At 47.5% G+C, this 113,730-nt stretch overlaps 2 protein-coding genes across 3 annotated transcripts; one reads left to right on the top strand and one right to left on the bottom strand.

The window, feature by feature from the left end:
* Positions 1–9,280: 9,280 nt before the first annotated feature.
* ACOX3 (acyl-CoA oxidase 3, pristanoyl) lies at positions 9,281–47,651 on the bottom strand. 2 transcript variants are annotated; one of them, XM_068149650.1, is made up of 18 exons: positions 47,342–47,651; positions 43,742–43,921; positions 41,434–41,667; positions 40,262–40,333; positions 38,391–38,480; positions 37,095–37,238; positions 36,074–36,162; positions 25,306–25,402; positions 24,132–24,314; positions 22,528–22,650; positions 21,299–21,419; positions 20,697–20,816; positions 19,933–20,046; positions 17,171–17,286; positions 14,913–15,087; positions 13,964–14,031; positions 12,486–12,572; positions 9,281–10,955 (listed from the first exon to the last, which is right to left on the bottom strand). In XM_068149650.1, exons 2-18 carry the CDS (start codon positions 43,907–43,909, stop codon positions 10,836–10,838), a joined length of 2,121 nt encoding a protein of 706 aa, XP_068005751.1. In that variant the 5' UTR covers positions 43,910–43,921; positions 47,342–47,651; the 3' UTR covers positions 9,281–10,835. The 2 variants fall into 2 exon arrangements, with proteins under 2 accessions (XP_068005751.1, XP_068005752.1); XM_068149651.1 differs by lacking the exon at positions 47,342–47,651 and having other exon boundaries at positions 43,742–44,149.
* On the top strand, positions 47,397–62,774 carry TRMT44 (tRNA methyltransferase 44 homolog). The gene is made up of 11 exons (XM_068149652.1): positions 47,397–47,822; positions 49,010–49,127; positions 50,389–50,608; positions 51,626–51,694; positions 53,066–53,173; positions 54,547–54,618; positions 55,808–55,914; positions 56,729–56,912; positions 58,356–58,731; positions 60,839–60,955; positions 61,960–62,774. The coding sequence occupies exons 1-11, from the start codon at positions 47,423–47,425 to the stop codon at positions 62,190–62,192; spliced, it is 2,004 nt and encodes a 667-aa protein (XP_068005753.1). The 5' UTR covers positions 47,397–47,422; the 3' UTR covers positions 62,193–62,774.
* The last annotated feature ends 50,956 nt before the right edge of the window (positions 62,775–113,730 follow it).

Here is a 113,730-nt window from a genome sequence, read left to right as displayed (position 1 = left end):
GGAACTTGGATGTTTAGGAGAGGATCACTCTGGTAAGTCAGAGGCACCACAATGGTGCAGGGAAGTGACCAGACACATCTCATCCCTAATGATGATGCTCCCATGTTCCTCCCAAGTGAGACAAACCATAACTGAGCATGGTGCAAACTGAGCATCTAAGGAATTTGCCTCCTGTAGAAGTTCTTGCTCTCTGATCTGAGCTGGAGCAAACACAGCACGACTCCTTCGACTTTGCAGCTTTCTTAGGTCAAACAAAGAAAACCCCAAGAAGATAAATGTTTTTTTCTTTAAACATCTAAAATCCTGTCTTGTGAGATTAGCTGGTGAAGCAAGTTTTGGATTATGTGATTGTGGGAGAAGTCAGGCAAACAGAAAGATGACTCAAACACTTTAGCGCCAGGACTATTTCTTAACACGCAGGAAAATCATCCTCTGGTTGCACATGGAACCCTCCCACAATGAACAGGCAGTCTGGCAACAGAAATGAACTTGAGAATGCTCCAGCTTTGGCTCTGGACCTGGCCTCACAACTGAATTGGGAGGGGGAGACACCAGTGAAATGGACACTAGGGAGGAGGAAGCCCTAAGATGGCTAACCAAGCCTGTGCCATTGCCTTGCTTGGCAAAAACAACCAACCTGAGAGACAGAAAGGGAAAATTCTCTTTAATTCTCCCTCCCTGTCAAAAAAGGAAAACCAAAAATCCACAACTAAACCAAACCAAACAAAAAAGAAAACACCCCAACCAACCAATCCAACCAAACCAAAAGACAAACCCACAACCCCCCCAACAAAGAGAAGAGAAGAGAACGAGAAGAGAAGAGAAGAGAAGAGAAGAAGAGAAGAGAAGAGAAGAGAAAGAGAAGAGAAGGAGTGAAGAGGAAGAGAAGAGAAGAGAAGAGAAAGAGAAGAGAAGAGAGAGAAGAGAAGAGAAGAGAAGAGAAGAGAAGAGAAGAGAGAAGGAGAAGAGAAGAGAAGAGAAAGGAGAAGAGAAGAGAGAGAAGAGAAGAGAAGAGAAGAGAAGAGAAGAGAAGAGAAGAGAGGAAGAGAAGAGAAGAGAAGAGAAGAGAAGAGAAGAGAAGAGAAGAGAGAAGAGAAGAGAGAAGAGAAGAGAAGAGAAGAGAAGAGAAGAGAAGAGAAGAGAAGAGAGAGAAGAGAAGAGAAGAGAAGAGAAGAGAAGAGAAGAGAAGAGAAGAGAAGAGAAGAGAAGAGAAGAGAAGAGAAGAGAAGAGGAAGAGAAGAGAAGAGAAGAGAAGAGAAGAGAAGAGCATGAGAAGAGAAGAGAAGAGAAGAGAAGAGAAGAGAAGACCAGGTTGGGAAAGACCTTCGAGATCATTGAGTCCAACCTATCACCCAACACCCATCTAATCAACTAAACCATGGCACCAAGCACCCCATCCAGGCTCTTCCTAAACACCTCCAGGGATGGTGACGTCCACCATCTCCCTGGGCAGCACACTCCAATGGCAATCTTTCTGGGAAGAACTTCTTCCTAACATCCAGCCTGAACCTCCCCTGGCTCAGCTTGAGACTGTGTTCTCTTGTTCTGGTGCTGGTTGCCTGGAGAAGAGACCAACCCCCTCCTGGCTACAACTTCAACAAGTGAGCCAAAAGCACAGAAACAAATTCCCCAAGTGTGCTCTCACCAGAACCACGATGGACCATGCAAGAGAAGAGTGGCCTCTTCCTGCTCAGTTAGAGTGTGGCAGGGCAGCACTGCAGCACCTCCAAAGATCATCTGGTGATTGGTGTGGGACCACCCTGGAAGAGAGCTCACCAGTGAGACCAGAGAGTGCCTCTGACTGCATCTGTGCTGATGGGTTGGTTTTGGATGAACAAAGCTCCATGCAGCTGTGTGCTGGGAAAGAGATGTGTGGTCTGCATCTGAATGCTGTGTGTCCTCAGTGTCTTAGGCAATTGTCTGCTTCTTCCTTTTGCTGATCTTCTCAAAGATCAGGTGGAGGAGCCATCTGTAGTGTTTCTACAGAAATACTTAGTGACAATTCTGAATCACACAGAGAATTGTTTAGGTTGGAAAAGCCCTCTAAGATCATCGAGTCCACCCATCAACCCAACACACCCAATGGCCTTTAAACTCTGCCCTGAACTGCCATGTCTACATTTTTTTTAACACCTCCAGGGATGGTGACTCCACCACCTCCCTGGGCAGCCTGTTCCAATCCCTGACCACTCTTGCAGCAAAGAAATTTTTCCTAATCTCCAATCCAAACCTCTCCTGGTGCAGCTTGAGGCCATTCCCTCTTGTCCTAATTTGTTTCTTGGGAGAAGGGACCAACCCCCACCTCACTCCATCCTCCTTTCAGGCAGTTGTAGAGAGCAATGAGGTCTCCCCTTAGCCTCCTTTTCTCCAGACTAAACAACCCCAGTTCCCTCAGCTGCTCCTCCTGAGGCTGGTGCTCTTGTTCTCTTGTCTCTCCTGTTCTGCTCCCACTGCCCCACGCATCTGGCCGTGGGACTTGCCCACAGCTTTATGCCTGGAGCAGGATCTGCAGTTTCTGTGGAGCTGGAAGGCATTCTTTCAATAGGAATTTGTGCAGAGATCAAAACACACAGAGAGAAACCCAATTCCACCCTATATGTGTCAAAACTAAATTTACAACTGGGAATACTCCCCAGGAGATGTTTTTGCTGGCTCCTCTATCACTCGAGTGAAACGCAGCCAGTGCTCAGCGCTGGGCTGTGCAAACACTCAGCATTGATAAACTGATGGAAAAAGCCAAGTGTTTGTGTGGGCTTAGGCAAAAATCATTATTTAACGACACTCAGAGCTGTGCTTTTTTGGAGGGCAGTTGAAACAGCACCAGCTGTTCTGAAAGGCAGATTTAAAGGACCTAGGGACAGCACGCAGCAAAAGCATGGAGGGTTGCTTGGCCATCCCAAAGAACAGGGCTTTGTGCAGACCCTTTCTTCAGATAAACCATCTCCTTAACTCTCTGTCAATCAGACCCCAGTTAGCTTTGTACTGACACTGAGCACTTTCTTCCTCTTCTGGGCAAGCCAATGATATTGGAATCTCAGCATATTTTTCAGCTCCCCTTTGACAAGATTATTCTATTCTATTCTATTCTATTCTATTCTATTCTATTCTATTCTATTCTATTCTATTCTATTCTATTCTATTCTATTCTATTCTATTCTATTCTATTCTATTCTATTCTATTCTATTCTATTCTATTCTATTCCATTCCATTCCATTCCATTCCATTCCATTCCATTCCATTCCAATGCTGAGTTTCCTGTTGGGCCACACTCACCTCCAGCTTTCAAGTCCATGCAGTCCTTTTTGCATCCCTTGCTGGTGGTTGGTGTCCTGAGGAAGCAGCAGCCTGGCACCTGGTTTCTGTGAGCACAGACACAGAACTGCACACAGAAATTCTCACTTTCCCCAGCAGAGTTTCCCTTTCCCAGGCAGCTCTGTGTTTTGCTGGGGCCATCTGTGGATGTGGCAGATCCAAACAGATTGGATGCCTGCAGGTCTCAGCTGCCCACAGCTCACAAACAAAAATGTTACAAAGGTGTCCATTTCCTTCAGGAGATCCACTGGAAATTGTTCCACAAACACGCTGAAGAGTTGGAGAGTCATGGAATCATTTTGGTTGGAAAAGACCTCTAAGACCATCAATCATAGAATCATAGAGTCAATAAGGTTGGAAGAGACCTCAAAGATCATCAAGTCCAACCTGTCACCCAACACCTCATGACTACTAAACCATGGCACCAAGTGCCATGTCCAATCCCCTCTTGAACACCTTCAGGGATGGTGACTCCACCACCTCCCTGGGCAGCACATTCCAATGGCTAACAACTCTTTGGGAAGAACTTTCTCCTCACCTCCAGCCTAAACTTCTCCTGGCACAATTTGAGATTGTGTCCTCTTGTTCTGGTGCTGGTTGCCTGGGAGAAGAGACCAATCCCCTCCCTTCAGGTAGTTGTAGAGAGCAATATCTCCCCTGAGCCTCCTCTTCTCCAGGCTAAACAACCCCAGCTCCCTCAGCCTCTCCTCACAGGGCTGTACTTGAGGCCTCTCCCCAGCCTCATTGCCCTTCTCTGGACACCTTCAAGTATCTCAATGTCCTTCTTAAACTGAGGGGCCCAGAACTGGACACAGGACTCAAGGTGTGGCCTAACCAGTGTGAGTACAGGGCAGAATGACTTCCCTTCTCCTGCTGGCCACAATATTCTTGATGCAGGCTAGGATGCCCTTGGCCTTCTTGGACACCTGGGCACACTGCTGGCTCATGTTCAGCCTACTATCAACCAGTACCCCCAGTTCCCTTTCTGCCTGGCTGCTCTCCAGCCACTCTGACCCCAGCCTGTAGCACTGCATGGGGTTGTTGTGACCAAAGTGCAGCACCCAGCACTTGGACTTGTTGAATGTCATCATGTTGGACTCTGTCCCTCTGTCCAGCCTGTCAAGGTCCCTCTGGAGATCTCTCCTACCCTTTAACAGATCAATCTCTGCTCCCAGCTTGGTGTCTGACTGACACAATCCACTCATCCAGATCATCAATAAAGATATTGAATGGGATGGGACCCAGCAGTGATCCCTGGGCCCCAATCAAGTCCAATGTCAACCTAACACCATTAAACCATCTCCCCAAGTGCCATGTCCACAGGTTTCATAGTTTCATTCAGGGTTGGAAGGGACCACAAGGATCATCTAGTTCCAACCCCCCTGCCATGGGCAGGGACACCCCACACTAGATCAGGCTGGACAGAGCCTCATCCAGCCTGCTCTTAAACACCCCCAGGGACGGGGCCTCGACCACCTCCCTGGACAACCCATTCCAGGGTTTCACCACTCTCATGGTGAAGAACCTCCTCCTCACATCCAGCCTGAATCTCCCCACCTCCAGCTTCATTCCATTCCCCCTAGTCCTATCACTACCTGATATCCTGAGAAGTCCTTCCCCAGCCTTCCTGTAGGCCCCCTTCAGATACTGGAAGGCGACAATTAGGTCACCTCGGAGCCTTCTCTTCTGCAGACTGTACAGCCCCAACTCCTTCAGTCTGTCCTCATAGGAGAGGTGCTCCAGCCCTCTGATCATCCTCGTGGCCCTTCTCTGGACATGTTCCAGCACCTCCACATCCCTCTTGTAATAGGGGCTCCAGAACTGGACACAGTACTCCAGGTGGGGTCTCACCAGGGCTGAGTAGAGGGGGAGGATCACCTCCCTCGACCTGCTAGCCACACTTCTCCTGATGCAGCCCAGGATCTGATTGGCTTTGCGGGCTGCAAGTGCACACTGAGAGCTCATGTTGAGCTTTTTGTCCACCAGCACCCCCAAGTCTCTCTCCTCAGGGCTATCCTCCAGCCAGTCACTGCCTAGCCTGTATTTGTGCCTGGGATTGCCTCGACCCAGATGCAGGACCCTGCCCTTGCTCTTATTGAACTTCATGAGGTTGGCCTGTGCCCACCTCTCCAGCCTGTCAAGGTCCCTCTGGATGGCCTCCCTTCCCTCCAGCGTGTCTGCTGCACCACACAGCTTGGTGTCATCAGCAAACTTGCTGAGGGTGCACTCAGTGCCACTGTCCATGGCACCCACAAAGATGTTGAATAAGATAGGTCCCAGGACTGATCCCTGAGGGACTCTGCTTGTCACTGGCCTCCACTGGGACATGGAGCCATTGACAGCCACTCTTTGGGTGCGGCCATCAAGCCAGTTCCTTATCCATCTAGTGGTCCACCAATCAAACCCATGTGTCACCAGTTTGGAGACCAGGATGTGGTGCGGGACAGTGTCGAAGGCTTTGCTCAGGTCCAGGTAAATGACATCAGTTGCTCGCCCCTCATCTATTAATTTTGTCACCTGCTCATAGAAGGCCACCAGGTTGGTCAGGCAGGATTTGCCCTTGGCAAAGCCATGCTGACTGTTCCCAATCACCTCTTCACTATTCTTTTGAGCGAGTAGTGACTCCAGGAGGATCTGTTCCATGATCTTTCCAGGCACAGAACACCTTGAACACCTCTAGGGATGGTGACCCCACCACCTCCCTGGGCAGCCTGTTCCAATGCCTGACCACCCTTGAGAAAGCCCTGATGGGAACTGCATTTATTCCAGAGAGATTCATGCTGTGGGAATGCTGAAGAAATGCAAAGACTGTAAAAACAAAAGGGAAAGGAAAAGGCAAGGTGGCCAGGGGAAGTGCTGCTCTCAGCAAGAGCCTGCCTGTGAAAGGAAAGGCTGTGAAATGCTCTGCTTGCGTTTGACAAACCTGAGACTTGACTTGCTTGGAGAAGAGCAAAGCTTTCTGCTTCTGTTCTCACTGCCTGTTGTGGGCAGCCTGCTGTGATCACAGCTGCCCTGCCCTTGGCTGGACCTGCCTGTCTCAGGTGATGCCATCACATGGATGCCTCATGCAGCGAGCTCCCCTCTGCTTAGGGTTCTCCTTAGCCCAGTGAACCGAGCTGGAATGATCTGATCTCAGGCTGATGAGCACTGGGAACAACAAAGCATTGCCAAGGCCTGTGGAGGCACAGGGCTCCAAGAGGAAACACAAGGCTCTGGGATGTCCATGAGGCTGTACTGAGGGAGAGACTGCTCATGCTGGTAGAATGTGCTAGCACTGAATCACCACTCAGGCCTGAAAACACAGGAGGTCAGTAAAGAAAATACCTGCATGAAGGGAAAAAGAAGAGAAGCTGCTGCAGAACACGGGAGAAACCATTTCCTGCAGTGGGAAAGAGGCTTTCAGGCAGAAGGGGCAGCATTTGAGCCCATGGATCTGTGCAGAAAACAAGCACCTCTGGGAGGCCTGCACACTGGGAACTGCAGCTGGAATGATGCTTCAGCTTCCACCTGTCCTCTTCCTGACCCCATCATCACTCCTGCCAAAGGTGATGTGAAAGGTTCATCTCTTTTTCTTGCCACCCCAGCAAGGCAGATGTGTGCATTTAATGGCCTAATGCACAGGGACAATTTGTTGGCCTTTTTGCTGATAGAAAAGGGATACTTTTTGCTTTCACAGCAACAGAAATATCCTGTCACAAAGCAAAGCAGTGTGAAACCCCCTGGGCAGCTGGTTTGAGAGTTAGAGAGAAGGCAAATTCCACTGTCCAGGAGAGAAGCCCTCCTGGGCACAGAGGAAGCAGTAGGCTGAGGCTCTTTCAGGCATGCTTGGATTCAGCTTTCTGGAGACAAATTTAGCTGCCTCCTGTGGCAGCTTGAAAGGACAGATTCCCATGGCCAAATTGTTTTGGACTGAAGCTGTCTGACAGCCTTTGACCCAGCTCCCCAACCAAGCTGAAATGACACAAGCAACTTTATTTGGCATTTGAACTATGAAGGAAATGACTTCTCCCTTTTCATTTCATGCCCCGTAAAGAGGAACAAACTGCCTGGGACATCTTGTGGCAGTTGTTAAATTATTGCCCTGTGATTTAGTGGATAATTGGATGCCAAATTTCATGACATATTTCTCACCCCACGCTGCAGCTATGAAACTTCACACTTAACATGGACTACTGCTCTGAGAAGCAGGATGTAGAAGACCTCTAGAACCTTTGGCTTACTGTTGTCTGCAGGGGAAAAAAAGCATTTAGGTGATTTGATGACACAGGGCCTGGCTTAGCATAGAGATTAGAAATTCAGAGTCATGGCTCACTGCAGAATGGTTCTAGGGAGATTCATACAGGAAAGAGCCACTCTGTGCTCGGCTCTCAGTTATCTGACTGCACCAGGGGAAGTTTAGGCTGGAGGAGAGGAGAAAGTTCTTCCCAGAGAGTTGTTAGCCATTGGGATGTGCTGCCCAGGGAGGTGGTGGAGTCACCGTCCCTGGAGGTGTTCAAGAAGGGGTTGGACATGGCACTTGAAGCCATGGTTTAGTTAGTCATGAGGTGTTGGGTAATAGGTTGGACTTAATGATCTGTGAGGTCTTTTCCAACCTTATTGATTCTATGATTACACAGGGCCTGGCTTAGCACAGAGATTAGAAATTCAGAGCCATGGCTCACTGCAGAATGGTTCTATGGAGACTCATATAGGAAAGAGCCACTCTGTGCCCTGCTCTCAGTTATCTGAAGGACTCAGATGAAGGATTACAGTATCACACTACATTAGAGATTGGAAGGAACCTCCAGAGATCATTGGTTCTCCTGCCAAAGCAGGAGATTAGGCTGGAAGAGGGCAGATTTAGACTGGAGATTAGGAAGAAATTCTTGACAGTGAGGATAGGGAGATGCTGGACTCCAATGTTGGATTCCCTATGGATACACAAACCAGCTGAAGATAGTACTCTGGGACTCCAGGCTATCTAACCACAGGTATTTAGTTGTATTGATCTATTCTTTTTCCATGGGATGATAGAACCTGTTGGGCAGCAAACCAGTTCAAATAAATCATAGAATCATAGAATCAATAAGGTTGGAAAAGATCTCAAAGATCATCAAATCCAACCTGTCACCCAACTCCTCATGACTACTAAACCATGGCACCAAGTGCCACATCCAATCCCCTCTTGAACACCTCTAGGGATGGTGACTCCACCACCTCCCTGGGCAGCACATTCCAATGGCCAACAACTCTCTCTGGGAAGAACTTTCTCCTCACCTCCAGCCTAAACTTCCCCTGGCACAGCATGAAACTGTGTCCTCTTGTTCTGGTGCTGGTTGCCTGGGAGAGGAGACCAACCCCCTCCTGGCTACAACCTCCCTTCAGGTAGTTGTAGAGAGCAATAAGGTCTCCCCTGAGCCTCCTCTTCTCCAGGCTAAGCAACCCCAGCTCCCTCAGCCTCTCCTCACAGGGCTGTACTCGAGGCCTCTCCCCAGCCTTGTTGCCTTTCTCTGGACACGTTCAAGAGTCTCAATGTCCTTCTTAAATTGAGGGGCCCAGAACTGGACACAATACTCAAGGTGTGGTGTGGTGTGTTTTTTCAGCAAAGAAGGCTCAGGTTTTGATTGTTTCCTACTGCTCAACAGCTCAGCAAAGAGTTTCTGTCGGGAGATGCTGAATTCTGGTGCCTCACTAGCCAAGAAGAAGGAAGAGAGGCAGAAAGCACACAGGCAACACTGACTGTTTCTGGGAAAGAATCACCTGTTTAATGCTGTCCTTTCAATGCATTCTCCAGCCATTAAACATTTCCTGAGCTCTGTCACTTTTAGATGGAACCAAAGAAACCTCTACAGCACCTCTTGGTCACGTTGGGGGCAGGCTGTGGAGACACACATTCATATACTGACACAGCACCAACAGCTGGGATCAGAGCACCCCACAGGGACAAGGCTCTAACTCTGCTCAAGCAGCAGAATTAAACACTGAAGTACTGAAAAGACATTTATTTCATAGCCCAAATCACAATTCAGCCCTGAGCAGCCATAAACACCACTCAGTTTTTAGTTTATAAAAGAACCTCTTTGGCTTGAGAGGATTGCTCCCAACAGCAAGGGCAGCAGGAATCAGGTTTGAACATTGCTTCAGCTCAGAGATATAATGAATGGAAAATGAAATTTGTTTTCCATAGCATGCGTGGATCATAAACAGCTCTGGATTGTCAAAGCCTTGTCAGTGTCTCTTCCATTTGTGAATACAAACATTTGATAGCTCATCCAGCTGAGGGAGAACTGTCCCCCTCTGTTCAATAACTCCTGCCACTGACATACATCCTTATAAGGCCACATTTACAATAATTCACTTGAATATACTCTGACCCAACCCACAGCACAGTTTCTGTGTCACTGTCTCCCAGGCTTGAGGCTGGCTTTGCAGGACTGAAAATGTTCTAACCAACAAGAACACAGAGAAGCCTCCCATGTTTGCATTGCCATATGTGTTTGAAATGAGCTGCACAAACAAGTTGGTTTCAATTAATTTTATCTATAGAATCAGACACAATTTAGACAGATTATCTCTAATCCCAGCCCTCCCCTGCACTGAGAGAGCAATCCAGGAGTTTAAGACAGAGGCATCTGAAGAAAATCAGACCAGCTTCACAGACTTCAAAGAGGCTGCTGGAAAGATTCCCATCCCTGAACACAGGTTTAGCACTGTTGGTGTCCTTGGGGTTGGTTTTTGGTTTTGTTTATCTTCAAATTCTCTTTTATGTTGCTTTTGTTCAGCTTATAGACTCACAGAATTGTCAGGGTTGGAAGGGACCTCAAGGATCATCTAGCTCAAACCCCCCTGCCACAGGCAGGGACACCTCACACTAGATCAGGTTGCTCAGAGCCACATCCAGCCTGGCCTCAAAAACCTCCAGGGGTGAGGCTTCTATCACCTCCCTGGGCAACCTGTTCCAGTGTCTCACCAACCTCATGGGGAAAAATTTCCTCCTAACATCCAATCTGAATCTACTCATTTGTAGTTTTGCTCCACTCTCCCAAGTCCTATCACTCCCTGACACTCTCCCCAGCTTTCTTGTAGCCCCCTCCAGATACTGGAAGGCCACAATGAGGTCTCCTCAGAGCCTTCTCTTCTCCAGACTGAACAGCCCCAAATCCCTCAGTCTGTCCTGATTATTCATAATCCCTGGTGGGAAATGGTTTTGAATTATTTCACTTCTGTAACAGGACAGCAAAGTCCAGAGGCTGACTGAACATTGCTTTGATAGGACCTCTGCAAAGCAGCAACCACAATGAATCCTCAGCTTCATGCATTGAGCTGAGTCAATGTGAACAGCGTGCAGATGTGCTGCTCTTGCTCCTGCCATTGGTGTGTTACCAGTCCCTGAGATCAACTTGGACTTGATTTCAAAGTTGGAAGATAACTTGGCATTTCTCTATAGAATCCTCTCTCATTATCAGTGCTTGACACGTGTTCTCCTTTCTCCTGATGTCTCCATCCACCTCAGGCCCATCCAGCCTCTTACAAGTGGTTTGCTTTACAGTCTTGCCCTCAGCCTGCCTACCACAGGCTTCTTAACACAAAATTCTGCCCACCACGAAGGTCTGCTCAGAGCTTTGCTGCCTTGAAGGATCTCTGTCCACATGTTTTTATACAACTGCAAAACAATCATAATAAAGAAAAAGAGGGATTAATTCATACAGAAAAGAAACCAAACTTCTGCATGCCAAATGACCTGACTTGCTGGTTGAAATGAGATTGTGACTGACTTCCTAGATAGCAAATGTGAATAATTATGGCCAGGCATGAATAAAGCACAAAGATCAAGCACAACATTTCAAAGCACTGTAAACATCAGACATCTGTGTAAATCATCTAGACCATCCTTGGCTTAGGAGCAGGAAACCAACAACCTTCCTCATTCTTGTTTTCTAACAGGACATGGGTTGTTTTATCAAAGGTAGGGATTTGGGAGCAAGGTTATGTGAAGCTAAGCTTTGTTCCATCCAAACCTGAAGGCTGGCTCTGAATGCACGTCTGGTTTTACCTTTAGTTAATCACACTTCTGGAAAGCCAACTAAGTTCTCTCCCAGATGTGACCCAACTGAACAGAGCACAAGAAATTCCCCTCTCATAAGCAGATTGATAATTCATCATCTTCAGCAATCTGCAATTTTATGTGGAATGGTTTAAAAAAAATAGTGCAGGAGAAGTGGAACCTGCAGAAGTGTCACTGGAGCAGCATTTGGCAGTTTAGAATTACATGAAGCTTAAAGCTTCAGAAGGCATTGCAGAGGCTGCGGAGAGGCACCTCAGGAAGGCTACGTTCTCAGCAGCCAAATAACATTAATGTGGTCTGAAAGCAGTCAGTGATGTCAAGTGAAGAGTCTTTCTTCTGAACCAATAGAGGGCTTGGCTCTGTATCATAGACCTAGAGACCTGTTTGGGTTGGAAAAGACCTTCAAGATCATCCAGTCCAACCATTCTCTAACGTTACCAACGCTGGTGCTAAACCATGGCCTTCAGCACCACATATCTGTCTCTCTGAAACACCTCCAGGGATGGGGATTCAGCCACCTCTCTGCAGAGAGTCTCCAAGACTGCTTCAGTCTTTCAGAACTGCAATCCAACTCCCTCCTAATGATTAAACTTGCCACCTGTGCAGAATCACAGAATCCCTAAGGTTGGAAGAGACCTCAAGGTTCATCAGGTCCAACCTGTCACCCAACACCTCATGACTAAACCAAGGCACCAAGTGCCACATCCAATCCCCTCTTGAACACCTCCAGGGACAGTGACTCCACCACCTCCCTGGGCAGCATATTCCAATGGCCAACAACTCTCTCTGGGAAGAACTTTCTCCTCACCTTGAGCCTAAACTTCCCCTGGTGCAGCTTGAGACTGTGTCCTCTTGTTCTGGTGCTGGTTTCCTGGGAGAAGAGACCAACCCCCTCCTGGCTACAACCACCCTTCAGGTAGTTGTAGAGAGCAAGGTCTCCCCTGAGCCTCCTCTTCTCCAGGCTGAATAATCCCAGCTCCCTCAGTCTCTCCTCACAGGGCTGTGCTTGAGTCCTCTCCCCAGCCTTGTTGCCCATCTCTGGACACCTTCAAGTGTCTCAATGCCCTTCTTAAACTGAGGGGCCCAGAACTGGACACGGTATGAATAGGTGTGAATAGGTTTTCTTACCTCTCCACTAGCTTTACCAATGGGAGAGTTGAGGATGAAGTCAGGAGGAGCAAAGACATCAACCAAGGCAACTGCATCATCTTTCAGCTGTTTGAAAACAAAAGCCATGAGTCATGCATGTGGTAAGCTCTCTAGCTGTCTGTGGCTGCCTGGGGGATGCAGAGCAGCATGGAGATGGTTTTCATAAAGTACCTTCAGAGAACTCCCCTCTCAGGTGTCTAGATTGAGTTTGCTTTTATTTTCTCCCAGGGTGACTGTATTTTAAATACTTTTCTCCCTCGCTTCTGGATTTTTAAACACCTTTTCATCAAGATGCCACTCTTCACACCCCTAAACCCATGCATTTTGGAACTTTAGAAACACAGCACCCAAAGTGTTCTTTGAAATGCTGATAACCTGAGAAGAACATCAGCCAGCTGCAAAATGGTTTGTGTTGAGGAAGAACCAAAAAGCCATGAGCTAACCCAGCAGTGAAATGAGCAGGAGTGGTCTGCCCCATTTCACTGCCTTTCCAAGGAGGAGTGCAGGACCACAAATGGTAGTGTCATTTTTTTGGTGCTTTTTCTTGGTTTTTGGTAATCAAACTAGGACAGACTCAGGGTCAATGAGCTACTAAACTTTACAGGAAGTTATTCAGAAGCTATTAATGTAATACTCTGCTAGCTGACCCACTGAGGTACAGAATAGCTGGCACAGCTCTTCCTTAGTGTTTGCAAACTATCATTGTTTTGGAATGGAATGGAATGGAATGGAATGGAATGGAACGGAATGGAATGGAATGGAATGGAATGGGATAAAATAGAATGGAATGGAATGGAATGGAATGGAATGGAATGGAATGGGATAGGATGGAATGGGATAGGATGGAATGGAATGGAATGGGATGGAATGGGATGGAATGGAATGGGATGGAATGGAATAGAATGGGGTAGGATGGAATGGAATGGAATGGAATGGAATGGAATGGAATGGAATGGAATGGAATGGAATGGAATGGAATGGAATGGAATAGAATGGGGTAGGATGGAAAGGAATGGAATGGAATGGAATGGAATGGAATGGAATGGAATGGAATGGAATGGAATGGAATGGAATGGAATAGAATGGGGTAGGATGGAAAGGAATGGAATGGAAAGGAATGGAATGGAATGAAATGGAATAGAATTAACCAGGTTGGAAGAGACCTTTGAGATTGAGTCCAACCTATCACCCAACACCATCTAATCAACTAAACCATGGCACCAAGCACCCCATCCAGTCTCTTCTTAAACACCTCCAGTGATGGTGACTCCACCACCTCCCTGGGCAGCACATTCCAATGGCCAATCTTTCTTTCTGTGAAGAACTTCTTCCTAACATCCAGCCTAAACCTCCCCTGGCACAGCTTTTATTATTTTTATTATTTTTTAAAATTATTATTAGTTTTTTTTTAAATTATTTTTATTATTTTATCACAGCAGACACCAGTGGAAGCTTACCCTGCAGCACAGCTCCAGAACAGCATTCTGGATAAACTTCCCAGCGTGTTCACCTTCAGCATAGCCACCTGCAAACACAACACAGAGAAGCTTACACCAGGCAAGATTACACTGATCCAAGGGCTGGAGCACCTCTGCTATGAGGACAGGCTGAGGGAGCTGGGGGTGTTCAGCCTAGAGAAGAAGCCTCCAGGGGGACTTCAGAGCTGCCTTCCAATACCTGAAGGGATCCTGCAGGAAGGCTGGAGAGGGACTTTTCATGAGGGTGTCTAGAGACAGTACAAGGAGGAATAGTTTGAAGGTGTGGGAGAGCAGGGTTAGGCTGGAGCTTAGGAAGAAGTTCTTCAGTACCAGGATGGGAGACTCTGGAATAGGCTTCCCAGGGAGGTTGTGGATTTCTCCTTCCTGGGGAGTGTTCAGTGCCAGACTGGATGAGGCCTTGAGCAGCTGAGTCTAGTTGAGAGGTTTCCCTGCCAATGGTGGGGAGGGTGGAGTAGATGAGGTACCTTCCAGCCTGAGCTATTCTAGGATTTTATGATACAATACTTCTACAAAGGAGCAAATTAGCTCAGTATTCAAGAGACTAAACAGGTGCTCCTGTGCAAGTGAAGTGACTCCTTCATTAATGAGTCGACTGCAAGCCAATTAATCTAAGGCACTGGGAGCTGTTTGCATTAATAGCTCCACTACAGCACCTTGCTGCCTCTCTCTCATTCTCTCCCCCCATCACTGGACCACAGCAAAACTTGTGAGCTGTCCATCACCTCTGGCCTAAATGAGAGTATTTTGATTACTCCAGATTCCTGCTCCTGAAAATGTTGTCCAGGTTTCCTAACACACAAGCCACAAGAAAATGCTCTAATCTAAATCCTCACTAGGATCCCCACTGCTGCCTGGTCAGGACTTTTACCATGTGACATGCACAGAATATTCAGGGGGCTTATCTCACCTTGGTAGAGCACAGCTAGATGCTTGCTTAAAGACCAGAGTCCATAGAGAGCACAGAGATTCTTCAGCACTGGCTGCAGAGCAGGTGGGATGCTGGGGTCATGAGTGTAGTCATGGTACCTCTGCAGGGCTGTCTGCTCAATGAAGGCAATGGCTAAGGACCGACAGTAGTACACCTGAGGAAGGGGAAGGAAGGACAGTAAGTGACAAAATGCAAGGAACCAGCCCTTAGCTGGTGCCAAATGGCACTACCCTGCTGAAGTCAGTGTGTCTGACCACACTCACACCAAAATAATCCAAGGATAGGCTAGGAGCCTCTTCCAGATCTCCCACAGCAAACCCAAATATTATACATTAGTCAGCCACGGGGCTGACAGGAAAGTGCTGCTTGATGCCCAGAAAGTTTTAAATCACTAAGTACATGTCTTTAAAGCACAGCTGGGAAATCAGTTTCAGATGTTTTTGAGGCATGCCATTTAAAATAAAACATCCTACTGTCCTGAAGATTAATGTAGGCAGAACAGAAGACCTAAGGTACAGACTAGCTCAGAAGCAGGTCTGGGCCCAAGTACCTGTAACTTTTAGCAGTCTGGAGCATAAAAGACAAGAGAACCTTCACATTTCTGAGCAAACCACCCTCTCTAACACACAGGCCCTGGCACCAGCCTCCCAAGAGCTGGCCACCTAACAGGCAACCAGCTTTGAATTGCTAGCAAGTCCCACTCTGCATCTGATCCTGCAGAGTTTTGCTAATAACCTGCTTCTGCGGTAAGAGCAGGGCAGATCTCCCCCACTCTGGCAGTGGTTTCACACAGCCCATCCCCTGCTGAAGCTAAGCTGGCTCCTCCTAGGTGCAGAGTTGACTGTAGAACATAGCATAAACCAGGTTGGAAGAGACCTTCAAGATCATCGTGTCCAAGCCTTCAACCAATCCAACCCACCTAAACAACTAACCCATGGCACCAAGCACCCCATCAAGTCTCCTCCTGAACACCTCCAATGATGGTGACTCCACCACCTCCCCAGGCAGCCCATTCCAATGGGCAATCACTCTCTCTGTATAGAACTTCTTCCTAACATCCAACCTAAACCTCCCCTGGTGCAGCCTGAGACTGTGACTTCCTGGTGTGTTTTAATGAGCTCTGCAGATCAGGTGGATGCCAGTGGCTATCCTCAGGGTACAGATGTCTCTTGTGACAAAGGACAAGCATCCCTTCCTTGGCTGGGAGCCAGTTTTGCTCGTGGAGGTAAGGGAAGAATTTGGGGAGCTTGAGGATAAACACAGGAGCCTGGAGTGAAGCCATTCCTAGCTGTTAAAGCCCTCTGGTGGGAGTCAATCTGTGGATTGTCAAGGTTTCCTTTTCGGGTTCCAGTGCTGTCAGTCTGGTATCTTTCATGAGTGCTTTGCACTATAGAAATTAAGAGATGGAAAAGACCCATTAGGTCATCGAGTTTACCTGCCTGCCAGAGCAGGATTCTTTCCTACAGTATGTATTTGGCCTTGAGAGCAGATGGAGATGAAATAACCAGCCAGTAGATTTAGCAGCAGCAGATTTAGTCTTCAGAAGTTGTGCTACCAAAATCACAGGCAAAACCCAGCACAGGCCTCTGACTCTTCTGAAGGGAAATGCATCCTGCAAGACTTCTGCTGTCACTGTTCTCCTGCTACTACAGTCAACACAAAGCACTTGAAGAAGTGTTAAGATTCTGTCTTATTATTGCTGTCTACAACTACCTGAAGGGAGGTTGTAGCCAGGAGGAGCTTGGTCTCATCTCCCAGGCAACCTGTGACAGAACAAGAGGACACAGTCTCAAGCTGTGCCAGGGGAGGTTTAGGCTGGATGTTAGGGAAGTTCTTCATAGAAAGAGAGATTGGCCATTGGAATGTGCTGCCCAGGGAGGTGGTGGAGTCCCCAGCACTGGAGGTGTTTAGGAGGAGACTGGATGGGGTGCTTGGTGATTAGATGGTGTTGGGTGATAGGATGGACTTGATGATCTCAAAGGTCTTTTCCAACCTGGTTAATTCTATTCTATTCTATTCTATTCTATTCTATTCTATTCTATTCTATTCTATTCTATTCTATTCTATTCTATTCTATTCTATCCTATCCTATCCTATCCTATCCTATCCTATCCTATCCTATCCTATCCTATCCCTTGACTTGCTGCTTTGTGCTTGAGGAAACTGTACTTCATGACACAAGAAGATAAAACTAGTAGGATGAAAATCAGTAAATAAGAAAGATGAATAAGGGTTACCTGACAATTGTTTTTTGCCTCAAAGTCACCTCTCCCAGACTGCTTCTCCTTGCTCAGCTTCAGGTCACTTTCTCGGAGCAGGTAGCAAACCAGCCATTGATATGCTGCTAAAGCAACTGGGGAAAACAGAAAGCCCAAATCTTTAACATTCACATTTTTAAGGCAAGAAGTGTCATGCAGAATCTGCTGCAGGCTCAGGTTTTGTTACCAGAGATGAAGGGTGGAAGTATTAATTAATCCATTAGCATGCCATTAGTGCAGATGCCATCAGTGAAGATGCAACCATAGAATCATAGAATCAACCAGGTTGGAACAGACCTCAGAGATCATCAAGTTCATGAAGTTAAAAACTACTTGTTAAGAACAAGTTCTGCGCTGTGAAGGTCCTGGAACACTGCCACAGGTTGGTCAGGGAGGTGGTTGAGGCTCCATCCCTGGAAATACTCAAGGTCAGGCTCAACAAGGCTCTGAGCAACCTGATCTAGTGGAGAATGTCCCTGCTGACTGCAGGGGGGTTGGACTGGATGACCTTTGGAGGTTCCTTCCAACCCAAACCATTCTTTGATTCTACTTCACCATAAAGTCCTTGGATGAAACCTGCTTGCTTGTGTCTTAGCTTAAAGTTTAATGCCTAAATAATATTCTGCAACTGTGAGTTTTCACATGCTGCCTAAATGCAGCACCTCAGTTAACAGTCCAGTTTCTAACAGAATAAACAGATTTGAGTATTCTTAACACTACAGTCTGGTTCAGAAGGTTTTCCAGGAAAGCAGAGAGCACATTTTTAGGTATCAGTTTCTGTTCTGCTGGATTTCACATGTTGGAGACATAGAGCAAAGAAGCAAGCAAGCAGCTGTTCTGAGCTGATCCTTTCTCTCTTGTGAGCCTTTGTATTTTGAAGCTATTGAGATTCTATCCCATAGCTACTTTTTGATGCTGTCTCACTGGGTGCTGTGCATTGCTATCCAAAGCTCAGCCTTTCTGCAATTACGGCTTCAAACTAGAGAAGAGCAGATCTAGATTGGATGTTAGGAACAAGTTCTGCACCATGAGGGTAGTGGAACACTGGAACAGGTTGCCTGGGGAGGTAGTGGAGGCCCCAACCCTGGAGACATTCATGGTCAGGCTGGACAGGGCTCTGGGCAGCCTGATCTAGTTGAAGATGCCCCTGCTGACTGCAGAGTGGGTTGGACTAGATGAACTTCCAACCCAGACCATTCTATGATTCCATGATTCTATAGTTTGAGCACTGAATAAAGTTTCCTGAATGTTCAGGAATCAACTCAATTGCTCCTTGTATACTAAGGCTGCAGTGTCTTCCCCCAGCATGTTCTCAGTTTCAGAGTCCCTTCTGCTCAATTCCCTGTCACTGTCTCATTATCTGCTCATTTCTTTGTTAATTTTTGCCTCCAAGGGCCACTCTGTGCTGACAGTGACACAAAAATGGGAATGGCATCTCATGTCATACTTGATTTAATTAGAGCAGAGTGAGCCAGAAAATCTGCAGGGAATTTTCTTTCACCATTACTCATTTCTCCCCATGCAACCAAAAGCAACTGCCCAAAGCAGACACATTAAAGCCTTTTCAACCGGCTTCTAATCACTGGTATGGTGTTTTGAAGTGACAGAAGGTAGTGGCAACTGATGCTCCTAACAACAGTTTCATACAATCATAGCATCAATAAGGCTGGAAAAGACCTCAGGGATCATCAAGTCCAACCTGTCACCCAACACCTCAGGACTACTAAATCATAGCACCAAGTGCCACGTCCAATCCCCTCTTGAACACCTCTAAAATGTCCTTTGATGATCTCTGAGGTCTTTTCCAACCTTATTGATTCTATGATGCTATGATGAGGTTGGAAAAGACCTCAGAGATCATCAAGTCCAACCTGTCACCCAACACCTCCTGACTAACTTGAAAACAACAGGTGGCAAACCCCTTAGATCACAAAGGCAATTTTAGAGGAACAAAAATGGAAGTGCAATACCCACGGCCTCCCCCTATGTCAGAAGTGTGGCTGGGGACAACAGGACACATTTTGAAATGCAAATAGTGTGTGGTGCTAGTAAATATAAGTGCATAGCACATGAAGAAGATCAGCAAATAGTAATTATGACAAATATCTAGCAGAGACTGAACCTCACATCTCTGAATTCAAGATTCCAGAATCCCTGCAAGAGCAGGGAAGTCATTCTGCCCTGTACTCAGCACTGGTTAGGACACACCTTGAGTCCTGTGTCCAGTTCTGGGCCCCTCAGTTTAAGAAGGACATTGAGACACTCGAAGGTGTCCAGAGAAGGGCAACAAGGCTGGTGAGAGGCCTTGAGCACAGCCCTGTGAGGAGAGGCTGAGGGAGCTGGGATTGTTTAGCCTAGAGAAGAGAAGGCTCAGGGGAGACCTTATTGCACTCTACATCTAACTGAAGGGAGGTTGTAGCCAGGTGGGGGTTGGTCTCTTCTCCCAGGCAACCAGCACCAGAACAAGAGGACACAGTCTCAAGCTGCACCAGGGGAAGTTTAGGCTGGAGGTGAGGAGAAAGTTCTTCATAGAAAGAGTGATTGGCCATTGGAATGTGCTGCCCAGGGAGGTGGTGGAGTCACCATCACTGGAGGTGTTTAAAAAGAGACTGGATGAGGCACTTGGTGCCAATGGTTTAGTTGATTAGATGGTGTTAGGTGACAGGTTGGACTTGATGATCTCCAAGTTCTTTTCCAACCTGGTTAATTCTGTATTCAGTGGAACAACAGCAGAAGGCTACCTGAGGAGTCCATGCAGTCTTCAACACTTCTGGCTGTGAATTTCCAGCCAAGGATACGATGGTAGTCTTGCAAAAAGTTTATTGTTCCAAAAGGGGATTCAAAAGAAGCTTTATCTGAAATATCAAACAAAACAGTAAATGGTTTATGAGAAGAAGCAACAAGACCCTTTGGAACCAAAAGCAATGCATACACTGGGCAGGTCAGCTGCAATTAGGACATCACATTTATTCCATTATGGCCTAGTCCTGCCAAAAGAGGACTGGTGGACAAGTTCTGGAAGACCTGACATCACTGCCTGTAGGCCCCTATTGCTGAGCTTTCCAGTTGTGTAAGATGCTGGTGAAGCTCCCTGCTAGCACATGGAACCAAAATGGTTTTCCTAGAGAGTTTCCAAAGGTGCTTCTGGGTATTGCTGCCAAGCCTGGTGATGGGGACTGTTTTAAGCACAATAAGCAGAGGGGATCCAGACTTACAGTGACTTCAGGAGCAGTTCCACTGAACTAGCCTGCACTTCTCAGGCAGTAAGATACTATTCAGCCTAATTAGGGATGGCAAAACACCCAGCTGGCTTCTGCCAGACTTAGGAGAAAGAAGCTTTCCTGCAGCAAGTATCAGTGCACTGTGAGTGTATCACATGATGGAGCCTGCAGCACATTTTGTATGCTCCACCAAACCATTCAATGACCAGGATGAAATTACCTCCTAATTCCATTAACCACACACAGTTGGGTACAGCATAGGACCCCCCACAATGGAAGATTACCTCTTATGCAGCTCATCCAGCTGATTAAATAGTTGCTGGTTTGCTGGATCAGGACGTTGTTGTCTCCCTCATAGGTGCAGTTGGGATCGTTGTCGTTGCGGATCTCGCCCAGGCGATTCACTTGGCAAGAACAAGGGCACAGCTTCATACATTGCTGGGTGTTCATGCAAGCTAAGAGAGGCTAAATAACCTTTCTGGGGCTAAATGCAAGGGAGTTGTCTGCTCCTGTGTGCTTATCTATTGGCACCAGCGAGCTGGAAAGTCTACTGTTTAGCTCGAGATAATGAATATATGGAAAGATTTTGGGGGAGTGTGGCGTTCACCTTACAAGGGGCATTTTCATCTACAGAGCCCCCAGCCTTCTTTTGGGAACTGAGACAGCATCAAATGGACAGCCTGTCTAAATGCCAGTGCAGATGCTGCATGGGTTTGGTTCTTTGTGCCATCAAGTAGAAAATGAACTTTTAAAACAGAGACGAGAGCAAAAGGCCCTTTGTAAACACGGTGCTAACATTCAGACACTGTGATGCAACAACACTCCAAGAACACCTCAACATAACCATTCCTCCTCTGACCAGTGTATGAAGTTGTCTGTGACTTACTGGCAAGGTAACCATGTCCTCCACAAGCTTCTCTGCACTCCTGGGCTGCCTGCTGAGCAGTCCAAGAAGACAGTGGTTTGCTGGCAGCGGATAAGGCATGAATCTCACGTCCCATATCAGCCTTGGTGAAAAACAAGTTACAGGTCACTGGTAACTTTAACGCAAAGCAAGTCTGCAACCAGTCAAAGCCATAGCTGTGTACTGCTTTATAATGAAGAGAGGAGTGACTGGAAATGCATACAGAAATTTTTCTGTGCAAGGACAAAGCCTGGCTTTTACTGCCACCAAAAAAAACCCCAACAACCTGCCACAACTGAAAAACCTCCCACAGGAGCTTGCTCAGATGGGACAGCAATGATTTTGTCCCAGGTAATGGACACATCTTAGCTGTGCAGCAGACATGGCACAGTCACAGTTTTGCTTGAGACTAGTGACTGCACTGGAGACACCCAGAGATAAAGTATCAGATTGAAAACACCAAACAGATTTTTCTGTGGTTTGTGCAAAGAAGAGAAGCTGGAATCCCCAGCCATTAGCACACAAATCTTTCATGAGCTCTATGGGAGCTGAAAGAAGCCTGAGTGTCTTAAGTGAGAGCTGAGCAATATCCAGCCCATGTGTAGGTCCTAACAATTAATACTGTCAACATTTTTTAACATCAATGAACTGGCTATGCTGTTAGAAAACTGTCCTGGAGCTCTTTGGGTTGAGAATCAGCTCTTGCACAGATAGATCAGACTTCTTTGTTCTGTGGAGGGCTGATTTCCAGTGGTCTGACTGTGGATCAGAAATGCAGCATTAAGACTCAAAAGTCTTCACTTCTAATTTTTCCTCCAAGCATATTTACCCTAGTGCATGCATGTGAATTGCAAACTCAAAGCAGAGCCCCAGAGCCTGGGCAGGAATTAAGACCAGTGTCGTGGCAGCTTTGATACATGTCCCCTGCAGTAGCACTGACAAGAGAAGCTGCATTTGCATTATCATCATGTATTTATGACAAGGAATCCTGCAAGGGCTCATAGCCTAAATCCCACAGCAATCAAGGAATCTTTAACCACTCCACCAAAACCAATTTGGATGCTTTTCTGACTTCAGCTTCCATCGGTGCTTTGTATCTCCCACAGTTCCTAGGACATTGCTCTCGCATTCTGGATTGTCAGACACCCTAAAGCAGTTGCCAGCTTATGATAGTAAGAACTCCAGGAAGAACAACTGTGTGGATATCTCACCTGTCTCTGACTCCTTTGCTTTGTCAACAAGCCTGCATAAAACTCTATGAAGTTCCCAAAGAGGGATTTGGAGAGGTGATCCAAGGCGTATGCAGCAGCCAGGTAAGGCAGCAGGCGCCATTGCTGGAATGAAAGGGACACAGAGTGCATTGCAAATGACAGGGATTGATCATATGGAGGAGCTTGGAGCAAGGGGGTTGGTATCTTCGCCCTAGTAACAAGTGGTAGGATGAGAGGACATGGCCTCAAGTTGTGCCAGGGGAGGTTTAGGTTGGAAATTAGAAACTGAAAGGGTTCTCAAAGCCTGGGACAGGCTCGCCAGGAGGGTGGTTGAATCCCCATCACAGGAGGTGTTTCAAAGAGGCAGAGATGTGGTGCTGAGGGAAACGGTTTAGCAGCAGCCTTGGTGGAGTTAGAGAGTAGTTGGATTCCATCTTAAAGGTCTTTCCCAACCAAGATGATTCTATGAATCTGTATTCTTTATCTATATGCAGCTGTCTCACAATGCTGAACCATCCCACTTGATCTGCCTTGTGCCAACTGGAAAACTGAGATCCATGGAGAAGAGAACTTTATAACCATCTATAAACATAACACCTTGTAACTACACACGAGTTACAGTGACTTCAGTCTAGCTCATGACTGTGTGATAAATGCTCTGTTAAAGCAGCGCAAAAGTTCCACTAAGATTTGGGGCCCAACACCAGGGACATGTTCAAACCACCCCAGCACTTCCATGGGTGAACAGCAGACAGCCTTTCTCTGAAGAGTTTACTGTTTTAGGGACAGATAGAATAGAATTAACCAGGTTGGAAAAGAACTTTGAGATCAAGTCCAACCTATCACCCAATCTAATCAACTAAACCATGGCACCAAGGGCCCCATCCAGTCTCTTCCTAAACACCTCCAGTGCTGGGGACTCCACCACCTCCCTGGGCAGCACATTCCAATGGCCAATCTCTCTTTCTGTGAAGAATTTCTTCCTATCATCCAGCCTAAACCTCCTCTGGCACAGTTTGAGACTGTGTCCTCTTGTTCTGGTGCTGGCCACCCAAGAGAAGAGACCAACCCCCTCCTGGCTACAACCTCCTTCAGGTAGTTGTAGAGAGCAGTAAGGTCTCCTCTGAGCCTCCTCTTTTCCAGATTGAGCAACGCCAGCCCCCTCAGCCTCTCCTCACAGGGCTGTGCTCCAAACCCCTCCCCAGCTTTGTTGCCCTCCTCTGGACAAGTTCCAGCAACTCAACATCTTTCCTAAACTGAGGGGCCCAGAACTGGACACAGGACTCAAGGTGTGGCCTAACCAGTGCTGAGTACAGGGGCAGAATGACCTCCCTGCTCCTGCTGGCCACACTGTTCCTGGTATTTCTAGGCACTTCAGAGAAACATGAACATTTTGAGTTTTGCTATACCAAGAACTTAGGTCAAATGCCAGGAGAAGGTCCCAAGTTGGAATGAACCCCTCCAGCTGCACTATAGTGACACTTCAGATGGCACTGGCAACTTCAATTTCACTAACCTCAGAGCTGCTGTTTTGATCTGCAGCAGCTCTGAATCTTGAGTATCATTGCATACAAGTCTGTGGGTGTGAATTCCAGAGTCCTCACCTGTGTTTGGTACTCCAGAACTGGGATTTCTTCATCCTCGGTTGGCCCAAACTGACGGCGGGCTGCTGAGAAGCGAATGGCAATGGACAAGGCAAGCTTTAAATTGGTGAGGGAAATGGTTGTGATCATAATTCTGCCTGTGGACAGGGATCCCAGAGATGCACTGAAACGCTCTTTGGCATCCTGGAAGGATAAAAGGCACAGACTGAATGGTGAGGCTAATGCTCTGTTTAGAATCATAGAACCGCTAGGATTGGAAGGGACCTCAAGGATCATCTTTTTCCAACCCCCCTGCCATGGCCAGGGACACCTCACACTAGATCAGGTTGTTCAGAGCCATATCCAGCCTGGCTTTTAAAAATCTCTAGGGATGAGGCTTCTACCACCTCCCTGGGCAACCTGTGCCAGTGTCTCACCACCCTCACGGGAAAGAACTTCCTCCTAACATCGAATCTGAATCTAGACATTTCTAGTTTCATTCCATTCCCCCTAGTCCTATTACTCCCTGATACCCTAAAAAGTCCCTCCCCAGATTTCTTGTAGCCCTCTTCAGCTACTGGAAGGCCACAATAAAGTCTCCTAGGAGCCTTCTCTTCTCCAGACTGAACAGCCCCAACTGTCTCAGTCTGTCTCCACAGCAGAGCAGCTCCAGCCCTCTGCTCATCCTCGTGGCCCTTCTCCAGACTCCTTCCACCACCTCCAGATCCTTCCTGTAATAGAGGCTCCAGAACTGGACACAGTACTCCAGGTGGGGTCTCACCAGAGCAGAGTAAAGGGGGAGAATCACCTCCCTCAACCTACTTGCTGTGCTTCTCTTGATGCAGCCCCCACTGCAGGGACACACCTCTGGTAGCATGAGCAGAAGCCCAGAGGACTTCACAGTTGTATGTCTGATAAGGCATTCAGCCAAGTCTCAAAGCAGGATCTCTAAACCACATAGGACTCAGTGGGGTAGTGTCAAGAGCAAGAAGTCAGTAAAATCAGCAAAGTGAGTTGTGACATCTCTGAAAGGCAATTAAAAATCCAGCAAGCTGACTGATGAATTCATCCACATTCATCCACATTCATCCATTCAGCATTACTGAAGTCCAGGTGTCTGGTACTGCCCAGGCTCTATTTCTTAACCTACTTGCACCTTTGTATCTTTATTAATGAATCAAAACTTCATTCCTACCTGGACTGCACTTGAGTACTTCCCCTCAGCTGTGACATCTCCAGCCACATTCAATATGTTCTCTTTTGGTATCCTGACGTTGTGGAACATGGCAAATCTGTTCAAACAAACACACAAGCAATGTGAAATCCACCCCAGCACAGCCTGAGGTGTCTACAGCGCAGAAAAGATGGCAGAACAAAGCCAGGACAGCACATTGATCACATCAGTGAATAGAATAGAGTAGAGTAGAGTAGAGTAGAGTAGAGTAGAGTAGAGTAGAGTAGAGTAGAGTAGAGTAGAGTAGAGTGGAATGGAATGGAATGGAATGGAATGGAATGGAATGGAATGGAATGGAATGGAATGGAATGGAATGGAATTAACCAGACCAGGTCGGAAGAGACCTTTGAGATCATTGAGTCCAACCTATCACCCAACACCACCTAATCAACTAAACCATGGCACCAAGCACCCCATCCAGTCTCTTCCTAAACACCTCCAGTGATGGTGACTCCACCACCTCCCTGGGCAGCCCATTCCAGTGGCCAATAACTCTTTCTATGAAGAACCTCTTCCTAACATCCAGCCTGAACCACCCCTGGCACAGCTTGAGACTGTGTCTTCTTGTTCTGAAGACAGAGCCCATCAAGCCAGGCAGGTATTCACTAGAGTATGCCTGGGAGAACAAAGGTTTCAGCCTCAGGACAGCAGAAGGAGGTCAAGGTGGGAAATTATTTGCTCTAAGTCTTTAGTTTGATGTGTTAAAAAAAAAGACAGAAGATAATGCTTACAACCCCCAAACACCTCACTGAATCTAGGAGACCATTTCAGCAGCTTCCTGTAAACTCATGGAATGGATGAAGGGTGGGTGTCAAGAAGAAGGGGCCAGGCTCTGTTCAATGGTGTCCTGTGATAGCATAAGGTTTAATGGATACAAACTGGAACCCAGGAGGTTCCACCTCAACACAAGGAGATACTTCTTTGCTCTGAGGGTGCTGGAGCCTTGGAGCAGGCTGCCCAAAGAGGTTGCGCAGTCTCCTTCTCTGGAGGCTTTCAAGACTCATCTAGGACATGTTCCTGTGTGACTTGCCCTAGGTGATTGCACTTTGGCAGGGGGTTGGATTTAGTGATCTCTGGAGGTCCCTCCCAACCCCTAACATTCTGTGATTGTGTGAATAACTCTTTTCTGCTCAGAACCTAGCTGTGCCATTGTGACACAACCGTGCTGAGCCACATGCTTTACTAAAGTATTGTTCAGTCCAGTCTGGAGACTGCTTTGGAATGGAGATACTGCAGATTTTCATGAGTCTAAACCACCTATCTGTGAGTGCCACTCATACTACTGTGCTACAAACAAGCACAGAGATAAAAGAGTGCCTTGAGAAGGGACTGAATGGAGAATTTCCCTTTGTTTAAACTCTGGCAAGGACTTCTGCTCTCTGCCATGTGGCATATTAGAAAGGAAGAGCCAGGTAACCTTTCCTTACTCATGCTGTTCTAGCCCCAGTGAAGAGGGAGGTTGTCACAATAGGCAGAATGTCCTGAGGATTCCTGTTCTTCAGAAGGAAACAGCTGAACTGCCTCACCCCGATAGGAAACAGAGCTTGATGCAAGAGCACTAACATCAGCTCCCCTCACCAATATCTCAGCATCTAACAGCACTTCAAAAGCTGCATTTCTAATCAAAGCAAATTCCTTTTCCCTGCCAATGCAGCCTGATCTATTTAATAAGGCTCAGGAGAGCCAGGGCTTTCACATTAATAAATTACATAAGGGCTGAATAGCTGCACGTGCTTTAGAACTGGGAGCTGTTTCCAAGGCAACATATCTGCATGCTGGATTTCTCCAGCCTGAGAGAGCCACAGAGACAAGCATGCTATCAGCAGGGAAGTCATTGTGCCCCTGTACTCAGCACTGGTTAGGCCACACCTTGAGTCCTGTGTCCAGTTCTGGGCCTCTCAATTTAAGAAGGACATTGAGACTCTTGAACATGTCCAGAGAAGGGCAACAAGGCTGGGGAGAGGCCTTGAGCACAGCCCTGTGAGGAGAGGCTGAGGGAGCTGGGGTTGCTTAGCCTGGAGAAGAGAAGGCTCAGGGGAGACCTTCTTGCTGTCTACATCTACCTGAAGGGAGGTTGTAGCCAGGAGGGGGTTAGTCTCTTCTCCCAGGCAACCTGTGACAGAACAAGAGGACACAGTCTCAAGCTGTGCCAGGGGAGGCTTAGGCTGGAGGTGAGGAGAAAGTTCTTCCCAGAAAGAGTAATTGCCCACTGGAATGTGCTGCCCAGGGAGGTGGTGGAGTCACCATCCTTAGAGGTGTTCAAAAAAGGATTGGATGTGGCACTTGGTGCCATGGTTTAGTAGTCATGAGGTGTTGGGTGACAGGTTGAACTTGATGATCTCTGAGGTCTTTTCCAACCTTATTGATTCTATGCTTCTATCCTAGCCACACAGCAGCTACTCACTGCCATTAACACTGCTCAACAGTGCTGTAGGAAATGCCACTTTCAGTGACACAACCACTGTGATACAGAGGCAAATTCAGAATTGCCAAGCACTTGACTTCTGCCTTTTTCATATCTCTGAAAACAAAAAACCTACTTCAAAAAAAACCCCAACAAACCCAAAAAAGATATTTTGGTTAAATTTGCATTCCCTGCTCCCTATCTCCCAAATTAAACCCACCACAACTAGGCCTGTACAGCAAGCCCAGTGTTCTTGAGCAACAGCAGCTATATTAGACACAGCTTCAGCTTTTGCATAACATCAGAGTCACAGGATGGGTTGGGTTGGAAGGGACCTTAAAGCTCATCTATTTACAACATCCCTCTCATGGGCAGGGACACCTCTCCCTAGACCAGGCTGCTCAAGGTCCCCTCCAACCTGGCTTTGAACACTTCACAGAGCTGGAGCCTCCAGGACTTCTCAGGGAATCATCACCTCACAAGGAAGAAGCTCCTCCTGATGTCTAATCAACTTTCTTCCACTTTGAAGCCATCACCCCTCCTCCTGTCACTCCAAGCCTTTGTCAAAAGTCCCTCCCCAGCTCTCCTGTAGCCCCCTTCAGGTACTGAAAGGCTGTTCTAAGCTCTCCCCACAGCCTTCTCTTCTCTAGGTTGAACAGTCCCAACTCTCTCAGGCTTCTGTCAGAGGAAAGAGGCTCCAGCTTTTGTGATACAATCCTGAACAAATCTAGAGGAAGTCATTTGAAAACACTTTTTGAAAGTTTCATTCTAATCTTTCCAACACAAATATTTGGCTAATTCTCTACCTCATTAAAAACCATCTAGAATTCTGTGGATTAAAACCCATGTTACCCTCCTCATGGGGTCTTTTTTTCCCCTACAACCAGTGAACCAGAACACAAGATTTCTAATCATTATGTAACAGTCTAGTTTCTTCAAATCAAGAGCATAGAACCATAGAATTGTCAGAGCTGGAAGGGACCTCAAGGATCATCCAGTTCCAACCCCCTGCCATGGGCAGGGATACCTCACACTAGATCACGTTGCTCACAGCCATATCCAGTCTGGCCTTAAAAACCTCCAGAGATGAGGCTTCTAACCACCTCTCTGGGCAACCAGTTCCAGTGTCTCACCAGTATCACAGTATCACAGTATAACTTAGGTTGGAAAGGACCTCAAGGATCATCGAGTCCAACCTATCAACACAGACCTCATGACTAGACCATAGCACCAAGTGCCACGTCCAATCTCCTCTTGAACACCTCCAGGGATGGTGACTCCACCACCTCCCTGGGCAGCACATTCCAATGACAAATGACTCGCTCGGTGAAGAACTTCCTCCTCACCTCGAGTCTAAACCTCCCCTGGCGCATCTTGAGACTGTGTCCCCTTGTTCTGGTGCTGGTTGCCTGGAAGAAGAGACCAACCCCTTCCCGGCTACAACCACCTCTCAGGTAGTTGTAGAGAGCAATAAGGTCTCCCCTGAGCCTCCTCTTCTCCAGGCTAAACAACCCCAGCTCCCTCAGCCTCTCCTCATAGGGCTGTGCTCAAGGCCTCTCCCCAGCCTTGTTGCCCTTCTCTGGACACGTTCAAGTGTTTCGATGTCCTTCCTAAACTGAGGGGCCCAGAACTGGACACAGTACTCAAGGTGTGGCCTAGCCAATGCAGAGTACAGAGGCACAATGACTTCCCTGCTCCTGCTGGCCACACTATTCCTAATGCAGGCCAGGATGCCATTGGCCCTCTTGGCCACCTGGGCACACTGCTGGCTCATATTCAGGCGGCTCATATTCACCACCCTCACGGGGAAGAACTTCTTCCTAACATCCAATATGAATCTACCCACTTCTATCTTTGTTCCATTCCTCCTAGTCCTATCACTCCCTGACACCCTAAAAATTCCCTCCCCAGCTTTCTTGTAGCCCCCTTCAGATACTGGAAGGCCACAATAAAGCCAACTTGTAGCCTTCTCTTCTCCAGACTGAACAGCCCCAACTCCCTCAGTCTGTCCTCATAGGAGAGGATGAGTTCAAAGAACAGTTAAGCTTCTCCCCCTGATATTGTCCATTACAGACACATAATTTCCTTCATTTTCTGTACACCACTATTAAAATAAACTCACATATGATGGCAAAACCTTGAAGAAGCTAAAGAGAGGGACAGACAGAACTAGCAATTAAAAGATCACACATCTGCATAAACAAGTAAGTTACAAGCCTATGAGCAGCAGTGCTGAGAATAAAAGCAGAACCTAACAGGACCTGGGAGTCAGACACCCTGCTGAGATCATTGCCAGTTGCTGTTATGCTTCTCCTCCATGGGCTTTGCTGTTGGCAGTTGTTAACCATACTGGCCAAGATGAACTTGGACATATTAAAGAGAAATGGTCAGGTTTCATGAAGCCACTGAGCATGTCTCTAAATGGTTATTAGCCCAGAAAGCAGAGTGAATAGCCATGGACCACATCTGGCAATGCAGTTAGGGGGAAAGCTCCTTAAAGAATTGCAGAAATCTCTTCCAGCAGTGGAGCTGTAAAGACAGTCCTGGGGATATCAGGTACCAGCAGGGCTGGAAAATGGCTGCATTTCACTTGGTGATGACATGACCATAGGGTTGAAAGCTACCCTGCTAGGGCCTCCTCTTCATAGCATATGTGTGACTGGGATCAAGAAAGACAGAGAGCTGTCACTTCAAACACACAGCTCAGGGCTCTTACAGCAATGTGCAGGTCTGCACCATGGAGCCCACAGGTAAACCAACCCTAGCCCACAGAGTTCTACCTGCATAAGCTGAGCAGACTGAAGGCTATGCCAGAAGCAGCATTCTCAGATTCACTGCATTGTTTTGGTAGGAAAAGCCCTTTAAGCTCATCCAGTCCAACCATTCCCTAACTCTGCCAAGGCTGGGGCTAAAAACCATGGCCCTCAGCACCACATCTCTGCCTCTGAAACACCTCCAGGGATGGGGATTCAACCAGTTCCCTGGGCAGCCAGTGCCAGGCATTGAGAACCCTTTCAGTGAAGAAGCTTCTTCTAATATCCAGCACTCCTTTTACAGCTGCCATTCATTCCACTGGATCCCCTGGATCCTCAACAACCAGAGCTGTTGCAGTGGGTGGGTTTTTGCCTCAGTTACTTCCATTGTGAGAGCTCAGTGAACAGCACATCTCTGCCAGAGCACTAGCAACAGGTGGACATCTTTATTTGTGAAACTGAAGCTCTTGCATCCCCTGCTGGAAGTTTGATTTATACTTTGCCAACAAGGCACAAAACCAGTCTAAACTCTCCATAAATAACACTGGAGTCCTCTTTTTAGCCACTGATGTATTGATTACACAAATGGTTGTAAATGGTAGAGAGAAAGAAAAACACTTTCAGACGTTGTAATGGGATTTTGTCTGGGTAGCTGAAGTTACAAAGAACGGCAAACCCATGGGATTTTGGGGAATTCCAATATGAAGCTCTGAGACTTAGAAGCAGCAGGCCAGTTGACTGGATTTACACTGCAAAAATTCCCACATCCCTTCTGGAATTCCTTCTCTCAGTGAAAACATCACACTCTGCACCAGCAGGAAATTAGCCTTCAGCCAAATGACCCAAGAGATTCATTCTTTTCCAGAGCCAGAGGAGACAGCCACCATCACCTACTCTGTTTTCTTACATAGCATAAATCAATGTTATTTCCCAAGGGACCTCTGGAATTTCTTCCCTATGCCCTACCAAAGTGTTTAGGATCACAACATTCTGTACCTATACCGAAGATTGGTAGCATCAACTTCCTGAAGTGCAGGCACGACGCCTGGCATCTGTGCCAGAGATGTCAGATTCTGGCCTTCACTCTGACCATTTAGAATCATAGAAGCAATAAGGTTGGAAAAGACCTCAGAGATCATCAAGTCCAACCTATCACTCAACACCTCATGACTAACTAAACCATAGCTTCAAGTGCCACATCCAGTCCATTTTTGAACACCTCCAGGGATGGGGACTCCACCACCACCCTGGGCAGCACATTCCAATGGCCAATTACTCTTTCTGGGAAGAACTTTCTCCTCACCTCCAGCCTAAACTTCCCCTGGTGCAACTTGAGACTGTGTCCTCTTGTTCTGGTGCTGGTTGCCTGAGAGAAAAGACCAACCCCCAGCTGTCTACAACCTCCTTTCAGGTAATTGTAGAGAGCAACAAGCTCCCCTGAGACTCCTCCAGGCTAAACAACCCCAGCTCCCTCTCCTCGTAGGGCTGTGCTTGAGGCCTCACTGCCCTTCTCTGGACACGTTCAAGTGTTTCGATATCCTTCTTAAATTGAGGGGCGCAGAACTGATTTATGATGAGTTTCACTACATGGAAACATCTCTGAGTCACCAAAGTGTCTGTGACAGCTGAACCAGACTCCACACATGCAGCAAACACCTGGCAAGGCATGCAGCAGAGAGCAGAACCCGCAGGCATAGCTGAATAGAATGCTTCCCTACACAGCATGCTCCTGCACTGCAGGCTGTGCTTTCTCTGGGCTAAGACAGGATGTAGGATTACTAAGGTACTGCTAAACTACACAGAAGACCTTGACAAGGCAGTGGCTGCTAAAATGGCTCCCTGTGAATGCAGGTTTTTCACAGATCATGCAATCAACAGCTCATTCTCCAGAACTGGCACAGCTTGTTGTCACCACAAGGCTAGGAATCTTTTAACTCCCCAGTGCCCAGCCAGGCCTTTGTGAAGCAATGGGTACAAGTGCTGACATTTTGGACAGCTCCAGGTGAGCAGGAAGGTTGCAAGGTGAAAACCAGCTCTCCAGTTCTTGTGAACAACTTTGGCATCTAGTCTGAGACCTCTCTGAAGAAACTACCTGAGGTATCACACAGTATCACACACACAGTATCACACAGTATAACTTAGGTTGGAAAGGACCTCGAGGATCATCGAGTCCAACCTATCAACACAGACCCCATGACTAGACCATGGCACCAAGTGCCACGTCCAATCTCCTCTTGAACACCTCCAGGGACGGTGACTCCACCACCTCCCTGGGCAACCCGTTCCAATGACGAATGACTCGCTCGGTGAAGAACTTCCTCCTCACCTCGAGTCTAAACCTCCCCTGGTGCAGTTTGAGACTGTGTCCCCTTGTTCTGGTGCTGGCTGCCTGGGAGAAGAGGCCAACCCCTTCCTGGCTACAACCACCTTTCAGGTAGTTGTAGAGGGCAATGAGGTCTCCCCTGAGCCTCCTCTTCTCCAGGCTAAACAACCCCAGCTCCCTCAGCCTCTCCTCACAGGGCTGTGCTCAAGGCCTCTCCCCAGCCTTGTTGCCCTTCTCTGGACACGTTCAAGTGTTTCGATGTCCTCCTTAAACTGAGGGGCCCAGAACTGGACACAGGACTCAAGGTGCAGCCTAACCAATGCAGAGTACAGGGGCACAATGACCTGCCTGCTCCTGCTGGCCACACTATTCCTAATGCAGGCCAGGATGCCATTGGCCCTCCTGGCCACCTGGGCACACTGCTGGCTCATATTCAGGTGGCTGTCAATCAGCACCCCCAGGTCCCTCTCTGTTTGGCAGCTCTCAGCCACTCTGACCCCAGCCTGTAGCTCTGCATGGGATTGCCGTAGCCAAAGTGCAGCACTCGGCACTTGGACTTGTTGAATGCCATCCCATTGGACTCTGCCCATCTGTCCAGTCGGTCGAGGTCCCTCTGCAGAGCCTTTCTACCCTCTAACTGACTAACATCTGCCCCTAACTTGGTGTCATCTGCAAACTTGCTGATGACTGACTCGACCCCCTCATCCAGATCATCAATGAAGATGTTAAAGAGGATGGGGCCCAGCATTGATCCCTGGGGGACGCCACTGGTGCCTGGCTGCCAGTTGGATGTGGCACCGTTCACTACCACTCTCTGGGCCCGGCCCTCCAGCCAGTTCCTAACCCAGCACAGAGTGTAGTGGTCCAAGCCAGATCTAACTAACCCTCTAACTGACTAGATTAGGAACAGAGAACTTGTAGTGAAGGAAGGCTATCTATCAGCATTGGGGCCTCATCCCCAGGTGCAGGTGCTGTCTGAAACTTCAGCTTTCCTAGTACAGGAAATGTCTTAATCCACACTTAAATGAGATGGAGATCCATGAGTGGAGATCCTCAGGTACTGCACTTAGCAGCAGATAGTATTTTTTTACAGCAGCATATGCAAAGTAAGCAGAAAGCTTAGCAAGTCCTATCACTGCTTTAAGTGCTATGTGGTGGCACAGCTCAGATAAAGGACTGGTTAGGCCACACCTTGAGTCCTGTGTCCAGTTCTGGGCCCTTCAGTTTAAGAAGGACATTGAGACACTTGAAGGTGTCCAGAGAAGGGCAACGAGGCTGGGGAGAGGCCTCAAGCACAGCCCTGTGAGGAGAGGCTGAGGGAGCTGGGGTTGCTTAGCCTGGAGAAGAGGAGGCTTAGGGGAGACCTTCTTGGTCTCTACGACTACCTGAAGGGAGGTTGTAGCCAGGAGGGGGTTGCTCTCTTCTTCCAGGCAACCAGCACCAGAACAAGAGGACACAGTCTCAAGCTGTGCCAGGGGAAGTTTAGGCTGGAGGTGAGGAGAAAGTTCTTCCCAGAGAGAGTTGTTAGCCATTGGAATGTGCTGCCCAGGGAGGTGGTGGAGTCACCATCCCTGGAAGTGTTCAAGAGGGGACTGGACGTGGCACTTGGTGCGATGGTATAGTCATGAGGTGTTGGGTGACAGGTTGGACTTGATGATCTTTGAGGCCTCTTCCAACCTTGGTGATTCTGTGATTCTGTGACTCCATCTGGCATGGAGATGGGAGGTCACTGGTACCTCTTCCTTCCAGCGTGTTAAGTGGATTCTCATTTCAGCTTGCTCAGCTGTTCAGAGGAATTTCAAATGCAGGAAGGTATTTTAGGAAGTGCCCCATTTCCACCCCCCCAGCAGATCAAAGGACAACTGGGTTTTTCAATGCCATGCATGCTGATGCACTGTGCCAAGCACAATCTTCTCCCTCCTTTGTGTTTTGCACAAAGATATGCTGCAAATTAAGAGTGAACAGCAGGATTTGAAGGTTTCCACTAGAAATATGGCTCATGCTGCTGTGCCATCTGGTGGCTGCTAGAGTGGAATGGAGGTGCAGGCAAAACCAGCCACCACAACCCAACCATCCTTCATTTCTAGACCTTTTCTCATACTTTTTTTTCCCTAAACCCCTTAATTGTCTGTATTTTTTGTCTTTATTTTGTCTGTCTTCAGCTAACAAAGCATCCATGAGAATGAGCTGCACAAACAGTGCTATTTTTGGCACTGCAGGCTGTTTGTGACCTCACAGACAATAAACTACAGCAGACCTCTGACCTTCTGGACAGCAAGTCAAAGCTATTATGTTTGAACCCAGGATCCCTCAGGGTGTCTACACTTTGTTTACTGCAGTGGCATGGAGCTGTAATGAACTGAAGCAACTGAAAAGGGTAAATAGGAGACAAAGAAGAGCTTCTCCCTCACACTTACTATTTTAGGTCTCTGTCTTTACATAGAGCTATGCAACTAATACAGGGGTATGAATCATTGTTTTTACATCAGAGTTGTTTCAGTGCAGAAATCTACCTCAATTTCCCCACTGCCTCTCCTCCATCTATGAGACCTCCCCTGGAGTGCTTTTTCCAGGTCTGAGGCCTCCAACACAAGAGAGACATGGACCTGCTGGAGGGGGTCCAGAGGAGGCCACCAAGATTTTCAGAGGGCTGGAGAACCTCTGCTATGAAGACAGGCTGGAACAGCCTGGAGAAGAGAAGGCTCCAGGATGACTTTAGAGCTGCATTTCAATATCTGAAGGAGGTATACAGGAGGGCTGGGGAGGGACTCTTCAGAAGAGCCTGTGGTGATAGGACAAGGGGCAATGGTTTGAAACTGGAGCAGGGGAGACTTAGATTGGACATCATGAGGAAGTTCTGCACAATGAGAGTGGGGAAATACTGGAACAAGCTGCCCAGAGATGTGGTTGAGGCTCCATCCCTGAAGACACTCAAGACCAGACTCAATGTGTCCCTGGGCAGCCTGATCTAACTGGAGGTATCCCTGCTGACTGCAGGGGAGTTGGACATGATGACCTTTGAATACTTTCTCAGTGACACTTCCTATTCCAAAAAGTGGGAGCAGCAGGAAGACCCAAGGTTATTCAGCTATAAAATACTGAAATCCAAGATTTTCCAACCTGGGTTGCTGTTTGCTTTTTAAAACAACAACTTAAAGCCACAAGTGAACAGCTCAGAAGTAAAGCCAGGACTGACACAGGAGGAGATTGGAACCCCAAATGCCTCCTCCTCCAAGCAGATTCACTTACCCATTATCAAACCCATTCTGCCCAACTTTCTTCCCTATGTCTCCTACCATCACACCTGGCATTGGCAGGAGAGTTTTTGTGTCTCGAATCTGCAGGGAAAGGGAACAAAACAACAATTCACTTGTGGAACACTGCAGGCTATGGGCTGAACTTTCCAAAGAGTGAAAATAAATATTCCCAGCTTGTACTCTGCTCTTAACACCAAAAAAAAAGCTCTTTTCAAGCACTTCATTCAGGATGTGACTTGCACTTAAGTATCCCTTAATGAAAGTTACTCTGGCAATGACAGTAGTTACATTAGTTTGATAAATAGGCCTTCACACTGGTTACTGCTCTCATCAGGCTAGAACTGAAACCTTCCTCAGGTGCACATAGCAGGAACAACCTGAGCTTTTATGTACCAATCAGTTTTGAGGTATTCCCCAGGTTTATGGCAGCTCCTGCTCAGTTTGCACCTGATTCAGTTTGCTCTGTACAACTTCTCTATGGCACTCCCAGGTTTTCTGATGCCTTTAACCTTAGAAACTGATCTCTGTGGTAGAGGCTTGCCAGTGTCAGGCAGGGGCCAGCACTGGGACCAGGACTATTCAATCTACTCATCAGTGACCTTGCTGAGGGTACAGAGGGCACTGTCAGCCAGTTTGCTGATGACATCAAACTGGGAGCACTGATGACACTCCCTCAGGCTGTGCTGCCATTCAGCCAGGCCTGGGCAGGCTGGAGAGTTGGGCAGGAAGAAACTGAATGAAATCCAGTAAGGACAAAGGTAGAGTCCTGCATCTGGGAAACAACCACCCCACAGACCAGGACAGGCTGGGGACTGACCTGGCTGAACCCTCACAAAATCAGTGAACATCTAAAATCCAGTGGACTTCCTGGAACTGGAATGAATGCCAAACTCATTAATTAAAGAATCTTCTGGTCAGATGTGAACAACAGCATAGCAGAAAGTCTTTCCTTTGAACCCACTCTCCCCATACCCCTCAAAAAAAGGAGAAGATTAGCAGTATTTCTCCCCTACCTGTACAAGAAAAGAATGCAACCCTTGGCACTGCCCATCAGGGGTATAGAGCTGGGCATACACAACTGCATGAGTGGCATGCTTCCCCATATTACCAGACCAGAACTTTGCAGCTTCAAAGTCAGGAGTATGGATGATAAATTCCTGTAGCCAAGAAAGCAAAGAGCACATTACGTCAATGATAAAAATCAGCACATGCCTTTTTCATTTGGTGTTTGTGCCCATGGAAGTGCTTTGAAAACATCCAGTAACTCCCAGGGTTTCATTCTGTACTCCACTCCCACAGCTGAGCTCCCTCTGTGTTCAACTTAGGAGAAAATTTTTGTAGACAGGAAAAACTTAGAGGTGCAAAACCACCATTTGTTTGCCTTAGAAATAAATGAAGGGGAGAGAGAGCTATCTGTGAACTGAGGCACCCACAGCACAGGACCCGTGATACACCTCTCTGGTTTGGTTTTCTTCAAAGCTCCCTAAAAAACATTTCCCCCTCAATCATTTTCTTCTGCCTTTCAAGATGAACTTGATTCTTTCTTGTTAATCAAAGAAATCCTTGGATCATTCCGTCCTCTCAGCAGGTAACCTGAGTCTCAGAGTGCCAAACGTGATTCCTGTGCGGCAGGGACCAAGCTGAGTGTTAGGATCAAAGGTGGCACAGACATGATTCATGTGCAGTAAGGACCAACCTGAGTGTCAGGATCAAATGTCCAGAACAAGAGGACACAGTCTCAAACTGCACCAGGAGAGGTTCAGACTGGATGTTAGGAAGAAATTCTTCATGGAGAGAGCAATTGCCCATTGGAATGTGCTGCCCAGGCAGGTGATGGAGTCACCATCCCTGGGGGTGTTTAGGAAGAGACTTGATAGGGTGCTTGGTTGTATGGTTTAGTTGATGAGGTGGTATTGGATGATGGGTTGGACACGACGATCTTGAAGGTCTCTTCCAACCTGGTCTATTCTATTCTATTCTATTCTATTCTATTCTATTCTATTCTATTCTATTCTATTCTATTCTATTCTATTCTACTCTATTCTACTCTATTCTATTCTATTCTATTCTATTCTATTCTATTCTATTCTATTCTATTCTAAAGGTGGCACAAACATGATTCCTGTGCAGTAAGGACCAACCTGAGTGTTAGAATCAAAGGTGACACAAACATGATTCCTGTGCAATAAGGAACAACCTGAGTGTTAGAATCAAAGGTGACACAAACATGATTCCTGTGCAGTAAGGACCGACCTGAGTGTTAGGATCAAAGGTGGCACAAACATGATTCCTGTGCAGTAAGGACCGACCTGAGTGTTAGGATCAAAGGTGGCAGTGGTCCGGATGCCTTTAGTGTTGGTTCCATGGCTGAGCTCGGTCAGGGCAAAACATCCAAAAATCTAAGCAAGGAGACACAAAGCACAGGTCAAGCTTTTGTTACAGCAATTAAAACAGTTAATATTTTCAAAAGACTGCAAATGTAGCTACTGGAAAGTCATTTGCAAGTGTAAGAAACCAATCAAATAGAACCCTGAGGAGAGAATACCATGCCTGCAGTGGGGGAACAGCTCCTTTGTGACTTTGCTGACAGCTGACTCATTCAGGCAGGTACAGATTGCTACATCCAAGGACCAAGTTTGCAGCTCTCTGGGTTGAAATAACCATTGGGTGGTGAAAATCAGCAGCTCTGCCTGCATTGCAAGCAGTTCTGGGAACTCTTGAAGTTAGGAGAAAAACAGAAGGAGGATTTTTATATTCAAAATTGCAAGCAGCCTGCATCACAGATAAATTTGGATATAGGACACATTTGCCTTGCCCAGAGGGGCACTGATGGAGTCTTCACCCCTGGAGGGGTTTCAAAGCCATGCAGATGTGGTGATGCAGGATGTGGTTTGGTGGTGACCTCGCAGTGCTGAGCTAACAGTTGGACTTGGTGATGTTAGAGGTCTTTTCCAATCTAAACTACAGTGTGGCCAGTAGGAGCAGGGAGGTCATTCTGCCCTGTGCTCAGCACTGGTTAGGCCACACCTTGAGTCCTGTGTCCAGTTCTGGGCCCCTCAGTTTAGGAAAGATGTTGAGTTGCTAGAATGTGTCCAGAGAAGGGCAACAAAGCTGGGGAGGGGTCTGGAGCACAGCCCTATGAGGAGAGGCTGAGGGAGCTGGGGTTGCTTAGCCTGGAGAAAAGGAGCCTCAGGGGAGACCTTGCTGTCTACAACTACGTAAAGGGAGGTTGTAGCCAGGTGGGGGTTGGTCTCTTCTCCCAGACAAGCAGCACCAGAACAAGAGGACACAGTCTCAAGCTGTGCCAGGGGAGGTTTAGGCTGGATGTGAGGAAGAAATTCTTCATTGAAAGATTGATTGGCTATTGGAATGTGCTGCTCAGGGAGGTGGTGGAGTCACCATCACTAGAGGTGTTTAGGAAGAGACTGGATGGGGCACTTGATGCCATAGTTTAGTTGATTAGATGGTGTTGGGTGGTAGGTTGGACTTGATGATCTCAAAGGTCTTTTCCAACCTGGTTAATTCTATTCTACTCTATTCTATTCTATTCTATTCTATTCTATTCTATTCTATCCTATCCTATCCTATCCTATCCTATCCTATCCTATCCTATCCTATCCTATCCTATCCTATCAATGCATGCATTCACTTGGTTCTCAGCAGCCTTTGGGAACACCTCTTGCTTTCTCCTAACCTCCAGCCTAAACCTCCCCTGGCACAGCTTGAGACTGTGTCCTCTTGTTCTGGTACTGGTTGCCTGGGAGAAGAGACCAACCTCTGCCTGGCTACAACCCCCCTTAAGGTAGTTGTAGAGAGCAGTAAGTTCACCCCTGAGTCTCCTTTTCTCCAGGCTAAGCAACCCCAGCTCCCTTAGCCTGGCCTTAAAGACCTGTACAGGACAGGGACAAAACTGGTGTGGTGCCATCTACACTCCTTTTGGGAGGAGTCCTCAAACTTTGTTGGCCTGTTAACTTGGGAAATCTACAACAGATCCAGCAAGTGGCAGAATTGCCAGCAGTGAGGACAGGCAGAATTCACGCCTTCATTCTGCACTGGTCATTTCTTTAGCTATTTAGAAGTACCTAGGAGGGTACAGAGATTAGGAAGAATTGAATGATGCAGACATTGCCATGGTTTTGATGGCTGCCAGTTCCCTCAAGTGATCCAAAAATAAACTTACCTCCATGCTGTAAATTTTTTGGATGATGTCTGCAAATCTGTTAGCAGCACTCAAAATTGCACCTCCAAACGCCTGTGAAAACAGAGAATTCCCAATGAAACCAGAGCCCCCATGATGCAAAGCACAAATTGCACACCCTAGCAGTACTGATGGCCATGAGAGAGCCCAGGGGAAGTAGGCTGCACAGTAAACTACTACTTAGACTACAGCTGGGGGAAGCAAACCAGGATTTGATCTTCTCAAGGCCTCTTTACAGAGAGCCGAAATGTTCACAGTTCTGAGCTGTTCAGGTCTTCACTGTGAACTCTTAAGCTGCTTAATGAGCTCACTTTCAGCTCAATGTTAGTGATGCCAGCCTGATGTAGTGTGGGGTGTCCCTGCCCATGGCAGGGGGGTTGGAACTAGATGATCCTTGTGGTCCCTTCCAACCCTGAATGATACTATGATACTATGTCCCCTTGAGCTGAAGCCTGTTCTAGTTTGGTTTATTGCAGATGGACTGAGAACTGAAGACAGTTGCTTGAAGATCAGACAAGAACACTGTTTGTAAAGGTGCCTTCAGGTTTTCTAGATGGATATTAACATAACAAACCTCAAATTCCCAGCCTATCCCCTGCCATGTGACTAGTAATGCTTAATTAGTTCAACTGATAGTATTTAACCAGCTCTGTCATCAAGTATGCTTTCTGAAAGACTCATCTAGAGAGCAGGATCCCAGCCAGTGATGTCAGCAAGAAACTTTTTACTGGTTTCTCCTCCTTCTGGATTCTGCCCTTACTCAACACAGGGAGGTTTCTGATACCTCTATAAGTAGCAAAGACACAGGTACCAGATAAGGCACAACAGCCAAGTTCTTTGGCTGCTAATGCCACAGAGAGGAGGCAGAGGATTAGCCAAAAGAGGGTGGAACTGTAACATCAGAATACCTTGCTGCAGCTCTGTCTACTGTTCCACCTTGACTTTTCAAGTGGGATTCCAGTGGAGATAGGGCTTAAATGACAAAGATCTACTAACCACATCCCACAGCTCTGAGTTTTGTAAACAGCTCAAACAGTTTTGAAAACAAAGGCCTGGAGAAAGACAGATCTCTAATAAAGCAGGCAGAAAGCAATGGAATTACAGTACTTCCAAGACATGTACATTTAAATCTACCCTTTTTGAGCTGTACTTACCCCACAATGTAAGCAGTACTGGATACACACAGACCAGTCATACATTCCTACAGAGGCTATCATAGTAAGTAGCTTCAGTGGGTTCTCCATGACCTCTTGTTGAGTAACAAACTCATACTCAAAGAGCCTTTTCAAGCGCAGGAACGTCAGCTCCTGGTATTTCTCACGGCACACATCTTCTCCAGGGTGATGTGCAAAGAGAGGGTCACTCTCCAGAGCAGAGAAGATTCTGTTCTTCAAGGGGGAAAAAGCTGACATGAGAATGTTTAGATAAAAGCATTAACAAATAACAATACACTTCTAGGACAATACCAGGCCTCAAACTACTTTAGTTTGCTAGGAAGATGCAAATGTATCAAGTGGTGATGTGTTATGCCCATCCTGAAAGCATGGGGAGAGGGCTTGTGAGAGCATTGCTCTCCCTGCAGGGGGTTTTCTCCTCTAGGAAACTGAGTTTAGTCTGTTCCACTCTCCCTCCATGCCCAGCAAGGCTATAAAAAGGAGGAAACTGCAGCCATTAGCTCTCTGGGCCCTGCCTTTGCTTGGATGAGGACTGCTGGTGGCTCCTTGCTTCTCTGCCACGTGGTCAGGCCTGATCCTTCTCCCTGCTACCTCCACACCCCTTCAAAGAGACTGGTTTTGTATTCTTATTTTTTTTCTCCCATCTATCCTTGTTCCTTACCCCTGTGAACCCTACCTGTTATTGTTACATAGATATATATTGTTTAAAGAAAATTCTTTACCTCTCTACTTCCAGGCTGACTCCAAATTATTTCTTGATAGATTTGCTCCTTCCCTTTCTTTTTCCTCTCTATTGGGAAGGAGGAAGGGGGGAAGCAGGGGAGGGATTCTCAGCCTTGCCCCCATCTGAGCTCCTAACTCCCAGTTAAGGCTCAAACCACCACACAAGTCAAAGCCCCAGAGAACTATGAGCATACATTTAAATGGTTTGTTGTCACAGGTACAATTCATGCAGCTACAACTGACGAAAGCTCCTCCATCACAAGATAATAAATGAGGGACTGATCCAATCCGAATGTAAGAAAACAGTGGGGTAAAACCTGCTTGCTTTTGATAGCAGCTTCATTATCACCCTGTTATGAAGCTGCTTGGCAGGATCTGAAGGGCAGAGGCCCTCAGTCTGAGGATAAAGGTGAGGCTGCAGGGGATGCATTCACATGGAAATACGCCATGGTGGTGAAGCCATGGACTGCTCTGGTCCCAGATGCAAGCAGAACTGTACTTCACTTAATGAAAACATTCTCTGCAGCCATTCAGTATGGGGATGTGTATCTCTTAGATGCTTCCATGTGGATTTTTTTGTACATAGATGATATACCATGGCAATTTTTTTTCCACCCCTGTGTCTTCACAATACCCATCAGTATCAACATCTTCATAGTATCATAGTATCATAGTATCATTCAGGGTTGGAAGGGACCACAAGGATCATCTAGTTCCAACCCCCCTGCCATGGCCAGGGACACCCCACACTAGATCAGCCTGCCCAGAGCCTCATCCAGCCTGGGCTTAAACACCTCCAGGGACGGGGCCTCCACCACCTCCCTGCACAACCCATTCCAGGGCTTCACCACTCTCATGGGGAAGAACTTCCTCCTCACATCCAGCCTGAATATCCCCACCTCCAGCTTCATTCCATTCCCCCTAGTCCTATCACTACCTGAGATCCTGAGCAGTCCTTCCCTAGCCTTCCTGTAGGCCCCCTTCAGATACTGGAAGACCACAATGAGGTCACCTGGGAGCCTTCTCTTCTGCAGACTGAACAGCCCCAACTCCTTCAGTCTGTCCTCACAGGAGAGGTGCTCCAGCCCTCTGATCATCCTCGTGGCCCTTCTCTGGACACCTTCCAGCACCTCCACATCCCTCTTGTAATAGGGGCTCCAGAACTGGACACAGTACTCCAGGTGGGGTCTCACCAGGGCTGAGTAGAGGGGGAGGATCACCTCCCTCGACCTGCTGGCCACACTTCTGCTGATGCAGCCCAGGATCTGATTGGCTTTGCGGGCTGCAAGTGCACACGGAGAGCTCCTGTTGAGCTTCTCATCCACCAGCACCCCCAAGTCTCTCTCCTTAGGGCTGCTTTCCAGCCAGTTACTGCCCAGCCGGGATTTGTGCCTGGGATTGCCTCGACCCAGATGCAGGACCCTGCACTTGCATGCAGGACCCTGCACTTGCAAATCTTCTTAACTGGCTGCCACAGAATTCAAAGTAAACACTCTCCCTCTGGCAATCACTTCTACTACTATCTCCCAAATTAAAACATGCTCACAATTCCTGCAGGATTTACCTTAAGCTGGATGATATCTTCACCATCCAGTAGCACTGCCAGCTCTCTCCAGTTGAAGGAAGCCTTCTTACGATAGCTGCAAAGTGGCCCTTTAGGGAAATCCGGCAGCAGAGTTTCCCATGAGCTTTGCTTGCCAGGGGCTTCTTTCAGGTTCAGGGGAGATGCCATTGCCAGCTACAACTGCACCAAACAAACAAAGACACATCACAAGCTGATGCAGCACAGATGTGCCATTTTCAATAATAAGAAATCCAAAGTGTTGCTAATTAAATCCACAGGCTTGTTCAAATGTATGAATGCAGCAGTGCAGAGCCAACTAAACTCAGTATCACACAGTATCACAGTATAACTAAGGTTGGAAGAGACCTCGAGGATCATCGAGTCCAACCTATCAACACAGACCCCATGACTAGACCATGGCACCAAGTGCCACATCCAATCCCCTCTTGAACACCTCCAGGGATGGTGACTCCACCACCTCCCTGGGCAGCACATTCCAATGACGAACAACTCACTCACTGAAGAACTTTCTCCTCACCTCGAGTCTAAACCTCCCCTGGCGCAGCTTGAGACTGTGTCCTCTTGTTCTTGTGCTGGTTGCCTGGGAGAAGAGACCAATCCCCTCCTGGCTACAACCACCTTTCAGGTAGTTGTAGAGGGCAATGAGGTCACCCCTGAGCCTCCTCTTGCCCTTCCAGCCTTCTAATTCAATTGGCTTCATACAAGCTTTCCTCATACAAGGAAAAAAATCAAACCCTTTGACCAAATGTAAATGAATTACCTGATCTTTGTTATTGAAACATGAGCAAAACTTTTGGAAATCAGCAAAACCTGAAATATTTTGGGATGGGGTTGGTTACTATTGTGTAGTAAGAAAGGGGGAAGAGCTGAAAGATACGAGCAAAACAATACCTTAAATAACAGAATGTGGTGTTGGGTCATAGGCTGGACTTGATCATAGAATCACAGAATCAAGAAGGTTGGAAAACACCTCAAAGATCATCAAGTGCAACCTGTCACCCAACACCTCATGACTACTAAACCATGGCACCAAGTGCCACATCCAATCCCCTCTTGAACACCTCCAGGGGTGGTGACTCCACCACCTCCCTGAGCAGCACATTGATGATCTCAGAGGTCTTTTCCAGCCTCAACAATTCTGTGATTCTGTAATAACTCCTACCTCACTTCTAAAACACATGGAATTGTGCATATGAAAGCACCCCCACATGCAAACAAAGCCCTGTTCACCTGCAGGAGGTGCCTATCTCTTAAGTCTCCTATTGCTCAAGACTAAATTTTGAGCAATATAAAGCATGAACTTTGCAACCACACCTCGTTTCCCCCCTCTTTCTTCCCTAAGTTTCCGTTTTCATTTCTGTATTTGGTGGCTTATAACATTTTCAGTCTGACTTCCCACTAAGCATTCTTTGCTGTGCTGAGCTGGCCTCAGTCTCTTGTGTATGTGACCAAAAGCAGCAATGTCCCCTGCAGCCCGGTGGCATTTTGCTGTGTGCACCTATGGGCCGTGCAAGCACTCTGCCAAAGCTCACAGATCCAGCAGGATTTCAGGTTTTGGGGATCCTGACCCAAAGAGCAAAGCCCGCGCTGCTCCCAGCAGCAGATGTGGCAGTGCCCTCTGCTGCTGCCTGCTCAGATCACACCCAGCAGCTTCTGCCCGTGCAGGTGGCAGAGGCCTGGGTTACGTTTGTGAGATGCCGAAGTGATCAGGCAGGGGCAGAGAAGCTGTCCTCATTGTAACAACAGGACGGGAAGGAGCAGTTCCCAAAGGCACTGCGAGGCCATTCGGGTCCAGGGCTGGCCAAGGGGTCAGCACTGATTATAAACACCATACAGAATTGCTGGATCACAGAATGTTAGGGGTTGGAAGGGATCTTGAAAGATCATCCAGTCCAACCCCTCTCCCAGAGCAGGATCACCTTCAGCAGATCACACCGGAACACATCCAGGTACATTTGGAATAGCTCCAGAGAAGGAGATGCGTTCCAAAAACTAACAGCTTGTCGTTCTACTGCCTCTGCCACTTTTTCCTCATCACCGTGATAAACCTCGTTGCTGTATTTCTTCTCTTTCCACCTAATCTTCTTGTGGAGGTAATTGCCTGGTTCTGGACAGAACAGACACAGCACAAGTGGCCTGCAGGGTAGTGTTTGCATGTGACTTCCAAATCTCTGCCAGGATGGTGCACAGTTTCAGTATTGAGCAACAGATTGGGAAAGAAAGAAAGAGGGGGTGGAAAAGGCATTGAGAAAGAATATTTCAACCTGAAGACAAAACAGGTATTACTATTCTAGCTGGTAGAAGAAAACAAACAAGGCAATGCAGGCTGAAGTTCAAGGCTGACATCAAAACTTTGCACTTGCTGCATCTGACTTTAGTTACATTGCAGATCAGGGAGACTGCCCAAACAAGAAAACCTAAGGATCCTGTGCTTCCAAAAACATTACAACTTCTGCCTTCACTCAGTACTTTAATATAAATTCCCTCCAAGCAAACAGTTTCAAAACTAATCATGAAGTCAGCCCAGGCAGTTACAAAAGTCAAGCAACCAAGGACTGCCCTAAAGAGTAAGTCAGTTTCAGCCTTGGCTGAATGGTTGTGTTACCAAGAATCACTCTGCAGAAGGATGGCACTGCTCAGACACTTGGTAGCTGTCTTATTCTCTCAGAAGTGCCATAACTAGGAAATGAAGAGCCTCTGGAAGAGGAAGTCAAACACCAGTGACAGCAGTTGAATGGAGAAAGAGAAGTCAAAGGCAGGGAAGTAAATCACTTGAGTCCTTGGAAGCTGATGGAGACTTTCTGGGACTCTACAACTCCCAGAAAGGAGTTTGGAGGAGGGGATGTTGGTCTCTACTCACTACTAACAAGTGACAGGACAGGAGGAAATGGCCTCAAGTTGCACATGGGGAGGTTTAAGTTGGCTGTCAGAAGCTTCTTGACTGAAAAGGTTCTCAGACACCAGGCTAGCCAGGGAGAGGATGAATCCCCAACCCTGGCGGTGTTTAAAAGGTGCTGAGGGACATGGTTTAGCGCCCCACTTGGTGGAGTTAGAGAAGGGTTAGACTCGATGATCTTCAAGGGCTTTTCCAACCAGAACAACTCTACAGAATCACAGAATCCGTGAGGTTTCACTGCATCATCGCTACTTGAACTGCCAAAACTCAGGATGACACCTCCTTTCTGTCCGGTGGTGAGAAAACAGATAAAGCAAACTGCACAGTAGCCTGGGGTCTCTGTAGGGAGCTCCGTCTCCTTGAGGAGCGAAGCAGCGGGGGGGCTCTCCGGCTGTCACCAGCTGCGCCCCAGCTCTCCGAGCGGCGCCGGTTGCACAGCCGCAGTCACAAACACAACAAACAGCCACGGTTCAACTGCCCCGGCCCACGCCGGCCCTGGGAGCAGGTGCGTCCCGTTAGCGGCTGTTTGTCACCGCGGCAGCTCCCACCCAGGTGGCAGCTGCCGGCTCCCCGGGGAAGGGCTGCCGGGAAGCGCTTCCCTCCTGCCCTGCGGTGAACAGCCCGCGGCTGTCCCTCCCGCGGCTTCCCCAAGCCGGCTCGGGCTGCCACGACGCGGTACGTACCTGCGACCGCCGCCGTCCCCGCCTCAGGAACTGACGGCAGCAGCCTGCGACGCGTTCCGCCTCTGGCTGCGCGGTGCGGGGATGGGGCTGGCAGGGACGGCGGCCGTGCGCGATGGCAGCGCTGCGCTCCCCGACGGCTTCTGGGCGGCCGTGCGCGTCTGGCTGGAGAAGCCGCAGGTGCTCAACAGGCGGCTGTGCGGAGCCGCTATCGAGGCGGAGGGGACGGTGCCGCTCGGGGAAGCTTCTTCCTCTCTCGCCGCCGAGCGGGGAGGAGGCAGCGGTGAGGAGCGAGCGGGATCTACCGACTTGGGCTGGCTGTGGAGGGAGGTATTGGACCAGCTGCCGGCCAGGGACCTGCCGCCCCCTCTCACCCCCTGGCGTGGGCCGGGCCACGGCTGCCAGCTCCGCGCCGTGCTGAGGACGCTGCTGCCCCGGGGGCGGCCCGTCGGATCCCCGCCCGTGAAGGAGCTGTCGGTGCAAGGTGAGAGGGAACCTGGTGCCGGGGCCGTGAGAGAGGGCTGGGTGCCGGGTACCGGGGTGCTGCCTCTGTGGCAGACCTGTTCCGACCGAGGCTGCCTCGCAAGTGAGTGGGAGCGCAGCTGGATTTTTGTCTTGTGCCGTGCTTCATCTTTTATTTGTGCCTTTCATTTTTACCTTTCATTGTTTTTTTCCCCTAGGAAGCGTCAGTGGTTGAAATACAACTTCCACAGTTCCAGCAGGTGTAGGATTCTGCTTTAAAACAGCAGTGTAGCAGGAGAGAGGCTAAATGTGTTGTGTAAGGGTCTGCTGAGATGGAAAAAGCAACTTAGAGCAGCCAGGCCTGCTCCCGAAGAAGAGGAGTATAGAAAAGGCTCTCCTCCTTAAAAAGCAAGGGTGAGAAGGGCTGGCATCATGCATGCTCCTGTAGTGAGTAAGGTACCCACAGAAAAGATGCTTTTTGTAGTGCAAGCCTAATTGCAGGCTTGTATGGAGTGATGGGAGCCTTTGAAGTACTTCCACTGGTGAGGCTGCACCTTGAATCCTGAGCTCAGTTTTGGGCCCCTCACTGCAGGAAGGACATTGAGGTGCTGGAGTGGGTCCAGAGAAAGGGAACAAAACTGGTGGAGGGCCTGGAGAACAGGTCTGGTAAGGAGCAACAGAGGGGCCCGGAGAAGAGAAGAATGAGGGGAGACCTCATTGCTCCCTATAGCTCCTTGAAAGGAGGTTGGAGCTGGGTGGGGTTGGTTTCTCCTCTAAAGTAACAAGGTGTTGTGTTTGTTTTGATGGTAACTGAAAGAAAAGTAACAAGGTGTTGTGTTTGTTTTGATGGTAACTGAAAGAAAAGTAACAAGGTGTTGTGTTTGTTTTGGTGGTAACTGAAAGAAACCTATTCACAAATGACAACTTAATAAATTGGTCTGAAGAAATCACTTTGGAGAAATAACAGTGGAGGTTTTTCCAACTGGTTTATAAAGTAACAATGCATAGGTAGCATATGTCATGAGGAATATAGTAAATGCCTTTAGAGGCATTGAATTTATTCCCTGTATGTTTCCTCTAATGATACTGACGTTAAAAGTAATTAGCATGTGAGTTTGAGGCTTCATGGTGCCACTCATGTTTTGCTGCAGCAGCCTTTCTTTGCACCACAGAGTAATAAATGGGTCACTGTTTGGATATCTTTTTCAGATGTTTCTAATGGGACTGTGACCTTTCTGCCTTTGGAGGAAAGCAATGAAGGAAACTACCAAATTAAAAAGTCCAATATTTATCAAATTCAACTGAAGCACACAAAAGAGCAGGAATGGTAAGTTGTGGGAGTGAGAGAAGCAGCAGACCCCAAGTTGTTGTGAGGATCACACCATGCTATAGAATAGAATAAACCAGGTTGGAAGAGACCTTCAAGATCGTATCCAACACCCCCTAATCAACTAAACCATGGCACCAAGCACCCCATCAAGTCTCCTCCTAAACACCTCCAATGATGACTCTACCACCTCCCCAGGCAGCACGTTCCAATGGGCAGTCACTCTCTCTATGAATTTCTTCCTAACATCCAGCCTAAACTTCCCCTGGTGCAGCTTGAGACTGTGTCCTCTTGTTCTGGTGCTGGTTGCCTGGGAGAAGAGACCAGCCCCAGCCTGTGTGCAACTTCCCTTCGGGTAGTTGTCAAGAGCAAGAAGGTCTCCCCTGAACCTCCTGTGGGCTAAGCAACCCCAGCTCCCTCAGCCTGTCCTCACAGGGCTGTGTTCCAAACCCTTCCCCAGCTTTGCTGCCCTTCTCTGGACGTGTTCCAGCAACTCAACATCTTTCCTAAACTGAGTGGTTCAGAAATGTTTTAGCATTCGTATCTATAATATTTGTTTTGTCATTTCCTGCTTAGCAATTTACAGTAGTGGTGTGATCTTGGTGGGGAGTGTTAGCTGAAAGGAACATCTGCAATACCCAAACCAAATCAGTTTCAGTGTATACATTAACTCTACAAGTGTGTGGTCTAGAAAAAGTATGTGTGTTTGGGTCATGGCAGCTAGCTTTACCTGTGGGAGAGGTCAGCTCCTGTTAGTGAATTTGAGGGTGAAACTAGCATTGCTGTGAGCCTTCTGAGCTTCAGTGTCTGAAGCGCAGGCCACTGGCCCTGAGTGTCTGATGACATAGGTCTAATGAAATCTGAACAAAGTTAGAGATGGTGAAATACTGAAATGTGCCAACTGATGTATTTTCTGTCTATGTATTCCTCATGAAGTCACTTTTCCTAGTCAGTGTTTAGATGTCCTGCTAATACAGGCTGCTCAGCATGTGTGAGTCCTCAGTTGTGTTAATTGCAGCATGGATTCTCATGCAGCATGTGTGAACTGGCAGATGCTGAGCTGCCTAACAAAGTTCAAGGGAGACTGAGCCATTATTGAGTAGTTTCAGAGCTTTATTTTCCTTTTGTATGTTATCCTAATTCTCCAGTCTGCCTCTTATACTTCTGGTTTTCTCCACTTCCTCATTGTTTTCTGTCTTTGAGGTAGCTTACATACTGAAATACACTGTGTTTATAAAAGGTTGATGCTTTACTTTTATAGGTCTATCTCTGTTGTAGCTCCATCTCCAGAAGACTGGTTTTCAGATGGAATTGCATACCCCAAACTAGCATGGCTTGGAAATGAGCTTCTGTCCAAACTGGCTAAATGGTCTGTGGAGCAGAAGAGCAGCGAGTTTAAAAGCACACTGTCGCTCATTTCTGTAGCAAAGTACAGCCAAGTGTATCAAGAACTTAAAGAAAAATACAGAAGGATGGTAAAGGTAAGTGTAACAATAAATGCAGTAACAGAATCACAGAATGCCTCCAGTTGGAAGGCACCTCAGAGATCATCTACTCCAACCTCCCAGTCATGGGCAAGCGACACCTCTCAACCAGACTTGGTTGCTCAAGGCCTCATCCAGCCCGGCCTTGAACAACCTGCAGGGAGGAGGCAGCCACAGCCTCCCTGGGCAGTGTATTCCAGAGTGTCACCACCCTGGTACTGAAGAACTTCTTCCTGAGATCCAGTCTAACCTTGCTCTCCCTCAGCTTCAAAGCATTCCCCCTTGTGCTGTCTCTAGACACCCTTATGAAATGTCCCTCTGCAGCCTTCCTGCAGGATCCCTTCAAGTATTGGAAGGCAGCTCTGAGATCCCCCAGAGTTTTCTTTTCTCCAGGCTGAACACCTCTGGCTCCCTCAGCCTATCCTCATATCAAAGTTGCTTCAGCCCTTAGATCATCTTGGTGGCCCTCTGGACTCACTCCAGCAGCTCTGTGTTCCTCTTATGCTGCAGACACCAGAAGTGAATGTAGTATTTGAGGTGGGGTCTCAGCTGAGCAGAGGGATGATGATACTTCCACTTTCTGCCTTCCTACTTCTGATTTTGATTCTGTGTGTTCTGTTGTGCCTGTACTGCAAAAATAAATGTTCAGATTCTCATGTTGTTTCTACTGCTACACAACAGGAGGAACAGAAGCATTTTGCTTGAGTTAAGCACAAGGATGCCTGCTCTGTTACACAGCAGTTTACTTGTGAACTGCATGTGTGGAGCCAGAATACTCTTGGGTGTTTTACTGTCTGGATGTCATCAGACGTCCTTTAAACCTTGATCCTTTTGTGGGACTCTCAAATCAATCTTTATTTATTGCTGACATTTTTAAATGTGGTTGAAATGCAGAATTCCTGAGGTACAGGAGCCTGCTGAAGTGGCTGAGTATCCAGATCACTCAGCATTTTGGAAGTGCCTTCAGATGATGTTGAAACTAATCTTTCTCTATTTCATTTTTCCCCCCTGAAGGTGTGGCCTGAAGTGACAGACCCAGAGAAATTTGTTTATGAAGATGTTGCCATTGCCACCTACTTGCTGGTAGGGAACTGCTTTCCCTGTTAATATTCTAGAAGGTTCTGTGTCTTCATAACAGAGCTCCTCTAAAGGCAATCAGCCTCTTCACTTTAGAGGTGTTGAATGACCCAGAGTTCTTGCAGGCATAGAAGGCAAGAGGAAGGTGGATAGATGTGGAAAAGGCTAAGTATAGTCCATGCAGGAGTTAATGAGGGATTTCTGGGATACAGCCTAGAGTGCAAAAGTGCAATAATTGGTATGTCTAAAACTGTAAACACAGCTTGATAATCTCATGGGCTGCCTGCAGCTTCTTTCCTGGTAGCAAAACTTAAGTAGCAGCAATGTTGCAAACACCAATTTTCCCTAGTTACATAAACTTGGGGATTTTTGTTAGCCATAGTAAAAATGAAGTGTGCTCTGTAGCTTCTCATTGTAGGAAGAACAGTTTGATAAGGATAGATTTACCCATGCCCTGATGACAAACATCCAGGTACTGACTAATTAGGAATTGCATAAATATGTACATGTAGCCACTTAGGTACAGAGCAGGCTTTAGAACTGGGCTGGAAGCTTTTGGATCCCTGTAGCTGATGTAGAGTTTGCCACAGCTAGGTAAGTTTTTGAAGTTACCAGGGAAGATTTAGCCTGGAGATTTGAAAGAGATTCTTTCCAGTGAGGGTGGGGAGACACTGGAACAGGTTGCCCAGGGAGGTTGTGGATGCTCCCTCCCTGGAGGTATTGAGACTGGGTTGGAATGAGGCCTTGAGCAACCTGGGCTGATGGAAGGTGTTCCTGCCCATGGCAGGGGGTTGAAACCTGATGATCTTTAAGATGCTTTCCAACCCAAACCATTCTGTAACTCTGAAGTTGCTGCTTGGTGCAGTAAGCAGAGATGTGACACATCCCAGTACATGAGCACCCAGTTGCATTTAGGGTTTTACTTGGAGCTCTGCTACCACTTCTTTCTGTAATGCAGAGGATATAAATGCTGCCATGCTGTGACTTGCAGGACTCTAAAAGCAAGTTGGCTTGCTCCTTCCCTTGCTGCCTCTGCTCATCTTTTGCACCTTTGCTTTAGCAGCTTATTCTGTTTCTGCTCAGGGTTATGTAGCCTTGATTTAATTTCAGCTTCCAGTGACCCAGAAGGGAGTGGAGGATGTGCTTACCACTTAGAAAGTCAGTTATTTTCTGCAGCATAATTCCTGCCCCTCTCCATAAATGCACTCAGTGCTATTTGGATGATTTTTATTTTCCTCTCTTGTTTTTTCTCAGTGTTTATCCTCTGTCCCATCTGCATTCTTTCCCACCTTTCTCCTTGTTTCCAATAACCTTTACTGCTTTCTTACAGTGAAACTTGGGAGCCCGAGCCTAAAATGTTTTCTGTTCTTTCCTTAGGTTCTTTGGGAAGAAGAGAGAAAGGAGAAAGGGTTGACCAAGAAACAGTCATTTGTAGATCTTGGATGTGGAAATGGTCTGCTAGTTCATATTCTGAACAATGAAGGGGTAAATAGAATTGTTGTTTAAATAATGATGAAGAAATAGTCAACGTTCTTGTTATGTTTTCCTTTCATCTGGCAGGCAGGTAGCCAAAATTCAGGTCACTCCTGTTGCTGAAGTAGGATTTTTGTCCCTCTAGTTACCAGGGGAAAATGTGGCAACAGCAAAGTTCATTTTCTTGAGGCACAATGTCTGAAACACCAACAAAGTTAAGGGTCAGTGATTGATCAGAACTCAGTGATGTTAGGCCTGTCTGTTCCACAGAAGAGTTTTCCACTTTTGGGAGGACATGGTAAAATGTGTTGAGGAAGTTAATGTTTCCTATTTGATCAGTAGATTTCACTGAGGGGGAGAAGAAAGTCCCAAGTTCTCCTGAGACAAGTTCTCTAGCCTTGTGGGGCCAGAGAAATCCAATGTAATACAAAATGCTGTTCCCCTGCAGGTGGTGTTTTTTCCCCCCCTATCCTGTTAGGTCATCACTGCTGTAACACTGCCAGGCACTGACTGTCAAAAAAATATATGAGAGCTTTATGAATCTTTTGTAGTAATTGATTTTTGAGTTCTGCATAGGGTTCTTGAAGTACAAATTGTTTGTTTATGTATTTTTTAGGTCTTGGTTTAGTTTCCTGTATCATGGAATCAATAAGGTTGGAAAAGATCTCAGGTCAAGTCCAACCTATCACCCAGCACCTCAAGACAACTAAACCATGACTTCAAGTGCCCCATCCAATCCCTTTTTTGAACACCTCCAGGGATGGTGACTCCACCACCTCCCTGGGCAGCACATTCCCATGGCTAACAACTCTCTCTGGGAAGAACTTTCTCTTCACCTCCAGCCTAAACTTCCCCTGGTGCAGCTTGAGACTGTGTCCTCTGGTGCTGGTTGCCTGGGAGAAGAGACCTACTCCCCCTGGCTACAACCTCCTTTCAGGTAGTTGTAGGGAATAATAAGGTCTCCCCTGAGCCTCCTCCAGTATGATTTCTTCATCCCATCAGTTCACACAAGCAAAAGTGCTTGGATTCCAGCAGCCTCACTGACTTGGGTAGTTGGAAGGTGGTTCTCCAGCAAGGAGAGCTTGGAACAACACTCTCTCTGAGCCCAAACAAAACCATTTTACTTGTGTGGAGATGCAGCTTTTCAAAAGCAGTCTCTAGGTGAGATTTCAAACAAGAGTAGTTCTTAATATTTGCCAGTCATTCCCTTCATGTTTTGAAGTGAAAGAAGAGTTCCTCCCTGTTTTGGTGAGGTTGTGTTTCCTTAGTGTCTGAATTTTCTGTGAAAGAAAGAATCAGTGCTACCCTGTGCATTTGGTGAGTCTTGCTTGGCAATTTCTGCTATAAGTAGTACTTAAAAATTACCCTTTTATTGCTTATTTCAGCATCCAGGCAGAGGAATTGATGTGAGGAGAAGAAAAATATGGGACATGTATGGAGCAGAAACTCATTTAGAGGTATTAAGCAAATGTATGTCAATCTCCCTGGTTTGTAGCTCTGTTCTTGTGTTTATTGCTTCAGGCTGTGTTGATGCAAGTGTGATCAGACTTACTGGGACACAGAGTTAGCTAAAGTCACCTCTGGGTTTGGTGTGATGCCACCCATATGTCTTGGGGGACTGTGGAGTCGTCATGAGAGCAATGTGTCATAACCTTGCATGTCTGCAACATGCTGGGAAAACTGGGGTGATGTCTTACTGCCTTTATAGATGTGCACACCATGGCAGGTCTCTGTCCCCAACACAAGAAAGCCATAGCACTGTTAGAGTGGGTCTAGAGGAGGCTGTGAAGACAATCAGAGACCTCTCCTATGAAGACAGGCTGAGAGAGTTGGGGTTGTTCAGTCTGGAGGAGACAAGTTTCTAGGGTGACCTTATTGCAGCCTTCCTGGATTTCAAGGGGGCTTTCAGGAGGGCTGGAGAGGGACTGTTGAGGAGTGATAGCTTCAAACTGGAAGCAGCTAGATATAGATGAGACATCAGGAGAAATTCTTCCCTGTGAGGGTGGTGAAGCACTGACACAGGTTACTCAGAGAAGCTGTTGAGGCTGCAACCCTGGAAATGTTGAAAAGACAGGTTGGATGTGAGCCTTTGAGCAACCTGGTGGTGTAGGAGGTGTCCCTGTCTGTCACAGGGGTGTTGGAGCTGGATGATCTTTAAAGTCCCCTCCAATCCCAACCAAGAGCCTGTGTGGGGAAAAAAAGCCCAACACAACAATGGAGCTGTGTCCTTACTGGTTGTTGTGTAAGTCCTAGTGCTGTGAGACAGCAAACTAAGTGGCTTTCTGGAAACTGGAGTCCAGACATGCATGAGAGAAGGAGAATGGCAAGAATTGGTAATCCAGTGCATGATATTTGTTTGCGGGTATTTATGGTGCCATACATTTTACTCAGAATTGTTATCCCACTCTTCTGACCAGTGCTTTGTGGTTGGATATTGCTAAATTACTGCCCTGTGGCTATGAAGAAATCACTGCCTGCCGAGAGTGTGGGCTGAGGAAAATGTTGGTGGCTGTGGTTCTCACTCACCTTGTATTTGTCAGCTTGTGTGATTTGTATAATGCTGCTTAGTGCTTTATTAACAGGTAAAAGGCATTTAAAGAAGCCTCTAATAGCAAAGTCCTGTAACACATTGTTTGGTTTGTTTAGGAGTCTACAATTGTGCCAGGGGACACTCATCTCTTCCCAGAGACTGACTGGCTGATAGGAAACCATTCTGATGAGTTAACACCATGGATTCCTGTCATTGCAGCTAGGTACTGCTGGGGGGGAGAGAGGAGTTGGGGAGAAAACAACTTAAAATCATAGAATCACCAAGGTTGGAAAAGACCTCAAAGGTCATCAAGTCCAACCTGTCACCCAACACCTCATGACTACTAAACCATGGCACCAAGTGCCACATCCAATCCCCTCTTGAGCACCTCCAGAGATGGTGACTCCACCACCTCCCTGGGCAGCACATTCTAACAGCTAACAACTCTCTCTGGGAAGAACTTTCTCCTTACTGAAAAGATGTTGAGTTGCTGGAAGGTGTCCAGAGAAGGGCAACAAAGCTGGGGAGGGGTTTGGAGCACAGCCCTGTGAGGAGAGGCTGAGGGAGCTGGGGTTGCTTAGCTTGGAGAAGAGGAGGCTCAGGGGAGACCTTATTGCTGTCTACAAGTACCTGAAGGGTGCTTGTAGCCAGGAGGGGGTTGGTCTCTTCTCCCAGGCAACCAGCACCAGAACAAGAGGACACAGTCTCAAGCTGCACCAGGGGAAGTTTAGGCTAGAGGTGAGGAGAAAGTTCTTCCCAGTGAGAGTTGTTAGCTGTTGGAATGTGCTGCATGGGGAGGTGGTGGAGTCCCCATCCCTGGAGGTGTTCAAGGGGGGATCGGATGTGGCACTTGGTGCCATGGTTTAGTAGTCATGAGGTCTGTGGTGACAGATTGGGCTTGATGATCTTTGAGGTCTTTTCCATCCTTACTGATTCTATGATTGTATGAAGGTACATCATTGCTTGTCTGTTGGGTTTGTTCAGTGTGTGCTCTCTGAGATAGCTTTGCCCTGAGCAGGTTGTTACCCTTCTTGTAGGTCTTCCTACTCATGTTGCTACTTTGTGCTGCCCTGTTGCTTCTTTGACTTCCACGGCAAGTACAGGCGAAGGCACTGCAGGAAGACTCAGTACCGAGAGTACCTTGACTTTGTTGCCCAGGTGGGAGCTGTCTGTGGCTTTCAGGTGGAAGAAGATTGCCTCAGAATTCCATCAACAAAAAGGGTAATTTTGAGCTCTCTATACCTTTTGGTTTCTCTTGTGTTGTGGCTGGCTTTGGTTTGTGTTTTTTAAGCTGCTAGCTGTATGAAACAGCAATAGAACTGCTGAGGTTGGAGACCTTGTAGATCATCAAGTCCAATAGTTCACCTAGTGCAATCCCACCACTACTGCCAAGCCACTGCCACTAAACCATATCCCTCAGCACCACATCCATATGTCTTTTAAACACCTCCAGGGATGGGGACTTCACTTCCCTGGACAGCCTGCTCTGATACCTGAGAACCTTTCCTGTGAAGAAATTTTGTGTACTGTCCAGACTGAACCTTGCCTGGTGCTTTTCTTCCTGTCCTGTCAATTGTTGTGTTTGAGAAGACCTCCACCTGGCTCCAACAGTCTTTCAGGGAGTTGTAGTGAGCAATGAGGTCTTCCCTCAGGCTCCTTTTCCTCAGACTAAGTAATTCCAGTTCCCTCAGCAGTTCCTCACAAGACCAGAGAAGTGTGGCAAAGCTGGTGAAGGGCCTGGATGACAAGTCTGGTGAGGAGTAGCTGAGGGACCTGGGAGTTGTTCAGCCTGGAAAAGGAGGGTGAGGGGAGACCTTGTTGCTCTCTAAAAGTCTCTGAAAGGAGGTGGGAACTGGGTGAGGGGTTGGTCTCTTCTTCCTTGTAACAAGTGATGGAGAGGGAGGTGATGGTGTCAAGCTGCACCAGGGAAGGTTTGTGTTGGACATGATAATAACTGAAAGTATTCTGAAAGCCTGGAACAGGCTGCCCAGGGAGGTGGTTGAATCCCCATATCTGGAAGGTGTTGAAAAGGCACAGAGATGTGGTGCTGAGGGCCATGGTTTAGCCCCAGCCTTGGCTGAGTTAGACAGTGGTTGGACTCAAATGATCCTAAAGGTTTTTTCCAACCAAAACCATCCTAGAATTACTCAGCTGGGGGCTTGGGGGTGTTCTGCTCTTAATGTCAGAGGTATAATCCCAAAGCCAAGAAAGAATGGAGGGGTTTATGGTTATTTCTTATGGCATCCTATAGGCTTGGAAACCCCACTTCTTGCTTTCATTTTTTTCCAGCTGCCAGGGTGTGGTTTTGGACTTAATTTTGCAGTTTTTCCATGTTTCTTGCAATGTGAAATGCTCTCAGGTTGAGGAAGATGTGTCCAGCTTGAAAACTTTGCATGTTAATTATGAGGGTGAGAAATGGTCTCTGTGCTCTGTGCTTGTATGACCTGGTGGGTTATGGTTTGATTATTGCATTTCTTCTGTGGCACCAATATTCAAACACTGAACTAAAGAACCCTTCCAGGTGTTTATGAGCACCGAGTTTGAAGGGATACCTCCTCTCAGTAGATTTGGAAGCCTGCACAGGACATCTGTGGGTTGGGTGGGGGCTGTGTGCAAGCCTGAGGCTCTGTATAAGTAGTAATTTACCTGTTTCTACCAAAATAGGTGAGCTTTGTTGGAAAAACCAGGACCTACCCACCCCCGGAACATGCCGTGATTGACAAGCAGATAACACAGTACATCAATACCCGTCAGACCTGTGACAGAAGAGTTGGAGTTAATTACAGTGATCACTCTGATGGTCTATGCAAAGAAGCAGCTTCAGAACTTCCTGAAAGGGAGGCTGAGTCTGCTGGCACAGTTTGGCTGCCGGGATTTCAACCCCGAGAGAAAGTAGAACAAGTCAGGAACTGCGCTTCCCTGCCTCGGGATTTCGTTGAGGATGTGGTTCTCAGCGTGGCGAACTTGCTGCTGAATGCAGCCCCCCAAAACTCATCTCCTAGGTTGCATGGTGGAGGCACAACCACCTGGAATCAAGGAGGTGAGACTGTCTTTGTTTTCCTTTGTCTGGTGCTGGCAGAGGTGTCTTGAGGAAGTGAAACAGGTTTAGGAGATACACTTAGAATAGACCAGGTTGGAAAAGACCTTCAAGATCATCAAGTCCAACCAATCACCCAGCACCATCTGATCAACTAAACCATGGCACCAAGCACCCCATCCAGTCTCTTCCTAAACACCTCCAGTGATGGTGACTCCACCACCTCCCTGGGCAGTACATTCCAATGGGCAATCTTTCTTTTTGTGAAGAATTACTTCCTCACATCCAGCCTAAACCTCACCTGGTGCAGCTTGAGACTGTGTCCACCTATCACCCAGCACCATCTAATCAACTAAACCATGGCACCAAGCACTCCATTCAGTCTAAACACCTCTCCAGTGATGGTGACTCCACCACCTCCCTGGGCAGCACATTCCAATGGCCAATCTCTTTCTTTCTGTGAATTACTTCCTAACATCCAGCCTAAACCTCCCCTGGTGCAGCTTGAGACTGTGTCCTCTTGTTCTGTCACTGGGTGCCTGGGAGAAGAGACCAACCAAGAACAGTACAGAGCAATGAAATCTTTTTTTCCCCATTATGAATAAGGATGCATCTAGGAATACTTTGAAATTGGTGTGGGCTGCTTTCCCACTAGGGACAATCAATTGTTAGATAATCAAACTGAACCAAGCCCAGCACTCCTCCGTGTTTACCAAACCCAAACACTCTACATCTGTCTGGGGACAATATTAAACTTCATTTTTAATAGTCACATAAGAGCTAGCTCTAATTCTGTGTGAGAAATGCTTTCAAGTGCCATTGGATTACAGCATGATTCAGAGTATTTAGTTTAGCCTTAGGGAGAAAAAGACCAGAAGTTGCTGTTAGTTCTTCAAGCCTTCAGTTTGTTTTCACTGCTGTCATCTTTCCATTCTCCTCCCTCTCCTGGTTTGAGACCTCACTGAAGAACAGAATTTGTCCTGTTCTTTTACTGCTCAGCTCAATCTCTTCTAACTGCCTGCACCTTCTGCAGTTAATGACCCTAACCCTTCACGCTGTCCATCCTTATTATTTACTCACTGTATCATAGAGCAGCTCAGGTTGGAAGAGACCTTGGATCTTATCTGTTCCAACCCCCCTGCCATAGGCGGGGACACCTCTCAACTAGTTTAGGCTGTTCCAGGCATCATCCAGCCTGGCCTCCAACACACCCAGGGAGGAGGCATCCACAACCTCCCTGGGCAGCCTATTCCAGAGTCTCACCATCTTCATACTGAAGAACATACTAAGATCTAGCTTAACCCTGCTCACTCAGCTTCAAACCATTCCCTCTTGTCCTGTCTCTGGACACCCTTATGAAAAGTCCCTCTGCAGCCTTCCTGTAGGAGCCCTCCAGGCAGCTCTAAGGTATCCCCCAGAGAGAATCTTTTCTTTTCCAGGCTGAACACCCCCAGGTCCCTTAGCCTATCCTTATAGCAGAGGTGCTCCAGCCCTTGGATTATCCTTGTGGTCCTTCTCTGGACTCACTGCAACAGCTTTGTCCTTCTTAATGATATAGGCTGCTGTGTCACAGGAAGCCTCTTGGTTATTCTCCCTTCTCTCTAACTACCTGCATATAAGCAGTGAGGGGTAAAGTGGTTTTTTTTTGTGGAGTGGCACTTGGTGCCATGGTTTAGTCATGGGGTCTGTGGTGACAGGTTGGACTTGATGATCTTTGAGGTCTCTTCCAACCTTGGTGATTCTGTGATTCTGACTTGAATCCTATAGAATGAAAGCTGTGCTTTCACAGACAATATACAGAACCTTCCTGATCCTGGTTGTTGCAGTACTAAGAGAGACTTTACAGATACTGCTCATTGGCCATTGGAATCTGCTGCTCAGAGAGGTGGTGGAGTCACCATCACTGAAGGTGTTCAGGTAGAGACTGGATGGGGTGCTTGGTGCCATGGTTTAGTCGATTTAGATAGTGTTGGCTGATCGAGTCCAGGTTGGACTTGATCTCAAAGGTCTCTTCCAACCTGGTTTATTCTATTCTACAATCATTAACTTGGATAGAAGTTAAACTTCTATATGCATACATTTTTAATAGCTACACCTCTATCTCTTGCAGAAAGCCTTTCCTTGAAAGAAGTAGCAGAACACTTAACTAAGGAGACTTTGAAAAGGCTAAAGAGTGAATATGGAGGCCTGCAGACATTACTCAAGAACAATCATCAAGTATTTGAAGGTAAAGTGGGATATGTGTTGCTTCAGTCATCTGTTTTATCTTCTCCATCTGCAGTTAAACTTAGCTGAAAAACTTAAGTGATGCAGGGGTTTTCAACTGCTTTCTGTACCTGTGTGGAAAACCAAATGTTCTTTATGTGCCAATTGCCTCAAGGTGCTGTTGGTAAAACTCTTTTGAAGGGGATCTGTAAGGCTTCTGTCAGCAAAGAGTTGTTCTGGGCTGGCTGTGTCTGAAATGACAGGCCTATGTGTCCAGTTCTGGGCCCCTCAGTTTAGGAAAGATGTTGAGTTGCTGGAACTTGTCCAGAGAAGGGCAACAAAGCTGGGGAGGGGTTTGGAGCACAGCCCTATGAGGAGAGGCTGAGGGAGCTGGGTTTGCTTAGTCTGGAGAAGAGGAGGCTCAGAGGAGACCTTCTTGCTGTCTGCAACTACCTGAAGGGAGGTAGTAGCCAGGGAGGGGTTTGGTCTCTTCTCCCAGGGAAGCAGCGCCAGAACAAGAGGCCACAGTCTCAAGCCGCACCAGGGGAAGTTTAGGCTGGATGTTAGGAAGAAGTTCTTCATAGAGTGATTGGCCGTTGGAATGTGCTGCCCAGGGAGGTGGTGGAGTCACCATCACTGGGGGTGTTAGGAGGAGACTGGATGGGGTGCTTGGTGCCATGGTTTAGTTGATTAGATGGTGTTGGGTGGTAGGTTGGACTTGATGATCTCGAAGGTCTCTTCCAACCTGGTTAATTCTATTCTATCTAAACCACACAAACAAGACCTTTACCTCCAACTACTCAGCATCCCAGTGAAACATCCCTTGGGAGATCAATCAGTTCTTCTCTGGACCATGTCTGGATTCCTGTGGCTTGCTGTGCACTTCTATCGCTGTACAAACAGCAGATTTGGTCTTGCCCGAGTGATCCATTTGTCAAGCACCTGCTTTATTCACTGAATGTCACTGTGCATTTTTTAACCATGGCTGCCTGTTAACAGCTGCATTTGTTTGTTTTTAACTCTTAGTTCTAAATGGGAGAGTTCACATTCGTGACTGGAGGAAAGAGAAGCCAGGCAGGAGGGCTCAGCCTGAAGTGAAACGCCGCCTCTCAGCTGGAGCGCTGAAAACTCGTCTCTGCTGGTTTTTCATTCACCATCCTGATGGTTGTTCTTTGCCATCTGAATCTTGCCCCTATGCTCATGGGACTGAGGAGCTAAGGCAGCCTCAGGTTATTAAAAAGAAGAAACATTTACAGTAATAAAATGCTGCTGTTTTAAGTGTGTGCACCGAAGTGAGGCCCTGCCTGACTTCAGGGCTGCCAGCTGCATGAAGACCTGGACAGTGTGGAGGGCATTTCCCTGTTCCTGTGCATCTTCTTTTGCATCTGGCTTACAACTTCTCCTGTATTTGTAATCCTTTAGTTTTCTATTATCCTGGAAAAGGTATAGTAAAGTCTGTGCCTACTCTTGGGTTCTGTCATGTCTGCCCTATATGCATGTGTCTAAATAGAACAGTTTAAAAACTCCATTTCTAGGACACTCCTGCCATAGAATCCATAAGGTTGGAAAAGACTTCAGAGATCATCAAGTCCAACCTGTCACCCAACACCATCTAATCAACTAAACCATAGCACCAAGCACCCCATCCAATCTCTACCTGAACACCTCCAGGGATGGTGACTCCACCACCTCCCTGGGCAGCACATTCCAATGGCCAACAACTCTCTCAGTGAAGAACTTTCTCCTCAGCTGGAGCCTAAACTTCCCCTGGTGCAGCTTGAGACTGTGTCCTCTTGTTCTGGTGCTGATTGCCTGGGAGAAGAGACCAACCCCCACCTGACTACAACCTCCCTTCAGGTAGTTGTAGACAGCAAGAAGGTCTCCCCTGAGCCTCCTCTTCTCCAGGCTAAGCAACCCCAGCTCCCTCAGCCTCTCCTCACAGGGCTGTGCTCGAGGCCTTTCCCCAGCCTTGTTGCCCTCTGGACACATTCAAGAGTCTGTCCTCCTTTTTCCTGATCCTCCATCACACAGAAATGTACAGGAGGCAGTTTCAAACCCTGGGACTCACCTGCTTTGGTCCAGATTTTCCAAGAGCATTTATGGTTTCTCATGACTCACAAGGGCTCTTGGGAGACAGAAGTTGGAGGGATTTCACTCTTTCTTGGCCTCACAGATTTCTTCTCATGTTACTAAGGAGTACTAATGCACATCACACTTCCTGTCTTGGTCAGGTCTTAGCCCTTCTGAATTCAGAGCACTTGGATAATTGCTTCACCCTGGTGGCAGTAAGGAAACTGTCCTGCCTGCTAATTGCTATTGAGTGTTCACAGAGATAACCACAGGTGTGAAATGAAAGCCTTTTGGCTTTGGTGTGAGAGCTTTGTGTTAGTGGGGTTTAATTCAAGCAATAAACACAGAAGTGAGAGAGGGAGTGGAAGTTGTATGCCCTTTCCTCAGGTACAAAATACTGAGAGAATGGAGTTTTCAATTTGCTTTCCTGTTTTCTCTGAGTGTGGGGCCAGGGTAATGCTTTGACTACATTGGTGTCCACTGCTGCTTGGTGCAGTGTGAGAACATCCATCTGGTCTAGGCATTGACATCCTCTCTACAATGTTGTGGAGCAGCACAGATCTGATAATGGTCTTTTCTTTTGTCTTTTCAGTGTTTGTTTTGTCAGTTTTGTTCAGAGATGATAAATCCCACCTCAACTACAGCAATGATCTAATAATGCTGTGAACCTAAATACTGCCTTTAGCCTGACAGATCTCTTCTTTCTCCTCTTCGGAATCTAAGCACAGAGGGAATGCCTTCAAGGGAGAGAAATCTTCTGGGTTGCCTCATCAGAGATGTTGACCTTGCTTTTAATAGTAAAAAAAGTAAGGCAGAGAAATTTTATTAATAACCTGTGGAAGTACCTCAGTGTGAGAGTAGCAGGACTTGAGCTGGAGATCTTGCTGATACCCAGTCCTGGTGCTCTGCTGCTCTCCGACATGACCAGCAGATGGAGACAGTGAAAAGGCTGCAGGAAGGTAGCAGGAAGATACAGAAGAGAGTAGAATTAACCAGGTTGGAAGAGACCTTTGAGATCGAGTCCAACCTATCAGCCAACACCATCTAGTCAACTAAACCATGGCACCAAGCGCCTCATCCAGTCTCTTCCTTAAACACTTCCAGGGATGGTGACTCCACCACCTCCCTGGGCAGCACATTCCAATGGCCAATCTCTCTTGCTGGGAAGAACTTCTTCTTCACATCCAGCCTAAACCTCCCCTGGCACAGCTTGAGACTGTGTCCTCTTGTTCTGGTGCTTGTTTCCTGGAAGAAGAGACCAACCCCCACCAGGCTACAACCTCCCTTCAGGTACTTGTAGACAGCAAGAAGGTCTCCTCTGAGCCTCCTCTTCTCCAGGATAAGCAACCCCAGCTCCCTCAGCCTCTCCTCACAGGGCTGTGCTCGAGGACTCTCCCCAGCCTTGTTGCCCTTCTCTGGACATGTTCAAGAGTCTCAATGTTCTTCTTAAACTGAGGAGCCCAGAACTGGACACAGTACTCAAGGTGTGGCCTAACCAGTGCTGAGCACAGGGCACAATGACTTCCCTGCTCCTGCTGACCACACTATTCCTGATACAAACCAGGATGCCATTGGCCTTCTGGGCCACCTGGGCACACTGCTGGCTCATGTTCAGATGCTGTCAAGCAGTACCCCTGCGTCCCTTTCTGTTTGGCTGCTCTCCAGCCACTCCGACCCTTGCCTGCAGCACTGCATGGGGTTGTTGTTGCCAATGAGTAGAACCTGGCACTTAGATGTGTTAAATATCCTGCCATTGGACTCTGCCCTTCTGTCCAGGTGATGCTTTGGCAGCATTTGTGCTGCTGAGGGACATCATTTAGTGGCAGTGGCTTTGCAGCAGTGGTGGAATTGTCAGCTCTAGGTGAGTGGTTGGACTTGGTGATCTCAAAGGTCACCTCCAACCTTGACAGCTCTGTGATTCTCTGTGCAGTGAGTCTTGAGGCTGCTCTCCAGGGCTGGAGAAAGTGGGCTGATGGCTGCCTTGCTGTTAGGTGTTGAAGACAGTTGGTTCTTGCAGCATTCATCCAGGGTATTCCTGGATTTCCCCCTTTGTGGCTAGGGTTTTGCCCTAGAGACTGAAATGTGTCAGTGGTGTTACTATGATAATCTGGTCTTTTGTCTAATTAGGACAAGACTATTTCAAGTAATTTCTTGGCCATCTGAAATGCAAATTGATAGTAAGAAGCTGGGTGCTTCAGTAATGTTGCAGCTTTGGGGTGTTTGGCCTCTGAAATACTGCTTTCTAGCACAGTAGAAATGCCTGAGGTGCTCTAGGTCCTGCAGTGGATAGCAAAAGAAGGGTATTTTTTTTGCCACCTCTCCTCTTCAGGGAAGTTAGATGGCCCTGAATAGTCCTGATCAATAGAGTGACGTGTCACAATCTTTCCTTTTAAAAGGCTTCTTGGAATCTTTGTTCCTCTGGTGGCCAAAGCATCACAGCAGGAAAATGCTGCCCAGTGGTACAAATGAGTGTCTCTTAGGAGTCCTTGTGTGAAGTGTCTTCCTGGCACAGTTAAGTGCCTTTTTGAACTCTCAGTTTTTGACTTGGTCAGTTAACTTCTGGAGGTAAAATGCCCATTGTGATAGGGAGGTGTGCTCAAGGGTATTTGTGAGCTTTATGCCCTTAGAAGACCAATAGAAAACTACAGGAGTAGCTCACTGCTGAACTACAAGAGCCTAGAGAAGAGAAGTTACTGAGGAGGGAACTGCAGAGCTTACTTTCAGTACCTGAAGAGATCCTACAGAAAGGCTGCAGAGGGACTTGTCATGAGGATGTCTGGAGACAGAATGAGGAGGAATGGTTTGAAGCTGAGGGAGAGCAGGGTTAGGCTGGAGCTTAGGAAGAAGTTCTTCAGTACCAGGGTGGTGAGAGTGGAATAGGCTGCTCAGGGAGGATGCTCCAAGAACATCCAACCAAGCAGTAGCAGTCCCTCTCCTGTGCAGTTGGAGCTTCCATGGGCAATAGTTTAGCAAGAGAGTGACTTCTGGGTGGAGAGATTCTAATACCAATCATAAAAATAACTGCTTCAAGTCAGTGTAAGTGACCTTCATGACTTGGTTGTGAAAGTTCTAGTGCTGATCTATCATTGTGATGGGTTACACCCATCCTGAAAGCAGTGGGGGGAGGGCTTGTGAGAGCATCACGCTCCCTGCAGGGTGCTTTCCCCCTGGGAAACTGAGGTTAGTCTGTTCCACTCCCCCTCCCTGCCCAGCAAGGCTACAAAAAGGAGGACACTGCAGCCATTAGCTCTCTGGGCCCTGCCTTTGCTTGGATGAGGACTGCTGGTGGCTCCCTGCTTCTCTGCCACGTGGTCAGGCCTGATCCTTCTCCCTGCTACCTCCACACCTCTTCAAAGAGACTGGTTTTGTATTCTTATTTTTTTTCTCCCATCCATCCTTGTTCCTTACCCTTGTGAACCCTACCTGCTATTGTTACACATATATGTATTGTTTAAAGAAAAGTCTTTACCTCTCTACTTCCAGGCCGACTCCAAATTATTTCTTGATAGATTTGCTCCTTCCCTTTCTTTTTCCTCTCTATTGGGAAAGAGGAGGGGGAGAGCAGGGGAGGGATTTCTCAGCCTTGCCCCCATCTGAGCTCTTAACTCCCAGTTAAGGCTCAAACCACCACAGTCATCTTGCTATCAGCCTGGAGACAGGTCCCCAGAGCCATACTTCAGTGCGTCACAACTGGAATCTGCCCCTTGGTCCTCACTGACACAGGGCAGAGGTAGCTCTGCAGCCGGTTAGGAAGCCCCACTGCTCCCATGCCTCATTTATTTACAGGCAGATTCTGGTGTTATGGAAAAAGGGAAAATCAGCTCTGTTCTCCTCTGGGTCCAGAAGAGGACCCTTCATTAAGGCCCTGCAAAGGCAATGAGCTATTTTTCTGTTTAATTTGAGACACAGGATCAAACCCTGATGCAGGCTCAGGTTCCTCTGAACGACTTTGCTGCCATTACTCATCGCTGACAGCACTCCACCTCTGCACTTCAGCAGATTATGGGCTTAATTTTTTTGAACTCCAGACATATTTTGTGATTTTTTTTTGTCAACAAGCAATCAGCTTTGGCTGGAAATACTATTCTTAAAGCTGTGCACTTAATGGGAAATGGCTCTTCATGTGTGTTTCCTCCACAAATGATGATTGTCACTGTTTAATCAGTGATGAAAAGGAACCTGGCAGCTTCACACCATTTTGATGAATAGGGGACTGATGTTTCTGATGAAAAGAAGGTTATGCCCCAGCTAGCTCTTTGAAGTACCTTTGTGAGTCATTGTCAGACCTTCTGTGGGGTCAGGAGAAGTTTGCTGCTCTTTGCACAGCAACCAATTTCTGCCAAGCACTGGGACGTTTTAGACAGCAATGCCCGCCTCTGTGGAGAGTAAACCAGGGTGTCAGCTGTGGGCTCTTGGCAGAGAAACCTAGAGGTTGTGTTTCCTCTTCCAGGTGGGTGTTGAAGAGTGATGGAGATAAGCATAGCCAAAGGTTTTTTTATAGAGGACGAAAAGCAGCGTTGCACTTGTGTTTGCTTGGAGCTTTCTAAAGAAGTAATTCCTGTCTACATGGCCACAGGAGTGGTGCTGGCACTGCCAGTTGTCTGCCCTTTTTGTAACTGAATATGCCAAGGTTTCCAGCATTCCCCCCACCAAGTGGAAGGTGTGCAGGCAGGGATGAGATCTGTGTGCGCTCGCTTCTTTCAGAGACTTTTTTTAGTATAAGTCAAGCAGCTTTGAACAATTCTCCTTTGACTCATTAACTGTCAAAAGCAAGTGTAGATGAGAGGCATCAAACTGGTGGGTTTTTTCCAGAACAGAAGAGCTGCAGTGCAGTCTTCCTCCATATGGAAGCAGCCTTCACATGAGTCCAGGTTTATACATGACTAAACTCTGCCACGTTACCTGACAGGTAACAAGACAGGGAAGAACAATTTGGTTGCCTGATCATGAAGTGCCATTTGAGAGATCATTGTTTCATCTCTGGGTATCTCTCCAGCTTCTGGCCCAGTGGAACATAGGCTCTCTCTTAGGTCCTTTATTGTATCTTGATCAGAGGCCTGGCAGCCCTGCTGGCTGAGGGTTTGCTCAGTCTTGAGAGAGAGAGAAGACTTAAGGGAGACCTTATTGCTATGGACCAGTACATAAAGAGTGCCTACCAGGAAGATGGAGACTCCCTTTTTACAAGCAGCCACATGGAAAACACAAGGGGTGATGGGGAAAACTTAATGCTAGGGAGATTCCCATTGGATTCTGGAAGAACATGTTTCCCCATGAGAACAGTTGGACATTGTAATCATCTCCCAAGGGAAGCAGTGAATTCCCCCTCCATTGGGCACTTTTAAGACTCAGCTTGACAGGGTGCTGGGCCAGCTCATTTCAACTCTGTTATCTAGAAAGTTTGGACCAGATGATCCTTGGGGATCCCTTCCAACCTGGCATTCTGTGGTAGCTTGTGTCAATGTGTCACCTCTCTTAGGGTCTCACAAATGGCACAAGATACTTGTGCTTAGGCTAATCAATTCAGCCCCATAGATGAAAATAGCTTGAAGTTTGTTCCTAGCTGCTTGAAATACAACCTCAAGTTGTGCCAGGGGAGGGTTAGATTGGACATTAGAAGAAATTTTGTCCTTGAAAGGGTTCTCAAAGCCTGGAAGCGACTGCCCAGGGAGCTGGTTGGATCCCCATCCCTGGAGGTGTTTCTAAGGGGCAGAGCTGTGGCGCTGAGGGCCATGGTTTAGCCCCAGCCTTGGTTGAGTTAGAGAATGGTTGGAGGCAATGGTCAATTCTGTGATTCTAATTGTGGGATTTATGAGCAGGGAGATGATGCATAGGAAGCAGGAAGGTGAAATTTAGGGGCTGGTTCTGTACACCGTGACTTGTGTTCAGGAGGAGACTTGATGGGGTGCTTGGTTGCATGGTTTAGTTGATTAGATGGTGTTGGATGATGGGTTGGACACTATGATCTTGAAGGTCTCTTCCAACCTATTCTATTCTATTCTATTCTATTCTATTCTATTCTATTCTATTCTATTCTATTCTATTCTATTCTATTCTATTCTATTCTATTCTATTCTATTCTATTCTATTCTATTCTATTCTATTCTAGATGGAGATGCATTCAAAGAAGGCTGCAGGAGATCCCTAAAAATTACTGGATGTTTTAAGACCACAGGGCATGATCTTCAGGTGATGTGAAATCACTTCAGGCTCAGTGCCTCCTGAAGAACTGAGCTGATTCAGCTGGGGAGCTGATTAAAAGAGTTATTTTTCACAGGTTCTTTCTAATCCAACCTTAACAGTGGCAATTTACATTAACTTCTCGGTGCCATCAAGTTTCCCCCAAGGCTTAGAGGAAAGAATTACTTGAATGTCATAATTTAACTCCCTTATATTTCATTTTCTGATTTTAAACTGAGCCAGAGAGGTGGGGTGGCTTTATTTCACTTTCTATTTTAGCATTATTTAAAAATGAACACAACTGAGCTGAGGGGGGAAAAAAAAAGGAAACACCCTTTAAATACGAGGCACGATTAACCTCTGAACCCTCTTGTCTCTTGATGGTATTGCCAGAAGCTTAATAGGATCAAAAAAAAAAGGGTAAGAGATAATGAGAGAATCTCCTGACATATTAAAGGAGATTAAAATAATGAAGAGCTTAAGGGAAAAAAAAAAAAACTAGGAAAGGAAAGAAAGTGAGAGGCCTTGAGCATAAGCCCTAGGAGGAGAGGCTGAGGGAGCTGGGGTTGTTTAGCCTGGAGAAGAGGAGGCTCAGGGGAGACCTTCTTGCTGTCTACAGGTGAGGGTTGGTCTCTTCTCCCAGGCAACCAGCACCAGAACAAGAGGACACAGTCTCAAGCTGTGCCAGGGGAGGTTTAGGCTGGATGTTAGGAAGAAGTTCTTCATAGAGTGATTGGCCATTGGAATGTGCTGCCCAGGGAGGTGGTGGAGTCACCATCCCTGGAGGTGTTTAGGAAGAGTCTGGATGAGGCACTTGGTGCCATGGTTTGATTGATTAGATGGTGCTGCGTGATAAGTTGGACTCAATGATCTCGAAGGTCTTTTCCAACCTGGTCTATTCCTATTCTGACTGAGCCAGACACCGTGTCTACTTTGATGTCTGTCAATAGAGGGTGTGGCCTGATCTAAGTCTGTTCTACAGGGAGCAGAGGCTGTTTATGCTGTGGCCTATCATCCTTGCCCATCTTTTGGGGGTGGCTAAATGCTCCCCAAAAAGAGAAAAGAATGGATGGAGCTGAAGAAAGAGAAAGTGCCCCTTTTCTTTCCAGTGTTACTCTAAAGGTTTGGAAACCTCTAAATGCCACAGATTATTTCCCTCTGGCCCTGAACTCAGTGGGAACAGACTTCAGGTGACAATGAGCCTGAAACCGGATCCCTATTACCTTTGGCTGCTTGTTCATTAAGCTTTAATAGATTGATAGAAGAAAGGGCTGTAAAAGGTCTGTGACTTTCTTTCAGCAATGTGCTGTCTTGGTTTGAAGGTCTTGGTGCTTAATCACTCTTGCAGTCTTGTTTCCAGTTTGAATTTGTTCAGCTTGAGCTGCCTACCGCTGCTTCTCGCTCTGCCTCTGCTTGATTACATATCCTGCTCTGACCCTGCACCCTTAGAGGTCTCATCTCGAGGAGGCAGGCCGCGTGAGCTTTCAATTCTTCCACGTTTGTCTCTCTCCATTTTGCTGCCATAATTTGCCAGATGTGGACACCAGAACTGGAAGTAGCGTTTCCATTTCAGTGCTACCAACACATCTTTCTTTTCCTAGGTGCATTTAAAGAAGAAAGGTGTTAGGGTTTCCTGTGTCTTCATGGCACTCAGGATAACAATAAAATCATTCTTTCTGGGCCCCTCAATTTAAGAAGGACATTGAGACTCTAGAACGTGTCCAGAGAAGGGCAATGAGGCTGGGGAGAGGCTTTGAACACAGCTCTGTGAGGAGAGGCTGAGGGAGCTGGGGTTGCTTAGCCTGGAGAAGAGGAGGCTCAGAGGAGACCTTATTGCTCTCTACAACTACCTGAAGGGAGATTGTAGCCAGGTTGGGGTTGGTCTCTTCTCCCAGACAACCTGTGACAGAACAAGAGGACACAGTCTCAAGCTGCACCAGGGGAGGTTTAGGCTGGATGTTAGGAAGAAGTTCTTTTTGGGAAGATAGATTGACCATTGGATCTGCTGGCCAGGGAGGTGGTGGAGTCACCATCACTGGAGGTGTTTAGGAAGAGAATGGATGGGCTGCTTGGTGCCATGGTTTAGTTGATTAGACGGTGTTGGGTGATAGATTGGACTTGATGGTTTCAAAGGTCTTTTCTGACCTGGTTAATTCTATTCTATTCTATTCTATTCTATTCTATTCTATTCTATTCTATTCTATTCTGTTCTGTTCTGTTCTGTTCTGTTCTATTCTATTCTATTCTATTCTATTCTATTCTATTCTATTCAGGAAAGACTGAGACAATTGTGTCTTTTTAGTCAGGAGAAGACTGAGGGGAGATTTCCCAAATGCTTATAAACAAAGGGTGGGTGTCAGGAGGATGAGACCAGGCTTTTTGCAGTGGTGCCCAGTGATGGGACAAGAGGCAATGGGCACAAACTTGAACATAGAAGTTCCATCTAAACAATTCTATGATTTGACCACTTTAACTGGATTCATTTTAAGTCACTGCGCTGCCAGCACGCCCTCCCTTCTGTAGGTATGCTCTGCACTTTTCTTTCTGGAAGTATAATGTGGATGTGATTTTTAGTAAAGTATTTTGTGGGCTGAGTTGTTTCATTTGCTGAGTTACCTCAGCTCCTTCCATGGGACTGCTCCATCTTTGCTCTTTATCATTCCGCCTGCTTTTGGCAGCTGCCATTGTTTGAAGATTGCATTAGCCTTATTTCAGAACCATTTCATGACACTCTTCTGTATTCCAAGGTCCAGTAGCAACCCTGAGGAATCAAATTAAAAGCCCTTGTGTTCCATGGTGTTTTCTTTTCTGGGACTATTTCTGGAGATTCCGTGGGCCACTTCTTAATTCCCTTGATGTGAGCTTTATTAATAATGTATAGTGTTAATTTTTAGACCAGATTATCATCTGCTTCTGCATAAGTTAGGTGCCTTAAGAGTCTAACATCCTCAGTTTGTCTCTTTTTTGCTTTCTCTTGTAAAGAAAAATGTGACCTCATCAAATGCTTTGATGAGATTTGGTCAGTAAGATTAAGATCTACTTTCTGCATGACCATTCCAACATGGTCTGGTCTGTCCTATTCCTATTCCTTATTCTATTCCATTCCTCTTCCTATTCCTATTCTGTTCCTATTCCTATTCTGTTCCTATTCCTGTTCTGTTCTATTCCATCTGCACTGACTGGAATTGTACTCCAGCAGTTACTGTTCAATTGATAAACAGGCACAGGTTTTCATAGAGTCACAGAATGGTTTGAGCTGGAAGGAACCTGAGGTGGGCTACACCCATCCTGAAAACAGGGGGTGGGGGGAGGGTTTGTGAGAGTTTGTGCCCTCCCTGGAAGGTGTTTTCCCCCCTGGGAAACTGACTTGGTCTGTTCCACTCCCCCCCACCTTGTCCAGCAGGGGTATAAAAAGGAGGACATTGCAGCCATTGCTCTCTCTCTTCCTTCTGCTTTGTGGGGACGAAAGAGAGTTGCTGCTGGCTTGCTGCTCCCCTGCCATGTGGTCCTTCCTGCTGTTTCCACACTTTGCAAAGGACTAGTTTTGTGTCTCATGTTTTTCTTTTCCTTTTCCTTTTCCCATCCATCCTTGTTCCTTACCCTTGTGAACCCTGCCTGTCATTGTTACATAAATGCATATATATACTGTTTAAAGAAAACTTCTTTGCCTCTCTACTTCCAAGCTGAACCCAAATTATTTCTTGGTGGATTTGCTCCCCTCCAGTTTTTTGCTCTCTCTATTGGGGAAGAGGAAGGGGGGAAACGGGGGAGGGATTCTCAGCCTTGCCCCCATCTGAGTTTTTTTAAGCCCCAGTTAAGGCTCAAACCACCACAGAACCTTAAAAGATCATCTAGTTCCCACCTCCCTGCCATGGGCAGGGACACCTCCTGCTATACCTCATTACTGAAGAGCCCATCCAACCTGGCTTTGAACATTGCCAGGCTTGGTGTCTCCACTACTTCCCAGGGCAACTTGTTCCAGTGTCTCAATACCCACATGGGGAGGAATTTCTTCCTAATGTCCAATCTGAATCCTGCTTCTTCCAATATTAAGCCATCATCCCTTGTCCCGTTGCTATATGTCCCTGTAAAATGTCCCTCCCCAGCTCTCCTGTAACCCCTTTGGGTATTGGAAAGCAGCTCTAAGGTCCCCCTGGAGTCTTCTCCAGGCTGAACAACCCCAGCTCACTTGGCCCATTCCCATAGGAGAGGTGCTCCAGCTTCTGATTATCTTCATGGTCCTCTGTGTGACCATGGCAAGGCAGGCAAGGTGACAGTGGCAGTGAGCTATGGGCAGTGGGAGTAGGGCTGTGGCTGCTGCTGGTGGCAGGGCTGGGTGGCTCAGTGGAGCAGGGCAGGCTGCTGGCTGAGGAGCTGCACATGACCTACACCACTGGGATGCTCCTCAGCCTGTAGCTCTGCATGGGGTTGTTGTGGCAAATGTGAGGAACTCAGCACTTAGATGTGTTAAATCTCATGCCCTTGGACTCTGCCCATCTGTCCAGCCTGTCAAGGTCCCTCTGCAGAGCTCTTCTACCCTCTAACAGATCAACTCCTGCCCCCAGCTTGGTGTCATCTGCAAATTTATTGATGATGGACTCCATCCCTTCATCCAGATCATCCATGCTGCTTAATACCAATTTAACCAAAGCTGCTTCTCCTCTTAATGAAGTCCTTTGTCATGTGTTAATAAAGATCAATAAATACAGTTTACAGTAAACCACTGGTAAAAGCAAGGTGACCAAACATGGAGCAGGAGAGTGATATAATTATTGGGTTTGCCTGTATTTACCTGGCCCCTTGAAGCTAAGTCAAGCTGCATGTAATTGAAATGCAGAGCACGTGCCCTGGATTCAAGGAGAGGTTGAGCATCTGGTAAAAGCAGCAGCCTCAGTCTTTGTGTTGGCAGAAAATAAAACTGGATCTGCTTTAACCAGGAAGGAGACTGAAAAATCAGCACTGAGGACTTAAGAGACAGCCAGTAAGAATTAAAATCTGAGCTTTCTGAGGCATCAGGGGCAGCGGAGAGGCATCCTGGAACTGAGAGGGAATGGGCACTCCTCAGAGACAACTGGCTTTGAGCTGCAGCTGTCACATTGGTGAAGAAGGAATTATCTGGACCAAGAGATTTGGTGCCTTATCAAGGAAAGACCAGCAAAGAGAAATCCTTAAAACAGACAAAATACCAGAATGGGCAAAGGAACAGCATAGCACAAACATGACTTGGCAAGATGAACCCAGAGCTCTTGCAGGCCTGGGAAGGAAAGATGAAACTGTGGCTGGAACCTGAAATCACAATCTTCATTTGACATTAAGACAAAATTAATCTGGCTAAGACTCTACCTGCTGGGAAGCCTCCACCAAGAGAATCAACCAGAAGCAGGTCACCTCTATCCACCAGCAGGAGAAGAAAGCTCTAATGATGGTGTGCTGTGTACTTTGAACTCCAAGCTCTGTGCACATGTATGAAGCTGTGATGCCATCAGTAAATGGTGTTGTCCAAGACAGACAACCCATTGCAGCCCAACCCTAAGAAGAGCCCACAGCAGGGATGGAGGAATGGTTGAAATCAGTGCTATGCAGTGTCACTGTGTTTTACACAGGAGGAGGCTCAAGGGAGACCTTATTGCTATCTACAGCTGCATGAAGGGAGGTTGTAGCCAGGTGGGGGTTGGTCTCTTCTCCCAGGCAACCAGCACCAGAACAAGAGGACACAGTCTCCAGCTGCACCAGGGGAGGTTTAGGCTGGATGTTAGGAAGAAATTCTTCCCAGAAAGAGAGATTGGCCATTGGAATGTGCTGCCCAGGGAGGTGGTGGAGTCACCATCACTGGAGGTGTTTAGAAGAGACTGGATGGGGTGCTTGGTGCCATGGTTTAGTTGATTAGATGGTGTTGGGCGATAGGTTGGACTCGATGATCTCAAAGGTCTTTTCCAACCTGGTTGATTCCATTCTATTCTTTTGAGGAAAGACTGAGACAATTGTGTCTTTTTAGCCTGGAGAAGACTTTGAGGAGATTTCCCAAATGCTTATAAACAAAGGGTGGGTGTCAGGAGGACGAGACCAGGCTTTTTGCAGTGGTGCCCAGTGATGGGACAAGGGGCAATGGGCACAAGCTTGAACATAGGAAGTTCTATCTGAACATGAATAGGAGCTTTAAGGGTGCTGGGGCACTGGAATAGGCTGCCTAGACAGGGGGTGGAGTCTCTGTCTCTGGAGACATTCCAAACTCACCTGGACATGTTCCTGTGTGACTGTCTGTAGGGGCCTCTGCTTTGCAGGGGAGTTGGACTTGTTGATCTCCAGAGGTCCCTTTTAACCCCTACCATTTTGTGATTCTCTTTAGTAATTAACCAGGTTGGAAAAGACCTTTGAGATCAAGTCCAACCTGTCATCCAACACTATCTAATCAACTAAACCATGACACCAAGTGCCTCATCCAGGCTCTTCTTAAACACCTCCAGTGATGGTGACTCCACCACCTCCCTGGGCAGCACATTCCAATGGCCAATGATGCAGGACCAAAAATGTTGAAGTATCCTGACACTCAGTTCTCTTGTAAATTGAGGGGCTCATGAAGGGCTTTGGCTTAGGTATCTCTCTCTGCTTCCATAGCTCTCTCTTCTCCAAGTTGAAGTGAACAAGCCTGTTTCTCCTCACCTCAACCAGCTTCAAACTGGGCCTGAGTTCATCTGCTTGATAATCTTTGTTGGCAATTTTACCATGCAGGACTACTTTTATTTTTGTGAGTCAAATCACAAAAACAGTATTTTATTCTATTCAGTGCTGCAGGTAATTTGATGACAGATAACCACCACTGTTTCAGAACTGACATGTACCTACTCCTCCTTCAAAGAGAAGAATCTGTGTCAACTCTGCAAAGTTGCTAGGACAACACAAGGGAACTTCTGAATTCCTCTCCTGGAGGAGCAGCACTGTTCTTGCTGCTGCATTAATTATATCACTCTATATTTATCACAGTTCAGGAGAGAAGTGTCAATTAAGCTGTGACACTTCTGTGGGGAGTTGCCATTTTATTTAGAAACAGCATGAAGTGGTGGGGGGAAGGGGGGCAGCTAATCAAAATCAAGCAGTGCCCCTTTGCCACGCTCTGCTATCAGTTGTGCTTCAGACAGAGGCTTCTCCACCCGTGCTCAGTTAAGCAGCGAATGCAGCTTTCACTTGAGAAAGGGCAACGTTTTGGCAAGCAAAGTTTGGTTTTTAAATGAAGTGCAAGAATCAGAAGTAAAGAGGTGCCTAAGCTGGGGGTTTGTGCAGGGAAATGTAGGATCAGGTCATAGAATCATAGAATCAATAAGGTTGGAAAAGACCTCAGAGATCATCAAGTCCAACCTGTCACCCAACACCTCATGGCTACTAAACCATGGCACCAAGTGCCACGTCCAGTCCCCTCTGGAACACCTCCAGGGATGGGGACTCCACCACCTCCCTGGGCAGCACATCCCAATGGCTAATAACTCTCTTTGGGAAGAACTTTCTCCTCACCTTGAGCCTCATCTTCCCCTGGTACAGCTTGAGACTGTGTCCTCTTGTTCTGGTGCTGGTTGCCTGGGAGAAGAGACCAAGCCCTACCTGGCTACAACCTCCCTTCAGGTAGTTGTAGACAGCAATGAGGTCTCCCCTGAGCCTCCTCTTCTCCAGGCTAAGCAACCCCAGCTCCCTCAGCCTCTCTTCACAGAGCTGTGCTCAAAGCCTCTCCCCAGCCTCATTGCCCTTCTCTGGACATGTTCAAGTGTCTCAATGTCCTTCTTAAATTGAGAATCCCAGAACTGGACACAGGTCCTGCTGCTAGGGATATTTTGAAATGCTCTTTGAGCTGCTTACTCTCTCATCATAAAGTGTCAGGTCAGCAGAACTGTGGGACCTTCTTCAGCAGAATCATGTGTCTGGATTTGGGCTCTCCAGTTGAAGAGAGACAGAAATCTGTTGGGGAGAGTCCAACTGAGAGATCTGAGGATGAATGGGGGACTTGGACATCTCTGCTGTGAAGAAAGTCTGAGACCTGGGGCTATTTAGCCTGGAGAAGAGAAGGATGAGAGGGGAACCTTATTAATGTCCATAAATATCTGAGGGGTGGATGTGAAGATGAATGTGCCAGGATCTTTCTGGTGGTGCCCAGTGATAGGACAAGGAGCAATGAGTACAAGCTGGGGCATAGGAGTTTCCACCTCAACATGAAGAGACACTTCAAAGTGAGGGTGCAGGAGCCCTGGAGCCGGCTGCCCAGAGAGGCTGTGGAGTCTTCTCTGGAGACTTTCAAAACCCATTAGCATGTGTTCTTGTGACACCTGCATTAGGGCATCCTGCTCTGGTGGGGTAGTGGACTCGATTTCTGGAGGTCCCTTCCAACCCCTAACATTCTGTGACTCAAGAATGACCTTTTCCAGCTTGGGAAATCCATACCCACTTCCATGGTTTATCAAATATGCTGTTCCATGGGCATGATTCCTGAGTTCAGCTCCCTCAGTTGTTTCCTGTGGAGGCAAAAGACTGATTCCTTTCACCTTGGACACCTTTATGGTGATGTTATGGATAGAGTAAATATGAAATCTTCTGAATGTCTCCAACGAGGGTTCAGGTGATTAGTTGGCCAACAACAAGGGAAGATTCTTTTTGCCTAGTGTGGAAAGGAGGAAAAGATCCTAAGGGTGGGTAAACTCACTTCTTAGACTGCCCTGTCTGAGCCAAGGAACCCTACAGTCTGCTTGCTGAACACTGTCCCAGAGGTAGGCACAGGTGGTGCTCTGCAGTACACCAAACAGAAGGCTGCAGATGCAGCTGCTTGTTTGCTTTCTGGAGCAGCCTGGCAGAGAAGCAATCTTCAGAAGCTGCTGTGGCAGTAGGGAGGGGGGGTGCCTTAATTTATGGCTGGGGTGGCAGATAGCTCCCTCTTCACAGGCAGCAAGGAGAAAGCAGGGAGGGATGTGCATTGAGATGCTTCCAGAGCTAATCTTCTGAAACTCAAAGCATTACAGCAATTAAAGTCACTTCTCTCCTGTCTGAGCAGAACTGAAAGAGCAGTGAAAAGAATTGGAAGTAACTTTTGTTGTGAGCTTGAAAATTGTGTTTGTTTGGTGGCTTTTTTAACTTGAAGGGTTGATAGTTTGCTGCTTGAAAGGATGTCAAGCAGAGGACACAAGCAGCAGTGTCAGACTCAGAATGAGCTATTTTGTTCTCAGAATCTTGCAGTGTTCTCTCCCCAGTGCTTATTAGGTAGCACTGAGGGTGTTGTAAGGGCTCTCCTGGTAGCTGTGTGCACTGCTGCACTGGGAATGTCTGGCCTCACTTCGTGGCCATTGTGTGATGTTGTATCTAGAGCTCCTTCAGTGCTTATTGTGCAGAAGAGCACAACAGAATAGCAGAGATATTTAGAAAGGTCAAACAGATTCGTGATCCACACAGTGCAGTGCAGCTCTGTGACCAGGTTCTGGGTTTTATTGTTGGACTATTTCATCCCAAAGTGAGTCCAGCTCTCTACACTTACCCAGTTACCAGGAGAAAAATATCACAGAATCACACAGAATCACCGAATCACCAAGGTTGGAAGAGACCTCAAAGATCATCAGGTCCAACCTGTCACCACAGACCTCATGACTAAACCAATGCACCAAGTGCCACGTCCAATCCCCTCTTGAACACCTCCAGGGATGGTGACTCTATCAGCCTTATGCAAATGTGCTTCTGCAACTAGGGTGGTCCTGTGGAAGCAGGAGTAACATAATGTTTGTCTCATTTACTTTAAAACAAAGTGTGATCTGGCGTCTCCATTATAAGGAGGACACAGAGGAGTTGGAGTGAGATCAGAGGAGGGCCACAAAGATGACCCAAGGGCTGGAGCACCTCTGCTATGGGGACAGGCTGAGGGAGCTGGGGGTGTTCAGCCTGGAGAAGAGAAGACTCCAGGGGGACCTGCAAGCTGCCTTCAAATACCTGAAGGGATCCTACAGGAAGGCTGCAGAGGGTGTCTAGAGACAGGACAAGGGGGAATGTTTTGAAGCTGAGGGAGAGCAGGGTGAGGCTGAGCTTAGGAAGAAGTTCCTCAGTACCAGGGTGGTGACGCTCTGGAACAGGCTGCCCAGGGAGGCTGTGGATGCCTCCTTCTCATGGGTGTTCAATGCCAGACTGGATGAGGCCTTGAGCAGCTGAGTCTAGTTGAGAGGTGTCCCTGCCCATGGCAGGGAGGTTGGGGTAGATGATCTCTGAGGTCCCTTCCAACCTGAGGCATTCCATGATCTGCTTTGTTCAGGAGGTGAGTTGATTCAGTCAGTTCCTAATTTGTATTAAAAATGTGCAGTAACTTTTCCCTGTCTTTTACCTCTGAGGAATTAAGGAGGAACTCAGCTGCTCTCCTTTTTATTTTCCCCCCAGAAAAACCTAAATTTGATTTGCTCTATTTTAGACCTACTTGTAAGAAGGCTTGCAAGAGTATTTAAAACTTGCTAAAAAAAAAATAAGCCTTATTGCTGATTAGTTTTCATTCCCACTTTTATCTACTTGCTATCACTCCTTTGTCACTGTAGAGGAGGGGATCTACTACTCCATCTGATATGCTGTGCCCTCTCTTGCTCCCTCCTCTTTCTCTGCAGTGTTTCCCTTGGAGAGGAACGTGGGCATCGTGCTGGAGTTCAGCTCAGGGGTTAGGATGAGGCTATCAGGGGCAATGCCTGCTAGTGATATGCAGAACAACTTGTGAAACAAGGGCAGCTTTATGCCCTCAGCAATAAAAATTGCACTAGGAATAGCCCAAACCTGCCCTATCTCTGATTCCTCACCTTTCAAAACCTCTCAGGGAGCAGGGAGAGACCTGGGCAATGCTTCTGCAAGCAGTGCTGGCGTCTTGGAAGGGAGGTGATTGTTGTCTGCTTGCTTCTTCAGGCAGCATTTTGTAATCTCTTGCCTCTTTAAAGAAAGGCAAAGGGGCAGGGTAAAAATTCTTCACAGATGGCAACCTCACAGATGAGAGGGTGCAGCCTCTTCTCACTTGGTGATTTGTTGAAAGCTTCCTACTCTTTTGCTGCTTTAATTTCAGCTTGTTGGCATCTTCCCTGTGAACCTGTTTTCCCCATATGCGACTATTCCCTTTTTCTAACCCAAGGTAACGCTGTTGGCAAACATCCCTGGGTGGAAAGGGCTTGTTTCTTTTTCTGTCACCATCAGCATGACTTGTTTTTTACCTAGCAAACCTATTTTTATGTGCAGTGCCTCCAAAGGCCAACATCAAAGCACCAGGGGATTCAACCACCCTCTTCTTTTGCGTAGATAGTTGCCCATCAGGATCTTGCCTTGCATCTCAGGCACATGGTCAGCGTAGTTCACATCTCATCTCTTTCCAAGGCTTCACTAGATGTATTCCCCAAATTCCTGGGAGGAATTTGTCACCTGGTTTTGTGCATAAGTGGCCTATTGCATCCCTGGGCTGTGCATCTGCTTATTTATACAAGCAAAGGGAAAAAGAGTTGCAGGTTGTCCCATTATCCGTGGAAAGAAGGAGGATGGAGAAAGGAAAAGCTTCCTCTGTCTTGCATAGAATCATAGAATTGTTTTGGTGAGAAAAGCCTTTTATGATCATCCAATCCAACCATTCTCTAACTCTGCCAAGGCTGGTGCCCAAACCATGTCCCTCAGCACCACATCTCTGCCCCTTTGAAACCTCTCCAGGGATGGAAATTCAGCCACGTCCCTGGGGAGCCTGTTCCAGCGAGAACCCTTTCAGAGAAGAATTTTCTTCTAGTGTCCAACCTAAACTTCCCCTGATGCAACTTGAGGCCATTTCCTCTTGTCCTATCCTTTGTTACTACAGAGAAGGCACCAGCCCCAACCTCCCTCCAACTTCCTTTGAGGGAGCTGTAGAGATCTTTTGCAGGACTGACCACCTAGATCTCCTGTTGCCTGCCAGAGGATCTGCCAATGCAGAATAGAAACAGTCAACAAAGCTGGGGAGGGGTTTGGAGCAGGAGCCCTATGAGGAGAGGCTGAGGGAGCTGGGGTTGCTTAGCCTGGAGAAGAGGCTCAGGGGAGACCTTATTGCTATCTACAACTACCTGAAGGGAGATTGTAGCCAGGTAAAGTTTGGTCTCTTCTCCCAGGCAACCAGCACCAGAACAAGAGGACACAGTCTCAAGCTGTGCCAGGGGAGGTTTAGGCTGGATGTTAGGAAGAAGTTCTTCCCAGAAAGGGAGATTGGCCATTGGAATGTGCTGCCCAGGGAGGTGATGGAGTCCCCATCACTGGAGGTGTTTAGGAAGAGACTGGATGGGGTGCTTGGTGCCATGGTTTAGTTGACTAGATGGTGTTGGGTGATAGGTTGGACTCGATCTCAAAGGTCTCTTCCAACCTGGTTAATTCTATTCAACTCTATTCAGTACCTAGGGAAAGACAGACTGGCTGTGTCAGGGCCTGAGTTGTAACTCTGATGGCAAAGGACATGGCAGTGTTTGTGTCTGGCTTTTCCCCCTCCCCACAGTGGCCTCATCTGTTTCCCACCCCAGACATAATCTGGGAGGTTTGTAGTTAGCAGAAGACATAGCTGCGCTAGAGAAGCCAACAATTCAGCTCTGTGGGCAGTTGTGGCAGCCTTGGTCAGTCCTCAAATGACAGTTTATTGTTATAGTTACAGCCTCAAACAGAACAGGTGGAGTGCTCCAAGTGCTGTTTAAATAATGGAAACCAATAGATTAATTCACATTTCAGCTTGGCCAAAGTTCTGCTTGAGTTCTCTTGATTAAGTCTTGTTTCTACTTCTATAAGGAGACAAGGAAAGGCCTCTTAGAACAGCTATTAACCCTCCACTTGGAGAACTTCCCAGAAGCAAGTCTGCATATAGCTTTTTCCTGTACTGACTGACCTGAAAGAAAAATCTGAACCCACATCTGCTTCCACTTTGGAGGAAAGAGATGAAGAGTTCTTTGTCTGAAGGTCTCATTTTAGAGCTGTTCTACTTTGTATTGAACAATTATCTCCTGAGCCAGAGAAGATTTGAGAAGAAAGAGGAGGCAGTTATGTCCACTATGTTCAGACACAGTGGTGAGCCTGCTTAGCTGGATCTGCAACTGAGGCAGTGCCCGATCCTTGTGTGTCATTTGCAGCACATAGCAGATCAATACTAGAGCTGATTTGTGCTCCTTCTGCTCAAGTGTGTTCCTCAAAGATGTGAATTTGACACCTTACAATTAGATGGTTGAGAAACTGATCATCCACATGAGCATTTGTCTCTCCTTCACTAGCAATCGATGCAGGGAATGGAACTGTTACTGGGTCTGAAATCTCATCCACAGAAACAGTCATTTGTGTTTTTAAATATAAATAACCATTAAAAAACCTCCAGAGGAGGGGCTTCCACCATGTCCATGGAACAGGTTGCCCAGGGAGGGGGTGGAAGCCTCATCCCTGGAGGTTTTTAAGGCCAGGTTGGATGTGGATCTGAGCAACCTGATCTAGTGTGGGGTGCTGATTGACTGCTGCCTGAACATGAGCTAGCAGTGTGCCATCAGGAGCAGGGAAGTCATTGTATCCCTGCACTCCACACTGGTTGGGCCACACCTTGAGTCCTGTGTCCAGTTCTGGGCCCCTCAGTTTAAGAAGGACATTGAGACTCTTGAATGTGTCCAGAGAAGGGCAACAAGGCTGGGGAGAGGCCTCGAGCACAAGCCCTATGAGGAGTGGCTGAGGGAGTTGGGGTTGATTAGCCTGGAGAAGAGGAGGTTCAGAGGAGACCACCTTGCTCTCTACAACTACATGAAGGGAGGTTGTAGCCAGGAGGGGGTTGGTCTCTTCGCCCAGACAACCAGCACCAGAACAAGAGGACACAGTCTCAAGCTGTGCCAGGGGAAGTTTAGGCTGGAGGTGAGGAGAAAGTTCTTCCCAGAGAGAGTTGTTAGCCATTGGAATGTGCTGCCCAGGGATGTAGTGGATTCACCATCCCTGGAGGTGTTCAAGAGGGGATTGGACGTGGCACTTGGTGCCATGGTTTAGTCATGAGGTCTGTGGTGACAGGTTGGACTTGATGATCTTTGAGGTCTTTTCCAACCTTGGTGATTCGGTGATTCTGTGTCCCTGCCTGTGGCAGGGGTGTTGGAACTAAATGGTCCTCGAGGTCCCTTCCAACCCTAACAATTCTATGGAACAGATTTGCTGGCTCAACCTCTGCACATTAACCAAGACTTCTAGGGAAACTCTGCCTTGATTTCATTGAAAGAACTTCCCTAGATGCTTCAAGCACAGAAAACAAGGCAGTTGAGAGACATATTTTGTTTTTCTCTCACTAATTCTGTTAGACACATAAAGACTGGGGAGTAATTAACATATTGATTCAGAGTAAATACAAATTAACTTCATCATGTCTTAGGTGAAAGCTTGGGGAATAAAAGCTTGATAATAGTGCTAGAGAAATGTTCTGCTTTCCCCTGGATATAAATTAGGTGGGCAGGGAATGGGAGTGTGCGGGAGGGTCATACATCAAACCCTGACATCCTCTTTCATCTAACAGGTTTCATCTTTCTAGTTTTCAACATCAAGAGCCAAAGGGGCACCCTTATGACTGCGATTAAGAGATGCCCTCTTCCATCAGGGCTGGAAGTTGTGATCTGAAGGGGAGCAGTGGAGCCCACGGAGCTGTTTCTCTTGGCTCGAGCTCTCCTGGCGTTAACCACCATACTGCAGAAAGAAAGATTATGGGGTAATGAAATTTTATGTGAGGGCTTTTAAGCATAGAATGAGTGTAAATGACTGAAAACCCATGAGTCATTTTACTCAGCTACCACAGTGTTATTCTGGCCAGATCAAACGTTTGGCTAGGGGGCTAGGACTTCGATTTATTTATGGGTTTGAGAGGGTAAAAGGCATAAATAAGAAATAGTGTTGCTCTCAGGGCTGTAGTCAGCATGACCTCTGTCTGTTGTAGATTCTTCTGCTCAGCTACAAAAGAATTGTGGGGCTAGGTGTTGAGCCTGCAGAAAAATCTATTTGCTTCAACTGGTATAAAGAAGGAGGAGTGATTACCAGTACCAGTCAGTACCAGTGTGTTCAAGCACCTCTTGTCAATTAAAATGAGACTTAAAGAAGCCTTTACCTGGGAAAAAATAAAAGCCCTAAAGTCTAGTCTCTAAATACCTCAATAGTTTAGGAAAGATGTTGGCTTGCTGGAACATCTCCAGAGAAGGGCAATAAAGTTGGTGAGGGGTTTGGAACACAAGCCCTATGGGGAGAGGCTGAGCGAGCTGGGGTTGCTTAGCCTGGAGAAGAGGAGGCTCAGGGGAGACCTTCTTGCTCTTTACAACTACCTGAAGGGAGGTTGTGGCCACGTAAGGCTTGGTCTCTTCTCCCAGGCAACCAGCAACAGAACAAGAGGACACAGTCTCAAGCTGCACCAGGGGAGGTTCAGACTGGATGTTAGGAAGAAATTTTTCACAGAGAGAGTGATTGCCCCTTGGAATGTGCTGCCCAGAGAGGTGGTAGAGTCACCATCACTGGAGGTGTTCAGGAGGAGACTGGATGGAGTGCTTGGTGCCATGGGTTAGTTGATTAGGTGGTGTTGGATGATAGGTTGGACGCAGTGATCCTGAAGGTCTCTTCCAGCCTGGTCGGGTCTGGTCTATCCTATCCTATCCTATCCTATCCTATCCTATCCTATCCTATCCTATCCTATCCTATCCTATCCTATCCTATCCTATCCTATCCTATCCTATCCTATCCTATCCTAATATTTAAACCATCTCACTGGCAGCTGCAGTTAGGAGAGGATTCACTTAGGAAACACATTGCCCGGCTTTGCTCATTGGTGATTTCCAGGATCTAAGCTTATCTTTCCTAGATGTAGATCTGAGAACATAATAGCATTAATTAGCAGATCTTTTGATCAGAACTGAAGAGGAACAAACTGAGCAGCAGACTAAAGAACTATGCAGCTCAGACTGGGGTCCTGATGGGTGCTTGGGAGAGGAGAGCTATGAATGAGGCAGGTATCTCCCTGTTTTATCTTGCACACATCTTAATCAGCCCCAAAGCCATGGATTTCTACCAGCAGATTTATTCACTAACTACAGTGGATGCAGAGCTGGTGGAGATTACAGGCCCCTTTATGTGGATTTAAAGCAAAAGCCATCACAAGCCTTCATTTCCATTTTCCTTCCTTCAAAGACAGATCCTGTATTTTTCTCTTCTTGCTTCACTCTCTCAGCACCTGCCACCTTCCTCATTAGATATGCAGGTGAAGTGATTGGGATGGTTTTGGCTTAGCTGTTCCTGCTTCCTCCTGCCAGGAAGATGTTCTCTGCTCACTGAGTCACATCCCAGATCAGGTTGAATTTGAATCTCACCCCTAAGAGGCAGATATGTGAAGCATTGTTGCAATGTGTGCTCCTGCCTGCAGTGCTGATGAGGTGGTGGGACTGTGACAGTCATTCTTCTGGGGCTGCATCCATCTGGGTGCAGATCAGCCATATAGCCCTAGTGCTCAGGTGTGATGGAAAGAAAGCTCCAGAGGGAATCCGCATTGCAGGTTGTGTGAATTGGCAAATCTGGGGCCACAAAACATAAGCTTATCTGTTACAGCACTTGGAGCCTTTAACTCCAGGCACAGCTTGTGCCTGTCCTGTGCCCAGGTGGCCAAGAAAGCCAGTGGCATCCTGGCCTGCATCAGAAATAGTGCGGCCAGCAGGAGCAGGGAGGTCATTCTGCCCTTGTACTCGGCACTGGTTAGGCCACACCTTGAGTCCTGTGTCCAGTTCTGGGCTCCTCAGTTTAAGAAGGACATTGAGACACTTGAAGAGCAACGAGGCTGGGGAGGGGTCGGGAGCACAGCCCTGTGAGGAGAGGCTGAGGGAGCTGGGGTTGTTTAGCCTGGAGAAGAGGAGGCTCAAGGGATACCTTATTGCACTCTACAACTACCTGAAGGGAGACTGCAGCCAGGTGGGGATTGGTCTCTTCTCCCAGGCAATCAGCAGCAGAACAAGAAGACACAGTCTCAAGATGTGCCAGGGGAGGTTTCGGCTGGAGGTGAGGAGAAAGTTCTTCACAGAAAGAGTAATTGGCCACTGGAATGTGCTGCCCAGGGAGGTGGTGGAGTCACCATCCCTGGAGGTGTTCAAAAAGGACGTGGCATGAGGTGTTAGGTGACAGGTTGGACTTGATCTTCGAGGTCTTTTCCAACCTTATTGATTCTATGATTCTTTCCCCTCTGCAATCTGTCCTGTACCTCAGAGCCAACAAAGTGACTGTGCCTGAGGGCAGTGCCACTTAAATCTTTGCCTCATACACAGCACTGCAGACCTGCAGTCTGAGCTGAAGCTATCTCTGAGGCTCCAAGGTGACCTAATTGTGCCTTCCAGTATCTGAAGGGGGCCTACAAGAAGGCTGGGGAAGGACTTCTCAGGATCTCAGGTAGTGATAGGACTTGGGGGAATGGAATGAAGCTGGAGGTGGGGAGATGCAGGCTAGATGTGAAGAGGAAGTTCTTCACCATGAGAGTGGTGAAGCCCTGGAATGGGTTGTCCAGGGAGGTGGCTGGGGCACTGTCCCTGAAGGTGTTTAAGCCCAGGCTGGACAAGGCTCTGGCCAGCCTGATGTAGTGTGGGGTGTCCCTGCCCATGGCAGGGGGGTTGGAACTAGATGATCCTTGTGGTCCCTTCCAACCCTCACTGATACTATGATACTACTACTATGATACTATCTATAATAAGGGAAGGAGCTCTTCCTGCCCTGCTCCTTTGCCTGCTACACTTTGCTGAAGGTAAATGCAGCTCTCTAGCCAAATAAAGCAAGTTTTAGCCAGCATGAATGAGGATGGATGGAGAGGAAAAATATTTTGATTTGTCTACTCAAGGCGCCTGTAAACTCCTCTGGAAATTGAATTTGCTTAAATGTCAACGCCAGTTCACATGGGATCAGCAGCTCTGTGTTTGGAAGGAAGTTCGTGTCAGGACAAACCTGCTTCCCAAATATTGCTGCTCCAGACCTAATACAAAGGTTCAGGTTGATTTTCCCCTTCTCCTGGACTCGTGCTGGCTTGACTGGATGGAGACCTGGTGGCTGCTCTCTAACTATCCCCAGTCAGCCTTTCCTAGCAGGGGAGCCCTTCTGAAATGTCACAGGTAGTCATAACATTTGAAATCACTGGCACTATTAAACATGTGGCATTTATTAAGGCACATTAAAGAGCACCAGTAAATGGCTTCTGTGCAGTTTGAAAGCTGGCTGTACCAGGGGCAGAATATTTAGCACAGCAGCAAGGGATTTTTAATGGCTGAATGCGTGCTAGAAGTAAAGCTGCCTTCATGGAAAGGATTTGTTGGCCAAGTGTGAAGTGGGGCTAACCTTGGCTCTGTTGTTGGAGATAAGTGGCTCTCTGTGTTCTTCTGCTTTTTCCTTCCTCCTCAGACATTAATTCAAAGCATCTTCATGAGTTCTGCCAGAGGAGCCCTTGTTGGAGTGCTTGTGAAAGGCTTTCTGTGCATCTTTTCTGCTGGAGTCATCCCCAGCCACTAATGCAATGAAAATATTGTGCATGCTATGTTGTCTAACAGTGGCTCTCCAAGCCTGTCCTGTGGAGCTCCATGGTGAGTTGGCTGCCCAGATGGTGCTGGCTCCTTCTTAGTCCTGCTCACTTGCTGAGATCCTGGAAAGCAGCTCAGACTCTGTTGCTCAGGGTAGTTCCCTGTTGCTTCGCAGGAACCTACTGGAAGTGGGTAGCCATGTTCACTGAACAAGGGTGCTAGGCATTCACCATGGTTAACTGTTGGTTGGAATGATGAGGGATGTATGAGCAGGCTGCCCTTTGTAATGAATGAATGCCCTTTTGTAACGAGTGAGGAGCAGAAAACACATTGAAGTGGGGCTCCTGCAAGCTCATTGAGCTGCCTGCTGTGGGATGAAAGGAAATGGATGGCAGAGGTGTCTCATTTTCTCCATAACCTCTAACTGAAGTCTGTGGTGCCTGGCTCAGGTGCCTCTGCCCATAGCACAGTGGATTCCAGCCCCTGTCTCCATAGCTTCTTTGGAGGAACCACTAACATACATTTCTCCTCTGTAGACATTCTTCAGAAATAGGAAAAGAAGGTAAAAATTGCTTAGGACAAAAGTGAGTGAAGTTCTCATGCACTGAAAATACTTGCAAAGCCTTGCTGTAGAGCCATAGAATTGTTTTGGCTGGAAAAGATCTTTAAGATCATCCAGTCCAACCATTCTCTAACTCTACCAAGGCTGATGCCAAGCTATCTCGCTCAGCACCACATCTCTGCCCCTTTGAAACACCTCCAGGGATGGGGATTCAACCACCTCTCTCTGCAGCCTGTTTCAGTGTCTCAGAACCCTTTCAGGGAAGAAGTTTCTCCTAATATCTGATTTAAACCTCCCCTGGTGTAGCTTGAAGCTGTGTGGAATGCTCCCTGCAAGCTTACTAACGTTCACATCACAACTGTGCAGGTTAAGCTGAGTCAACAAAAGGACTAAGTGAAACCAAAAAGAATTTGACTGAGCTTTGGCTACTTTTTTTTTCCTCCTGCAGCAGAAGGTTGTGGCACATGTTTGCTGTGGTTCCCTGGTGTGTGATGATGAGCCATGAACCATCAGGGTCAAAAAAGCACTTGGGCAGCATGAACCAGGTACTGCCTCTCACAGCAGAGAGCAACTGGGAGCACCATGTGCATGCTGCTTAAAGCAGTCCTAAGAGAGGAAACCCAGCTGAAAAGAGAGTCTTTTATCAGCTGGAGGCTGTTGTCTGAGTAACAGAAGCAAGCATGGCTGGCTGCTAGCAGCAATGCTGCTGCCCAAACCAGAAGCAGTAAGTGGTGCTGGTCCCCTCAGCATGGCAAGGATGTGGCTGGGATTGAGAAGAACTGGGAGCTGGAGCCTGAACTGAGGAGTTTCTGCAAGTTCCATGCAGTGCTGGCAGGACCTCAGAAGCAGGGGTGTGGAGAGAGAAAATGGAAGTTTTGCACATCCAGGGAGAAAACTTTTCCTTTGCCTGTGTGATGATGAGCCATGAACCATCAGGGTCAAAAAAAGCACTTGGGCAGCATGAACCAGGTACTGCCTCTCACAGCACAGAGCCACTGGGAGCACCATGTGCATGCTGCTTAAAGCAGTCTTAAGAGAGGAAACCCAGCTGAAAAGAGAGTCTTTTATCAGCTGGAGGCTGTTGTCTGAGTAACAGAAGCAAGCATGGCTGGCTGCTAGCAGCAATGCTGCTGCCCAAACCAGAAGCAGTAAGTGGTGCTGGTCCCCTCAGCATGGCAAGGATGTGGCTGGGATTGAGAAGAACTGGGAGCTGGAGCCTGAACTGAGGAGCCTGAGGAGTTTCTGCAAGTTCCATGCAGTGTTGTCAGGACCTCAGAAGCAGGGGTGTGGAGAGAGAAAATGGAAGTTTTGCACATCCAGGGAGAAAACTTTTCCTTTGCCTGTGTGATGATGAGCCATGAACCATCAGGGTCAAAAATGCACTTGGGCAGCATGAACCAGGTACTGCCTCTCACAGCAGAGAGCAACTGGGAGCACCATGTGCATGCTGCTTAAAGCAGTCTTAAGAGAGGAAACCCAGCTGAAAAGAGAGTCTTTTATCAGCTGGAGGCTGTTGTCTGAGTAACAGAAGCAAGCATGGCTGGCTGCTAGCAGCAATGCTGCTGCCCAAACCAGAAGCCGTAAGTGGTGCTGGTACCCTCAGCATGGCAAGGATGTGGCTGGGATTGATAAGTGGGAGCTGGAGCCTGAACTGAGCCTGAGGAGTTTCTGCAAGTTCCATGCAGTGTTGTCAGGACCTCAGAAGCAGGGGTGTGGAGAGAGAAAATGGAAGTTTTGCACATCCAGGGAGTAAACTGTTCCTTTGCCTGCATAAATGCACTGAAGAGGGAAGACTGAAGCAGTGCTGGTGGAGGGAGCCCTGGCTTCCCACTTAATTTTTGTCTTTTCAGTCCTGCAGCGCTGAGAAATGTGAGCTGACAGCACAATGCTGAGTCCTCTGAGGCTTCATGTGTTAGTGTCAAAGGAAACAAAACCTGAGATTAGCTTTCTAAAGGATTTTTGTCTGCTACACAGAAGAACTGAAAGGCTTTTATAGATCAGCTCTGCTGAGTATGACGCTGGGGAAGGAAAGGGAGAGATGAACGTCGAGGAGGAGCAGTGATGGAGCAATCACAGGGATTAATGGTTGGTAAGCATCAAATGCTGTGTTTGCCTACATAATTAGTACCTGCCTGGCTTACAGAAATGCAAGGTAATAGACTGAGGCTGCAGATCATGCCTTAACCTGAGATGCATTAAAAATAGATTTCTAATGCCTGGAAAACCTGGAAATTGTTATAATGATGGCTACATTCTGGGTTTGCTGGTCCTTTGCTTCAACTTTTTCACTTGTTTCACTTAATACTCTCTAACTACTATCCTTTTGGCCAGAAGAAGGGTTTTCCCATATAGGAAAATCCTTCCACTTGCAATGAAGGAGTGGGACACTGACTGTGCCTGTAAAGTGAAACATCCCTGCAAGAGAGCTTGGGAGGAAGCTCCTGCAGAGCAGCTGAGTGCTGAGGTTGGATCCTTGAACACAGGAGGTGGCAGCTGTGTTTCAAGCTGGGTTGGAGGTCTTGGTTGTTGGCAGTGACCTCCAGCTGCATGCTGCTGGTGCCTGAGGTCTCCTGCCTGAGGTATTTGTGGAGTTGCTGCCTTTTAACTTTGATGAAAAAGAAGAATGTTGTTTGAACAGCAGTTAGTTTTGAGTGACACCTATGGCACCAGTGGCTCAGCTGGCAGAGGTCAGCAGCTTCCTTGAGTGCCCAGAGAAGGGCAACAAAGCTGGGGAGGGGTCTGGAGCACAGCCCTCTGAGGAGAGGCTGAGGGAGCTGGGGTTGCTTAGCCTGGAGAAAAGGAGGCTCAGGGCAGATCTTATTGCTCTCTACAACTACCTGAAGGGAGGTTGTAGCCAGGTGGGGGTTGGTCTCTTCTCCCAGGCACTCAGCACCAGAACAAGAGGACACAGTCTCAAGCTGCACCAGGGGAGGTTTAGGCTTAATCTTAGAAAGAAGTTCTTAGCAGAAGGAGAGATTGCCATTTGGAATGGGCTGCCCAGGGAGGTGGTGGTGGGGTTGAGGTCCCTGGAGTTGTTTAAGAAAAGCCTGGATGAGGCACTTAGTGCCATGGACTAGTTGATAAGGTTGGGTGATCATTTGGACTTGATGATCTTGGAGGTCTCTTCCAACCTTGGTTGATTCTGTGAGTGGCAGGGCAGCACTGAGCACTCTGGGGCAGGAATCTCCATCCAGCAGTGCTGAAGCTAAGTAAAAACTCATTTCTGCCAGCTGTCAGTGGGGAGCCTGCTGTGAATCAAGGCAGAGCCTCAGAGGAGCAGGGAGAAGGTTGTTCAGGCCTGAGATGAGTGTCACAGGGCTGTTTTTGAGCCACGCTGGAGTGAAGGGAACTTTTCTTGGCAGTGCCATGCTTTAAATTGGTGTTTACATTTCAGCAGGCAGCTTGGCTTTTGACAAGCAGACTTCTTCCAAGCCCAAACTGCTTTGTTAGAAGATCCCCAGGCAGCGATGATAATGACAGCACACACCAAATTACTTCCTGTGGGTCTCTTCTGCACCGTGCCACAGCAATCTTCTGAGGAGCAGCTGGTGGTTTCACCAAGGCCTCTGTACCCTGGCACAGGCTTAACAAGTCACCCCGTGGGGAAATTGCAGTTTCAGAAAGGCTTCTGCCTCTTGGAGCCTGATTAGACGTGGTGCAAGCCTGTGCTGAGCAGATGGCTTCCCAGACATCCTTGACCTGAAGAACTGAGGCTGGCTAGCTGGTGGCTGGACTTTCCAGGAGTGTTTATACGGTTTGAGAAGCCACCAGGGAAGGCATTTTCAATTATACCATTGCTTCTAAAGCACCCATGTGCTTCCAAACCTGCCAGCTGCACTGAAGAGCCACAGCTCAGCCCATTTCTCTGCCTGTGTGCAGATAAGGGCAGGATGCTGCTGCCCAAGCCTGTGAGAACACTTTCATTTGGTTCTGGGATTGCTTCATTTTTCACAGCTCTGGCAAAACCGGGCTGTTTTGTAGGGGTTGCTCCCTGGCTTAAGTGGTTAACAGATGATGCCATTTAGAAAGCTCATGAAGGCATAACCTGGGGAAATACCACAATGAATAATAAAGAAAAAGGGAGCTTTTCTTGCATTTAATTTGAATTTTATATTTACTCTTCTTTCTTTAACCTTTAGTTGTCCAGAGGTTCATAGCTAGCTTGCACTTAATTAAATGCTTCAGCAGAATTCAGTGTGAGAGTGTATGCAGCAGGAGGGTATCTCCCAAATGTAGTTCTGACATGACTTGGTTAACTATCAAACAAGGTGAAATGTTTTAATAGGACCCCCATAACAGGGCAAGAGGAAACAGCCTCAAGTTGTGCCAGAAGTTCAGGTTGGATTGCAGGAAGAAGTTTCTTCCCAGCAAGGGTTCCCATTACAGGACAGGAGGAAACAGCCTCAAGTTGTGCCAGAAGTTCAGGTTGGATTGCAGGAAGAAGTTTCTTCCCAGCAAGGGTTCCCATTACAGGACAGGAGGAAACAGCCTCAAGTTGTGCCAGAAGTTCAGGTTGGATTGCAGGAGAAAATTTCTTCCCAGCAAGGGTTCCCATTACAGGACAGGAGGAAACAGCCTCAGGTTGTGCCACAAGTTCAGGTTGGATTGCAGGAAGAAGTTTCTTCCCAGCAAGGGTTCTCAGCCATTGGGACAGGCTGCCCAGGGAGGTGGTGGAGTCTCCATCCCTGGAGGTGTTTAAACATGCATGGATGTGGTGCTGAGAGATGTGGTTCAGTGGCAGCGGCTTAGCAGCAGTGGTGGGACTGTGATCTCCAGGTGAGTGGTTGGGCTTGCTGATCTGCAAGGCCTCTTTCAACCTCAACAGTTCTATGGTTCTATCATTCAGCAGGTAAGATGAGGGAGCTAAGCTACCATGCAGAGTTTACTTGATCTTCTGAGCTCTTGGAGGTGATGGCTTCTGAGCCCCTGATTCCTGAGGGCTGGTCTGCAGCAGACCCCCAGCCTCATCCAGCATTTACTCTACTTTCACTAGAAAGAATTTACTACTCCTGTGAGCATTTAACTCTAGAACCGACGTGGCCTTTGCTCAGTTTACCAGGAATGTTAATTATACTACATTGAACTAACTTTTTCACAGTATCACAGAATCACCAAGGTTGGAAGAGACCTCAAGGATCATCAAGTCCAACCTGTCACCACAGACCTCATGACTAGACCACGGCACCAAGTGCCATGTCCAATCCCCTCTTGAACACCTCCAGGGTTGGTGACTCCACCACCTCTCTGGGCAGCACATTCTAATGACGAATGACTCTCTTGGTGAAGAACTTTCTCCTCACCTCAAGTCTAAACTTCCCCTGGCACAGCTTGAAGCTGTGTCCTCTTGTTCTGGTGCTGGTTGCCTGGGAGAAGAGACCAACCCCCACCTGGCTACAACTACACTTCAGGTAGTTGTAGAGAGCAATGAGGTCTCCCCTGAGCCTCCTCTTCTCCAGGCTAAGCAACCCCAGCTCCCTCAGCCTCTCCTCACAGGGCTGTGCTCAAGGCCTCTCCCCAGCCTTGTTTCCCTTCTCTGGACACATTCAAGTGTCTCAATGTCCTTCTTAAACTGAGGGGCCCAGAACTGGACACAGTACTCAAGGTGTGGCCTAACCAAAGCTGAGTACAGGGGCACAATGACTTCCCTGCTCCTGCTGGCCACACCATTCCCAATGCAGGCCAGGATGCTATTGGCCTTCTTGGCCACCTGGGCACACTACTGGCTCATGTTCAGGCAGCTGTCGATCAGCACCCCCAGGTCCCTCTCTGTTTGGGAGCTCTCAGCCACTCTGACCCCAGCCTGTAGCTCTGCATGGGATTGCCGTAGCCAAAGTGCAGCACTCGGCACTTGGACTTGTTGAATGCCATCCCACTGGTCTCTGCCCATCTGTCTACTTGGCCGAGGTCCCTCTGCAGAGCCCTTCTACCCTCATCCAAATTACAAGACAGAGTTGCTGCCACAGTTCAGTATGTGACCACTGTGCTGTTGCTGTGTCCAGCAAAAGCACCAATTAATTACTGGGGGGTGAGGAAGACCGAGTATGCAGAGCAGCACTGACCAGAGGTAGCTGCCTGTGTGCACACCCTCAGACCTAGGCAGCAGCTTAAGGGTGGCAGGAGGGTGCACAAACACAGCTGCAAGAAGCAGCTCAAGTCACAGCCTCTCTCCCCTTGTACCTCACCTGTGAGTTGATAGCCTTTGCTAATTTAGACTGACTTTCTTCCCTGCTCCCAAGAGATTAATTTTCAGTCTTGTGACTCTGTGTCTGTTGATTTGTTTGTTTTCTTCACAGGGAAATGTGATTTCCAATAGTTCATGTTGGTTATTTCCCCTAACAAGCAACTGTCAGTCAGCTGCTAGTTGAAAGGGACAGGCTGTCCCAGGTAAACAGAGCTCCCCTTAACTTTCTGCATCCAGACTTACATCTGTGCTGTCACAGAGGGAGCCTGGAATTGCTTGGGAGATGAATTTGGAGAGAAGCAATCCCAAAACAGAGCAGGGAAGCTGGCACCCAGCTCTACTGTCAACACTTAAAACTACCAGCTCCTTTTTTTAGCATGGCAGAAGCCCCATTTGCTTCCAAAATTAAAGTCTACACATGCGAAATGCTGCTCTAGCAAACTTGATTGTAAGGGTGGTGGTGTGATCACAGACTCATGGAATGGTGGAGGGTTGGAAGGGACCTCTGGAGATCATCAAATCCTAGAATAGTCTGGGTTGGAAAGCACCTCCAAAGGTCAGCTAGTCACCCTCTCCCCTCCCAGAGCAGTTCACCTGTTGTGCAATGCCAATTGCATCTGCAAACATGCAGTTCTTTAGCAAAACATGAATCACAAACCCTGTACTTTGAAACCCAAGCACCCTGCAAGTCCTTACTTTAGCCCTGGAGCTCAGTGCTGCTGTGTGTCAGGGTCACTTTTTATTTGAGTTCCCCTTTTGTCTCATGGTGGCTGTGAAATGAGGAGGCATCTGATGCATCAGCTGAGGCAGGCAAACCTTTCCAGCTGCTTTAGTAAATAGATTTCCTGACAGGGCATCTTGTGTTAAGTTATGTCTTACCAAGCATCCATGGTGGCATGGAGAGGGCTAACTGCAGCTGGCTTGTGATGTCACCCCTGCAAAGAAAGACCAATGGCAATGCCTCCTGCTCCAGCTAGAGAGCAGAAACAGTTCTACCTTAGGTAAAATTCCATGGAAGAAGAAAATTTTAAGGGGGTGAGGGTGGACAGAAATCAAAGCCAAGAGTAGGTTTCCTGCTTCCTTTGAGAGATGCAATGGAGAAGGAAGATAATCCATCCACTTGTCCTGTCCATCACTGGAGGCTGTTTCCATGGACCATCTAAGTTTGTTGTTTCCTTACACAGCCTTTTGACGTGTCAAGCTTCTCATAGGTTACTCTAGAACAGAGGGACTGTGTCTGCTTTGAACTTCCCAGGTAGACCTGGGGAAACTATGCAAGTATTTTTCAGAAGACTCTTATGTTATAAAGCACCTGGCTTGCACAGAACAGTTTTCCACTGGCAGCTGGTCAGAAACACACAGAATATTGGGAAGCTGACAGGGAAAAAATGGCAACATCTCTGATCAAAGTAGAATGAGCCAGCAGAAGCCAAGCAGTTAAAGGAACAAGAGATTCATAAAGAAACAGATGTGAAGCCAAAGCATCTCAGAAACAAAGCTGGAGAGACAGATTGGATGTTAGCAGAGTTGTAAATGGCTCCAAAATTGGGATGAATTTTAGGACTGTGGTTGTAAATAAGATTTAGCAGTCTGGTCTTGTCTGTCTTTCCTTTCTTCAGAAACACTTCCACGAGCTGCCTTGTCATTCCCAGGTGCTGTATTTGCAGAGGTTCTCTCTGCAAAGTCTTGCAGCTGCTGGTGTCCTTCCACTGCCCCTCACTGGGACTGCACATACAGTGAACCAGTGAGTGCTAGAGCTTACCTTCCCTTAGGTTTTATTCTCTTCAGAACACCTGCCTGAGGTGGGCTCGCCTCAAACATCTTCATGGGTGTTGTTTCAGGATGCCCAAGCTGGTTTGGAGCTGGTGAGACTCCAGCTGGGGAAAGAAGCAAGATCTGAAGCTTTTCTGCATCCTGGAAGAAGGCAAAGATGGCCAAGCAGCACTGGGGTGATCTGGTTTCCCTGGTCAGAGATGGAGGCCACTCCCCTTTGGGCAGCTCTAGAAATCAGTCCCAGGAAGGGAGCAGTTTTTCTGCTCCATGCCACTAACTTTCTGGTTTCATCTCCAGCAATAACTGTTTCCTTCTCTCCCCATCCCGTGGCTCAGCCTTGTGTATCTGAGTCTCACAGTTCAAGAAACACAGAAGACTTTCTGCTGTGTTGCAGCATAATGAAAAGGACTTATTATGGGCTGCTGCTGTTGTTTCTCTGCAAAAATAAAACCCCAACCAACATTAGCTGTTTGAAGCAAAGGACTTTGTATGGAGTTCCACTGTGTGACAAAGCTATCAAGGAGAAATAATGTAGCAGACAATGATTATTTCATAACTCATACAGAAGGCTGTGATTAAATCTCATGATATGATTTATTGAATTCTGAGAAGAGGAAGGGGGTGTGGGGGGAAAGGCACAACTACAATAAGAAATACTGAATGGGCAATGATTTACAGAGAAGAAGAAACTGCATCTGTGCCTCTGCCTCAGGTGTCAGGCTTGGGCATCTTCCACACAGGCACTTTTCAGGATCATTAAAAAGAAAATTAAAAGTCATTTCCAGCTTTTGCAGTACAGTGGCACTGCATTTAAAGAAGCTTATGACTCACCCTCTGTTTGCTTCATCAGGGAGCCTGACATTTAGAAGGATCTATTTAGTAAGAGTGGCTGTACAGAGGAAGAAAATCCATTTCTCTTAACTACCCTTATCTTATATGTTAAGCAGTAACAGTAATATCATAGAATAGGTAAGTTTGGAAAAGACCTCAGAGATCATCAAGTCCAACCTATTACCCAACACCTTATGGCTGGGGGTACTGATTGACAGCTGGCTGAACATGAGCCAGCAGTGGCCAAGTGAGAGTCCAGAGAAGGGCAACAAAGTTGGTGAGGGGCTTGGAACACAAGCCCTGTGAGGAAAGACTGAGGGAGCTGGGGTTGCTCAGCCTGGAGAAGAGGAGACCAGGGGTGACCTTATCACTCTCTACAACTACCTGAAGGGAGGTTGTAGACAGGCAGATGTTGGTCTCTTCTCCCAGGCAGCCAGCACCAGAACAAGAGGACAGTCTCAGGCTGCACCAGGGGAGGTTCAGGCTGGACGTTAGGAAGAAGTTCTACACAGAGAGAGTGATTGCCCATTGGAATGTGCTGCCCGGGGAGGTGGTGGAGTCGCCATCATTGGAGTTTTTCAGGAGGTGACTTGATGGGGTGCTTGGTGCCATGGGTTAAATGTTTAGGTGGATTGGATTGGTTGATGGGTTGGACACAATGATCTTGAAGGTCTCTTCCAACCTGGTTTATTCTATTCTAAGTGGCCAAGAAGGCCAATAGCATCCTGGCCTGCATCAGAAGTAGCGTGGCCAGCAGGAGCAGGGAGGTCATTCTGCCCTGTACTCAGCACTGGTTAGGCCACACCTTGAGTCCTGTGTCCAGTTCTGAGCCCCTCAATTTAAGAAGGACATTGAGACTCTTGAATGTGTCCAGAGAAGGGCAACGAGGCTGGGGAGAGGCCTTGAGCACAGCCCTGTGAGGAGAGGCTGAGGGAGCTGGGGCTGCTTAGCCTGGAGAAGAGGAGGCTCAGGGGAGACCTTCTTGCTCTACAACTACCTGAAGGGAGGTTGTAGCCAGGAGGGGGTTGGTCTCTTCTCCCAGGCAATCAGCCACAGAACAAGAGGACACAGTCTCAAGATGCACCAGGGGAGGCTTAGGCTGGAGCTAAGGAGAAAGTTCTTCCCAGAGAGAGTTGTTAGCCATTGGAATGTGCTGCCCAGGGAGGTGGTGGAGTCCCCATCCCTGGAGGTGTTCCAGAGGGGATTGGATGTGGCACTTGGTGCCATGGTTTAGTAGTCATGAGGTCTGTGGTGACAGGTTGGACTTGACGATCTTTGAGGTCTTTTCCAACCTTATTGATTCTATGATTCTATGTTACACACACCAATGAGATACTGTACGTAGCACTGCAGAACTGGAGCTTTTGCCCTGTTGTTTTGTGTTGGTTTTTTTTTTTTTCATTTAATTTGCCCCAGTGTTTCATAAGAGAGAAGTAAATGTCTGTGGAGATGCTAGCTCCAAACCACAGTTTTAGTCATGTTTGTGGCTTGGCAATTAGTGTCATTAGCCTTGACTTTCTCTGTTGCACACCAGGCTGACATTCTGCTCCAGCAGCAGGCACATTTCTTTCTGCTGTTAACAGATTCAGATGGTATGTGAGGAATTATTTAGTTTATTGTTACAACAGCAGCGAGGGCTGCAGGACCAATTTGTTTTAGAAACAGTTTAGAGAAAGTCCTTGTTTATGCACCAGGGAGATCTTTTCAGCAGGAGAGAAGGGACACCAGTGCCAAAGCAGGGCTGGACAAAGCCTACTTCTCCAGAACCATCTTCTTTTCTTGTTCGTCACTGACTGCAGGAGGCAAACATTTCCCCCTCGGCTTAGCTGTGTGATTTATGACGTTTTCAGCTGTCGTAGCAGTTTTCTAGCTGCTCTTTTTAGTGATTCTGAGATGGTCTTTACTCATTCAGGGGAAGGAAATCTCTGGAATGCCCGGAAACAAAACCAATCAGTCAGAATGGGCTGCCCAGGGAGGTGGTGGAGTCACCATCCCTGGAGGTGTTCATAAAGGGATGGGACGTGGCACTTGCTGCCATGGTTTAGTCATGAGGTCTGTGGTGACAGGTTGGGCTTGATGATCTTTGAGGTCTCTTCCAACTTTGGTGATTCTGTGATAAGAAGGGCTGCATTCGTCTGTCTCGGTCCCGAGACACAGTTCTTTTAAATATTCCCGTGATGTGAAATGAGAGGCACAAACGAGGCCAAAGTATCAACAGCTAGGCTATTTATTACATAAATAAAGTGGACATCAGAAGGGGAGAGGGAGAAAATAGAGAGGGAGAGAGAGAAGAGAGACATAAGAAGGGGAGATGGAGAAAATAGAGAGGGAGAGAGAGAACAGACAGAGAAGAGGAAAGGAATTATATTACCACACCCCTCATCCCCCCAAAAACAGTTTGAGTCTGTGGAGGAAAGGTGCTGCAGGAGATGTTGGATCTGTAGAGAAACGGTGCTGAGGCACTGAGGAGAAGAGCTGTAGTCCTCTGGGGAGATGTTGGGTTGGTACAGGAATGGTGCTGAGGCTCTGGCTGGAGAAGAGCTGTGGTCCTCTGGGGAGATGTTGGGTTGGTACAGGAACGGTGCTGAGGCTCTGGCTGGAGAAGAACTATGGTCCTCTGGGCAGCCTCTTTTCTCCAGAGCAGCATTGTCCTGGGCTTTCCCTTCTCAGCGGCATGATCCATCTCCTGTGTTTTCCTTCGTCTCCATTTTTCTAGCCCTGACAAGCCAGTAGTTGCTCAAGTCTTTTATACAGTTATTAGTCCTTAGGTATGTATCCAAGTATTGTCCCTCAGGAATTCCAGGGGCAGGAAAACATCCTTAGGTAAACGTCCAGGTATCGTTCCCCCGGAAATCTTTCTGTGTATTGCTGTGTGTTTGGACAGGGTACTGGATAGGGAGTGAAGGGAGGCCCTCGGCCTCCTCTGTCTCCCACCAGACAAACCCCCACGCTCATTACACATCAGGAAACAGGTGGTGAACCCATTGTCTACCCTTTCCAGGGTACTTGATGGGTGGAGATTATCTTGCCCTAAAGGTGTGATGGCTGGGTCCCTGGGTCCATTGTTGTAGTCCAGTGTTATGATGCAATCGCAAGGTGATTTGCATCCAGGATTGGTCTTTGCACCTTCCTTCCAGTGGCTCTGCCCAACACATATCAGCAATTATCTGGGCGAGCAGCAAGTGATTTTATCTTTGTTGAGTCACCAAGAGAAACAAACTTTTAGTCTCTCACATGGTCATATCTCTAAATGAAAGTGCATGCTAGATTGATGCTAGAGTGAGATGCAGGGCTGAGCAGGCTTCAGAGAGTCACAGACTGGTTTAGATTGGAAGGGACTTTAAAGATCCTCTAGCTCCAACCTCCTACCATGGACAGGTCACAACCTGCAGTGTCCAGTGCTGGCCTGTGCCCATTCCATTGTCACCTCCTTGTGCCACATTGCTCTACACAGCATCGCTGTGTTGGGGTCACAAATATTTTGCTCTGCACCAGCTAGCAAGTTATTACTCCTAGCCCTATAAAACCTGCAGTTATACTGAATGAATATACAATGAGATCATTCAAAGTCAGCAACTGGTCAGCCGGTCCTAAGAACAAAAGGCTGTCACAGTTAGCTGAACTAAACCAAAGTGCCAAACCAAGTCTGAACAAAGCCTGGTAAGCTTCACTGTTGTGCCCTTGCAGAATTAGAATCATAGAATCAATAAGGTTGGAAAAGACCTCAGAGATCATCAAGTCCAACCTGTCACCCAACACCTCATGACTACTAAACCATGGCACCAAGTGCCACATCCAATCCCCTCTTGAATACCTCCAGGGATGGTGACTCCACCACCTCCTTGGGCAGCACATTCCAGTGGCTAACAGCTCTCTCTGGGAAGAACTTTCTCCTTACCTCCACCTAAACTTCCTCTGGCACAGCTTGAGACTGTGTCCTCTTGTTCTGGTGGTGGTTTCTGGGGAGAAGAGACCAACCCCCTCCTGGCTACAGCCTCCCTTCAGGTAGTTGTAGAGAGCAATAAGGTCTCCCTGAGCCTCCTCTTCTCCAGGCTAAACAACCCCTGCTCCTTCAGCCTCTCCTCACAGGGCTGTACTTGAGACCTCTTCCCAGCCTCATTGCCCTTCTCTGGACACATTCCAGTGTCTCAATGTCCTACTTAAATCGAGGGGCTCAGAACTGGACACAGGACTCAAGGTGTGGCTTAACCTGTGCTGAGTACAGGGGCAGAATGACTTCCCTGCTCCTGCTGGCCACACTAGCGTGATGTCTGTGGCCTGTTACTGGCAATGGCAGTGTGGACCTGGTCCTTAGGCATTAGTGTTGACCTTCAGTGCTGGGTTGAAGGTTGGACTGGATGACCTTTGAGGTCTCTTCCAACCATATGTGATTCTGTGATGGCAAGAGGGTGTTTACTGGGTGACATCAGGGCTCTCATTTGGTACTATTAGCTCTTAATGGTTTTCTCTTCCTTTTTTCCCTAGCAAAATGTCACATTGACAGGTTCATCCAAGAGCCCTTAAATGATTTAAGAACAAAGGTGGCTGTTCTGTTAAAAATATACATGTGTGAATTCATCTTACAAGCAGCAGCTTGCTCTGAAGGCTGAGGTCTGTGCTCATCCCAACCCAGCTACAGTTGTGGGGGGGATGAACACAAAAGAAGGGCAATGCTGCCTCTGTGGAAGCAGCTGTGAAAACTTCCCAAGGTCTTCTTCAGGGGCTTTGTTTGTGCAGTGCGGGATACTGAAAAGCCTGTTACCCTAACACTGACCCACTGCAATGCTCCAGGGCAGTCAGGGTTAGAAGATGCACTGCAGCTCTGCTGAAGTAGTGTCAGGTCTGGGTGAAGTGGCTCCAGCTGCTCCCCTCCCTTGCCTACAAGGATGCTTGTTCCAACCCTCAGCCAGCAGTCATCCTCCTGCCTTTATTTCTGGTTTGGGCCAGTTTCTTTCTTTAGCTACCCTGCATACCCTAAGCTCTGAAATGACTGGTATTTAACCTCACAGCAGTTAAAGTGGCAGGCCTGAGGAGGTGCTGATCTCTGGTAGGAAGGAGGAGTGAGAGTGGTGAAAGCAGCTGGGGCTGACAACTCCCTGGACAGGGTCAGCACTAGGTGGGAGCTTTACTTAAGCCAGTATTAACATATTTCAACTGAACCTGATGGGTTTGGCTGAATCAGGGTAGGGAGTAGGCAGCTGAGCACTTTGAAAGGGTGCCAGTTTTCCCCAGGGAGGTGGTGGTGTGTCTCGGTCCGGAGAGGGAAAGAGACTCAAGTTCTTTTAGAACATTCCTGTGTTGTGAAATTAGAGGCACAAACGAGGCCAAAGTATCAACAGCTAGACTATTTATTACATAAAGTAGACATAAGAAGGGGAGAGGGAGAAAATAGAGAGGGAGAGAGAGAAGAGAGAGAGAAGAGGAAAGGAATTATATCACCACACCCCTCATCCCCCCCAAGACAATTTGAGTCTGTGGAGGAAAGGTGCTGCAGGAGATGTTGGGTCTGTAGAGAAATGGTGCTGAGGCTTTTGCTGGAGAAGAGCTATGGTCCTCTGGGGAGATGTTGGGTTGGTACAGCAACGGTGCTGAGGCTCTGGCTGGAGAAGAGCTGTGGTCCTCTGGGCAGCCTGGGTCTGTAGAGAAAGGGTGCTGAGGCTTTGGCTGGAGAAGAGCTGTGGTCCTCTGGGCAGCCTCTTTTCTCCGGAGCAGCATTGTCCCGGCTTTCCCTTCTCAGCGGCATGGTCCATCTCCTGTGTTTTCCTTCATCTCCGTTTTTCTCCCTGTTTTTCTCCTCTAACGAGCCAGTAGTTGCTCCAGTCTTTTATACAGTTTTTAGTCCTTAGGTATGTATTCAAAATATTGTCCCTCAGGAATTCCAGGGGCAGGAAATAATCCTTAGGTAAACGTCCAGGTATCGTTTCCCCGGAAATCTTTCTGTGTATTGCTGTGTATTTGGGCAAGATTTTGGATGGAGGGGGGGAAATCTCCGTCTCCCCCATCTCCATCCAGACAATCCCCCCCACATTCCTTACACATCAGGAAACAGGCGGTAAAACCCATTGTGTCACCTTGCCCAGGGTACTTGATGGGTGGAGATTATCTTGCCCTAAAGGTGTGATGGCTGGGTCCTTGGGTCCATTGTTGCAGTCCCGTGTTATCACGATGCAATCACAAGCTGATTTGCATCCAGGATTGGTAGACAGGATTCTTTGCACCTTCTTTCCAGTGGCTCTGCTATCAGTTTATCTTTGTTGACTCACACCAAGAGAGACAAACTTGTAGTCTCTCACATGGTGAGAAGCTGCTGTGCTGCGCTAGGGGATGTAACCATTTCACCCAGCTGAGCTCCATCCAGGACAGGAGTAACCAGATCCTTCAGCTGAAATGAACCAAAATCATAGACTAGGAAGTGGGGAGAAGAGAGGGAGAGAGAATACAGATTTTTTTTTTGCATGGAATGCTCCAATTCCAAGATGTCCAAATTTGTAAATTAGTGGGAATTTAATAGGACAAGGAATGGTTTAGGTTGGAAGGGACCTTAAAGAAGAGCCAGTTTCAAGTCCCTGCCATGGGCAGGCCCACCTTCCACCAGCCCAGCTTGCTCAAGGCTCATCCAACTTGGCTTTGAACACTGTCAGCAGTGAAGCCTCCACATATACCCAGAATTAGATCTATTTAGAAGGCAACTGTGGCCCAAAGGTTAAACATATTCTACTTGTAAATTTAGTGCCTTCAACTCATTTTGAAACTGAGTGTAAGAGAAATAATCCCATAAATGTGTAAACTGAGGTAATTGCTTCCAATTATTAATATTAGCTTTGAAAAGGTGAATTTTTATTTCCCCTTTCATCACCATCCCATTAAAGTGTCAACCTGAGCTCCTGTGAAGGAATAATTTTAGATCATTATTTTAAGTAATAGTGTTTTTTTTCCCCCCCTCTTTATTTGCAGAGAAAGCTGCCCCAACTGTGGTACCTCAGCAAAAGGTGAGAAGGAAATTCCAGATGTATTTATTAGGTTAAAAAAAAACCCACCCCAAAACACAACAAAAGAGCATTTTGCTTTCTCCTTTTGGCTGCAGATGTTGAGTAGCTGGAAGGTGGCCAGAGAAGGGCAACAAAGCTGGGGAGGGGTTTGGAGCACAGCCCTGTGAGGAGAGGCTGAGGGAGCTGATCATTGAGTCCAGCCTATCATCCAACACTGTCTAAACCATGGCACCAAGCACCCCATCCAGTCTCTTCCTAAACACCTCCAGGGATGGTGACTCCACCACCTCCCTGGGCAGCACATTCCAATGGCCAATCTCTCTTTCTATGAAGAACTTCTTCCTAACATCCAACCTAAACCTCCCCTGGCACAGCTTGAGACTGTGTCCTCTTGTGATAACATGAGGTTAGTTGCCTAAACTTAGCTCTTTCTCATCTTCTTTGCTCTAGCAGATACTAGCTGGTTGCTTCTGCAAGGCTTGCTGACCTTGGCTGTGTTTCTTCTTGTGGCTAAGTGCTAACAGCCACTCTCTGCTTTTCTCCTCTTTCGCTTTTCCCCTCTTTCTCTTTTCCCTTGTAAAGTGAGGGGGGAGAGGGGGAAGTTCTTGGTAGCTACAGGTTTTGTCCAAGGGGAGTTCTTGTGCTGTTTATAAACTGTAAATACATGTAAATATTGTGCACTTTGTACCTATTCATTGCATTTCGTAGTTTAGATTGTAGTTTTGCCTGCAAATACAGCTTCATTTGCTTCCAACTGAGCTGGTCTGGCAGTTATATTTTGGGGGTAATGCTCCACATTGGGTGGGGGGACTGGGGGTGTAATTTCAACTTGTAATACATTAAAATACATTATCTTGCATCCCTCCTTTCCCTCCCCTCCTGAATGCAGTTCTGCAGTGTTATCTCAGGAGTCCAATGCCTGAGTCAGGCTTGTTTTATTCTTCCTCTCTTTTTTTCTTGTCTTAGAGTGATGCCTTTCTGATACTGTGAGAAGCAATCTGGGAAACACATAGAAATGATAAAAGAAAATGTTTCCAGATCAGCCTGCTTCGCTGTTTGCTCTTTTACCAGAGCAAACAATTCCTCTGTGAGCTTGAGAAAGGATGTGGGGGTTTAGTTCCTGAAAAGTAGATTCAGGACAAACTCAGAAGCACTACAACAAGCACAAATTAATACAGGAGAAGTGGGACCTGCACTGTGTTATGATAAAATCCAGCTTTTCATTAGTAGTAGCTGTTGGTGAGTCACTCAGAGCCAAGTAGTCTGACCAAGGAGTTTGATGCATTGCTGATCAGGATGGCGTAACACGGGTCTGTGTTGCATGGCACAGCTTCAGGTTGCCTGGGTTGGCCTCTTGCCCATGTAGCTTCCCAAATCTTCCTTCATTAGCCAGATACAGGAAAAGTTAGTGAACAAGCAGAATTCCTGGAATGTCAATTTTCAGATACTCACAGGTTCCAGAGGAGAGGAGAGGAGAGGAGAGGAGAGGAGAGGAGAGAGAGAGGGAGAGGAGAGGAGGAGGAGAGGAGAGGAGAGGAGAGGAGAGGAGAGGAGAGGAGGGGAGAGGAGAGGAGAGGATGAGGAGGGGGAGGGGAGAGGAGGGGAGGGGAGGAGGAGGGGAGGGAAGGGGAGGGGAGGGGAGGGTGAGGGGAGGGGAGGGGAGGGGAGGAGAGGTTCGGAGAGGAGAGGGAGAGGTTCGGAGAGGAGAGGAGGGGAGGGGAAGGGAGGGGAGGGGGAGGGGAGGGGAGGGGAGGAGAGGAGAGGAGAGGTTTGGAGAGGGAGAGGTTCGGAGAGGAGGGGTTCGGCAGAGGGTTCGGAGAGGAGAGGAGAGGTTCGGAGAGGAAGAGGAGAGGTTCGGAGAGGAGAGGACGAGGTTCGGAGAGGAGAGGTTCGGAGGAGGAAGAGGTTCGGAGAGGAGAGGGAGAGGTTCGGAGAGGAGAGGAGAGGTTCGGAGAGGAGAGGTTCGGAGAGGAGAGGTTCGGAGAGGAGAGGAGAGGTTCGGAGAGGAGAGGTTCGGAGAGGAGAGGTTCAGAGATGAGAAGAGAAGAGAAAGAAGAGAAGAGAAGAGCAGAGAAGAGAAAGAGAAGAGAAGAGAAGAGAAGAGAAGAGAAGAGAAGAGAAGAGAAGGAGAAGAGAAGAGGAAGAGAGAAGAGAAGAGAAGAGAAGAGAAGAGAAGAGAAGAGAGAGAAGAGAAGAGAAGAGAAGAGAAGAGAAGAGAGAGGAGGAGAGGAGGAGAAGAGGAGGAGAGGAGAAGAGGAGGGAGAGGAGAAGAGAGAGAAGGGAGGAGAAGAGGAGGAGAGGAGAGGAGAAGGGAGGAGAAGAGGAGAGGCGAGGAGGAGAGGCGAGGAGAGGAGAGGAGAGGAGAGGGAGAGGAGAGGAGGGGAGAGGAGAGGAGAGGAGAGGAGAAGGAGAGGAGGGGAGAGGAGAAGAGAAGAGAAGGAGAGGAGAGGAGGGGGAGAGGAGAAGAGAAGAGAAGGAGAAGGAGTAAAAGAGAAGAGAATTAAACCAGGTTGGAAAAGATCTTTGAGATCATCGAGTCCAACCTATCACCCAACACCATCTAATCAACTGCCATCTGCTAGTCCAGAACTACTGTGAACACTTTAGGAAAGCTGTCATAGAATCAGAGAATTGCTTTGTTTGGGAAAACCCTCTAAGATCAGAGTTCAAGAGTCAACCTGAGACCCACCATGGGCCATTAAACATATCTGCAGGGACCATGTCTACACATTTCTGGAATGCCTCCAGGAATGGAGACTTAGCTTCTATGCTCTAGAGGTAACTCTCTCAAGGCTGAGCCACATGGAGAAGTCAGGTATTTTTTCCTCTCTTACTTCTGTGCAAAGACAGCCCTGCTAAAATACCCCTGAAATGCTTTTGGATTAGCTCAGCTGCCTGTGTACAGCATGAAGGGAAGAGCATTAAATGATCCATTAATAGATTGGAATTGTAATTAAAAACTTACTTGACTATGGCTGTGTGGCTGGCTCTTTAAAACCAACCAGCACAGCTTAGCTTATGTTGCTGGGCCCTAAAGATGCTTTGGTAGTGATGTGGCTCTCTGACTCTGGCAGACATCAGTGTTGCTGATGGGGGAAAGCTGCTGTTTCTTGTTATCTCCCATAGCTCATCCACCACTGCCTGCTGGGTTCTTGCCTTCTAAGGACATTCTGGACAGCAGTGCCAACTTCTTGCACCATCTTCTTGGGACAGTGAAAGGTTCACTTTCTTTCTTAGAGACCTATGTCTGCAGAGCATGACAGACTTGCACAGAGCTGGAAGACACATGGCCTTTGCTGATCCACTGGTGCTTGTGTATTAGAAGCAGCATCTCTTTCCAACTCTGTTTTCATAACCCATGACTTCCCAACCACAAAGACCTATGTTATGAGGTGGGCAGCAGCAGCTTCCAGGCATTTCAAAGTCCATTGAATTCGTGGTTTCATTTTTATCTGCTGACTTGTAGTTCCTGAAGCTCTCCAGGGACTGGTGGCAGTTATTCACAGCAAAAGCCTGCCTGCCTTCTTCTCAATTTTCTGCTGCATGAGAGGCTGAGGGAGCTGGGGTTGCTTAGCCTGGAGAAGAGGAGGCTCAGGGGAGACCTTATTGCTCTCTACAACTACCTGAAGGGAGGTTGTCACCAGGAGTGGGTTGGTCTCTTCTCCCAGGCAACCAGCACCAGAACAAGAGGACACAGTCTCAAGCTGTGCCAGGGGAGATGTTTTAGGATGGATGATAGGAAGAAGTTCTTCATAGGAAGAGAGCTTGGCCATTGGAATGTGCTGCCCAGGGAGGTGGTGAGTCACATCCCTGGAGGTGTTTAGGAAGAGACTGGGTGGGGTGCTTGTGCCATGGTTTAGTTGATTAGATGGTGTTTGGATGATAGGTTGGACTTGATGATCTCAAAGGTCTCTTCCAACCTTATTAATCCTATCTATCCTATCCTCCTATCCTATCCTATCCTATCCTATCCTATCCTAATCTATCCTATCCTATCCTATCCTATCACTATCCTATCCTTCCTATCCTATCCTATGCTAAACCTGTGCTTCACAGGTGCTGGTGTGCAGACGAGCAGGGCTCTGAAGCAAGGAGCATTGCTGCAAGCTGCAGTGAGCTGCCAAAGGACCATCCCTAAGCTATGGCTGCTTCTAGGCTGACACACATTGTTTCAACCCCAAGGACACAGCACAACAGTTATTTCTCTGCCTTTGATTTGTTTCCTTTGGCTGCTTTAGTCTAGAAATTTGATCCATTCCAAAGGAAATAAAAAACAACTCAAAACCCAACCAACCAAATAGGAAAAAAGAGTAATTCCTTTGGAGCTAACCAATGGCATTCGAGTTTGTACAGAAAATGAATGCTTGGTGGACTGCTGACAGCCAATCATTTATTCATTGAGTTTAGTCTCTTTTATGTTTCCTACTTGCCAGCAAACAGATGATGACAATAAACCCCAAAATCTTTGGACGTGTGGCTCATCTGCAGATCAGTAAAAAGAGTGCTGGAGGAGCAGCTCAGGGCTGGATCTGACCATGAGCTGTGCAAGGCAGGGCTTTTTGCACGTTTGATCTTCTCAGATACAGTGATTTTGACTAGAGGCACAGGCCCCTTGCATCCTTCTCAGGAAGGGATAAGGGCTGGTTGTAGGAGAAGAGCCTGAGGCAGATGGATGTAGCTGGAGAATGAAACTTAGCTGCCAGGTGCTGAGTGAGCACTCACATGGCAGGATTGGTGTTTGAATCAGGCTAAAATAATGCACCTCAGAGAAGTTTCAGTGCTTTGTAAAGTATCAGATGCTTAGCTTCTCTCCCATGACTACAGCACTCCTCTAAATGCAGTGTTGGTAGCGAAGCTGTCTTATGGCTGGTGGTGTGGGTGATGGGGCTGCTGTTACTGAGTTTCTTTAAAGAACTGCCTTGCTAAAAGCTTGTGGGATATGATTTGGGCATGGGAAATCTTTGCCTTACAGCAGGGGGATGGACTTGGGAAGACTGTTTGCTGGGAGTCTCTCTGCAGAGAGCAGATTTGTATACAACAGATCAAGTCACAAAAAGCTTGGAGGTCCCAGCAAAGCATGCTGACATTGAGAGCAGAGAAATCAGACTGGAGGGTCTAGTTGAGTTTAGGATCTGCAAGATGAGCCCCTCGTTACAGGAAGGATCTGAACGTGCTGGAGTGTGTCCAGAGAAGGGCCACAGAGGATGATCAGAGGGCTGGAGCTCCTCTGCTATGAGGACAGACTGAGAGAGGTATGGCTGTTCAGTCTGGAGAAGAGAAGACTCCAAGGAGACCTTATTTGTGGCCTTCCAGTATCTGAAGGGAGCTACAAGAAATCTGGGGAGGGACTTTTTAGAGTGTCAGGTAATGATAGGACTGGGGGGAATGGAACAAAACTAGAAGTGGGTAGATTCAGATTGGATGATAGGAGGAAGTTCTTCCCCATGAGGGTGGTGAAGACACTGGCACAGGTTTGCCCAGGGAGGTGGTGGAAGCCTCATGCCTGGAGGTTTTTAAGGCCAGGCTGGATGTGGCTGTGAGCAACCTGATCTAGTGTGAGGTGTCCCTGGCCATGGCAGGGGTGTTGGAACTAGATGATCTGATGATCTTTGAGGTCCCTTCCAACCCTAACAATTCTATGATTCTGTGACTTCAGATGACTCAGCCAGAACAAAAACTGGGCCTCACCCACGGAATTCAGGTCCTTCACAAAGCTCTTGATGAAACTCTCAACCCTTTGGCCAATGAAACAAAGCTGAGATTAAATGAGGGTGGGGAGCCCCTGAATAGGCTGCCCAGGGAGCTTGTGGATGCCCTCTCCCTGGAGGCATTCAAGGCCAGGTTGGATGAAGCCTTGAGCAACCTGGGCCGGTGCGAGCTCTCCCTGCCCATGGCTGAGGTTTGGAACGGGATGATCATTAAGGATCCCTTCCAACCCAGACCAATCTATGAGTCTAGGAACCCAAGGGCTTTGCATGCCAAGTAGCAGCCAATGCTTGCATTTGAAGATAAGATTGTTCTCAAATAAATGACTGCTGCTGGTTCGGTGCTGCACTTCTTGTGGAGCTGCTGCTATGTGCATTTAATACTGATCCATCATGCTATGAAATATGCATGGGGCACTAAATATGTTGACTAGGATTTCTCAAAAGAACAATTTTCTCCAGAGTCCTACACACAAAAAAAAGAAGAAGAGAAGGGGGGAAAAAAAAGGCAGTTTGAAATCATTTTGCTGCTGCTGCTGGCTTGGAAGAAGGGACAGACTTGTTATTTCATGGAAGATTAATGTGTAGTCAGGAGGAAGAGAGTGCTTATATTTGGCTCATTCTTCACAAGCAAAAGGCTGACTTTGTTTCACAGTGATTGCCTTTGTCTGATAAATAGATCCTGGTTGAAATGGAATACGTAAATATTTAGGGACATAAATAACTCAGTCATGGCAGTGACTTTGTAGACAACGATACATCAATGCCACTATGGAAATCTGTGTTCAGCATAAGAAACAAAAGCTAAACTGTCTGACAGGGCAGGGTTACTTCTGGATAAGGATTCCAGGAAGCTGAAGTTTCTCTGTGGAAGATGCAGATTAGCCCAGATTTCCCAAAGTGAGGTATTGCAGAATCACTGAATTATTAGAGCTGGAAGGGACCTCAAGGATCATTCAGTTCCAACCCCCCCTGCCATAGGCAGAGACACCTCACACTAGAGCAGGTTGCTCACAGCCACATCCAGCCTGGCCTCAAAAACCTCCAGGCATGAGGCTTCCACCCTTCCCTGGGCAACCCGTTTCAGTGTCTCACCACCCTCCTGGGGAAGAACTCCTCTTAACATCCAATCTGAATCTACCCACTTCTAGTTTTGTTCTATTCCCCCCCAGTCCTACCACTCCGTGACACCCTACAAAGTTCCTCCCCAGCTTTCTTGTAGCCCTCTTCAGATCCTGGGAGGCCACAATAAGGTCTCCTCAGAGCCTTCTCTTCTCCAGACTGAACAGCCCCAACTCCCTCAGTCTGTCTCCACAGCAGAGGAGCTCCAGCCCTCTGCTCATCCTCATGGCCCTTCTCTGGACACGTTCCAGCACGTCCAGATCCTTCCTGTAATGGAAGCTCCGGAACTGGACACAGTACTCCAGGTGTGGTCTCACCAGAGTGGACTAGAGGGGGAGAATCACCTCCCTAATCTGCTGGCTGTGCTATTAGGAAGGAAGCTGGTTCTAGAAATAAGTGAGCTCAATCCATCCAGACCTGCCCTGGGATATGCCTTAGATACTTGAGCTCTTCTCTGCAGAGCAGCTTTCCAGCTGGCTGGCCCCAGCCCATCCAGTTGGATGGGGTAATTCCTTAGTTAAATAAATAAACACAAATCAACTTGGCCAATGAAACAGGCTGAGTTTACAGTGAGGGTGGGGAGACACTGGAACAGGTTGCCTATGGAGGTTGTGGATGCCCCCTCCTGGAAGTATTCAAGGCCTGGTTGGATGAAGTTTGAGCAACCAGGTCTGGTGGGAGGTCAATCCCTTCAGACACTGGAAGGCAACAGGAAGGTCTCCTCAGAGCCTTCTCTTCTCCAGACTGAACAGCCCCAAGTCTCTCAGTCTGTCCTCATAGGAAAGGAGCTCCAGCCCTTTGATCATCAGGTAGAGTGTTTTGTATTTCTTTTCATTAAACTTCACAAGAAGTTTAATGGCCCTCCTGGCAGAGGGCTCAAGGAAGGAGTTTCCCTTCCCTGTTGTGATTGTGTTTGCCTCTAACTCCTGACTGCTTCTCACTGTTGTTGGTTTTGTGTTCCTTTTTTTTTTTGTTCAAGTCGCTGCCAAACAATTTCATGTCTGAAGAACTTCTGACTTGGGGACAGGATGAGAGGGTAGACAATGTCTTAAACAGGAGTCTGTGGATTTTATCTTCTCCAGCAGGGAAAGAGAAAATCACAAAATAGGGAAAGTCAGCTTAATTAAAATTGACACTGCTTTGACTAGGCAGAAGGAGGTCACAGGGGAAAAAAAATTCCTGAACAGTTTGACTAAGTCCATTGCCAGATCACATTTGGTTTTATTTTCTCCTGAAGTGAATTAAAAGAAGAGTAAGTCTGAAGTAAATGAAATGAAAACCTTTTGGTTTAGTCTCCATTGGAGATGTTTTAGTTCCGTAGAATCAATAAGGGTGGAAAAGACCTCAAAGATCATTAAGTCCAAGCTGTCACCACAGACATCATGACTAACTAAACCATGCACCAAGTGCCACATCCAATCCCCCTCTTGAACACCTCCAGGGATGGGGACTCCACCACCCTCCCTGGGCAGCATATTCTATAAGGGCAATTTCTCTTTCTATGAAGAACTTCTTCCTCACATCCAGCTAAACCTCCCCTGGCACAGCTTGAGACTGTGTCCTCTTGTTCTGGTGCTGGTTACCTGGGAGAAGAGACCAACCCCCTCCTGGCTACAATCTCCCTTCAGGTAGTTATAGACAGCAATAAGGTCACCCCTGAGCCTCCTCTTCTCCAGGCTAAGCAACCCCAGCTCCCTCAGCCCTCTCCTCACAGGGCTGTGCTCGAGGCCTTTCCCCAGCCTTGTTGCCCTTCTCTGGACACCTTCCAGCAACTCAACATCCTTTCCTAAACTGAGGGGCCCAGGAACTGGACACAAATGAAAGAGAGCACAGGTTTTTCACAGGTGAAAACCAGTCCAGGCCATGGCTCGGTACAGCTGGTGTGGACATGCAAGGTGTGTGTAGCTGCTGAATGTGGTCAGTTTGCTGAAGAAACGTGCAAGGGAAGTGTGAAAACTACAGCTTCAGAGCTGGAAAAGAGGCTGCTGCTCTGCTCTGCTCCTTGCCAGGGAAGAAATGCTCTAGCTCACTTTCAGACCATGGGACTTAGGTGATCTTGGAGGTCTCTTCCAACCAGATTGCATTCTGTGATCCAATAGCAGCTGCCAATACCTGAAAGGGGCTACAAGGCGTCTGCAGAGGGACTGTTTGCAAAGGCCTGCAGTGATAGGATGAGAGACAATGGTTTGAAATGAGAGAAGAGCAGATTTAAATTGGATATTAAGAACAAGTTCCTGCACCACGAGAGTGGTGGAACACTGCCAACAGGTTGTCCAGGGAGGTAGGATCAACCCTGGAGGTATTCAAGGTGAAGCTCAACAGAGCTCTGGGCAACCTGATCTGGTGGAGGATGTCCATGGGGACTGCAGGGGGGTTGGATTAGATGACCTTGGGAGGTCCCTTCCCAAACCATTCTGTGATTCTGTTGTACTTTACAGTGTAATTTTTACTGACTATTCATTTGTTTCCTGTGGGAGACTGACAGCCTGACTAATTCCTATGACTTCTTCTCTAAAAGTCATCTCTGCATTTCCTTTCTGCTGTTCCTTATGGTTGTATCACCAATGATTCATCTCTTTTGGTTAAATACTCTAAGACTATGCTGCTAAATTTGCAGAGCCATTTATTTAGGGAGTTGTGCTTTATCAAACAGAGTTAATCATTGTACAGTAAGTGATCCTTTTCAGTGCTGTGATTAGCCAAAATCCCTCAAAGCCCTCAGATCTCCTCTCACCCAAGTTAAATTCCAGCATGTTTCTTCCTTATATTGTGAAATTCCTTTTCAAACAGCAGGTCTGAGGAAGAGTTTGAGCCACAGGATTTCCCTGGGTGCATATGAGAGGTGTCATCTGGCCAGACAATAGCAGTCCCATGGCAG

Source organism: Melanerpes formicivorus, unplaced genomic scaffold (genome assembly GCF_026170545.1).
Source record: "Melanerpes formicivorus ecotype bairdi unplaced genomic scaffold, bMelFor1.0.p_v2 SCAF_18, whole genome shotgun sequence".
Lineage (NCBI taxonomy): Eukaryota > Metazoa > Chordata > Aves > Piciformes > Picidae > Melanerpes > Melanerpes formicivorus.
This window is presented reverse-complemented; position numbering and strand designations above follow the sequence as displayed.

Bases quoted from the DNA above. Each gene is read 5' to 3' on its own strand.
- ACOX3 (XM_068149650.1), bottom strand. From the start codon at position 43,909: ATGGCATCTCCCCTGAACCTGAAAGAAGCCCCTGGCAAGCAAAGCTCA. The intron at 37,239-38,390 runs GTCGGTCCTTAC...TCTTGGCTACAG, and splicing joins CCTTTGATCCTAACACTCAG to GAATTTATCATCCATACTCC. The intron at 24,315-25,305 runs GTAGGAATGAAG...TTATCCTTCCAG, and splicing joins AGTACTCAAGTGCAGTCCAG to GATGCCAAAGAGCGTTTCAG.
- TRMT44 (XM_068149652.1), top strand. From the start codon at position 47,423: ATGGGGCTGGCAGGGACGGCGGCCGTGCGCGATGGCAGCGCTGCGCTC. The intron at 47,823-49,009 runs GTGAGAGGGAAC...TATCTTTTTCAG, and splicing joins GAAGGAGCTGTCGGTGCAAG to ATGTTTCTAATGGGACTGTG. The intron at 50,609-51,625 runs GTAAGTGTAACA...TCCCCCCTGAAG, and splicing joins AATACAGAAGGATGGTAAAG to GTGTGGCCTGAAGTGACAGA.